This window comes from Corythoichthys intestinalis, chromosome 15 (genome assembly GCF_030265065.1).
Source record: "Corythoichthys intestinalis isolate RoL2023-P3 chromosome 15, ASM3026506v1, whole genome shotgun sequence".
Lineage (NCBI taxonomy): Eukaryota > Metazoa > Chordata > Actinopteri > Syngnathiformes > Syngnathidae > Corythoichthys > Corythoichthys intestinalis.
Window position 1 is genome coordinate 40641304 of NC_080409.1, and position 144179 is coordinate 40785482.

Genomic DNA, 144179 nt, shown 5'->3' on the forward strand with positions numbered 1-144179 from the left:
TTGGCACCGCCCTTCTCAACAGTATAAATGTCCAGACTCTATTGTACTGCTTCGTGCTTTCTGCGTGATCACAGCTCCTGGCTGGGTCGCATCATTTTGTACCCAAGAGCTCTTGTTTATAAAGTCTTTGAAGAAAATCAATCCATGGTTGGGGTCGTATTTATTTCTCTAATCGAGCTATCGAGGTAACACTTGTCTTGCAGTTCAAACTTGAGCTTCCCTGACACAGTGCAGAATACTCAGAGAGGTAAAAAGGAACCCTAGAGTGTCTGCTAAAGACTTACAGAAATTACTGTCAAAGTTCAATTTCTCAGTGCACACATCAGCTATATGTAAAACTATGGCCAAGAATGGTGTTCGTGGGAGGACTCTACGGTGGAAGCCACTGCTGTCAAAATAATATTTTTGCCCATTTAATCTTCGCAAAAAGGCACTTCGACACTCCACCGAAGTTTTGGCAAAATATTTTGTGGACTGATTAAACCAAAGTTGAATTGTTTGGGAGTAACACACAGCGTCACGTGTTGAGGAAAAATGGAACAGCTCACCAACATCAACACCTCATCCCCACGGTGAAGCATGGTAGAGGGAGCATCATGATTTGGGGCTGTTTTGCTGCCTCAGGGCCTGCACAACTTGCAATCATTAATGGAAGAATGAATTCAAAAGTTTATCAGGATGTTTTGCAGGAAAACCTTAGGCTGTCTGTCAGACAGTTGAAGCTAAAAAGAGGATGCTGCAACAAGACAATGATCCATAACACAGAAGTAAACCAACTTCAGAATGGTTTCAGAAGAACAAAATACATGGAATGGCTTAGTCAAAGTCCAGACTTGAACCCCATTGAGAGGCTGTGACATGACATAAAGACAGCGATTCGTGCCAGACATCCCAGGAATCTGACTGAACTAGAGCAGTTTTAAATAGGCCACGATTAGTCCTGATCGATGTGCCAGACTGATCTGCAGCTACAGGAAGCATCTGGTCGAAGTTATTGCTGCCATAGGGGGAGCCACAAAATATTACATGTGATGGTTTACTTATTTATTTTCCCCCCTTTCTGTCATTGTTTTTATATTATCCTCATTAAAATATGAAAACCTATAAATGTTTAGGTGGTTTTAGTTAAAGCATACACTGTTTTTACATCTGTGTGATTTTGACAAAGAACAGATCACATTTGATGGTGATTTTATGCAGAAATGTGAGAAATTCCAAAAGGTTAAGATACTTTTTCATACCACTGTATAATAATTACTGTTCATATAGAGGATGTTGTGCTGAGAAAATAATACCGTTATTAAAAAAAAAAAAAAACTGACATTCTAAGCAGTTACTCACAATGTATCTCATAACTTTAGTATTATTTTCAACAAATTGTTTTTTACTTGTACTTGAGTAAATTTTTGCATGTCTACTTGAGTAATATTATTTGACTTTGAATATTATTTGCCTTGACTTATTGATTTTCACACGATCATTAAAAAGTAAATGCATCAATATTACTAAAGCACATTTCAACGTTTCAGTATCAATCCTATTTTCGGTCAGTAGGAGGCAGTGGAGAACCACGGCCTGATCCGGGGCACGCCTGATGTGGATGTGACGCACGCAGCGGGGTGTCTACAAAATGCACGTCATGTTGCTCTCTAGTGCCAAAGAAAATGAATAGGAAAATGATTTTTCATCCCTCAATCATCAACATCATGTGGAAGAGGTCGGTATGGGTTATAAATAGGTCTTTTGAATGAGTCACTCAAATCCGCCCAATTATTTCACAGGGGAGTTATCCAGTTTTAATGTTTTGGTGGAAAATGTGCTTCTTATCCTTTTTCCTGGTACGTGAAAAAGCTAAAGTACTTTTCAGTAGTTATTTCAGATCGTGAAATTTTATTTTTATAGACCGGAGAGGAATGTGTTTGAACAATCCCAGGAACTATTTTATGTTTTATTTATTGTATTTTTAACCCGGTTTCTACAGAAAGAAACTGCTGGTCTAAGAAAATGTAGAAAGTAGGGGTAGGAATCTATTGGTCCCTCACAATACGATTCGATTTGCGATACAAAGCTCAGGATAATGATGAGCTCACGATTTAGCGATACAACGATTATCGGTACATTGGTCAGGAAATCATTCTAGGGCAGTGGTTCTTAACCTTGCTGAACGCATCGAACCCCACAAGTCTCACAGGTGCGTTCACCGACCCCTTCGGAATTTTATAAAAAATCCATTTTTTCACAAATTCAAAACCCAGCACTTCTACAGTTGTGGTCAAAAGTTTACATACACTTGTGAAGAACATAATGTCATGGGCTCTCTTGAGTTTCCAGTTATTTCTACAACTCTGATTTTTCTCCGATAAAATGATTGGAACAGATACTTCTTTGTCACAAAAAACATTCATGAAGTTTGGTTCTTGTATGACTTTATTATGGGTTAACAGAAAAAGTGATCAAATCTGCTGGGTCAAAAATATACATACATGGATCTGAAAGAGCGAATCATTGACTTGAACAAGTCAGGAAGGTCACTTGGAGCCATTTCAGAGCAGCTGCAAGTCCCAAGAGCAACAGTGCAAACAATTGTTTGTAAGTATAAAGTGCATGGCACTGTTTTGTCACTGCCACGATCAGGAAGAAAACGCAAGCTATCACCTGCTGATGAGAGAAAATTGGTCAGGAGGGTGAAGATTCAACCGAGAATCAACAAAAAGCAGATCTTCCAAGAATTAGAAGCTGCTGGAACACAGGTGTCAGTGTCCACAGTCAAGCGTGTTTTGCATCTCCATGGACTGAGAGGCTGCCGTGCAAGAAGGAAGCCCTTGCTCCAAAAGCGGCACCTTAAGGCTCGACTGAAGTTTGCTGCTGATCACATGGACAAAGATAAGACCTTCCGGAGGGAAGTTCTGTGGTCAGACGAAACAAAAATCGAGCTGTTTGGCCACAATGCCCAGCGAAATGTTTGGAGGAGAAAAGGTGAGTCCTTTAACCCCAAGTACACAATGCCTACCGTCAAGCACGGTGGTGGTAGTATTATGCTGCGGGGCTGTTTTGCTGCCAATGGAACTGGTGCTTTACAGAGAGTAAATAGGACAATGAAGAAGGAGGATTACCTTCAAATTCTTCAAGATAATCTTCGGGCTGGTGACGTTAGGTTGGGTCTTGGGCGCAGTTGGGTGTTCCAACAGGACAATGACCCCAAACACACATCAAAAGTGGTAATGAAATGGCTAAATCAGGCTAGAATTAAGGTTTTCGAATGGCCTTCCCAAAGTCCTGACTTAAACCCCATTGAGAACTTGTGGACAATGCTGAAGAAACAAGTCCATGTCAGAAAGCCATCAAATTTAACTGAACTGCACCAATTCTGTCGAGAGGAGCGGTCAAAGATTCAACCAGAAGCTTGCCAGAAGCTTGTGGATGGCTACCAAAAGCGCCTAATTGAAGTGAAAATGGCCAAGGGACATGTTACCAAATATTAGCGCTGCTGTATGTATATTTTTGACCCAGCAGATTTGATCACTTTTTTCTGTTCACCCAAAATAAAGTCATAAAAGAACCAAACTTCATGAATGTTTTTTGTGACAAAGAAGTATCTGTTCCAATCACTCTATCAGAGAAAAATCAGAGTTGTAGAAATAACTGGAAACTCAAGAGAGTCATGACATTATGTTCTTCACAAGTGTATGTAAACTTTTGACCACAACTGTAGATTTGTGTCTTTATTATTCAACCAAAAAAAAGTTGCTTCAAGAAAATGTTCAATCATAGAAAAAAGTTTTTGAATGCGAAAAAATATTTGAGATTGAAAAATTTGCATATGAACACTTAATTTTTCATTGAAAAAGTTTTCTTTGATTTAAGCAATCCTTTTTGTGTTTGGGCCATATTATGATTAGGACATTTGTATCTAAATCATTCAATCCCCCAAAAAGTTGCTTCAATCAAAAAATAAATATTTTCAATCAAAGAAAAAAATCATTTAAAAAAAATATTTTTTCTCCATTATATATATATATATTATATATATATATATATATATATATTAGGGCTGTCAAAATTATCGCGTTAACGGGCAGTCATTTTTTAAATTAATCACGTTAAAATATTTGACGCAATTAACGCACATGCCCCGCTCAGATTAAAATGACAGCAGTGTAATGTCCGCTTGTTACTTGTTGTTTGGCGCCCTCTACTGGCGCTTGGGTCCAAATGATTTTATGGGTTTGGGGAGTGAGCATGGTGTAATGACATCAACAATGGCGAGCTACTAGTTTATTTTTTGATTGAAAATTTTACAAATTTTAATAAAACGAAAACATTGAGGGGTTTTAATATAAAATCTAATAACTTGTACTAACATTTATCTTTTAAGAACTACAAGTTTTTCTATCCATGGATCGCTTTAAGAGAATGTTAATAATGTTAATGCCATCTTGTTGATTTATTGTTATAATAAACAAATACAGTACTTATGTACCGTATGTTGAATGTATATATCCATCTTGTGTCTTATCTTTTTATTCCAACAATAATTTACAGAAAAATATGGCATATTTTATAGATGGTTTGAATTGCGATTAATTACGATTAATTAATTTTTAAGCTGTAATTAACTCGATTAAGAATTTTAATCGTTTGACAGCCTGAAAATATATATATGGCGGAAAACACTCAAGTGACTTGAAGTTCCGCTCTGGAACCCCCAATTTGGCCAAATTTAAAAATTGTCCGACATGCATGTGTGATACATCATTGGAAAGCTTAAAATCTCAATTTTCTAGGGGAAGAAAAATTTTGAACAGGAGGGCATTAAAAAATATATATATTTTTTTTTTAAACAGCAAATCCCTAACTGGAGGCGAGAGCACGCGAGAGCAGAATTAAAGACGCCACGATTTTAACAAGATATTATCGCGTATTTACCTTGTTTCAGTCCAAAAACTCCATGTAGCATGTATCACCGAGTGTCAAGACACAGCTGTGAATGGCCTCAACCAGATTTTGGGGAGATTTTATGGGTGAAACATGGTGATATAACAAGGGTCGCGATGCAGAAATCGCAGTCAAGGAGTGGTTGAGATTTTCATATAGTTACCCTTTTAAACTTTATTTTTCGTTTGGATCAATTATTTATCATCTAACATATCGGGGAAAATGCAAAAAAACGAAAAAAATACAATTAAGCGAGAGTTTTGAGGTAGATATCCGTGACTTTTTTACAGACGCCAAATTTTTCATTGTGAAGTAATTTGTTTAAAAAGTTAAAAAATGCGAGTGAATAATTTAAAGTCGTTTTCTTTTTTTTAAACTAAATATTAGACATCAACTAACGATTCTAAGCTAAAAATGACAGTCATTTTGAATAATAAATAGAATTGCTTACCTTCTTTTTATGGCTAGGTTGAAACAAAAGCGGTTGCATGATGTCTGTAAACGGGGGTTTTTAGGGTAAAACGGACAAATTAAAAATAGTTCGGGGGCTTAATGCGCCATGAATCTGCTATGGCAGCATACTGACATATTGTTCTATCGAACACAACAGTTGTTTTGGCTTAAAATACAGCAGTTTCTTTTAAAGAGGAGTGCAAGAGCAGAAACTGCTTTTTCAGTCTTGTCTGTGTTTTCCGCCATAAATATATATATATATATATACACATATATATATATATATATATATATATATATATATATATATGTGTGTGTATGTATGTATGTATATATATTAGGGCTGTCAAAATTATCGCGTTAACGGGCGTTAATTAATTTTTTAAATTAATCACGTTAAAATATTTGACGCAATTAACGCACTAGGCCCGCTCAGACAGATTTAAATGTCAGTACAGTGAAAGGCCAACTTGTTAATTGTGTTTTATGGAGTTTTTCCGCCCTCCACTGGCGCTTGGGTGTGACTTGCATATGTTATGTGGCGTAATGTCGCCCTCTGCTGGCGATTCAGTGCAGCTGATTATTTGGGTTTCGGCGCGCTTTTCTGACGTGATTATATGTCGACGCGAACTCACACTAATAGACAGTGCTATTCAGACCAGCTAACGTCCGCATCCAGTATTCAGTGGCAGTTCTCATAGCCCAAACAGTGTGTTTGTGTCTAATACATGCATCGCTTGTGAGTTATATTCCTCCTTTGTTTATATTCATGAGCATTAGATAGTTATTGATGATGTGTATTTGAATTTGTTCACATATATGGTGAAATGCAGTTACATTGTTAGATGCTTGTGAGCTAATTGGCTAGTGCTACTGCTCAAATGGACACGTGTGTGTACATTTTATGTTATTTTGTGATTTATGCAAGTTATTGACACATTGCCTTGTTATTTTCAGTTTTACAAAAATACAAGAAACTTGCTCCTGTCAAAAAGAGATGATTTCAGTAAAGCCCATGCAACTTTGCCACACCGTCTGATTTCTTTTTGGAACTTATGTTCGCTATCTGTCAATTTGTGTACTCACACACATTGAGGACAGAATAGGGCTACTAGTTTATTTTTTGATTGAAAATTTTACAAATTTTATTAAAACGAAAACATTAAGAGGCGTTTTAATATACCATTTCTATAACTTGTACTAATATTCATCTTTTAAGAACTACAAGTCTTTCTATCCATGGATCACTTTAACAGAATGTTAATAATGTTAATGCCATCTTGTTGATTTATTGTTATAATAAACAAATACAGTCCTTATGTACCATATGTTGAATGTATATATCCATCTTGTCTTATCTTTCCATTCCAACAATAATTTACAGAAAAATATGGCATATTTTATAGTTTGAATTGCGATTAATTGCGATTAATTACGATTAATTAATTTTTAAGCTGTAATTAACTCGATTAAAATTTTTAATCGTTTGACAGCCCTAATATATATGTATATACATATTTTAAATTATGTGCAAAGCAAATGCCTGTCTAAGGTGCTCGAAAAATAATTTTGAACCATTATAAAAATGTTTTTTTGTTTATTTCATTCATTTTTGTTGCAGTTTTATTGCCTTACAACTTATATATATATATATATATAAATAAGGAAGTCAAATACATGCAATGACACTTTTCGGGCACCGAGGGGGGGGGCTGCCCCCCCCTTAAAATCCGCTTATGATTATGACTCACAATTAACATTCCTTTCCTTGGACGGAGTGAGAAGTCCAACCCATTTGAACTATGTTAAAAAGGACTGATTAGCTATTGCTGTCAATGGCAGCCAACGCTGGTCGTGCTTTCCCCACCACTTCCATCTCGCAGTCTGTAAAAGTATAATAATAGATACAGACGTGCATTGTAAAATGATGTGCAGTGTGATGACACATCTTGCCTTAGTCAAATTTGAAGCTGCATCCAAATGCGGAGGATGATCCTGCTGCGCGTTGGCTGCCAAAAAAAGAGCCAGCCGCATCAACTGGATCCCCTAATTGGCACATGGTTCATCGTCCCGGGGGGGATATTTTAGCTTATCATCGACTCCTGGGGATGTCAACATCGTACACCCTTTTCCATTCCCTTAGCAGGGCGTACGCACGCACACAAGGGGTGACATTCTGTAAGCGGGGAGAAAATAGCATGCTTTCCATTGACATCACTCCACATCCCGTTGCCAGACGACAGCGGAGACAACATTTGTTACTATGGTAACTGCACTTCACCTTCAAAGCGCTTGACCTTTTTTTTTTTTTTTTTTTTTTTTTTGCCAGTGGCCGGGTGAGGGAAGGGGAACGAGACCTACGCTGTTGTGTAACACCAGGACTCTCTCTGTAGAATTGTTCTATCTAGAAAAGAAAAAAAAAACAAAGGGATGGAAGAGAATGAAGCTTGGTTTTGTAGATGAATACCCTCAAATGCAAATGATTTTTCATCAAAAAATTGGATAAATCACATTAATATATGAATAAATACAAAAAGTGTATGACCATAATACAAAAAAAAAAAAAAATGTAATTATGGATATAGTTATTTAAATCTTTTCATTTCAGCTTTTCCCTTGAGTGGGTCAACATAACGTAAATGTAAAAATAGTCATACTACTTAATACAGTAACATCGAAAAAATACAAGCAAAATGAATTTCAAACATTAAAAATAATAAAACAAAGAATCTTGACACAATAAGACAACATACAAAATATATACAGGTAAATATACTGTACGTAACAGGTGACCCCCACCCATTTTTTTTTTCAAATACTTGTTCTCCCCACTGTATAAATATATGTACTAGTCCTAAAAAAATTAGCATATTTTGATAAATTTCATTATTTTCTGTAATGTACTGATAAACATTAGACTTTCATATATTTTAGATTCATTACACACAACTGAAGTAGTTTTTATTGTTTTAATATTGATGATTTTGGCAAAAAACTCAAGAAAAAACAAAAATCCCTATCTCAAAAAATTTGCATATTTCATCCAACCAATACAAAAAAGTATTTAATACAAAAAAAGTCAACCTTCAATTAATGATATCAGCTATGCACTCAATACTTGGTCAGGAATCCTTTTGCAGAAATGACTGCTTCAGTGCGGCGTGGCATGGAGGCAATCAGCCTGTGGCACTGCTGAGGTGTTATGGAGGCCCAGGATGCTTCGATAGCGGCCTTCAGCTCATCTACAGTGTTGGGTCTGGTGTCTCTCAACTTCTTCTTCACAATATCCCACAGATTCTCTATTGGGTTCAGGTCAGGAGAGTTGGCGGGCATATTGAGCACAGTAATGCCATGGTCAGTAAACCATTTGCCAGTGGTTTTGGCACTGTAGGCAGGTGCCAGGTGGTGCTGAAAAATGAAATCTTCATCTCCATAAAGCTTTTCAGCAGATGAAAGCATGATGATCCAAAATTTCCCCAGTCTTCCTCCAAACTGTGGCACCTTGATTTCCGAATGACATGTAAAATTTGCATCTGAAAAAGTACTTTGGACCACTGAGCAACAGTCCAGTACTGCTTCTCTGTAGCCCAGGTCAGGCGCTTCTGCCGCTGATTCAGGTTCAAAAGTGGCTTGACCTGGAGAATGCGGCACCTGTAGCCCATTTCCAGCACACGCCTGTGCACGGTGGCTCTGGATGCTTTTACTCCAGACTCAGTCCACTGTTTCTGCAGGTCCCCCAAGGTCTGGAATCGGCCCTTCTCCACAATCTTTCTCAGGGTGCGGTCACTTCTGGTTGTGCAGCATTTCCTGCCACACTTTTTCCTTCCCACTGAGATGCCTTGATACAGCACTCTGGGAACAGCCTATTCGCTCAGAAATTTATTTCTGTGTCTTAGCCTCTTGCTTGAGGGTGTCAATGATGGCCCTCTGGACAGCAGTCAGGTCGGCAGTCTTGCCCATGATTGCGGTTTTGAGAATTGAACCAGGCTGGAAGTTTTTAAAAGTTTCAGGAATCTTTCGCAGGAGTTCTGAGGGAATTCGTTGATTCTTATGATTAGGTTCATAGCTCCTTTAGAGTACCTTTTCATGATATGTAAATTTTTTGAGATAGGGATTTTTGGTTTTTCTTGACTTTTTTTGCCTAAATCATCAATATTACAACAATAAAAGGCTTGAACGACTTCAGTTGTGTGTAATGAATCTAAAATATATGGAAGTCTAATGTTTATCAGTAAATTACAGAAAATCATGGACTTAATCACAATATGCTAATTTTTTGAGAAGGACTAGTATATATATTTGACCGCGAGCCACCCACACTAGCGTTGCGATCGACTGGTCAGATAGCGATCGACGTAATGGGGATGCCTGTTGTAGAGCGTTCTTAAAAGACAATAAATGACACCTACCAAAATTAGGGACGCCCCCCAAATTCATTCTGTATCCTTGTGAATAAAAATAAAAAGCAATGGATTAACTAAAAAAAGAATGGATAAAATAAAAAAGATTGTTGGAATTCGCCCCCCCGGCCAAGCCGCACGGAAACAGCGACAGCCGAACGGAAATGGTGTGCCGCTGCTTACCGCTTCCGCGCGCCAACCGGGAAGGCGGAAATTCCGCACGTTCACCTCTTTTTCCCGGGCCGAAGGTGTGGCTGAGTGTTGTTTCGGGGCCATCCTTCTGTGGCCGGTTTTGGGCAGTTAGGTTCGTCCGTGGATGGGACGTGGTTGCCACAGCGACCGACGCTGTTCTTGACGTCCCAAGCGCCTGCTATCAACTTTGTTATTCGGGCTGGCTCTACTTGTTTTAGGACAAGGCGCGCTGCTCTTTGTTCTTGTTGGTGTTCGGGAGAACTGATTGCAAGAGTTGGTGCGTCAATCTTGCTCATGACGCACACGTTGGGCTTCTGTGATAAGATGGCGTTGTGTATCTATTCTGCTTCTTTTCATTAAACTATGATGTGCTATTTATTTTATATTAGGTATGTGTTAAAATAGTACAGTCCTACAGTAAATTTGAGAAATTATACTATGCCCTGATTAATTATATTACGTGTGTTAGAGTAATGCAATCAGTTAGATGGTGCCTAGGAGAAACGGTACCATTTTTCCATTTCCCCCTCATGAGCCCTGATAAGGTGATTCACTTTACTGTGTCCAAGGGCATGGAGTGAAGTCTGCCTAAACTATAGTTAGATGAATGTGTTAGACTAATGCAAACAATTATATGAATGCGTTAGACTAATGCAAACAATTATATGGTGTGTGCGAGAACGGTACCTATTCCCTTCAAGATGAATTATATTCCCATAGCCAAATTAAATGCATTAAAGACGCTATACAATAAAATATAACATTAAAATTATGCCAGATAATACACGTTTGATTTCTTCCTTGGCCATGCTTGTAAATTGTATCTGAAAAGGCTTGTGTCTTATGGCAACTTTATTTTTTGTCAACAGTATGAATTGAATGCTGCTTCTTTTAGCATGCCTGATTTGGCTACATGGGGGCAGTATAAGCCAGACAGAAATATTGTGGCAAATTATGAATCTCACTGGAGTTCTAGACAGGACAAGCCCTGAATGATGCTGCTGCATTCAATCCTGCCTGGATATTATTCTGTTTTTATGAAGTACAAAATCATAAAGTGCTATTTCTCTTACCAAAGAAAGAAAAAAAAAACATTGTTTTTTTGTTGTTGTAGGTTTTTGGGGTTGTGGCTTGATTAGATTATACGTATTTTTATTCACTTCAACAGCTAAAGATGATTTACCTACCTTTAAAGCAACACTTGGTAACTTTTCAGTTTTGGTCGATTGTAGCGACGCCGGTGGATAAAAGCTGTAGTGTTTTACCTTAAGGAAGACTGCGTTTCCCATGAGGGCCAGCTTACACCCGTGCAGTGTCGTAAATTCATCAATCAATCATCCGGTTGCCTGCAGATGGATTAAACAACATTTCTGTCTCCAGCAGCTGCGTGAAAGAGGAATAGTAATAAGGTAATGAATCCAGTTGTGACTAAACAATGGCATGACTGTTAGCAAACTTGTGGCTTAGTGTGGCTAACATCCCTACTCCACCCGAACTCTGTTCGTCCTCAGACATAACTTTGTGGCTAACATCCCTACTCCACCCGAACTCTGTTCGTCCTCAGACATAACTTTTTGTCTCTTCTGTTGCTTTGCCACCTTTACAGACTTTGCACGAAAGCGTTCACCTCGACTTCAGTCTTTATAATGAATGGGGAACACGGGAAGTGACGTATGCCATAAAGCAGTCCGTATATATTTTTTTGTGTGTGTGTGTGTGGCAGGATTCCTGACACCTTCCTCAAAGTTACCGTATTGGCCTGAATATAAGACGTTGTTTTTTGCATTGAAATAAGACTGAAAAAGTGGGGGTCGTCTTATATTCGTGGTCTAGACATTATACCCATTCACGACGCTTGATGGCGCCAGATATTATTGAAGCGAATGCTGAACTTGAGTAATGTTCTGTCATGACAGATCTAAGCTACTCTCAAGTTTAACCAGTTTGCATTATTTTATTGCATTGTTTTTCCTTATTCAGATTTGTTTCAAGACTACAGTTAGACCTCACTTTGATGGTTATTGCAGTTATTGCAATTTTGTTGTTTTATCACAATAGATTGGTTTATTTAGATTTCAAAAACCAGAAGCAATTCATTTACGAATGTGATTGCACTTTAGTTTACATATTTAAATGTTCGGATATTAAAATTTGAATGAGTTAAAATAACCGGCTTTTTCTCTCAAATATATAATCTTTTTTTTTTTTCCAGATGTACTGTAATTATTTTCTGTATATAAATTAATTTGGTGTTCAAAGTCTTTTTTCAAACCTGAGTCTTGAAAAAGAGGGGGTCGTTCTTATAATCAGGGCTGTCTTATATTCAGGCCAATACGGTAATTAGTGCCGGTGAAAGCGATACGGACCCCCTCAAGAGATAAGAGGTGTCTTTCAACTAGTTGTCAGGTTACATATTATCACCAGTGTTGGGCACGTACTTTAAAAAAGTAATTAGTTACATTACTCACTACTTCTTCCAAAAAGTAACTGAGTTAGTAACTGAATTATTCTATAGTAAAAGTAACTAGTTACCAGGGAAAGTAACTATTTCCGTTACTTTAAAAAGAACTTGTTGTATGTCAAAGAATTTGAAATTTTCTTAGCAGTATTCGAGTCAGTGGAATAGAGAACAACAGACAGGTAGTTAACTTGTTAGGTGCTTCAGCAGATTTGAATTGCTTACCACAGATGTCGACAAAAGCTTTGCCCCGGGACATAAATTACACATTACATGCAGGTCCTTTCCTTTAATTTCGACAAACTTGAAACAGTGTCTATATCTCCACCTCATAAAGGACAATTTTTCTTCTGAATGCTCTGCCATCCCGACCCTGTGCATCTGTTTTGCGTGTGCGTGTTTGCCGCACGCGCTGTTCCGGTTTTCTTGTGAAATCACCGGCTCTGATTGGCTTACCACGACACATGACTAACCCTCAGCCAATCACAATCACTTCCATCGCAACTCTCGTGGGGCTGCATTCAGGTAGGCTCGTTTCCCGACAATTCACGTCACCTTCAAAGCGTCTGCCGTCCTCAAGATGGAAGCAGAATTATTGCTGGCTGACAGTGGGAGATGGGAACGAGAATAGCATCAGGTGTAGTAAACACAGAAACGTTACCAAACTTTAGAAAGCATTGTCTAATTGAATGAGCAGGGACAAACAGCTTGGAGTCAGAAGTACGTACGCTATTCTCGAACCTGAAAGCACCCAAAGTCTTGGATGACAAATCAACAGTCGACTCGACACGGCTGGTAGTTTCTTCAATTTATTCAGAGTAAGTAATGCACCGCTTTTGACCGTCAGTAACGGTAACGGCGTTGTAACAGCGGAAAAATTAGATTGCCCCGTAACTGAAAAAATAACGGCGTTACTCCCAACACTGATTATCACTAATGTTATGAAAAGATTTTAAAAAGTTTGAAAAGTTACCTAGTGTTGCTTTAAGAGTGTGTTGATTTACAGAAAACTAAAATTGTGTCTCAGGACATTGCTGTAAAATAAGAAGAACACAAATTACATTAAAAACATGAACATAACAAATCTGTTACACCAGTCAAAATAAGGTAGTCTGATTATTATTTTGTTCATAGAATAAGAGCTAAACAGATCAAATTCATTGTCGAGGGGGCAGCCAGGGTGGACAATATCACTCACAGGTGTTCAAAACTAACCTCTTTCGCGTGGTTCATCACATAGCTTTCAACACAGCTGAAATAATGGCTGACAATGATATTCATGCAGACATATACAACATATTCTTGCAAAAAGTAATTTGGGGTTTATTTCCCTTTTAAATCCTCCCAAAAATGTAAGACGCAGCAAAACAACTTACCCTCTGACGGCATGTGACTTCCTGCATTTTGATCTTCTCAAACATCCCGTCGAGTCTACGCCGATCACCTGTAACAAGTGTTGCTTCCAAAAGGTTTTTAACCAAAGACAAAAAAAAGTAAAAGACTGCCTTACACTAAAGTGCAGTTGGGTGTACATTTTGCACAATAGAAAAAAAGAGACTTGGAGTCAAGATTTCATCTGCTATATTGTTTTTTTTCCCCATCAACTCACCATTTTTACCTGAGGGTAGTTATTTTAAGAGGTCCAGCATCAGCAATAAAGAGATAAAACATCACAATAAAACATGATCACAATCATCATTACAATAATACAGACACGTGATACATTAAAGCTGATTTGCCATGTTTGGTGTCCATTCAATCACAGTGACTGGAAAGCACATAGGCTCCAAACTCGATTCTCCCAAAAGACAATCAGCGCATTTCCCCATATAGTGGCCCTACTTCAAATAGATAACCCCAATTAATCCAGGGGTGCAGCATTAAAGACTAATTACAATTCATCTCATTTTTTCACCAGTTACTGCAATTGGCTGGCGACCAATTCCCAGGACTCAGGTGGTGGGATACATTCACACTAACTCGAAGCTGTAGAAAATGGATCGCTGTATTTACTTCTAGAACCCCTAGCAAAAAGTATGGAATCACCAGTCTCAGACAAGCGCTGACACATTTTATCATGTAGAACAATGCAGATTCTTGACACCTTGTCCAACGCAGATTCTTGACAAGGTGATGATGCTGGAACTTTGGTTTGTTGCTGTTCCAGTGAGATTTACAAAGATGACTGCCTGAAGAAAACATCAAAATTCCCTCAGTCCTTGATGATATGGGGCTGCATGTCAAGAAAAGGCACTGGGGAGATGGCTGTGGTTAAATCTTCAAAAAATGCACAAGTTTACATTGGACATTTAGACAGCTTTCTTATCCCTTCAATTCAAAATATGTTTGTCATTTTCCAAGATGACAATGCATCATGCCACAGAGCTAAAACCGTTAAAGTATTCCTAGGAGAAAGACTCATCCAGTCAATGTCATGGCCTGTAAATAGCCCAGATCTCAACCCTATTGAAAACCTGTGGTTGAAATTGTGAAAAAAAAAAAAAAAAAAAAAAAAAAAAAAAAAGGTCCACAGCAAGGCTCCGACCCGCAAGGATGATCTGGCAACTGCAATCAAAGAGAGTTGGCACCAAATTGATGAAGAATACTCATCAAGTCCATGCCACAGCGAGTGCAAGCTGTCATAAAAGCCAGAGGTGGTGCTACTAATTACTCAAGATGTGTTTTGATAGTTATTTCTTTGTTTGTTTCTGATGATTCCATATTTTTTTCCTCAGAATGGAGTGATTCCATATACAGTGGGGCAAATAAGTATTTAGTCAACCACTAATTGTGTAAGTTCTCCCTCTTGAAAATATTAAAGAGGCCTGTAATTGTCAACAACGGTAAACCTCAACCATGAGAGACAGAATATGGGGAGAAAAAAAACAAAACAAAATCACACTGTTTGATTTTTAAAGAATTTATTTGCAAATCATGGTGGAAAATAAGTATTTGGTCAATACCATAAGTTCATCTCAATACTTTGTTATGTACCCTTTGTTGGCAATAACGGAGGCCAAACGTTTTCTGTAACTCTTCATAAGCTTTTCACACACTGTTGCTAGTATTTTGGCTCATTCCTCCATGCAGATCTCCTTTCGAGCAGTGATGTTTTGGGGCTGTCGTTGGGCAACACGGACTTTCAACTCCCTCCGCAGATTTTCTATGGGGTTGAGATCTGGAGACTGGCTAGGCCACTACAGGACCTTGAAATGCTTCTCACGAAGCCACTCCTTTGTTGCCCTGGCTGTGTGTTTGGGATCATTGTAATGCTGAAAGACCCAGCCACGTCTCATCTTCAATGCCCTTGCTGATAGAAGGAGATTTTCACTCAAAATCTCTCGATACATGGCCCCATTCATTCTTTCCTTTACAAAGATCAGTCTTCCTGGTCCCTTTGCAGAAAAAGAGCCCCAAAGTATGATGTTTCCACCCGCATGCTTCACAGTGGGTATGGTGCAATTCAGTATTCTTTTTCCTCCAAACAAGAGAACCTGTGTTTCTACCAAAAAGTTCTATTTTGGTTTCATCTGACCATAACACATTCTCCCAGTCCTCTTCTGGATCATCCAAATGCTCTCTAGCGAACCGCAGACGGGCTTGGATGTGTACTTTCTTCAGCAGGGGGACACGTCTGGCAGTGCAGGATTCGAGATCAGTCGTCCTGGTCCCTTTGCATAGTAGCCTATGTGGTTCTGGGATTTTTGCTCACTGTTCTTGTTATCATTTTGACGCCACAAGATGAGGAGGGAGTTGAAAGTCCGTGTTGACCAACGACAGCCCCAAAACATCACTGCTCTAGAGGAGGTTTGCATGGAGGAATGGGCCAAAATACCAGCAACAGTGTGTGAAAAGCTTGTGAAGATTTACAGAAAACGTTTGGCCTCCATTATTGCCAACAAAGGGTACATAACAAAGAATTGAGATGAACTTTTGCTATTGACCAAATACTTATTTTCCACCACGATTTGCAAATAAATTCTTTAAAAATCAAACAATGTCATTTTCTGGGTTTTTTTTTTTTCCACATTCTGTCTCTCATGGTTGAGGTTTACCCATGTTGACAATTACAGGCCTCTCTAATATTTTCAAGTGGGAGAACTTGACTAAATACTTATTTGCCCCACTGTATATTTCCCAGCACTTTTATAGATAAAAGTAACATTTACCGACCACCACAATATTTTTTATTCAATTCTTTTAGTGTTTCTGAATGCTAAAGAGTTGCATTTTTGAACTAATTATTTTTTTCAAGCTTTTTATCTGAGTTTGTTCTACATGATAAAATGTCTGACTGAGTGCTCGTCCGAGACTGGTGAGTCCATACTTTTGCTAGGGGTTGTAATATCTTTACAATGCCTGCACTTGAGTAAACAAATGGCCAAGGCCACTATTTGTGAACATACTACAGCCTGGTTCGATTTCACTGAAAAGAGGCTTGCTACAAAAAAAAAAAAACCTGCTTTCTCAGCATACAAAAACCAAGGTTCCACTGTATTTTTAAGTCCTGGAAGGTGGCGAGTTAAAAGTGTGTTGAGTGCGCCACCCTGCCTTCGCTTGACACGACGGACGCGGCTTTCCTCTCAGCTGCCATTTTGCTAATTGAGTTGAGCCGCTGCATCAGTGTCACACGGAGAAGTGGGCCTTAACTGACTTTTTGGGGATTACTTCTTCGGGGGTGCAGTTTTCCACTCCATGTCTGGTGGTCCTCCAGTGCCACCACTGTGGCGGGAGGGTCATGTTGTCCCAACATCTCGAAACCCCTCCCATTAAGGACATTTGCTTCAAGCTTAAAGCAAAAAAAAAAAAAAAAAAATCAGCTTCTAATCTTTAGGAGCTATTATGGCCAACCCTCATCAGTGAGTATTTACTTTCTGGCTCACATTTGGCTTTTGTACTTGTAAAAACACATTTTTCCCCTCCTTGGGAAAAACTGCATTTCTATGTTTTATATGAAAAAGCAGTACTACCAAAGTAGGAGGTATTTGAAAACACATTTATACGAGTCCTTGTGGAGAGTGTGCAGTTTTAATGGCTTTGCTCCGTCATGTATGACACCTGGGACACACGCAAACAAACACAACACAGATTGGAGCCTGACACTATACTTCAAATTAAAACCAACCAATGGTGTGAGCTCAGTGACAACTTATGTTTGAGCTCTACCAAAGTCAGAAAATGTCACATAAGGTTAGATGGCTGCAATATTATGCTTGCCAATCTCAAGTTTTAAACTTTCTTTTGTTGGCAAGTTTGTTGGACAGATGTGTTCACAACAGTAGAATTCTTTTAGTACGAGAGTTGTAGTTTCTTTTGTACCTCTTTTGAAGAGTGAACAAAACTAAATTGAGCTAGTAATGGGCACTGGAGAAGCAGGACTGAGTGCAGGATTGTTTGTGTCATCTTGTAATAAAAATATGTCTGGTGCAATTCATGCTTGGTGGAGGTAATGATAGGCGAGACAAAAGGAGGGATTTTGACAACACGCTCCTCTTTGAGCCTCCTGCTGAGGTCAAGCAAGCTGCCGGGAGGTAAACACAAAATTTCCCGGACCCTGCAAAAGAGATGCTCAGTGTCACAAGTTAGGATTGTTGTGATCATGTTTTTTTTCCATCCACCATCTTGTCCTTCCCGTTGGCCGCAATGGAGGTCCAGAAGCGATGGCAGGCCAACTCGAGCAGCTCCAGTCCACCTGCCACCTTATGCTGGACTACGTAAACACCCACCACCACCACCAAGTACAACCTGACAGGAGCAGACAGCCAAATGCCGACGAAGCACAGCGCGATGAAGCTGGTCCAGTAGAGCAGCGAGGCAGCTTTGATCAGAGCCACGCGCAGCTCCGACTTACACGGCGGTACCCGCGCCACACCTTCCCGGTCAAAGGCCCGCAGCCCGCCCGAGTAGAAGTCCCGTAGCCGCGACTCCTTCTCGGCCCAACGCTTGCGGCACCACGATTCCAGCTCGGCAGAGCGGACGGGTAGCGTGGTGACAGGGTAGCGCTGCACGTGAAAGTGGATCTCGCGGGGGAAGAGGCCGAGCATTAGGTGGCGCTCGGTCTGGGGGATGTTCTTCGGGTAAGCCACAGTGATGTCATGCACCGCATCCAAGTTGTCTCCTGGGAACACATGCCCAATTTTTAGGATTTATATTTACACTTGAATTTGACAAAACCCCAGTTTTGAATTTACAACTACCTTTAAAGTGCCTGTGACAGCATACAAAAAATCTTAACCCTTGAGAGTCGAAGGACGCGCCGGCGCGTCCTCAGCGCACGTCGTCTTTGAAGCGCCCTCACGTTTTAATTACGTGACCCACATGCCGTTGGTTGGTCTCGTTTTAAAGTGCGGAAGTTGCGGTTTACTCTCGTTATTATTTGAAGTCAATAGACCAACTAAAACGTGAGATATTGTCATTTAAGTTTTATAGTTTTATTGTCCTCTCAAAAAAACATTAAAACGCTGTATGGATCATTTGTTTATGTCTATATTTCCATCATTTCTTGTCCTTTTTCAAAACGGAAGCTCCATGAAAAAAACACAAATCAAACGAACCCTTTCGAAGTCACAGTGGAAGCACAAAATGCGTTTTTTTAATAAATATAACTGCCGTGCGAAGTTCCACCGAACGAGAGGGAGGAGTGTTCTGAAGCAGCGAGGTGGCGAGCGATGGCCGTTTGGATCGAGCAGCGACTTTGTGTGACTTTGAGAATGAACGGAAAATTAAATTTAGCGCAAGCAATTGTGCTTTTTGATCAACTTGAGGAAGAGGATGGTCCAAATTCGTCATCATCGTCTTCTTCGGAAGAGTCCTCGAGTGAAGATAGTGACGGATTTGAACACGTGGGTGACGCCATCGACGAGCAGAGGTAAGCAAACTTTTTTTTTTTTTTCCATGCTGAAAAAGTTTCTTTTGAAATTGCAAGACAAAGTTAATTTTGATGCAATATAAGTGTGTGTTTGTGTATATAATAATAAAATGTGCATATCAGATCAAAGTCGTACGTGCACTGTGTGTATCCAAGGCAGGAATTTATAATTGTGGTGTTCTTCTTTCTATATGAAGATTAGGGATGTAGCACATATTCAGCTATGGTATTCTTTCTATTGTCATACATATAGATTTCCATTATTATTTATTTCTGTATATATTTTTATTTATACTTTATTATTTTCATAAATACTGACTTTTTTTCATGTACATTTATAGTGACAATGGAAGTAAAGTGAAATGAAAATGGAAGGGTGGAAAGAGGACTGACACCCCATGGAAGTGTGGTCTGTGTGATGTAGCCCTGTGTCTAATTCCAGGACGAAACTGCTTTTCGGAGTGGCATGTCTGAAAAAAATTTAACTTGTTTATTGTAAATATTTTTGAAAATGCTTTTTTCCCCCAATGTTATATATATTTTTTTTTCTTCCCACAATCAGTCTTCTCAATTTGTGTATATAAATGTGTGTTCAAGAAGCTTGATTGTGTGTACATAGTTTTCATCAGGTGATGGGCCGCAATACCTAAACTCATAAAGAGATGGCCTCTAAACACTTTTTGTATTAGATGGTATATTTTTTCACTGTTCTTCACTGTTTGGTCTGCTGTATATAACCTGTTTTGACTAGAGCATGTATAAAGGCAAAAAACGCCTATGGCTATACCTGTTGTTTATGTTGAATTGTCAAATATAAGACTATTTATTCTAAATTTTTTTGGTTGAATGTTCATCCTAACATGTTGAATAAATATTACAAAGTTTCAAAACAGTTCGTTACGCATGTTTGGTTGTCAATTGGACATCAATATTAAAAATTTTGACAAAACGATTTTGGAATTTTTGGTCTTTTTGGGCCTAAAATGATGATTTATAATTGGTCAGTGAAGGAAACAACAGTTTGGACATAAAGTTCAAGGTGTCACAAAAAAAGGCACCAAACCAGGCCATCGTAAACAATTCTTTCTTTGAAATATAAAGGCAACTTCAAAGGCATGCAAAATCAGACAAAATAGGCCCAGACCTTAAAGGGTTAAATAGCATTATTACAGTGGGGAGAACAAGTATTTGATACACTGCTGATTTTTCTGGTTTTCCCACTTGCAAAGCATGTAGAGGTCTGTAATTTGTATCATAAGTTCTCTTCAACTGTGAGGGACGGAATCTAATACAAAAAAAACAGAAAATCACGTTGTATGATTTTTAAATAATAAATTTGCATTTAATTTAATAAAATAAGTACTTGATACATCACAAAAATCTAACTTAATATTTGGTACAGAAACCTTTTGTTTGTTTGTTATTACAGATACCAAACGTTTCCTGTAGTCCTTGACAAGGTTTGCACACACTGCAGCAGGGATTTTGGCCCACTCCTCCATGCAGATCTTCTCCAGAGCCTTTAGGTTTCGGGGCTGCTGCCGGGCAACACAGACTTTCAGCTCCCTCCATAGATTTTCTATCGGGTTCAGATCTGGTGACTGGCTAGGCCACTCCAGGACCTTAAGATGCTTCTTACGGAGCCACTCTTTAGTTGCCTTGGCTGTGTGCTTTGGGTCGTTGTCATGCTGGAAGACCCAACCACGACCCATCTTCAGGGCTCTCACTGAAGGAAGGAGGTTGTCAGCCAAGATCTGGCAATATATAGCCCCATCCATCCTCCCCTCAATACGGTGCAGTCGTCCTGTACCCTTGGCAGAGAAGCAGCCCCAAAAAATTATGTTTCCTCCTCCATGTTTCACGGTTGGGATGGTGTTCTTGGGGTTGTACTCATCCTTCTTTTTCCTCAAAACACGACGAGCCGAGTTTAGACCAAAAAGTTCAATTTTGGTCTCATCCGACCACATGACCTTCTCTCATTGCTCCTCTGGATCATCCAGATGGTCAGTGGCAAACTTCAGACGTGTCTGGACATGCACTGGCTTCAGCAGCGGGACCTTGCGTACGCTGTAGGATTTTAACCCATGACGGCGTAATGTGTTTCCGATGGTTTTCTTCGAGACTGTGGTTCCAGCTCTCTTCAGGTCATTGACTAGGTCCTGCCGTGTAGTTCTGATCCCTCACCTTCCTCATGATCAGTGATGCCCCACGAGGGGAGATCTTGCATTGAGCCCCAGAACGAGGCAGATTGACCGTCAACTTGAACTTCTTCCATTTTCTAATAATCGCTCCAACAGTTGTTACCTTCTCACCAAGCTGCTTGCTTATTTTCCTGCAGCCCATCCCAGCCTTGTGCAGGTCTATTATTTTATCCCTGATGTCCTTACATAGCTCCTTGGTCTTGGCCATTGTGGGGAGGTTGGAGTTTGTTTGAGCATGTGAACAGGTGTCTTTTATACAGGTAACAAGTTCAAACAGGTGCAGTTACTTCCGGTAATGAGTGAAGAACAGGAGGGGTTCTTAAAAAAAGAACTAAGAGCCGAAATATTTGCTAGTTGGTAATGTATCAAAGACTTTTTTCATGCAGTTAAATACAAATTTATTATTTAAAAATTATACAATGTGATTTTCTGGATTTTTGTAATAGATTCCGTCCCTCAAAGTTGAAGAGAACTTATGATACAAATTATAGACCTCTACATGGCTTGCAAGTGGGAAAACCAGCAAAATCGGCAGTGTATCAAAGACTTGTTCTCCCCACTGTATGTGAATTAGAATCATATTTCAACTTTATCACAATATGCTAATTTTTTTAGAAGGACCTGTAAGTACTCTCTTTAGTTACCATCAATCAGAATTTTTTTTCTTTAAAAGTAATTGATATTTTTTTCTCCAAATCACAAGCCCAAACAACTGCTTGATACGTGTTCTGCAAGATTAAAATAAAAACAAAAAACTCCACACCCACAAGAAGCGCAAGTACCTAATTCGTGTGGCACTCGATCAACTTTGTTCTAACTAAAATGGCTGATCTGAAAACGCCTCCACACCTTTTATTCCACAGTTGAAGGCATTATACTTGCCAGAACCTGCCCATTTCCCAATGGGGGGCAGTACAAAATACAGTTGGGACAGACATGCAGAAGACAATCAAAACCACTATGTTGGTACGTCACCGGTTCGGATACACACAGGAGTGGGACCAACTTAGACAATGAGATCACACACACGATTTACAACACCTGCTGGGATGGTTAGTGTCCAGTCAGAGGTGGTATTTGAGAAGTTTGGATGACCGCCAGGATGATTAGCTCATCGGGAAACATTAGTAGCTCTGAGGATCTCTCTGGGAATTGGAAGGTTACCCATAAACAGGCACGGTTCAGGAATCCAGAGAATATGACCAAATTTTATGATTCAAAACCTTAGATGTCTCCGAATAACTTAACAGCACATTTTTAATAATATTCCGAAATTCCTGACGATCAGTGTAGCAGACCTTGAACATTTAGTTATTTACAAATTACTCAAAATGACTTGATATTAATCAAGTTGAATGCCAGCATCATTTCTTTGGAGCAAAACACAAATTAAATAAGCCACTTATTGGAAAAATTGACCATTTTGATTTGATGCCAACAAAGCAATGCTGTTATAGCTTTGATCTTTCTTCACTGGTTATGAGTGTTATGTGCTATATATTGATATACTTTTCATTTAATAGTTTTGTTTATACAGTGATCCCACACTTATCACCAGTGGTGTTAACAGGATGCAAGGTGTGGGTGGGCATTAGTCTTACCTGGGGGGGTAAGAAAAAAAAAAGCTACAGTGCTCAAGTCGGTCGAAATCCAGCATAGGGCTACTGCACCTTAAAACATGTTTTGTTTTCTCCTTGAGATAATTGTTGTTGTGATTTCGTCTAAACAAAAAGTTGATTTGATTTTATTTGACCTGGAATACATCCATAACTGAACAGTATGGAGATGCAGGTGACAATGTTTTTTTTTTTTTTTTTAGGTAACTTATTGTGGTTCCTCAGTTTTATTATTATTATAGTTATTCTTTGTTCCGCAGCCCCTTTGAGCTCAATTTGACCCCCTTAGAAAGCTTCAAAATGCACCAATATTGGCAGGCAGGTCAAGACAGGTGCAACCTTAGATACCGTGTAAAGACAAATTCCAAATACATTATATAGCGCACCCTAGCAGTCATTTTTTGTCCCGCTGACGCTTTGAGCCCTACTTTGACCCCCTCAGAATGCTTCAAAACTCACCAAACTCAACAGCCAGGTGAACACTGGTGAAAACTTTGATAAAATGAAAAAAAAAAAAAAAAAAAAAAATGAATATATGAATGGGATACCATACGCAGTGCCCCGACTGCCGTTAGTACTATATTCAGTTTTCTTTGGGTGGGCAGAGCTTGTCCGTGGGACTGCCCCCCCTGCCCCCGGTAACGCCCCTGCTTATCACTGTTAATGGGGACCAGAACAGACCGTGTAAAGTGAAAATCTGGGAAGTAGTGTCACCCTCACTTCATTTTGAAGATTGTCCTGTGTATACTAAGCCTGTCGCAATATGCAATAATTCCATCTATTGCACGGTAAATGAAAATGAAGGCGGTAATTTTCCCGCTGCGATTTATCGCCTCACGTGCGTGCGTACGCGTGGCAGATGTGTTCGGCTTCCTTGTTATCAACAGCGCAATATGCTGTGATGAGGATTCACTCTGTTTTATTGACTTCTGGGTATGTTCGTTTACACTTTTGAACCTAGCCTAAGGCTACGTTCATACTACAGGTCTTAATGCATGAATCCGATTTTTTCGTTTTTTTCCGACTCGAGTGAGGCATTAACTTGACGGTCTGAACGTGACGAGTCGCATAGAACTGGACCATTTCAAATCCGATCGGGGACACTTTCGTATGTGGTCTAAATCCGATTTGGGCCACATTTTTCCCGAATGTGGCTGGCGTTCTGAACTTTCAAGTCTCCCGAATCGGAATTCATGCAGCAATGACATCAGCAAAGTGAAAGCGGCAGGCAGGACGGGAGCGATGTAGCGGTGCATTAGCTTCTAGCTTGAACACGGTCATAAAAAAATTAATGAAGAAAAGGATAAGCCTGACAATTTTCAATTTTAATTCTATGCACCGAATGAGCAATATTTCAGTATTGCTTACCGTAATTTCCCGAATATAAGGCGCACCCGTGTATAATGCGCACCCCAAATTTACTTGTAAAATCTAGGGAAAATTATTGTACCCGTTTATAACGCGCACCCTAATTTTAGCACCAATAAATAGAAGAATACAAGAAAACAGAGCTCGTGTACAGATACAGAGATGTCATTTTACTGACTGGTGAAACACAGCACAAGCATAGCACATTGGTAGTTCAAAACATTACCGTAAACTGACAATATTTACGGTAATAATATGATTTGACAACTTCTCCAACTTACCAGAATCTAGGAGAAAACAAAACAGATGTGACTTTTCTTTTAAAGGCTGCTGTATAACTTGCTCGTTTCATCATGATGAATAAATGTTTCTTCCATGGATTGATACGGTAAAATGAAAGTGAGAACGTAAGTCGGAAATCCGTGAGAGCTCATCGCTGTCAACACAACAGTAACAAAAGGAACTATTGTTATTTGGGTTTGAGTTTCCCGAGGGACCGATATAGTTGACGGACACAGGAAGTGTGTGTTCTTACATTTGTTATGGTCCGAATTGCGGAGCTGCAATAAACGTCGACTCAAATGAGTTCAAGAAACTAAATTCTGTGCTTTATGAAGAGTGAAAAAAGCAGAATTTAACACAGACGAAATCATTCGGCCGATTAGAGTGAAGTATTACCAAAACTAAATGGTGATGTCACGTACCGTAATGGTCGGCAACGGGTCGCCGCATACGTTTCTTCAACACAACGTGGCCGTGTCAATGAAAAAAAATCGGTTTATATATATGTATATATGTAATACATATATATTTCTGTCTCCATCCATGTACCCGTTTATAATGCGCACCATGAGTTTACAAGTTGATTTTGGGGAAAAAAGTGCGCGTTATATTCGGGAAATTACGGTACATGGCCGAGACGGGGCAAATTGACAGACCCACGTCATGTCACGCACACAAGTCAAGGTTTATGTGCATGTATCAGTCCATATAAACTTTGAATAAAGGATTAAACGGGGATTATTAATGTCTGTTATTTGTGTCATCTTTTTGGAAATCAATATATGATCACCCTGGAATGACATACAGCTAGCATGTGTAATTTGTTTTGATGCTTCTGCGCATGCGGTCACTTTGCTGAGTGCATCTCGGACTGCTAATTAGTGCGTATGTGTGATACTTGAACGGGCTCCATGGACCAAGGCAGTCTGAAAGGGCACGCCAAAAAAACAGACATGACAAAAAATCAGATTTGTGCATTAAGATCTGCAGTATGAACCTAGCCTTAGTGAAGCCAAATTTTTGTTACTGCTACTTAATTAATGTATTTTTCTGTTATTGTTGAAGTGCAATTGTTTGTGTTAGTACAACTTTATACCTCTGTGCCTAAATGCTGAAGTTCTTGAAATGCAATTTTATCGTGCCTTGAAAAAGACATTTTATTTATTCTGTGTTTCTGTGCGGTATTGATATTGTCTTTCACTTAAAAGAGGCATGGTCTATTGTTTTTAGTTGGGATTTCTTAAAAAGTATTTTTGAATTTAAGAGTAAACGTTTATTGCGTTGAAATGGGTGTACTTAATATTACTTAGTATTATTAATATATACTGTATTCTTACTGTGTTAGTGTAAATTGGTTAGAAAAAAATTTGGGGGGGGCGCGATAATATAGCATATCGCAATGATTTATGAGCACGACAGGCCTAGTGAATACAGTATATAATATCAATAAGTGTATATAAAACACTATAAATGTGTATGTTATCATTAGAACTTTAAAGAATAATTTGAAATATGTATATGAAATAATATGAATAACATACATAAAATAATGTATAAATAATAGGTACAATATATTCATTCTCTCTCATATGATACATGTTTGGGTGTGTATGTAATAGGGGTATGAAAACATTTTGGGTTGCAGACCCCTGAGTCACTACGAGATGTAAGTCGCAGTATTGCTACGAGAACAAAAGTCGTATTATTACATAGGGTAAAGTAGCTGTAATCAGCTACGCATTTTACGTACATGTACCGTAGCTGAGAGCTACGACATTAGTCTAGATAATGAAATATTTCAAATATATCTTTGCTATGGTTCTTATTAGGGGGAAAAAATAATGAAAAAAAAATTTGCCGTGGCACGACATGGTGAGGCTGTCCGACTCCGATGCAACCCACTACCACAGCTTCAGATAATTCTAAGGGAAACACTGTATACTTAATGTTTAGACTGCATGTACAATTGTTTGAATATGTTAAATTAGAAATCTGGAAATTAAATCAACGAGAAACAGTGAATTTGTACTTCACGCATTGATTCAGATTTTCAAATTACATAACAGTCCGCTTGGGCGAATTTATCGTCATTTATCGTTATCGAGGTAAATCTGCTTAATTTACCGTGATACCTTCTTTAGGCAATATCACCCAGCCCTAATCGCCATATCGTGAGATAATTGTTATCGTGAGCTTTGTTTTGCAAATCGTATCGTATCGTGAGGTACCAAGAGGTTCCCACCCCTAGTATGTAAGTGTACATGAATACGTAGATGTAAATAAAGTGTACATAAATGTTTTTAAAACTTTCATTCTGATAAGATACTTATAACAAGATCAAATCTGTGATGCACTGAGGGCACGAAATTTTAGTCGCGAAGTACTGAGGGATCACTGTATATAATCATTCTATGTTGCACTTGGTCTGAGAGGACTGATCTTTCATTCATGCTATAAGTCATGTACATATAGCATATTTGACAATAAAACTGACTAGAAACTTGAGGGGGAAAAAGCCACTTAATTGAAAAATTGACCATTTTGATTTGATGTCAACAATCGAATACCATTATAGCTTTGAGATATGCACAAAATACAGCATTTTTTTTTTTTTTTTTAAAGAAGAGGATAGGTTCTCCTATGAATAAATAGGCATCTTTTTCCAGCTTAATCCCATTTGGATCATTTTAAGCAGGGTCGTTTGGCATTACAAACCTTTTCGCAGTCGCTCCACAATGAAAGTAAAGCCGGTGGTACGTGGATGCAGCACATGTTGGTATTTTGGCAGGTCGTTCTGTGCTGCGAACTTGTCGCTGCGTGCTCTTGTGTTCTCTGTGGAGGGGGGAAAAAAAGTTTACCGAGACCTGCATGCTATGAATGAACACTTAATGTACTGTATACAATACAACTGTACTATTTGATTTAGATTAAACATGATTACACTCGTAGCAAAAATAAGAATGGTCCTGGTGACAGGGCACGTAATGATGTACCAGCAGATAGAAACACATTTTGTCAAGGAGAGACATAAGAGGGCAAGAGAGTAGGCAGATAAACAGAGGGAAAGATGATTGCATATTAACTAAACATTTCCTGGGAACAAACTACGGTGACTCATTAGTCATGTTATATAACGCGAGCATCTACTTCGGGCAGGACAAAAGGGAGACAGTTCATCTGCACTCACAGCTTGTGGTTCTTACAATGTGCTGCATTGAAGATTTAATGACGCACCCTCACTAAGAGGGAGGTAAGGCTCAGCTCTTTGTAACCAAGTGTATAAGAAAACAGTCAAAATATTTGAAGGACATAGTTCCTCAATATCCAATTGCAAAAAATTTAGGGATTTCATCATTTACGGTAGTAATATTATCAAAACGTTCAGAGAATCTGGTGGATATATTGCACGTCAAGGCTGATAACCAACACTGAACGCCCCGAGACCTTCGATACCTCAGGTGGCCCTGCATCAAAAACTGACATCAATGTGTAAAGGAGGAACACTTCAGAAAATCAATGTCAGTAAATACATCCGTAACTGCAATTTAAAGCACGACTATGCAAGGCAAAAGCTATTACCAACAACACCCAGAAACAGAGCCGGCTTCTCTGGGCCAAAGCGCATCTAAGATGGACATATGCAAAATGGAAAACTTATGTGATATTACTAGTCGACATTTTAAACTGATTTGGTAAATTGTGGACGCCGTGTCCTCTGAGTAACTTAAAAATCTAAGAAGGCATCATTAATCAGGCATTAAAATGGGTCAGGGGTTAAAAAGGTGAGAAGGCTGTGGAGAAAATACAGTTGTGGTCAAAAGTTTACATACACTTGTGAAGAACATAATGTCATGGCTCTCTTGAGTTTCCAGTTATTTCTACAACTCTGATTTTTCTCTGATAGAGTGATTGGAACAGATACTTCTTTGTCACAAAAAAACATTCATGAAGTTTGGTTCTTTTATGACTTTATTATGGGTGAACAGAAAAAAGTCATCAAATCTGCTGGGTCAAAAATATACATACATGTCCCTTGGCCATTTTCACTTCAATTAGGCGCTATTGGTAGCCATCCACAAGCTTCTGGCAAGCTTCTGGTTGAATCTTCAAACACTCCTCTTGACAGAATTGGTGCAGTTCAGTTAAATTTGATGGCTTTCTGACATGGACTTGTTTCTTCAGCATTGTCCACAAGTTCTCAATGGGGTTTAAGTCAGGACTTTGGGAACCTTAATTGTAGCCTGATTTAGCCATTCCATTACCACTTTTGATGTGTGTTTGGGGTCATTGTCCTGTTGGAACACCCAACTGCGCCCAATACCCAATCTTCGGGCTGATGACATTAGGTTATCTTGAAGAATTTGAAGGTAATCCTCCTTCTTCATTATCCCATTTACTCTCTGTAAAGCACCAGTTCCATTGGCAGCAAAACAGCCCCACAGCATAATACTACCACCACCGTGCTTGACGGTAGGCATGGTGTACTTGGGGTTAGAGGCCTCACCTTTTCTCCTCCAAACATATTGCTGGGCATTGTGGCCAAAAAGCTCGATTTTTGTTTCATCTGACCACAGAACTTTCCTCCAGAAGGTCTTATCTTTGTCCATGTGATCAGCAGCAAACTTCAGTCGAGCCTTAAGGTGCCGCTTTTGGAGCAAGGGCTTCCTTCTTGCACGGCAGCCTCTCAGTCCATGGAGATGCAAAACACGCTTGATGTGGACACTGACACCTGTGTTCCAGCAGCTTCTAATTCTTGGCAGATCTGCTTTTTGGTGATTCTCGGTTGAATCGTCACCCTCCTGACCAATTTTATCTCAGCAGCAGGTGATAGCTTGCGTTTTCTTCCTGATCGTGGCAGTGAAAAAACAGTGCCATGCACTTTATACTTACAAACAATTGTTTGCACTGTTGCTCTTGGGACCTGCAGCTGCTTTGAAATGGCTCCAAGTGACTTTCCTGACTTGTTCAAGTCAATGATTGTTCAAGTCAATAATCACTCACAAGACACTGCTAATTCGTGTTGCTGCATGTATATTTTTGACCCAGCAGATTTGATCACTTTTTCTGTTAACCCATAATAAAGTCATAAAAGAACCAAACTTCATGAATGTTTTTTTGTGGCAAAGAAGTATCTGTTCCAATCACTCTATCGGAGAAAAATCAGAGTTGTAGAAATAACTGGAAACTCAAGAGAGCCATGACATTATGTTCTTCACAAGTGTATGTAAACTTTTGACCACAACTGTATGTTCTAGTACACTAGGGCGGTCCCAAACGACTAATTCTCTCCGGATTAGTCAGCCAGCCAACTATTTTTACGATTAGTCGACTAATTTAAAGTGATCCTCTAACTTAAATACATGTAGGCTCTAATAAACCACAATTGTTCTCTTGTACTAAAATATGTTGTTAGAAACACATAAAATGTTAAATCAATGGCAATATTTCATAATATTTAGTCCATATTTTGACCGTTAGTTGGCGCCATAGTTTGCAGGCTCGCAGTGATGACGTCATTGGGATCTTTCCAAATGTGTAGCGTGTTCAACAATTGCTTACTAAACTCGCGAAGTAAAATGCCACGATGTGCTGCTTTTGGATGCAATTTCTAGTCAAATGGAAACAAGGGGAGTGAAGTGAGTGGTCAAGGTGGAATTATTATTTTTAGTGAATAAATGTGCATAAGTGGAAGCTTCTCCCCCTTTTTGGTCCCTGTATGCACGTATCCTACCCACCACGCGTTACAACTGGCGCTCAAACATTTTTCCTGGATCCTCAGTCAAGTAAGGGATCCATCTATTTTCTGTATTCGACGGTCCCACCGCGTCTGCAATATTGGTTTCGGATCTGTCAATTTTTTTTGATTCGTCGGTCTACAGGCTACAGAGTTTTAAATTTGAAGATTTTCAGCTGATGGTGCGCCCCGAGATATTTTCAATGCATAATGTGTGCCTTAGCTCAAAAAGAGTTGGGAAACACTGATTGTGTCATAAAAAAGACAATGTCTAAGCTTCTAGTCTATTATGATGTCACTTGTTGGATCACTCGCAATGACATCATGACACGCAAAGAGAAATTGAGTGTTCCTGCTCATAAAAGCAAGTGGGTGGTGGGCTTTGCTCGGCTTAAGGGAGGGATTTGAGGCGGCGGTATCATTTGACATCAGAGCATTCCGGGAGCGTGATGACAAGCATTTGGTTATGCGTTATCACTGTTGAACTGTGTTTGCATAGCAGTGTCAGCGCAAAGCACCGAGGCAGGTGAAGTGTGGGCAACATATGGGTTGAGCGATAATGTACTTCAAGTGAAATTCCCATTTTTGTTCACAAAAACATGCACATAACTCTATAAACTAATAAACCTATATCAAATATGTTTTCGTGAATTGTGATAAATGGATGCCATTTACAGTGGGGCAAATAAATATTTAGTCAATTGTGCAAGTTCTCCCACTTGAAAATATTAGAGAGGCCTGTAATTGTCAACATGGGTAAACCTCAACCATGAGAGACAGAATGTGGGAAAAAAAAACAGAAAATCACATTGTTTGATTTTTAAAGAATTTATTTGCAAATCATGGTGGAAAATAAGTATTTGGTCAATACCAAAAGTTCATCTCACTTCTTTGTTATGTACCCTTTGTTGGCAATAACAGAGGCCAAACGTTTTCTGTAACTCTTCACAAGCTTTTCCCACACTGTTGCTGGTATTTTGGCCCATTCCTCCATGCAGATCTCCTCTAGAGCAGTGATGTTTTGGGGCTGTCGTTGGGCAACACGGATTTTCAACTCCCTCCTCACCCCGTGGCGTCAAAATGATAACAAGAACGGTGAGCAAAATTCCCAGAACCACACGGGGGGACCTAGTGAATGACCTACAGAGAGCTAGGACCACAGTAACAAAGGTTACTATCAATAACACAATGCGCCGCCAGGGACTCAAATCCTGCACTGCCAGACATGTCCCCCTGCTGAAGAAAGTACACGTCCAGGCCCGACTGCGGTTCGCTAGAGAGCCTTTGGATGATCCAGAAGAGGACTGGGAGAATGTGTTATGGTCAGATGTAACAAAACTAGAACTTTTTGGTAGAAACACAGGTTCTCGTGTTTGGGAGGAGAAAGAATACTGAATTGCATCCGAAGAACACCATACCCACTGTAAAGCATGGGGGTGGAAACATCATGCTTTGGGGCTGTTTTTCTGCAAAGGGACCAGGACGACTGATCTGTGTAAAGGAAAGAATGAATGGGGCCATGTATTGAGAGATTTTGAGTGAAAATCTCCATCAGCAAGGGCATTGAAGATGAGACGTGGCTGGGTCTTTCAGCATGACAATGATCCCAAACACACAGCCAGGGCAACAAAGGAGGGGCTTCATAAGAAGCATTTCAAGGTCCTGGAGTGGCCTAGCCAGTCTCCAGATCTCAACCCCATAGAAAATCTGTGGAGGGAGTTGAAAGTCCGTGTTGCTTAACGACAGCCCTAAAACATCACTACTCTTATTTTACTTATTTTCCAACATGATTTGCAAATAAATTCTTTAAAAATCAAACAATGTGATTTTCTATTTTTTTCCCCCAAATTCTGTCTCTCATGGTTGAGGTTTACCCATGTTGACAATTACAGGCCTCTCTAATATTTTCAAGTGGGAGAACTTGCACAATTAGTGGTTGACTAAATACTTATTTGTCCCACTGTATGTCCTCTTCTAATTTTGTCCCATCAATGAGTGCGCCTTTCATCCAAGTGATGCTACTCGTAAAGTCGGTTGGTGCAATGTGAATACTGAACCTTTTCACCAATTCATTTGTCGCGAGGTAGCGTTCCAAACGGGCTCTAGTCCTCTTGTTCTAATGTGAAAGTGTCCTAAAATCTAATGACATAGAATGTTCACAATTAAACTACTTTTATGAAATCCAATTTCTGTAAATACTATAGTATGCATGCGTTGGGCGTTTGCATTCAAATATTTACTGCAATTTTTTGGTTGACAAACAATCACTGTTTTCATGCTCAGCTCAAATTATTCAGATACAAAATCTCTTTAAAAAAATTAACTTGGGGCAGTCTGAAGGCTGACATCTAGTTGACAATCAACAAAATAGTCACCACATCGGTGGCTCACCTGTTAGGTCAGTGCCCTCCGGGAAAAGCAGGAGCTGCAGTGGTTCTCTAATGTCGCAGAAGTAGTCCAGCATGTTTCCTAAGTGCTCTTTATCTTTTTCCCAACGCCGGTGGATGAAGACAAAGCACGCCACCTGCATGGCCCAGCCTGGAAGCATTGATGGTTTAAAACCCATTCTAAAACGTGCTCATTTCTGAAGGTTTGACATACCGAAGCCAGGTACGGCTTTAAGCGCCGCCTTGAGACAAATTTTCTCCAGGCGCAAGTAGCTATAGCGCAGCAGGCAGCACCAAAGGAACATCCAGTCCAGTCGTGTGCGGTGGTTCATGATTATTACGCTGCGCTCTCCTGGGACAAAGGCGTCCCCTGTGATGACAACTTTTACCCCGAACACCAGTTCTAGCAGGGACTGTTGGGGGAGAGACAAAATGTCTGACTTTCTTAGATAATCAAAAATACATGCAATTAAGGTCAAGTTAATTCATTGGCAGGGAGGAAAGTAGCTTTTTCGCAAAGAATCAACAACTTTTATGAGAAAACATTGGGATTTAGTTTGAAAGTATTTGAGAATAGACATGTTCTACTTCAAAATCAAGCGGAATCCAGAATGTGATAAAACAGACACCTCGTGCTAAAAAGAAAAATCAGTAAATCAGTGAATTTAAAGTCCCTGTGACGCAAAAAAGCACGTTTATCTCATAATACACACGGTATTTTATGCTCCTGAATGAAATGGACCGCTTGGATGTGTGTGGAAGCGATCGCTATATTTATTTAGTTTTTTTAATCCCGCGCCATGAATAGAGTGACTTCCGGCAACAGTCTCGAGTTGAGAAAGAGGGCGCTGTGACGTGTACTTAGGAAGGAGTCCTCTTCGCTATACAGCCGTATTGTTGTATGAGAAGGACTAAGGATTCAGCTGATTTTGCAGATTAATATGTTTATTTTTTGCATCATGCCAGCCAAACGGCTGCAGAAAAATCTTGCTGTACGAGGGAGAGGCGTATGCACCATTTTTGAGGTTTCAAAAGGTTCCCATTCGCCGGTGGATATCAGCCAAAACAAGCCCTACTACTGTGGGACCATTGGACTTACCAGGGAGTGAGTAGACATCATGTTTTGTATTATGTCAAATACTAGGATCATTTTAATATGTAGGTGGGTTGCATTTTGTGGCTGACATGCTCCTTGCCCCCTCGACCGACGACCGGCGGCTTGTCGCACATCCCCCCGGCGGGAGAGCACTATACTCGGCTTTTTCCACTCTTCATGTGCCCGGCGTTCTGTCAAATTTTCCGACCGATCAGAAATTGTAACTTTGAGTTAAAAATAGCCGTGAATACAGCAATTACAAAGAAAACACTACAAACTTTCTTTAAATAAAGGACTACTTAATCATCATGGATGGGCACGTAAAAAGCTCTCCTCATACACATTAGCTGCACAACAACTGCAGCCGCTTGCCTATGACTCTCTCTGGCTGTTTACGACTTCGTCGTGTAGTAAAGCATTATTTTGCCATATTCGTGTTGACCTTATTGCAGCTACACGCCCCTCCGACGTTGGCCGGTTTGTTCAGCGGTCATTGTCCAGCTGCTTCCCCTGCGAGCTCTCCTGTCCGTAGTAGCAGGGAAACGAGCTGTAAATTGCTCTCTGCTGGGTGGTTTGCCAATCGGCAAAGACAATCAACAACACAGTCGTCATGTGAAATGATCCGGGCTAGTTATGTGTGATTTTCCGCTTCGAGGACTTTGAAACATCACTCGGTTCGGGTTAGCATGTCAGCTAGCTGTCACGCCTCTTGGCTTGTTTAAATTCTCCGAAGCCGGGGAAGGGAAATGACATAAGCCCGATTTAGGTGGCATAAAATATCGTTCGGGAGGTGCGACAGTAAAGGTGAAGTCGACAGTTTTGACTATTATGGAGTAATTTTGCCATGTCATCTTGAATAAATGCATTTTTATTATTTCATATTCCATTTAGCACAAGACTGTTATTTGTCATGACTATGCCATTTATTTAGCTATTGGGGAAAAAAACTTGGATAAAAATAATATCCTGTAAAAATATAAGAGTAGAGAGACTGAAACAATGACATTTTGTGGCTCTCTTCGTCACGTTTTCCTCGTTCTGAATAATTCCCCCTCAACGGGCTGACTGGTCCCTCTCAAGCCATTTATTTAGCTATTGGGGAAAAATACTTGGATAAAAAGAATATCCTGTAAAAATATTGGAGAGACTAAAACAATGACATTTTGCGGCTCTCTTCGTCGCGTTTTTCTCGTTGTGAATAATTCCCCCTCAATGGGCTGCATACTAAATCTGATGAAATCGTGACTCTGCTGATGTCACCCACCTGTTGGGGACGCTAGAGTTCTATAATGGTAGGCGTGGCTAATCGGCAAATTAAAAGACTAATTTCTCGTCATCTGCGCTTTGCTAAATTGTTGTATATAGTCGACTCGTCTCAAAATATGATTCTATTCACACAATAATCCCATTTAAGACTTTTTTTTTTTTTTTTTAGACTGCTGCAAGTAGGCCAAGTGAGAGCCGAGCACACAAACGCACCACAGGCAGGGTGAGCCAAGTAGCGACAATGCGATCAGTAATCCAGCGGTACCAGGCAGGGGACAGCAGCATGAGGGGCAAGAACGGACCCAGCATGAAGATGCTACCGAAGAAACTGGCCAAAAACAGGGTCAGCAAAAAGTACAAACCCCGCACCGACACAGCCATCTGGGGAGATAAAAACAAAGAGGCACATATTAGCATCGATGGCTAAAGTAAAACATCTACGTACGTTTCTCTGGGTTTGTGAAACACATGATTGATTACGGACACTCAACATTGTTCTGTTGCTCTTTCCCCATATTTTCCCACAAACAGTGGAAAATCCAGTGCGGACATTCCTTGAGTGGAATGTAAATAGGGGGATCCTTCTGACTGGGGCTACAGAATTGTGGGTTTATCGGGTCAAGCAGATCAAGGACGTTTTTTTCCAGGTGTTACAATGAGAAATGTTACAACTTTTGACATATGAAATGAAAGAAATGCCCTTTTACCAAACTTCACCGCTTCATAAAGACAAGGCTTACGTTTCAGGTTTAACAACCTGCTAAATTAACAAACAGGCTCAATCGTATTTCACGTTATCCAAGAAAGCATTGCCCGCCCAACCAAAAAAGAAACAAAAGCATTTTTTTATCTGATTCATGACGTCATACTTTTTACAACTTCTGATGAAGAACATTTAAAAGGGAAAAAAAACAGTGTATCAAAGTGTCCTGACTGGCTGAAAGGATGTTTATCTTTTCCAACGGTTAACAACACACCTAGAGTAACCGACTCCTGGGCTCAATTGGACATCGCATTCTGTACATTAGACCCTTCTGAGACAGTCTCTCAAGGACCTCAAGTAAGAGTGGGCCCTAATGAGGTCCCAAGTTGAAACAAAACCCTGGAAATGGACCCTGTTACGCGGTGATTAAAGGTGTGACAATAAATCAAAGAGGTGATATATTATCGATATGCTCCCACCAAGAAAGGATATATCGTTTTTAAAAGCTGTCGCTGTTTAAAAAAATAAAATTTAATAAAATAAACAAACTAACATGTTGCTACCAAAATCTTCCATTAGAATAGTGTCTACGTTAGCTCACTGGTTGCCACTGACAGCGCTAGACATCCTATTCATTTTGACTACATCGTACATCTAGCGCCAACAATGGCATTGAAACCAGAGCTTTCACTGCCAGTTTTTTGTGGGCATTTACAGGTCACTTCCTGTTCATTTTTGGGCATTTACCGTATTTTTCGGACTATACGTCGCAGTGTTTTTCCATAGTTTGGCTGGGGGTGCGACTTATACTCAGGAGCGACTTGTGTGTGAAATTATTAACACATTATGATATCATTTCACATGTTATTTTGGTGTTTTGGAGTGACACTGATGATTTGGTAAACTTGTTAGCATGTTCTTTATGCTGTAGATATCTGAATAACTCTTAATAGCTATGGCCACGTTCGCGTTCTGCCTTTGGCAATGTGTGTTCAATTGTATTTAGGGGTGTAACGGTACACAAAAATCTCGGTTCAGTACGTACCTCGGTTTTGAGGTCACAGTTCGGTTCATTTTCGGTACGGTAATAAATGTGTTAGTTGTTTATTACACACCTTTGTGCTTTTAACAATAGGAACATTAGCCTATACAAAGCTAGAATTCTGCTCAAAAAGTAGCGGGTATTTAAAGATAATCCAACAACAACTTGCCTTTCAGACCCCGCGTATTGGTCAGCTTTCTTTCTGAAAGAAAGATGAAAAAAGAAGTCCTGTGCTAAAGAGAAAAGCAATACCAATGTCAAAGACTTTAACATGTATTTTACAAATGAAATGCCTCAATGAATCATTTTTTTTTCTTATGAACGGTTTTCAAAAGCTTTATTAGTGGATTTTCTCAAATTAAAGCACCACACAGAAGTTAATAAATTTAATTGTGTAAGCAGGATCTGTGTCTTATTCTTATTATTTAATTACAGGTGTTTTAGGTTATTTCAATTTATTTTATTTAAATGGGCTATTATTTTTATTATGTGTTTATATTTTACAAATGTGATGTAGCATTCATTTATATTGTAAGAGAGCCAAAAGTTCGCTAGCTTAAATGCTACTAAAACGCAAACGTTTTTTTTCCCCCACAATGCTCTTAACAAATGGTTCAGACACATATTCCCACAAAAAACTGCTGAATATACCTGTAAACTAAACAACGAATGCATTAAAAAAAACATTAGCTCAAACAAAAACTTAGCTTATGTCGGTCTTAACATGGAGCAGCTGAATGCAGCCATGTGAAATGAGGCAGACTAGAGGGCAGTGTATCCACTCAAATCAGTAAAACTAAATGCAAACACTTTCAAAATAAACCATTACAATGCCTCTTTAATTAAACGAATACTCGAGGCAGCAAAATTTAATTCTAATCTTTTTTTTTTCTAATCGAATACTCGAGTTAATCGATTAAATCGTTGCAGCATTAAGTAGGTTTATTGTATTTTACAAACTTACTACAGTACATCTATCTATAAATGCAAAACTTGCATGTGGGCTAAGTATTAAATGTTTCAAATAACCTTGACCAGTTGTAAACGCAGAGGCGCTGGCAGTGAATTATTGCCGAGCGTAGGTGAAAAGGGCCTGCAGAGTGTTGAATTGATAAGGCCTCGCTGACGCGAAGAGTCCAGAGCTGACGCTACAGGGACTTATTTCATCCAGCAGGTTCACGTTGCAGCTCGCACCTTTTCCACTTCAATTATTTCCATGAGCACGCGCGGGCACACACACACGCAGGCTGAAAGCTACGCGATGTTGCAAGACTCCATGTGGCCAGGAAAAGAATCTGAAGGTTTGTTAAAGAAGGAAAAAAATAAGTGTACAGTGGGGCAAATAAGTATTTAGTCAACCACTAATTGTGCAAGTTCTCCTACTTGAAAATATTAGAGAGGCCTGTAATTGTCAACATGGGTAAACCTCAACCATGAAAGACAGAATGTGGGGAAAAAAAACAGAAAATCACATTGTTTGATTTTTAAAGAATTTATCTGCAAATCATGGTGGAAAATAAATATTTGGTCTATACCAAAAGTTCATCTCAATACTTTGTTATGTACCCTTTGCTGGCAATAACGGAGGCCAAACGTTTTCTGTAACTCTTCAGAAGCTTTTCATACACTGTTGCTGGTATTTTGGCCCATTCCTCCATGCAGATCTCCTCTAGAGCAGTGATGTTTTGGGGCTGACGTTGGGCAAAACGGACTTTCAACTCCCTCCTCACCCCGTAGCGTCAAAATGATAACAAGAACGGGGAACAAAAATCCCAGAACCACACGGAGGGAGCTAGTGAATGACCTACAGAGAGCTGGGACCACAGTACCAAAGGCTACTATCAGTAACACAATGCGCTGCCAGGGACTCAAATCCTGCACTACCAGATGTGTCCCCCTGCTGAAGAAAGTACGCGTCCAGGCCCGTCTGTGGTTTGCTAGAGAGCATTTGGATGATCCAGAAAAGGAGTGAGAGAATGTGTTATGGTCAGATGAAACCAAACTAGATCTTTTTGGTAGAAACACAGGTTCTCTTGTTTGGAGGAAAAACAATACTGAATTGCACCATACCCACTATGACGCATGGGGGTGGAAACATCATGCTTTGGGGCTGTTTTTCTGCAAAGGGACCAGGACGACTGATTTGTGTAAAGGAAAGAATGAATGGGGCCATGTATCGAGAGATTTTGAGTGAAAATCTCCTTCCATCAGCAAGGGCATTAAAGATGAGACGTGGCTATGTCTTTCAGCATGACAATGATCCCAAACACACAGCCAGGGCAACAAAGGATTGGGGTCGTAAGAAGCATTTCAAGGTCCTGCAGTGGCCTAGCCAGTCTCCAGGTCTCAACCCCATAGAAAATCTCCGGAGGGAGTTGAAAGTCCGTGTTGCACAACGACAGCCCCAAAACATCACTGCTCTAGAGGAGATCTGCATGGAGGAATGGGCCAAAATACCAGCAACAGTGAGTGAAAAGCTTGTGAAGAGTTACAGAAAACGTTTGGCCTCTGTTATTGCCAACAAAGGGTACATAACAAAGTATTGAGATGAACTTTTGGTATTAACCAAATACTTATTTTCTACCATAATTTGCAAATAAATTATTTAAAAATCAAACAATGTGATTTTTCTGGTTTTTTTCCCCCCACATTCTGTCCCTCATGGTTGAGGTTTAACCATGTTGACAATTAGAGGCCTCTCTAATATTTTCAAGTGGGAGAACTAGCACAATTAGTGGTTGACTAAATAATTATTTGCCACACTGTATGCAGGCAGTACAGATATTAACAATGGATAATGTGAGCTATGAACACTAATTAACTTACATATACTGTACATTTGCGATATTATAGCACCTAATATTAAATCATTAATTAACTGTGGAGGTTTTTGCAACATTTAAACAAATGGCGTGATATCTGAAGCTTGCCTGTCAGTCAGAGATCAACATGAAAATATCTTGTACTTGCAGAAATGTTCAATTCGGTCTTAAGCCATTAATTACGTAGTGTCGCTACTAGCCAGATCTTTGAGTGTGCACCTAAGAATGTAGCTAATTACAGTTGGCGGGTCGCCAATCAAGGGTACATTATTCTTTCTCAAAGGTCACCACTAAATAGCTGAATGTGTCAGCGCTGACGTGGACACCGCTCGTCACTCTAGAGACGCCTTGTGGTGCGTCAGGAGACGCCAACATCAACTTGGCTTCAAACACAGTAGCTACAGGAAACAATAAAGTTCAGTTGGCCATGTTCCAGTTTACTAACCCTTCGGTTTGTTTGTGACCATTTTGGAACATATACCCAGTCTATAATTATGTGGTGCACAAAGTGCCCTTACCCATTCGTCATCTAATTTTTCGGGTGAACAATTCAAATGTCTTGATTGTCACCTGCAGGTGTTTTGGTTGCTAGGGCAAACAAGTGTTCAGCCAATTCAACCGCAGGAGACGGAGTAACAAGTAACCGTAAAAGGGTAATGCTTTGCAAGCCTGCCATTCCACTCGCTGGGCGTCCGCCTCCTTCAAAGAGAAACAAACTGACAAGTTGGAATGTGCATTGTGCATGTGTATTTATATGAAGACGTGAGAGATTTGGTTTAAAATAGATTATCATAATTTTCGGACTACAAGCCGTTACTTTTTTCCCCTTATTTTAAATCCTGCGGCTTATAGTCCAGTGCAGCTTATTTGTTGATTTATTTGGGTTAGTAGTAAGTAGCAGTGCGGTTTGCGGTTCAAAGCCGAACCGTACGGTTCGCCCTGTACGGTTCAATACGCCTTTATGACCCGCGCCTTTTCGGTTTTGCAATTAATTTATTCCGAACGCTTGTGGAATGAATTGGTCAAACTCTGTGTGCCTGTGTGTGACGTGAAGCACAGCTGTGGAGAAATTCCCGCCCCGCAAGTAAATGTCCGATCGCGTTCAAGCACCGGTGTAATAGAAGCCGAGTAACGCCCTCTCTCGCTTACGAGCGAAGTGAAAGTGAAACAAGAAAGAAAACAAAACGCTATGGCGAGCGGAGGAGTGGAGAGACCGAATTTTGATGAAGCACCGGCTTCTTTCAAATCTGCGGTGTGGCAACATTTCGGTTTCCCCGTGGACTACAATACGGTGGGAGAGAAAATATTGAAAAAAAAAAAATAAAACAATTTGCAAGCATTGCTCAGCGCTTCTTCCCTATGCTAATGGCAACACTTATAACATGACTCGGGCACCTCAGCCGGCATCACCCACAGATATCACTTTCTCAGAGCAGGACTACCCCGAAGATGACACCAGTGAAAACACACGGCGGGCTTCATTCATTTATTTGCAACGCTTGACCCGCGTTACATTGTTCCCTCGCGGACATATTTCTCCAACAACGTAATCCCCGACATTTATGAAATGGCACGCAAAGCCATCGAAGATGATTTCGGTAAAGCACATAGTTTTGCCCTTACCACTGATAGTTGGACGTCCCGTGCTACAGAGTGCTACTACCTTACTGTGACGATCCACTATAACAAGTTGTACGGTCTTGGCGTAATTTGTACAAGTGAGCACTGATTTTTAAATGTGTACGCCGTACGTTACGTTCAATATCTGTACGTTTTTCGTGCATTACGTTTTTTTTCCTCCGTTTGGATTTTGTCACCCTTTTCAGCAACGAGACAGAGTGCGTTAAAACGTTGATTGAATGACGCCAGAAAAGTCAGAGACACGGAGAAGGAAGAGTGTTGTGACGCTGTAGCAAACGCGATGCTAGGCTAGGTGACTCCAATATTTCCTGACTGTAGACGACAGCCTACAATCTACGCCTAGATATCTCATGCATATAGCATATAACTACATGCGAAATGACAGACTCTGTAGCGTTAGTAAACAGCCGCCATTTTAGAGCAGTAAACTTCTCAGAAAGGCTCTGTTGTAGTGAACCTTCCTAGCGAACCTAAGTAACTTTTTATCTAAAATACTCCTAAATCGGCAAAATCTTGACTTGAGTCTATCTTTAAAGGATGAAACCGTTTTAAAATTTTCACATGTCGAAAGCAGACAGAAGGGAACTAATGCAAAAACGGGAGCAATTTTATCAACTTTAACGGTTGATTCACAACATCAAATGACCTCCAAACATAGCAAAGGTTACTATGTTTTTGGGTTTGTTTTTTTTTGAAAAAATGAAAAAAAAAAACAGGAAAGGTAACACCAGTTACTTTACCAAGTAACTTTTTTACTACTGTGTATTTCAGTAGTTAGTCACTACACTAGCCAAAGAGCTAAGAAGCATTTTAACAGTCAAAAATGTTTACATTTTAAGTGTTTATTTCATTTTCTTAAAAGCAAAATAAAGGCAGTTTTTTTGTTGTTGTTTTTTTTATGCAAAACGCAAACCGAAACGAAACCATGATCCCAAAACCGAGGTTCAAACCGAACCTTAGGCTAACTGAACCGTTGCACTCCTAGTAGTAAGCCTGTCGCAATATGCAATAATTCCAGTTATCGCACGGTACCGTAATTTCTGGACTATTGGGCGCCCCTGATTACAAGCCTCACCCAGTACATTTTTAAAGGAAAAACAATTTTGTACATACATAAGCCTCTCCTGCCTATAAGCCACGTGTGCCCACTTAGCAACATGAGATATTGACAAATAAATACAGTTTTCAAAATTTTAATAACGCAACTTAACTTTTCGTTCCAAACAGCGCCAGCAAACACGGCTGTTATATAGCGGCGGCACGGAAGTTACATAGCATCAACACAGCGGTAACAGCACTAAGTGGGCTGGTTATCAAAAACACAAAAGTCTTTGTTGGCTATCTTCATCTTCCTCTTCCTCCTGTGCACTCAAACCATGGAAGTCTTCACCCTCAGTGTCGGATATGAAGACGCTCAGATACACTTCGCCACGCACCTACTCAGTCTCTCCTTTGTTGCCGCCTTCAATGTCTCCCATAGTAGGGCAAATTCACTCCTGAGTCCGTGCCATCCTCCTCGTCAGGCAGCAGACTGGCCCCTCGAAACCTGTTGGCGATGGCGGACTTCTTTCACAGTACACCGCTTCCCTCGGCATACCTGTGCAAAAGTTGCTCTTCGCATACGGCGAGTCTTCGCAAACAATCTCTCGCCACTAGTCATCTAAGCTTCCATACAACTCGGATGGCCAATATGATTTCGTCTAGCATTTTCCATGATGCGGGTCTGCCAATTCTACTCATGCCCAAAGACAAGGGTCCGCGACCTATATTCATGCACAACGCACAAAGTTAAACCACCGGTAATAGTACAAACTAGCGTCTTCCTCGACGCATATATTCCACGTGTCTCACTCCCACATTCCATGCTCGAGCGCCCCTGGCCGCCGTCAGAATATTGCACAAATTGGCCGCATCACTGCACACGCCGCAGGACCCAAAGGGAAAAAAGTAGCTGCTTGTAGTCTGGAAATTACAGTAAATCAAAATGAAGGCGGGAATTTTTCCGCTGCGATTTGTCGCCTCGCGTGCACGCATGCGGCAGATGTGCTGTTAAAAGTTCGGCTTCCTTGTTACCAACTAAGCAAAATGCATCTTCGATCCGGGTCCGGCAAAAAATAGCTCCAGAGCCAATCCGTTCCCATTATATCCTATTGTTCAACGTATAACGGCCGCGTCAGTGCTCTGGACCGACTGTGGACCATCTCCGGCGTGCCGGAGCTCGCCGAATGGTTTAGGCTGTTTTCTATTTTTGCTGGAGACGCATCCGTCAAAACAGGCGGAGCCATGCCTGGAGTCAACAGCCCAGTTGCTTATTCACGGTTTAACCAGCGAGCATGGACGAAGAACGCTCCATCATGGAGGTGGAAAGTCACAAAGTGATTTATGATACAGCAGATCATCATTATAAGGACAACATTAAAAAGGAAGCTGTATGTTATCCTATTATGTTTGTTTTTCTGGCAATTATATCAAACACACGACGTGCTGACAACTTTGTTTTTTATTAACACTCGGCGCTAACAACACTTCCTCAACCTGAGGCTCTCGGCAGGCTGTGCGTCTCTCACTGCTGCGTCACATGAACAAAACAACATCACTGCTGCGTGCCCTTCAGGGTGCCTCGGAAAACATCCAATGAGAATATTACACATGGAACGCCATAGCAGAAGCTATGAGGGGAAAAGTTTTCATTTGCCTAAATGCTGAAGTTATTAAGTGCAATTTTATTTTTTTCTTGAAAAAGACATTTTATTTTTTCTGTGTTTATGTGCAGTTTTAATATTGTTATCTTTTACTTAAAAGATGCATGGTCTATTTTTTTAGTTGTGATTTCTTAAAAAGTATTTTTGAATTCAAGAGTAAACATTTGTCGCGTTTAAATGTGTGTACTTGATTTATCAATATATACTGTATTCTGTGTTATTGTAAATTGGTTTAAATTTTTTTTTTTTTTTTAATCATATCGCAATGATCTATGAGATAAATTATCGCACAGTAAAATTTGTTATCGCGACAGGCCCAGTTAGTAGGCAACACTTTATTTGACAGCGGCGTCATAAGACTGCCATAAGACCGTCATAATTATGACATGACACTATCATGGGCATTAATGACGTTATGAATTACGTCACTAACTCCATTTATGTCCAGCTCGGATCTTTACGTCCATTCAAAAGTGAAAGAATTTGCCGGATGACACAAAACTACTTCCGTCATAACCATTCATTACGCTCATGGCAGTGTCATGTCATAATTAGGATGGTCTTATGATAGGCTTATTGCATCCCTGTCAAAATAAAATGTAACCAAATACCATAACTAGCAATTAATGAAACAACTGGAACAGTAACTGAAGAAGAAATTAGCACGGATCATGAATTTTGATTGTTATTTACATCAGTAGCGCTGCAATGCATGTTAAGAGGCATGTTGGACGACAACAATGTTGACAGCAGGTGGCAGCAGAGGTTGACTGTCTCCCCTAAGGGAGGGGGGGGCTGGTGGTAAAACCTCTTGAACTACTGAAATGCAAAGAAAACCGTTTTAGCAGTTTTTTCTATAGCACATACAAAAACTGATTTTCATTCAAAATTGTATTTTTTCAATGATTTGCAAAATAAAAGTTAACAAAAACCGCAATAACCCCAACGATCTACTAATTTTTATTTTCCCTCATTTCCTCACACACTAAATGCCAGATCTCAATTTTAACTACTTAAGAGCATAGGATGTATATTAAAATTGAAGTCTTTTTTTTTTTTTTTTTTTAAATAACATATAAGTAACATACATTCAGAAAAATAAGTACAAATGACTTATATTATGCAGAGTGAAATGGAATATATTTTTAAGATCGCACAAACATTGACTTTTTTTAATCATAAGGAAATGAATAAGTAGCTGAACATAAATGAACAAATATAAGTCCAAAGTGCACAATGACAGCTAAGATGTTCTGAACTTCCCCATCAGAGCAAATAAAACTTTATGTGATGAATAAGCCTCCTCAACTCTGTTCTTGCTATCAAGATTTGATCCACTTTATGTTGCATTGCCCTTTTTTGTGGCATCAATTCAACATTTTTTTTATTTGTTGTTCCAGAAAACATGCACATTGTAACCAATCAGAGCTAACTATCTCTGCTGATCACATGTCAGTAAGTCAGCCAATTGAACGGATAAATGAGTCCTGCCGTTTTGCTTTGCTGCGTGCATTCGCACATTGACGTGACTCATCATCGTCAGACTCAGATAACTGCAGCAGCTGGGGAAACCTCCATGCCGTCCGTGGAATAAAATAAATAATAACTATTGGTGGACATGGGTTACGTCACACAAGCAGTTTATTATGCTTGCTGTTAAAACTTGTGTATGTAAATCTGATGTTGGTAGATTGTTTTCTTCTTGGAGATGAAATGCATGTGTTTTGACTAGGGCTGCAGCTATCGAATATTTTAGTAATCGAGTAATCGACTGAAAATTCTATCGATTAATCGGATGAAACATTTTTTTTTTTAGGTAAAGAGCAATTATAAATATAGATGACAAAACAAGACATTTCATCTAATATTGAACCATTTTCAGTCAATCAATGATTTTAATTAATTATTTGAATTTTTGAATTATTTTCGATGTACATTGTTGAAAACAGCCAACAATTGCGTCTCAAATGTGACTTAAAAAAAAAAAGACTAATTCACTGCTTTCACTCCGAAAACTTTTAGATCTTATAAAAAATATATATATATTTCTTACCGAAAAATGTAATTTATCTTGATAACACCACCATCACTTAAAAGGTGTTTCAATTGAATTTCCACTTGTGTCAAGCTATAACTTCTAGTGAAGTTTTAAATTAGTCTAAACTGTAAGTCCTGATAGGATTTTGAGTTTTTGCAGTGTTCAAAATAAATGTTGTGCTGTAGTGGAACACATTTGGCACCAGTGCTACTTGGTGTTTTATCCAGCAATGACTACGGAGCTCAAATTGACAGTTAGCATTATTAAGTTTTTATTTTACACCCTAATCCCTCGACAGCGCTGTTTTCACAGATTAAATAAAGCCTATATGTAAGAGTTAGCCTCGCATCGACAGTAGTCATAATGAATAGAAACCTAGCCCTCCGCAGGGATAACGTTACGTTAGCGAGTGACAGTAATAACGTTAATCTTATTTATGAGCACTGAGAAGTGTACTGCTTTAAGATGGTGGCTGTTTTATTAACGCCGCCGAGTTGGTCATTTCGCATCAAGTTCTACGTACATGTGATATCTATGACACGCATACAGACGCTACCTGCTACCATGTAGCAACATGCAGGCGTAGTTTTTAGCAACGTCGGCGCAGTTTGGAACAGCTGTCAGCTGCAGTAAGGTATTTTTTTTTAAATTGCTTCTTCCTCTACGCACGTGACGTCAGCGCGTTGTCCCGCATTAAAAGTAGTCTGGGAAAAACATGATGCTTAGAGCTGGCAAAATTAAACGATTCCTCGAGGTGAAGAGAAATTACTCAGATCAGTTTTTAAACTCGAGTTACTCAAGTTGCTTGAGTATTCGTTTCAGCTCTAGTTTTGACAGTTGCCGTCATATTTTCGGAATCAAAGCACCGTGTACCGCAACAGCATTCCGGTCCTGAATCTTATACCGGAACTGCGTTCTGGCCCTGAATCTTATACCGGAACTGCGTTCCTGACTGTTCTGGCCCACTTTCCTCCCTGGTTACATGTAAAGAAAACCTAGAATTCAGCGTCATAAAATTGCAATATCACCGAAGTAAACATTGTTTTCCGCATATTTAAAAGAAACAAATACTTTATGTATAATAATCTATACAAAATAGTAATGTCACTGAAACATACAATAAAAAATCCAGAACCTTTTCCACATTCTTCTAATATATATACTTTTTAGCTGTACCTGTCAAAGACGCACTACAGATAATTCTCTCGCATAGTGGTAAAAATGCGTATAGACCCTACTCGCGTGATGTCACAGCCACGCCCCCGCGCCATGTTGTCCGTATACTCATCATGTTAATGCATTAGCGCTTTGTAAATTCCTCCTATTATGGCGTGTTTTTCTGCTCGTTAACATTAATAATCAAAATGGTGAAGTCGTGTGTGGCGGTCGGTTGCAAAAACAGAGAAGATAGACGGAGAGACTTGAAGTTTTACCGTATTCCGAGAGACCCGGAGAGGAGAGCGAGATTGACTGCTGCAATTCGACGAGAAAACTGGGCTCCAAACGACTACCACAGATTATGTAGTAGTCATTTTATATCTGGTAAGATGCATTTAATATATATTTAGAGGGTTTTGGGCTGACAACCACAATTAAGATCATTTCTAGGCTAATCGCCGACAACATACACTCAGACGTTGTGAATGAACTACCTGAAAATATATAATTATAAGGGGATAATAAGACAGTTGTCATACAATTAATTTACAATTTCACTATTGAGGTCAAAAGCCAAAAAATAAATTCAACTAGGGACAATCTGGAGTAGTGCTATCGCACTTGATATTTATTACATATTATATATGTATGTAGTGAGAGTGCTATCGCTAAACCATATAAACATTAAAAGCCCTAGCTCCATTGACAAATGACATGAAATACATTAGACTTGACAGTGGATGTTAGCAAGAACAAAAGATTTTGAATTGAAAATTTCGTAACTCACCTTCCCGAGCACAAGATTCCAGCCAAATTTTTGTGTACGAGGACCTGTTTCACCCAACCAGCAACGTAGCATTTATAAGCCTCCAAGCTCTTAAAGTTTTTCAAACTTTCATGAGAATAGGCTGATTTTGTGTGGACAAGATAGTTGTAAATATCAGGGTCAGGCAAAGACGGCGAAGACAGCGGGTCAAAAACATCGATTTAGGCATCAAATATGGATTTGGCCAATGGATAAACTGAAGCTTTTCCACATAACGCCTTTCATGCAACGCATCCAATAAGTTTACGGCGTCAGATAACACTGGGGCTTCCATGAATTGCTCTATAACTTGCACGACTAATTGAAAACAATGAGAATAGGTCTAAAAAATACGGACAATATGGCGGCCAGATACAGCGACACGTCATTTTGTGACGTAGGTGAGTAGGGTCTATAGCCGAATATGGCAATAAACTATCCAGTATTGCTAAGGTTCAATTACAGTGCATTTGAGTGCAGTTTGTTTTTACTTCCTACAATATAATTGAATCATTAAATGTGTTACAGTGAAAGGATGAATGGAATTTTATGCAGTTTTTATTATTATTAATTCTTCCTGTATTTGGGCGCAGTGTTAACTTTCATATATGTGACAGTGCCAACAACAAGATGGCAAAAAAAATAAATAAAAATACAGTTGAAAAAATAAATAAATAAATAAATAAGTTGAAGAACCACAGGTGGATAGGGCCTGAATTCAAAAACAACCAGAGTAAAGGAATGGGGAAAGACGATGCCAGAAAACCATATTGCTTTTTTAAGTTTATCGCTCGGTGCCATCTGAGACGAATAACTCCAGGTTCGGATTTGGCATTTTAGAACCTGGCCTGACCCAGAATGCTAAGCTAACCGGTAGAGTTGTTTTAAAAAATAGTTTATTACACGCCAGTCGAGTTACATATGACACAATACGTTGAGCTGTCAGGCGTGAACACTCACCTTTTGTCGTGCTTTCCCGCCCCCCGACAAAATTTGAAAAGTTCTCAAGCTAACGCGGCTAGCCGAGATGGATCCGTCCAAATGCTTGCCTGCGACATAGCAACCTGCTGGGCTAAATGGAAGCTAACTGGCTTAGCACTTCCATGCAGGCTACAAGGGTGGCTTCGTTTGGCGGGGGTAAAATCAGCTGAACGCCGGTCCAGGCTTTCTCGCTAGGTTTCTTGGTCACAACAAGGGTTAGAAAAAAGCTGAAATAAAAATTGGCGCAGCCTCTCCACGTTGCTATCGCGATCTCTCAACCTGCTGCCTTCCAAGTGTAATTGCGGAAGGCCTTCGAAAGGAGGGGCTGTTTCTTCCGGACTCAACCTGCAAAACATACAGCCATGTATGGATGATATTAGGGGTGTGACAAAATATCGAAATGGTGATATATATCGTGATAATTTGTATCCCAAAAGGTTATCGATATGCACCTACCAAGAATCGAGATATTGTTTTAAAAAGGTGTCAATATTAAAAAAAAAAGAACCAACTAGTTGCTATAAAATCTTCAACAATAAGAGGGCCCCCCCGAAAAGTGTCATTGCATGTAATTGACTTGTGTAATTGAAATGTCTTTATTATTCAATCAAAAAAAAAGTAGCCTCAATAAAAAAAAGTTGCTTCAATCAAAATATTTTTTTCAACCAAAAAAAAAAGGCCCTTCAATCAAAAAAAAAAAAAAAAAAAAAAAAAAAAGTGTTTGAACGCAAAAATAAATATAAAACTCAAAAAATGCATATGTAAACTATTTTTCTTTGATTTTTTTTTTTTTTGGGTGGGGGGATTGAAGTCAAGTTTTTGTTTTTGTTTTTTTTTAATGAAGTAATGTTGATTTGTGTTTGGGCCACATTTTGGCTAGGTCATTTTTGTCTTTATGTTTCAATCAAAAAATAAAAAATAAATTGCTTCCAAAAAAAAAATCAATTTAAAAAAAAAAAAAAAATACAATTTCAATCATGGAAAAAGTTTTTGATTGCGAAAAAATATTTGAGATTGAAAATTTTGCATTTGAACATTTAATTTTTCATTGAAAAAGTTTTCTTTGATTGACGCACTCCTTTTTTTGTTTGGGCCATATTATGGGTAGGACATTTGTGTCTAAATCATTTAATCCCCAAAAATTGCTTCAATCAAAAAAAATAAATTTATATTTTCAATCAAAGAAAAAAATATTTGAAAATTAAAATTGCCCTCCCCTATTTATTTATTTATTTATTTTAATTATATGCAAAGCAAATGACTACGTTGCTAGTCACATGATCTGTTCGAAAAATAATTTTGACCCATTATAAAAATATATTTTTTTTGTCATTTCATTTATTTTTGTTGCAATTTTATTAATTTTCAAATTTCATACAGTAGGGCAAATAAGTGTTTAGTCAACCACTCATTTTGCAAGTTCTCCCTCTTGAAAATATTAGAGAGGCCTGTAATTGTCAACATGGGTAAACCTCAACCATGAGAGACAGAATGTGGAAAAAAAAAAACAGAAAATCACATTGTTTGATTTTTAAAGAATTTATTTGCAAATCATGGTGAAAAATAAGTATTTGGTCAATACCAAAAGTTCATCTCGATACATTGTTATGTACCCTTTGTTGGCAATAACGGAGGCCAAACGTTTTCTGTAACTCTTCACAAGCTTTTCACACACTGTTGCCGTTATTTTTGCCCATTCCTCCATGCAGATCTCCTCTAAAGCAGTGATGTTTTGGGGCTGTTGTTGGGCAGCGCGGACTTTCAACTCCGTCCACAGATTTTCTATGGGCTTGAGATCTGGAGACTGGCTAGGCCACTCCAGGACCTTGAAATGCTTCTTACGAAGCCACTCCTTTGTTGCCCTAGCTGTGTGTTTGGAAATCATTGTCATGCTGAAATACCCAGCCACGTCTCATCTTCAATGCCCTGTCACTCAAAATCTCTCGATATATGACACCATTCATTTTTTCCTTTACACAGATCAGTCGTTCTGGCCCCTTTGCAGAAAATCAGCCCCAAAGCATGATGTTTCCACCCCTATGCTTCACAGTGGGTATGGTGTTCTTCGGATGCAATTCAGTATTTTTTCTCCTCCAAACACGAGAACCTGTGTTTCATACCTAAAAGTTCTATTTTGGTTTCATCTGACCATAACAGATTCTCCCAGTCCTCTTCTAGATCATCTAAATGCTCTCTAGCGAACCGCAGACGGGCCTGGACGTGTACTTTCTTCAGCAGGGGGACACGTCTGGCAGTGCAGGATTTGAGTCCCTGGCGGCGCATTGTGTTACTGATAGTAGCCTTTGTTACTGTGGTCCCAGCTCTCTAGGTCATTCACTAGGTCCCCCCGTGTGGTTCTGGGATTTTTGCTCACCGTTCTTGTAATCATTTTGACGCCACGGGGTGAGATCTTGCATGGAGCCCCAGATCGAGGGAGATTATCAGTGATCTTGTATGTCTTCCATTTTCTAATAATTGATTTCTATACACCAAGCCTTTTACCTATTGCAGATTCAGTCTTCCCAGCCTGGTGCAGATCTACAATTTTGTCTCTGGTGTCCTTCGACAGCTCTTTGGTCTGGACATAGTGGAGTTTGGACTGTGACTGACTGAGATTGTGGTGTCTTTTATACCGATAATGAGTTAAAACAGGTGCCATTAATACAGGTAACGAGTGGAGCCTCGTTAGACCTCGTTAGAAGTTAGACCTCTTTGACAGCCAGAAATCTTGCTTGTTTGTAGGTGACCAAATACTTATTTTCCACTCTAATTTGAAAATAAATTCTGTAAAAATCAATCAATGTGATTTTCTTTTTTATTCACATTCTGTCTGTCATGGTTGAGGTTTACCCATGTTGACAATTACAGGCCTCTCTAATCTTTTCAAGCAGGAGAACTTGCACAATTGGTGGTTGACTAAATACTTAATTGCCCCACTGTGTGTGTATATATATATATATATATATAGGAAGGTCAATTACATGCAATGACACTTTTCGCCTCACCCCCCTGGCCCCCTCTTAAAATCCACTTATGAAATGGACGCGTATTTGTCATTCCATTCCCGTTGAAACGACGATTTTTGTTGTCCACTTTTCTTCTTTTGGTCAACTTTGAGCATACCATTTTGTTAGATTCAGTCTTCTACTGGTGGCATGTGTGGTGTTAGTGAACATTGTTTAACGTTGTGATCTTGAACGTTGCCCACGTGCAACGAGATTGCCGGGGAGCTCAACAGCAGGGAAATAAGTTAATAAATCACGTTTGCCCACAGTATGACTCACGTTCTTGAATGAAAAATAGAGTACACGACAGCATGTACAAACAGATTGCAAAGTGCCGGGTGCGACTCGTGTTTGAGGTTGCTGACACTGCTGCAGTCCGTCCACGCTAGCTAGTAGCATGCAGGCTCTCTCGGCCAATCAACGCATCCACGCAGGCTCTCTCAGCCAATCAATGCATCGTTGTCATAGAGATGACAACTGAAGTGAGGACATGGAAGATATTTGACTAAAAATGAAACAGAATTTAGTGATACAATAGTAGCGCATAGCGATCGATCGGTGATTCATACAAATGATATATGTTGAAAAAAGTTTTTTTTTCTTTTATCGTTTTTTCGTTTGTCCGTGGGTCCACAGAGAGGTGTGCCATGGTCCAGTCGTGGACCGCGGTCTGCTAATTGAGGACCCCGGTTGTAGAACCACTCTTTTTGGGATAAAAACAAATGAATTCCGTTTCTATGTCTGGTGCCAATGTTATGCACTCCCCCACTACAAGTGACGCGGTGCCCTATGGAGCACCAGGAGTGCAAAAATTAAATAAATAAATGCACAATTAAATAAATAATCAAAGGTGTCATTGAAATGCTTCCATTTCAATATTTGTTTATTTATTTCAATATTTATTTCAACATTTTTAAAATTTATTTCAATATTTATTTCAATTTATAATTTTTTCACTTATCTATATATTTTACTTTATATTTATTTATTCAATTTTTATTTCCATATTTATTTATTTATTTCAACATTTATTCCAATATATATTTTATTTATTTCAATTTTTCAATTTATTTAATTTCATTTTTTTCAATGAATTTATTTTCAAGTTTTCTCAATAAATAAAAATTGAAATAAATATACATTGAAATAAATACATAAAAAGTAGGGCTGTCAAACGATTACAATTTTTAATCGAGTTAATTAAAGCTTAAAAATGAATTAATCGTAATTAATCGCAATTCAAACCATCTATAAAATATGCCAAATTTTTCTGTAAATTATTGTTGGAATGGAAAGATAAGACACAAGACGGATATATACATTCAACATACAGTACATAAGTACTGTATTTGTTTATTCTAACAATAAATCAACAAGATGGCATTAACATTATTAACATTCTCTTAAAGCGATCCATGGATAGAAAGAGTTGTAGTTCTTAAAAGATAAATGTTAGTACAAGTTATAGAAATTTTATATTAAAACCCCTCTTAATGTTTTCGTTTTATTAAAATTAGTAAAAATTTTCAATCAAAAAATAAACTAGTAGCTCGCCATTGTTGATGTCAATAATTACACCATGCTCACTCATGGTACTAACCCATAAAATAATTGGGCCCAAGCGCCAGCAGAGGGCGCCAAACACCAAAAAACAAGTAACAAGCGGACATTACATTGTACTGTCATTTTAATCTGTTTGAGCGGGGCATGTGCATTAATTGCGTCAAATATTTTAACGTGATTAATTTGAAAAATCAATTACCGCACGTTAACGCGATAATTTTGACAGCTCTAATAAAAAGTGAAACAAAAATAGATATAAATTGAATTAAATATTGAAAAAAATAAATACCGTAATTTTCGCACTATAAGGCGCACCTGATTATAAGCCGCCACCCACCAAATGTGATAGGAAAACGGCATTTGTTCACAGATAAGCCGCACTGGACCTCACTGTATTATGGGATATTTACACCAAAAGATAATAACCGGTAACACTTCATTAGATAGCGGCATCATACGACGGTCAGAAGACCAAATGAACCACCATGAAGATTTGAACCAATTGTTTGCTAAGCTTCATTGCTTCGAGAAGCTTCATTTGGTCATCACTGCTCCCCTGGGGGAGACAGTCAATCTTTTATGCCACCGGCTGTCAACACTGTTGTTGTCCAACATGCCTCCTAGCATGCATTGCAGCGCAACAGGTGTAAATAACAATCAAAATACGTTCTTAAATGTTCTGTACTAATTATTTTTTAATTACTGTTCCTGTTGTTTAATTAATTGCTAGTTATGGTATTTGGTAACACTTTATTTGACAGTGGCGCCATAAGACTGTCATTAGACAATTAGACATAATAATAACATGAAACTGTCATGAGCATTAACAAATGCTTATAACAGTTATCATTTAGTTTTATTCGGCAAATTATCGCACTTTGAATGGATTTAAAAGATCCAAGCTGGACATAAATGGAGTTGGTAACATAATTTGCTGGATGACACTTAATGACATCTCTCATAAGCATTCAGTAATGCCCATGATAGTCTCATGTCATAACTATGACGGTGTTAATACAGTCTTATGACGCCGCTGTCAAATAAAGTGTTACCAAATACCATAACAAACAATTAATGAAACTGGAACAGTAAATGCATAAATAATTAGCACAGAACATGAATTTTGATTGTTACTTACATCTGTAGTGCTGCAATGCATGCTAGGAGGCATGTGTTGCCAATTCACCCAAAGAAATCAATAAATAAGCCGCACTGGACTTCAAGCCGCAGGATTGAAAATGAACGAAAAAAGTAGCGGCTTATAGTCCGGAAATTACAGGAAATGTTTAAATAAATATTGAAATAAATAAATGAATATTGGAATAGAAACATTTTAATGACACTTTTAAATATTTATTTGTGCATTTATTTAATTTTTGCACTGCTGGTCCTCCATACTGCCCATAGTGTACTATTGAAAAAATGTTTCCTTCCACCGAGAAGTTAATACAGTACAACCTTGGTCACCTGAACAGTTGTTTTAGGCTCATGGTGCGTTCAAAGTGCAATGTTTTTCGCAGTGGAAAATTGAGCCGGCACTTTGCAGTGGAAAAGCGACATAAAGGCACTTTTACATTATTGAATAGTCGTGTCAGTATTATATACTGGTACGTAATAGTAGAACCAGGACTGAAAAGCCATGTGTTGATTTAAATAGGGAGCTTATGTCTTCACCACACTAATCCGTTTTACCTCGAGACTATGGAGGGGTGCATGGAGGGACACGGGCTAGATAAATGCACAGATACATCACATGGCAAAACCTACAAAGAGACACTTTTAAAGGGGAACAGCAGTATCGCAGGTGTGCAGCCCGGGGACATAAAGAGGAAATGCGCCGGTAAGACGAGAGGACTTAAAGAGGTCGTGAAAGGGAAGAATGTTAAAAATAACAAATGTTTTTTTTCCTTCTCTCTCTCAAAGAAAAAGTTCAAAGTGCTATCAATAGACTCAAAGGAGACAAGAAGCAATGCCCAAAAAAAGTCAAGCTTGTCTTTCCCACGTAGACTTACATAACAGGCATGTCCAGTCCAACTTGAACTTATCTGGCTCCTCTACATTTAATGAAAATCTGATTAGAGGAAAAATTACACACTTTTGTTTCTTAGTGGAACAAAAGAACATGCTCAAATGTCATATGGCTAAATGATCCCTGAAAAAATAATGTAGAGTAAAAACTTGGCATGAGTATGGTGTAATGGTTTTAAGTAGGCCTATGCAAAACCAAGCACGAGTCTGCCACAGCACACTACAGGCTGAAGGCTGTGCATGCATGTCTTCTATTTGCTAACTCGTAACCTACAAGCAACACAGGCACCAATAAAGTCAATCAAGGCACACCCTATTTACGACCCTCCGCCGTAGCCTGACGTGCAGCTCCACAAAATTCTGACTACGCGTTGCGTCAAATGGTCTGTGATTGGTCCGCTAAGACTGCTGTTTCCGGTTCAGCGCGAAATCACCGCCATTTACAACCATTCTTGCGCTAGCGACCACCTCCGCAACCGTCTTGTGCGTCGCCTGCGCCTCAACATTTGTATGATCAACATTTGTTGTCCAATGTTGATGAGCTAAAGATCCACATTAGGGTTGTTCCGATCATGTTTTTTTGCTCCCGATCCAATCCCGATTGTTTTAGTTTGAGTATCTGCCGATCCCGAAATTTCCCGATCCGATTGCTTTTTTGTTTGCTCCGGATTCAATTCCAATCATTCCCAATAATTTTTCCCGATCATATACATTTTGGCAATGCATTAAGAAAAAAATGAATAAAACTCGGACCAATATATACATTCAACATACAGTACATAAGTACTGTATTTGTTTATTATGACAATAAATCCTCAAGATGGCATTTACATTATTAACGTTCTTTCTGTGAGAGCGATCCACGGATAGAAAGACTTGTAATTCTTAAAGGATAAATGTGACTTTGTATATTGTGACTAAATATTGCCATCTAGTGTATTTGTTGAGCTTTCAGTAAATCAGTGCTTCTCAATTATTTTCTGTTACGCCCCCCCCTAGGAAGACGTAAACGTCTCGCGCCCCCCCACAACTTTCTGCCGCCACTATAAATTGTATCATTTGCCTATAAATTATTAATGTAAGTATACCCCTGCATAATATTGTGTCCTTTTTAATATTAAAGAAAAAGCATATAGCTCAACTTACAATAAAGAATAGAAAAGACTTAAAGTGCATCACTTTGCCTGAATCAAAAAAAAAAAAAAAGTCACATCCAATCTGTAAAAATACATTCACGGTACACTTTTTGACCATCTAATAGTGAACAATACATTTTAATAAAATCAAACAATAAATAATAATACATTCAAATAACCATTTAACCGAAAAAACAAAAATTAATCGAACAAAAACAACAGTGTCATTGGACAGTGGGACAGTTTTTAATTTTGCTATTTTGCGCTGAGCAACTTGGTATGCCACCTTATATGATGCTAACAGTGCTCGCTGGTTTACTGATGTAACACTGCGAAACAAAGCGGGACGATTGTTGGCAATATTCGGCACGTCTTGGCTGAAAAAAAAATCAAGTGGCTTATCAATGTGAGTCTAATGTTTATCAGTGACATCTTATTTGATGTGGCTTCCTGCTGTCCGTTGCAAACATTTTTAGACACTTTTCTCGTCTCCCACTGTATTAAAACTCAAAGCCAAACGCTACATACGCTTAGTCATATTTCCTAGTCTTAGCTCGTCATACTGTATCTCCAGTGCTCTTTGCTGTGTGCTCTTGTTTTGTTCAAAAATACCGTGCACACAAAATGATACATTATTCTACAATGGCAAAAAAGTATGTTCCCCGAGGTCACATGCGCCACCCCTGGCAATGCTCTGTGCCCCCCTAGGGGGGCCCGCCCCACTATTTGAGAAGTACTGCTGTAAATGATACTGCAGCCATTTAACTTCTGCCCAAATGCATGATGGGAAGTGCTACCATGACTGTGTGTAGGGGCACCAGTTGATATAGCTTCTCTGCATTGGGAAAGAACATAGGGTGTTAAGAAAATGATCAACTACTACCTTTCAACTACTACCCCACATTGCCTCCCACGTTATTTTTAATTGCTGAGGGAGGTATTGTAAGGCTTTAGCCACATTAAAAATGGCTCCAAAGGCTGTCAAAATTCTCTCTACTCATTATACACTGCCTTTTAACGCTATCTATAGATAAAACTGCATCTTTATAGATTGAATGCGACAATGCGTGAGTGGATTGTTCAGCGCATGCGTTAATTATTTAACGTGATTAATTTAAAAAAATTAATTACCGCCGTTAATGCAATAAATTTGATAGCCCTACTTTAAGCCAAAACTACTCTGGATGAGTGTAAGACGTTTTGTCTGTAACGTTAAATACAATTAGAAAACGATAAAAAAAAAAAAAAATATATATATATATATATATATATATATATATATATATATATTAAAAAAAGGCATGTCCGAAATTTTTTTGCCGATTCCGATACTTGGAAAATGAAGTGATCGGACCCGATCGATCGGCATCCCGATCGATCGGGACATCTTTTCTCCACATTGAAGCATTCCATCTCCGTTGGCATTGTTGTGTAAGCGGAAGAAAATGAGAGGAAGTCGACAAGAGTCCCCTAAAACCATACAAACACAACGCCACACCCCTCTAGTGGTTTGGCGGTGAATTACAGAGCAACGCATTCCCTTGCCGCAGAACTATCGAATGCTCATTGACACCGTAGTTGCTATGCCGTCACCGCAACGCAGAAGCATAACTCAGCCTTAAGTCCCAGTGTACATACTCTACTGGCAAATACAGTGGGGCAAATAAGTATTTAGTCAACGACCAATTGTGCAAGTTCTCCTACTTGAAAAGATTAGAGAGGCCTGTAATTGTCAACAGGGGTAAACCTCAACCATGAGAGACAGAATGTGGAAAAAAAAAAAAAAAAACAGAAAATCACATTGTTTGATTTTTAAAGAATTTATTTGCAAATCATGGTGGAAAATAAGTATTTGGCCAATACCAAAAGTTCATCTCAATACTTTGTTATATACCCTTTGTTGGCAATAACGGAGGCCAAACGTTTTCTGTAACTCTTCACAAGCTTTGCACACACTTTTGCTGGTATTTTTGCCCATTCCTCCATGCAGATCTCTTCTAGAGCAGTGGTGTTTTGGGGCTGTCGTTGGGCAACACGGACTTTCAACTCCCTCCACAGATTTTCTATGGGGTTGAGATCTGGAGACTGGCTAGGCCACTCCAGGACCTTGAAATGCTTCTTACGAAGCCACTCCTTTGTTGCCCTGGCTGTGTGTTTGGGATCATTGTCATGCTGAAAGACCCAGCCACATCTCATCTTCAATGCCTTTACTGATGGAAGGAGATTTTCACTCAAAATCTCTCGATACATGGCCCCATTCATTCTTTCCTTTACACAGATCAGTCGTCCTGGTCCCTTTGCGGAAAAACAGCCTCAAAGCATGATGTTTCCACCCCCATGCTTCCCAGTGGGTATGGTGTTCTTCGGATGCAATTCAGTATTCTTTCTCCTCCAAACACGAGAACCTGTGTTTCTACCAAAAAATTCTATTTTGGTTTCATCTGACCATAATACATTCTCCCAGTCCTCTTTTGGATCATCCAAATGCTCTCTAGTGAACCGCAGACGGGCCTAGACGTGTACTGGCTTCAGCAAGGGGACACTCCTGGCAGTGCAGCATTTGAGTCCCTGGCGGCGCATTGTGTTACGGATAGTAGCCTTTGTTACTGTGGTCTCAGCTCTCTGTCGGTCATTCACTAGGTCCCCCCGTGTGGTTCTGGGATTTTTGCTCACTGTTCTTGTTATCATTTTGACGCCATGGGGTGAGATCTTGCATGGAGCCCCAGATCGAGGGAGATTATCAGTGGTCTTGTATGTCTTCAATTTTCTAATAACTGCTCCCACAGTTGATGTCTTTCCACCAAGTGTTTTACCTATTGCAGATTCAGTCTTCCCAGCCTGTTGCAGGTCTACAATTTTGTCTCAGGTGTCCTTCGACAACTCTTTGGTCTTGGCCATAGTAGAGTTTGGAGTGTGACTGACTGAGATTGTGGACAGGTGTCTTTTATACTGATAATGAGTTAAAACAGGTGCCATTAATACAGGTAACGAGTGGAGCTTCGTTAGACCTTGTTAGAAGAAGTTATACCTCTTTGACAGCCAGAAATCTTGCTTTTTGTAGGTGACCAAATACTTATTTTCTCTCTAATTTGGAAATAAATTCTTTAAAAACCAAACAATGTGATTTTCAGTTTTTTTTCCCACATTCTGTCTCTCATGGTTGAGGTTTACCTATGTGGACAATTACAGGCCTCTGTAATATTTTCAAGTAGGAGAACTTGCACAATTGGTGGTTGACTAAATACTTATTTGCCCCACTGTATAGGGATAACACTCATGGTTCACGCCAGTCTATTAAATAGAGTGTATGCCACGGGGAATAGGGTCATGGAAAAGTCTTGAGTTTTACTAAGTGCTGTCTCTCTTTACAGCCTGTCTGTCAGCCTGTGCATGCACCGATACATGCACGCACACACACACACCCCAACATGCTGACGTCATGTGTAACACTAGAGTGGTGTAGTGGCTAGTAGAAGAAAAACAAATGACACCATGCCCTGCCAGTCGCCTATTCTTCTCAATTAAAATGTATTGGACGTCTATTGCTGTCGGTGGCAGTGAATGAGCTAAGAAATCCAGTTGTGTCTTCTTCCCCTTATGACACACCAAAAAGGGAATCGCAGGCTAATGTTACGCAAGGGATGACTGATTGTGTTTTTATGAAAGTAGATTTTAATGTGGACGATGCGCCCCAAATTTCGTCGGCTGGTTGTCAGGTCGGACTCAGCCAACACTCTGGGATCAGCGTTAACATTGTTTCCATCGGAAAGAATCCTAAGAATGAGAAAGAAGCTCTATCAGTGACTGACACACTCACAGATGCATGCTAAACATTATTTTCAGGTTAACCCTGTTGAAATGAGTTGAATTACAGTCAAAGTTGCCAATTTACTGTAATATTAACTTCTAATGCTAACTAGCTAGCGAGCCAAGATTGATTAGTTGGCATGTTTGTGATCGTGACCACAATATAAATCTAAGCACGTAGCTACCGGAACAAGCTCACATTTATAAAAGCGTAAAAGATGGGGTCATATTGAAATGCAATTTCTCCCTACGATTAAAATGGTAGTCTGGTTTTACATAAATTTCCACAAACTCCACGAACCAGGAAGTAGCCTTCCAACTTACAGGAGTACCTTCGGGACCTTAATTCCTGATAGGAAAGGAACAGGAACAATGAATGAACAGACATTTTAGTCCACTTCCTCCCGCCTGGAAAGGAAACACGGCGGTGTAGGGGATTACTCGCCTGCCAGCCATAAGCGGATTTTAGGGGGGGGGGGCAGGTCCCCCGCCCCAATGGCCGAAAAATGTCATTGCATGTAATTGACTTTCCTATATAGGCCTATATATGTATATTAGGGCTGTCAAAATTGCCGCGTTAACGGGCGGTAATTAATTTTTAAAATAATCACGTTAAAATATTTGACGCAATTAACGCACATGGCCCGCTCAGACAGATTTAAATGACAGTAAAGTGAAATGCCCACATGTTAATTGTGTTTTATGGAGTTTTGCCGCCCTCTGCTGGCGCTTGGGTGCGACTGATTTTATAGGCTTCAGCACCCATGAGCATTGTGTAAGTAATTATTGACATCAACAATGGCGGGCTACTAGTTTATTTTTTGATTGAAATTTTTACAAATTTTAATAAAACAAAAACATTTAGAGGGGTTTTAATATAAACATTTCTATAACTTGTACTAACATTTATCTTTTAAAAACTACAAGTCTATCTATCCATGGATCGCTTTAACAGAATGTTGATAATGTTAATGCCATCTTGTTGATTTATTGTTATAATAAACAAATACAGTCCCTATGTACTGTATGTTGAATGTATATTTCCATCTTGTGTCTTATCTTTCCATTCCAACAATAATTTACAGAAAAATATGGCATATTTTATAGGTTTGAATTGCGATTAATTGCTATTAATTATGATTAATTAATTTTTAAGCTGTAATTAACTCGATTAAAATTTTTAATCATTTGACAGCCCTAACACACAGACACACATATATATATATATATATATCAATATATATATCTATATAAATATATATATATATATATATATATTAGGGCTGTCAAAATTATCGCGTTAACGCGCGGCAATTAGTTTTTTAAATTAATCACGTTAAAATATTTGACGCAATTAACGCACATGTCCCGCTCAGACAGTATTCTGTCTTTTGGTAAGTTTTACAGCAAGGTTTTTTGTGCTGTCTAACAGCGAACTCTTGTGGTCGCTTTGCGACATGGTTTATTGCTTTCTTGGCAGTTCAATATGGCTGCACGACGTCTCGGGCTGACGCCTACGTTGTAATGTTGTGCTTATATGATCCTCGGACAAGATTTGTCCGTAAGTATGGTTGTTGTAAAGAATGTACATATTATGTCAGTAAGCGAAATGTTATATTTTTTGTATGAGACGCTTTTTGTTTTATGTTTAGTGAACTTGTATAGCGTGCTAAGCTAACGTTGTTGCTAATGCAATGCTTGTGTACTTTTTTTTGTAGGTTCACTACGGTCTAAAGAGGACAGTGGTTTGAGGCCATTTTATTAATAAATCAGATGAAAAAGGAAGAAGTCTGATTATTAAGGCGTCGTTCACTAGCTGTCTAGCTTTGGAAAAAGTAGACGCTTCGGAGTGAGGACAGCATAGACAAATTTAAATGACAGTAGAGGGAAATGCCCACTACAGTCCTTATGTACCGTATGTTGAATGTATATATCCATCTTGTGTCTTATCTTTCCATTCCAACAAATTATTTTACAGAATATATATATAATTTACAGAAAAATATGGCATATTTTATAGATGGATTTAATTGCGATTAATTACGATTAATTAATTTTAAAGCTGTAATTAACTCGATTAAAAATTTTAATCGTTTGACAGCCCTAATATATATACATATATATATATATATATATATATATATATATATATATATATATATATATATATATATATATATATATATATATGTATATATATAAAGTAGGGCTGTCAAACGATTAAAAATTTTAATCGAGTTAATTGCAGCTTAAAAATTAATTAATCGTAATCAATCGCAATTAATCGCAATTCAAACCATCTCTAAAATATGCCATGTTTTTATGTAAATTATTGTTGGAATGGAAAGATAAGACACACGACGGATATATACATACAACATACTGTACATAAGTACTGTATTTGTTTATTGTAACAATAAATCCACAAATGGCATTAACATTCTTTCTGTTAAAGTGATCCACGGATAGAAAGACTTGTAGTTCTTAAACGATAAATGTTATAGTTACAAGTTATAGTAATTTTATATTAAAACCTCTCTTCATGTTTTCGTTTTAATAAAATTTGTAAAATTTTCAATCAAAAGTAGAGTTAATATAATAATAATAAGAATAAAAATAACAATAATAAAAATAGAGTGACCAAAGTTTTACGTGTATTTTGCGTAGGTATTTTCATATGGAATGCCAGTTCATTTTGCATTGTTGTTTAAGAATAGGGCCTCATTACTATAGACTGAAGTGCTTTTCTTTTTGTGATTTTTTTTTTTTGGGGGGGGGGGGGGGGGAATAGGAATATTATTTTTGTTGTGCTTTCACTAAACGATACTTAAATTGGGGAGAGCAAGTATTTGATACACTGCCAATGGGAAAACCCATTGGCAGTGTATCAAATACTTGTTCTCCCCACTGTATGTTTGTTGTGAAGGAGTTGCCAATAAACGGCGCGGTCCAAAGAACGCCTGTGTCCACTCGCCTTTACTGTATTAAATATATCTGTACATATCTTACCCAAAATACAACAAGAGACACATAATTGCCACTAAAAGAAAGAAAACTTACCGAAATATGTGTGGAGCACAAATAGCAATTTGCGTTGCATTGTGAATACAGCATAAACGTCTCACAACTACTAATTCTCCCACGTTTTGAAGAAATAACATGAGTATGGAACGGCGCTGCCCCCAAGCGGCCGGTGGCATTCTCTTCACTCTTAATGTCCATAAAGAGATGGTCATTCACCCAAGCGCCAGCAGAGGGCGGCAAAACTCCATAACAACAAGTGAGCTTTTCACTGAACAGTCATTTAAATCTGTCTGAGCGGGACATCTGCGTTAATTGCGTCAAATATTTTAACATGATTAATTAAAAAATTTAATTAACGCCCGTTAACGCGATAATTTTGACAGCCCTAATATAAAGTTGTAAAGCAATGAAACTGCAACAAAAATGAATGAAATTAACAAAAAAAATATATATATATATATATAACGGTCGAAATTATTTTTCGAGCACCTTGGACAGTCATTTGCTTTGCATATAATTTAATATATATATACAGGTATATATACACACCTATACATATATCTATCTATATATATATATGTAAAGGGCACACGGTCCCAGTTGAAACCTGGGATTGTGTGCTTTGGTCAGATGAGACCAAGATTGAGCTTTTTGGCAACAAACACTAAGTGGGTCTGGCGTGCCACGAAAGATGTGCATGCTGAAAAGCACCTCATACCCACTGTGAAGTATGGGGGTGGGTCAGTGATGCTGTGGGATGGTTTCGCTTCCAAAGGCCCTGGGAACCTTGTTAGGGTGCATGGCATCGTGAATGCTTTGAAATAACAGGACATTTTAAATCAAAATCTGTTGCCCTCTGCCCGAAAGCTGAAGATGGGTCGTCACTGGGTCTTTCAGCAAGACAATGACCCTAAACATATGACCAAATCTACACAGAAATTGGTTCACCAGACACAAAATCAAGCTTGTGAAGCATTATATGAGAAGATTAGGTGCAGTTTTGTTGGCAAAAGGAGGTTGTACGAAGTATTAACACCAGTGGTGCTAATACTTGTGACACACATTATTTGATGTCAAACAATGATTTCTTTATGTGGGTTTTTTCCCCACTGAATAAATGCACTTGTATTGAAGGTTGGAGTTTTCTTTTTTCCATTAAGGTCCCATATTATTTGAATTAAAAAAATATTAGAAACTAAAAAACACATCTTAACCAGGGGTGCCAATAATTATGGAGGACACTATGTTTTTTTCCTCTTCGTTGGGCATTTTATGGCTGGTGCGACTTATCGTCCGAAAAATACGGAAATAGACTTTCTGGGACGTTTGGAAAATGTTTCAACCATAGTTGGTTTGAATAAAACCTTACACCAAGATTTTAACCAATTTTGGAATTTGTACACATCTTTTTGCGATGACATAAATTTACCACTCACACAACACTTTCAGAAACAAAAAAGCAAACATCCTATGTAGAGCTGTCCCGACTAGGGATGGGAATTGATAGGATTTTTACGATTCCGATTTCATTATCAATATTGCTTACCGATTCGATTCTTTATCGATTCTAATTTGGGGGAAAAGAACAAACGTTTTGATTAGCATCGAGTTTGTTTAATCAGAACTCAAAACCTTACAAACTCACAACGAAATCAAAAGAGGCCCAAAGCCTCAATGTTAACTGTGGCAATAAGTGGCAAATACACAAGAATGTGTAACATTTTACTGAAACATTTATCTAATAGAAATACAAAATATTGGTATATATTGGCAGATAGGTTGTTGTTCTGACTTTGGCAATATGTGTTAAAGCAGGGGTCCCCAAACTTTTTCCTGTGAGGGCCACATAACTTTTCCCTTCTCTGATGAGGGGCCGGGGTCAGTTTGTAACAGAAAAAGTGTGAGGATTGCAGAAGTGCATAAATGTAAAAAATGATTGTTTTTCAGAAAGCCACAATCAAATAACCCTTTCTGGATTCTTCACGGAATGAAAGTAAATAAAATAAAAATAATAATATAATAATAATAATTAATAATAAAAACACTATTAATTAAATAGATAATAACCAAATAACCCTCTCTGAATTCTTCAAGGAAAAAGGCCAGGAAATAAATAACACGATTGAGAAAAAAAAAATTCAAAATGGGCGGACCAAATGTGGAGGCGGGCCGTATTTGGGCCGCGGGCCGCAGTTTGGGCACCAGAAGAAATGCCGCATCCAAGCGAGTGAGCGAGTCAAGGGAGAGAGGGAAACACTTCTACGAGCCTACGTTCTTTGTTAATGTTAGTATCTACAGAGGCAACGCCTGTATGTATCATCTTTTGTGTTGTTGTTGTTGTTGTGTTTCCACTCGCGATCGGACACTTAAATCCAGTTGTGTAGTGGTTTGAACGATGTGCTAATGCTAGCGAACGAATGCTAACCATACTGTTATTAGCAGCTAATCATCGCTGATTTACGTTGATGCAAACCTGTTTGTTATTGGGGACGAAATTGATTTGTTTCATTTCTATTCTTAGTTTCACTCTTCAAGTGATGGTTGAATAAAGTCAGCAAATTATACCAACGTCTTCTACATCGTCATTTGGGAGTTTAGCTAGCTGTATAGCCAGAACTGAGCTTTAGCCTCTCTGTGAGGACAGCGCAGTCGTATTCCCTCCCGATGCAGTTACCTCCACCTTGCAATGACTGCAAGTCGCTTTGTTGTAATTTTTCCTCGTGAAGTGAAGACACACTTTCGAGCGTTTGAACCTACGTGCTGTCATTGTTATGTTTATGGCTGCAATGCTCGTGCTTACCCGTCGTAACCTTTCATTTTCACACTCTTTCCTGGTGCTAGTTTGATGCGTCTGGACAACAAGACACGTCACGACGCAATACGCGTCTTTAGGAATCGTTAAAGGGATCGTTAAGGCTTTTTCATTGTGATGTCGAGGCCTCGAAACACTCGGAACCGGTTCCGAATTGGAATCGGATTTCGATTCCCATACCTAGTCCCGACTAGTCGACGCTGTCGACGTCATCGATGACGTAAATGCGTCGACGGGCAAAACATACCGTCGACGGGTAATGACGGGTTAAAAAAAAAAAAAAAATTACATGCGGATATAGTTTAGAATGGCGGGCGCTCGCGATACAAGCGGTTGTTACTGGCACCCCCAAGGGTGCCGCTGTTATTTCAATGTGACCGGCGTTGTCAGATTGAGCAAAGAGGAAGAAAGTGGGCAAGCGAGCGAGAGAGAGTGGGAGCGAGATCAGTGAGTTGGAAAAGTGCGCAGGTAGCGCCGAGTTGAGTGGCTTCATACCCCACGTTTTTGTTTTGGTCAATAAAAGTATCCATAAAGAGCCATCCGACGCCTCTCGGTGTTTTTATGCACGCCGCCGCCTTCCTGAGGAGGAAATCGGACGAACCGACGACAACGAGCCAAGTGAATCGCCGGTGGAGTTGAAAACACCGCCAATTTCCAAAAAGGGCAGAGTTGGTAACACGTGAAAGCTGCATAAAGCCAAAAAAGCGGACCAGAATAGCCAGAGCCTGGAATTATTTCAAGGAAGATATGGAGGGTGCCGCTTTGTGTACTCTTTGCTAAACTGAGCTTGCATACCACGGTAGCACGTCGGCTATGAACGAACACTTGAAGCGCCGTCACCCAAGTGTAGAGCTGGGCGGTAAACCGAAAATTTACCGTCACCGAAATTCTTCACGATGACCGACGTAATTTTGACCATGTCGGTAAATTCGGTAAATTAATAAAACAAGAAAATAGTCTTTTCATCCCGCTTTGACTCTGTGTTGTTCATCTATGCTCATTCCTCTTTAAGAAAGCAGTGAATGTACTTACGTAGGGAGTCACGTGATCATCAGGAAGCCAATCAAACAGAAGCCCGGTAAGCTAACGCTAGCAGCTAATGCTACAAGCAAAACGTGATGGAGTGTGGCTTAAGGGAGGTTCGCCAAACTTTCACCCGACATTTAATAGACTCTTGGTGGCATCCAGACGGGCTTTCACCAGCTGTCCTCCCTTGTTCTCACAATTTCCGGAGATGGTGCTTTCAGTGCTTTCTACCGGTAGCCAGGCCACAGGCTAACGCTAGCCGCTAACGCTAGCGGCCGCTAGCGGCTAACGCAACAAATGAACGTGATGGAACCGGATAGCGGCTCAAACCTTGTCGAAACGGCTGAATTTAATGAGTGGATTGGGCATGGACTGCCTCTAGCAATTACTATGTCGCGTTATTTTGTATCTGACTGTGTGTGATTTCTCTGATAGCTTTTGTGATGGTAAAGCATTCAGCATAAAGCACAAATGGCCCCAGCTATTTTTCTGTATGTGTTTAATTCTGTGTCATTATTGCTATCATAAAATCTTAAGTGTTTCATTTGCAGAAGATCAATATAGCTTTAATGTGTGTCTGTCTGTCTGTCTGTCTGTTTGGGGGTTCATGTATGTGTGCATTTATTAAAAAATGCACTGGGGGGGGGGGGGGGCCCTGAAACCATAAAGTAAACACTTGTATTGAATAATTATGTCACAGCAGCCATTAACAATAAATTGTCTTTTTGAAGTGTACTGTTCGAGCTGCAAGTCATTTGTGTTACAATGACATGTTTGCACAGGTATATCGATTTTGACAATGTACATTGTTCAAGCCATACACTCTGTTATAAATGCTCATACTTGAATTCTTATTGTTTACAATTCATTTGTATAAACCTAATGTCTAGACTGCATGTACATTTGTTAAATATATCAAATTGAATGCTGGTAACTAAATCAACAAGAAACTGTTAATCTGTATTTCATGCATCGATTCAGATTTTCAAATTATATAACAGTCCGCTTGGACGACTTTATCGTCATTTATCGTTATCGAGATAAATCTGCTCCATTTATCGTGATACATGTTTAAGGCCATATCGCCCACCCCTACCCAAGTGTAATTTTTGAAGACAACAAGACACAACAAGCTAGTGGATTGCAAGTCCATACAACTTTTTTAAATGGAACTTGCCTTTATGTGCGTCGTAGCAATGTGCATTTTTATTTAATAAAATAATTCATATAATTATATATTTTTTTCAATTATTATTAAATTTATTAGGATCATGGAAGCTCCCACTTGGGGAAAATATATACATATATCCTGTATATACATAATATAAAAAAATATATATGGAAACACCACTGGCCTTCTTACTGTAATCCATGACTGCACTGATGTTATTTAATATGAAGTTTTACATATAGTAGTATCCTATAAAGTTAATACTATATATTTATTTTTTGTTGCTGTGGGTATGTGTGCCTTTCATTCAAAATAATTGTGGTAATATTTCAGTGTGCCCTCTATTTTCAGGTTAAAACAAACAAAAGTTGAACAGTTTTTCCCATCCCCCCAAAATGCGGAATGCACACCAGAAAAAGCATCTGAACTCACACAAAGTATTCTGAAAATGGTTGTCCGGGACGTTGTAATTCATTTGAACATTTAGAAATATATAGACAATGACATACCACAAAAAGAGTAAGAATTGTTTTGACTCCTGTTAAAGAGGTGAAGTCACAGTGTTTCCGTTTACCTTTTTTTTTTGCACTAGTTAATGCCAGCAGCATTTGACCTCATTGTTTGTGATTTATTATTGGTATTTATTTATATGTTAAGAATTTAGGTGTTCCAAAATGTTTTGTGAATTAATAAGCTTCAACAAAAATGTCATTATTACAGTAGCTAAAAAAAAAAATAAATTAGTCGACTAATCGTAAAAATAGTCGGCTGACTAATCGGGGGGAAATTAGTCGTTTGGGACAGCCCAAATCCTATGCCATATTGTTTTACAATTGTGTCCTATTCAGTCACACATATTGATGCAAATAATGCTCAATACCAAATTGTATCAAATGTAGCTCAAGAGGGGGGGGGAAAAAAAAAAAAAAAAAGTTGTGCAACACCAAAATGTTTAAAGTTATGGAACAGTGAAGACAATTTTCCTTATTTTTGAAGGGGAGTGCAGGAAGGTAGAGCAATTAACACGCAGTTAGTTTAGCAAATTCAAGTTTATTTACAGCCTCTGTAACAGAGGGAAAAAAAGTGGTCTAAATACAATGACTAAAACAAAAAGATGGCAGCTATTCTCCCTGAGCTTTACAAAAAACAGATGTCCTGTACACAGCCCTAATGCCACAAGAACTACACGTCAGAACTACAGGTGGATGAAACCATGACTTTTTGACATTTAAGGTGGAACATGTTGAATGGCCTTGCATATCAACGCTACGTGGTGACAAAAAGTACAGTGGCTTGAAAAAAAGTTGGAAGAAAAGAATGGTGCATTCACTTGTGACGGGATCCATTATTTACGACATTAGCTCAATGCGGAGAAGAAAAAAAAAAAAAAAATAGACACAGTAACCTTTGTCATTTTCACACGGTCGAGTCATAAGGCTTTCCAGGGCGGGCTAACAGCATCCGCTTAGCATTTAAGCCTCCTTTCCTTTGCTCAATTGCTTAAAACCCATCAGCTAAGCAGACAAAAAGCACAGCTACTAGCTTAACTAATTCACAATTTTCGTCAAAAGTAACATGCCACAATGTTTTCGGGACATTTTTAGAAAGGCTGACTTGTGTTTTTTTTTTTCTACTACATATTACTAATGAGGCAAAATTGTGCACTAGTCCATGTGACAACAATAAACAAGTCTATAAGTTAACATCTGGCACTTTACGAACAGTACGTAGATGTCAACTATTGACTGGAAAATGAACAAAAAAAAAAAATCCTCGGCACATTCGACACGCATGATAAACAAAACTGTTAAACACTCTCGCGCATTGACAAATACTTAACAGCAATCCAGAAAGTGAACACATAATTATACGGTTAAAAAGTTCATCTTCTGGAAGGGAGCCATTTTGTGGCCCCAATGTGAGTGCAGTCCTAACACCCAGTCTTTTCTCAAGTGTGGTAATGGCGTCCCATTGAGTGGCAGTGCGACAAAAAGGGTGTATTGCTTCGTATCAGTTGCGTCAGCTGGGAAGGTTTAAGGTGCAGCGTGAACCAGGTGAGGGGTGCGGAGGAAGGGTTGACATCTGAAGGTACGACGTGGATCCTAACGCTGGGAGTTCACGGCGTCCTGTCCATTTTGGACGGCACCGTGGTTGGGCTCGTCGTCGTCATCATCCTCCTCGCTGACTAGAAACTCTTCGGGAGGCCAGCGGAGCTCGCCGCTCTCCACCTCGCCATCCGTGGGCTCCACCACGATGGAGGGAAGGCGGTCTTTGAGCTTACAGCAGCGCTCAAAGTCAGATGGGTCGGGGAAGATCTGCCAAGGACAGACATTACAACATTAAAAGGTGCCATGCCCTGGAATTTCACACAATAAGAACGAGTACGTGCCTTGTCCTCAGCCTTTATGGTAAATGTTAGCGCTCCAACAGTCCAACTCAGCTGTGATTTCTGAGTGACTGTGTATACATGGTTGCTGATATTCTTTCTCTGGCGCAAAATCCAAGTTACATCAGTGGCAAATTAAACATGTCCAATGGCCTTGGCGCAAAACCACTGCTATCGTGTTTAATCTGAAATGCTTTGCAGGCGGTTGGGGGGGGTGGGGGGGCTTACCAAAGTGCTCATTATGTACTCTTCTGTTACAGCACGGAAGATTATACAACAGCATAATATACAGTGGGGCAAATAAGTATTTAGTCAACCACCAATTGTGCAAGATCTACTTGAAAAGATTAGAGAGGCCTGTAATTGTCAACATGGGTAAACCTCAACTATGAGAGAGAATGTGGGAAAAAAAAAACAGAAAAATCACATTGTTTGATTTTTAAAGAGTTTATTTCCAAATTAGAGTGGAAAATAAGTATTTGGTCACCTACAAACAAGTAAGATTTCTGGCTGTCAAAGAGGTCTAACTTCTAACGAGGTCTAACGAGGCACCACTCGTTAACTGTATTAATGGCACCTGTTTTAACTGATTATCGGTATAAAAGACCTGTCCACAACCTCAGTCAGTCACATTCCAAACTCCACTATGGCCAAGACTAGGGATGGGAATTGATAGGATTTTTACGATTCCGATTCCATTATCAATATTGCTTAACGATTCGATTCTTTATTGATTCTCTTATCGATTCTAATTTGGGGGGAAAAAAGAACAACCATTTAGATTGGCATTGAGTTTGTTTAATCAGAAGTCACAACCTTAAAAACTCACAACAAGGTCAAAAGAGGCCCAAAGCCTCAATATTAACTGTGGCAAAAAGTGGCAAATGCACAAGAATGTTTAACATTTTACTGAAACATTTTTCTAATAGAAATAAAAAATATTGGTATATATTAGCATATAGGTAGTTGGTCTGCCGTTAGCAATATGTGTTAAACTTGCAGGGGTCCCCAAACTTTTTCCAGTGAGGGCTGCATAACGTTTCCCTTCTCTGAGGGGCCGGGGTCAGTTTGTAACAGAAAAAGTGACGATTGCAGGAGTGCCTGAATGTAAAAAAAAAATATTGTTTTTCAGAAAGCCACAATCAAATAACCCTTTCTGGATATTTCACGGAACAAAAGTAAATAAAATAAAAATAATAATAATATAATACAATAATAATTAATAATAATAATAGCCCTATTAATCAAATAGATAATAACCAAATAACCCTCTCTGAGTTCTTCACAGAAAAAGGCCAGAAAATAAATAACACTATTGAGAAAAAAAAAAAAAAAAAAAAATCAAAATGCTCTCTGGTATAGTTCAGGGGGCCGGATTGAATGTTGGGGCGGGCCGTATTCGGCAGTGCTTCCCTCTCTCACTAACTCTCACGCTTCCTCACGTGAAGAAGAACGCGAGAGAAAGCGTGAGAGTTAGTGAGAGAGGGAAGCATTGCTACGACCCTATGTTCTTTGTTAATGCTTGTAAAATATCTACAGAGGCAACGCCTGCATGTATCATCTTTTGTGTTGTTGTTGTTGTTGTTGTGCGTTTCCACTCGCGATCGGACACTTAAATCCAGTTGTGTAGTGGTTTGAACGATGTGCTAATGCTAGCGAACGCATGCTAACTGTTTTGTTATTACAGCTAATCATCGCTGATTTACGTTGATGCAAACCTGTTTGTTACTGGGGACGAAATTATTTGTTTCATTTCTATTTTTAGTTTCACTCTTCAAGTGATGGTTGAATAAAGTCAGCAAATTATACCAACGTCTTCTATATCGTCATTTCGGAGTTTAGCTTGCTGTATAGGTGTCACGGTGAGGACAGTGCTGTCTATTCCCTCCCGATGCAGTTATCTCTACCTTCCCTCCCGATGTAGTTATCTCCACCTTGCAATGATTGCAAGTCGTTTTGTTGTAATTTTTCCTCGTGAAGTGAAGACACACTTTCGATCGTTTGAATCTATGTGCTGTCATTGTTATGTTTACGGCTGCAATGCTCGTGCTAAACCATCGTAACCTTTCATTTTCACCCTCTTTCCTGGTGAAGTGTAGCCAAACTTTGGAGCGGGTGGTTCTTGGTGCCATGCTAGTTTGATGTGTTTGGACAACAAGACAGTCACGACGCAATATGCGTCTTCAGGACTCGTTAAAGGGATCGTTAAGGCTATTTCATTATGATGTCGAGGCCTCGAAACACTCGGAACCGGTTCCGAATTGGAATCGGATTTCGATTCCCATCCCTAGCCAAGACCAAAGAGCTGTCGAAGGACACCAGAGACAAAATTGTAGACCTCCACCAGACTGGGAAGACTGAATCTGCAATAGGCAAAACGCTTGGTGTAAAGAAATCAACTGTGGGAGCAATTATTAGAAAATGGAAGACATACAAGACCACTGATAATCTCCCTCGATCTGGGGCTCCATGCAAGATTTCACCCCGTGGCGTCAAAATGATAAGAACGGTGAGCAAAAATCCCAGAACCACATGGGGGGACCTAGTGAATAACCTATAGAGAGCTGCGACCACAGTAACGAAGGCTACTATCAGTAACACAATGCGCCGCCAGGGACTCCAATCCTGCACTGCCAGACGTGTCCCCCTGCTGAAGAAAGTACACGTCCAGGCCCGTATGCAGATCGCTAGAGAGCATTTGGATGATCCAGAAGAGGACTAGGAGAATCTTATGGTCAGATGAAACCAAAATATAACTTCTTGGTAGAAACACAGGTTCTCGTGTTTGGAGGAGAAAGAATGCTGAATTGCATCAGAAGAACACCATACCCACTGTGAAGCAAGAGGGTGGAAACATCATGCTTTGGGGCTGCTTTTCTGCAAAAGGACCAGGACGACTGATCTGTGTACAGGAAAGAATGAATGGGGCCATGTATCGAGAGATTTTGAGTGAAAATCTCCTTCCATCAGTAAGGGCATTGAAGATGAGATGTGGCTGGGTCTTTCAGCATGACAATGATCCCAAACACACAGCCAGGGCAACAAAGGAGTGGCTTCGTAAGAAGCATTTCAAGGTCCTGGAGTGGCCTAGTCAGTCTCCAGATCTCAACCCCATAGAAAATCTGTGGAGGGAGTTGAAAGTCCGTGTTGCCCAACGACAGCCCCAAAACATCACTGCTCTAGAGGAGATCTGCATGGAAGAATGGGCCAAAATACCAGCAATAGGGTGTGAAAAGCTTGTGAAGAGTTACAGAAAATGTTTGGCCTCCGTTATTGCCAACAAAGGGTACATAAAGTATTGAGATGAACTTTTGGTATAGACCAAATACTCATTTTCCACCATGATTTGCAAATAAATTATTTTAAAAAAATCAAACAATGTGATTTTCTGGGGTCCCCCCCCCCCCACATTCCGTCTCTCATGGTTGAGAGGTTTACCCATGTTGACAATTACAGGTCTCTAATATTTTCAAGTGGGAAAACTTGCACAATTAGTGGTTGATTAAATACTTATTTGCCCCACTGTAGTAAATGATTCAATTGAGACAGGCAAAAAAAGGCAACATTCATTAATAGATCGAGTGTTGAATCTTGCCCTATTTCAAGCTTGAGGAAGTACCATGGAATATGGTCGAATCGTCAAATGTTTGGCCAAAACCCCGACAGCAGCGATCATATGAGATTTGACCAACTTTAGTGCGTTCTCAGGAACCGGCATAAAAGCCCAAGGGGTGGAGGAGGGGGAAAAACACTAGGTCCAAGAACAGCATTTTTGTTTGGACAAAGTGGATGAATATTTTTAGACCAGCATATTTCACTCTGAGACGTTTGAGGGTGGCGGGTCAGCGTCTGGGCAAGATGCCGAGTGGAAAGTAAGCATTAGATGAGACGAGCAAGAAGGGATGCAGCTGTGTCAGAGCCTGCAGGAATTCCATCAAACGCTTGAGAAGACTGCAAATATCTTCTGTGCAGACCTTGAGAAATGATCAGGTTAGGAAAACATAAGTCCATCATCGGGAGTTTATTCTCACCAAAACGGGTGGGCGGGGGCCGGGCAGTTGATGACTTTGCCTTTGGACACACGTCACAACTCGTTTCACTGACAGTTGCAGGGAGCTATTTTGGGATTGTTATGTACCAACAGGACCAAACCGTACTGATATGAGATATTGAATAAACTCTTTGTGGCCCAATGCTCAAACCATTTACTCTTGTGTTAAATTTAGAAGAAAAAAAAAAGGCTTCTCTGTTTACATCAGCTGTTTTTGGTGTTGGAAAGTGCCGATTTTATCGAATTTACACAAACACAGTAAAGTAAGAATGATTGCAAACATTTAGCTGACCATGTTTCTGCCATAAACAAAACAAATAAAAGTTGCCGTCTGGTATCACATCACATTACATTGTATTTGCCGTTTACTTCATATGTTGGGATATTCAAACTAAACCAAACCAAGCCAAAGCCCTCCATGCAATTCTAAATATGAATATATTGTCCAACCCCTACCAAAAAGTATGGAATCACCAGTCTCGAAAGAGCACTCCCTCAGACATTATGTAGAACTGATAAAAAGCTTGAAAAAAATCATGACTTAGTACGAAAGTGCAACTCCTTGACATTCAGAAACACTTAAAAAAAAAAAAAAAAAAACATCATGGTGGTCAGTAAATGTTACTGTTATAGAGCAAGTGCAGGGAAATATGGAATCACTCCATTCTGAAGAAAAAATATGGAATCACTCCATTTTGAGTAGAAAATACAGACACCCAGTCAATTTCCTTTCCTTAACTGGGCCCCTGATCTGCTCGTTAGTCAGCAGTTAAAAACAGTGCAGTTATCACACCTTGGAAGTCTGCTGGACCAAGTGGATTCACAAGAATCATGGCTCCAACAAGAGATGTTTCTTGAGACCAAGGAGAGGATTATCATACTTCTTGAAGAAGGTAACGCTACACGTGTGGTTGCCAAAGATGTGGGCTGTTCACAGTCAGCTGTATCAAAAATCTGGACCAAGTACAAACAGCATGGCAAGGTTGTTAAAGTTAAGCGTACTGGTAGACCGAGGAAGACATCCAAACGTCATGACAAACAACTAAAGGCCATATGTCTTGCAAACAGAAAATGTACAAGACAAATGAAGAAATGGGAGGAAGCTGGAGTCAAGGTATGTGACAGAACTGTGCAAAATCGCCTAAAGGAAATGGGATTTTCATACAGGAAAGCTAAAAGGAAAGTATCATTGACACAAACAGAAAAGAACAAGACTGCAATGGGCTAAGATGAGGCAATCATGGACCATGAATGACTGGATGAAAGTTATTTTCAGTGATGAGTCAAGAATCTGCATTGGACAAGATGATGATGCTGGAACTTTCGTTTGGTGCCGTTCCAGTGAGATTTACAAAGATGACTGCCTGAAGAAAACATCAAAATTCCACTTAGTCCTTGATGATATGGGGCTGCATGTCAGGCAAATGCACTGGGAAGATGGCTGTGGTTAAATCTTCAATAAATGCACAAAGTTTACATTGAAATTTTAGACTGCTTTCTTATCCCTTCAATTGAAAATATGTTTGGGGATAATAAAATTTTCCAAGACAGTGTTTCCCACCAATGAAAGAGACTGTGGCGGCCCACCACAGTCTCGTTTGGGCCCGCCACAGTCTCGTTTGCGCCCCCCCCCCCCCCCCCCCCCCCGCGGAAAAAAGAAAAAAAAAGATACTAATCAGATGCGTCAGTCAGCCGATTACACAGCTGTAGCCCACACCACTATACTACCCGCGCGAGTGAGAGCAGCATTTTAGAGTAGTATTTTATTTATTTATTTATTCATTTAAGAGACGCAAGAGGAACGAGTAGGAAGAATGGGAGAACGAGCGAGATAGCGAGAGATAGCGGTCGCATGTCGTAGCAGCCCGCTGTTATTTTGTTATTGTTTTTCTTTATTATTGTTACCACAATCAAGTGGGTAAGCAAATACAGACTTCTCTCCTTCTTCCCCATATCCGGGGCATTACAATAGTTTGGATCGGACTTTTCGGCGAAAGTGAGCGGTGGACGGCCGTCTTGGACGGAAAGCAAACTTTGATTGAACTTGCGCAGAGAGGCGGGGCCCAAAATAAAGCCTTGCTCTATTTTCAGAGCGTTGGTCACAGTAAAGTATTTATTAGTTCAAGCAGAGTAAAATGATACATATTCACGGTACAAGAACGTCGTTTCCGTGTCCATCGATTGGTAAGAAAAGGCTGTTTGTACGAGTGACGTGTGGGCGCTCCCGTCGGGGGGACATTTCGCGTGGAGTGGCTATTTTTCGGCACAACACCGACGCGCCAACTTCAGACGAAAGTTGGATAAATGCGCCCCCCCAATTTCGCGAGCTCTGGGACACTCGAAAAATGACTCTCATACCTCTCCTTGCTAAGTTAATGGTACCTCGATGTGCGTTTGTGTGGAAATTTAGTTCACGAACAACGGGGAAAAAACTATTCACCTTCTCACCGAATCAAGAAAAACTTTACACGGCCATTAGAATTCCCCCAGTCCTGTAAATGGGTCAGTTGACAGAAGGACTGTTATTGTTGTGGTAATGTAGTACTTATGAGGGTCAAATAAAAAGGAAAAAGGAGGGCTACGACGGCGGTCTGAAACCCGCGGCTCTCGGGCCGCATGCGGCTCTTTAGTGCTGCTTCGGAGCTTTTTTTTTTTTTTTTTTTTTTTAAATGGAAAAAGATGGGGGAGGGAAATATATTTTTTGTTTTAATAGGATTTCTAGGAGGACAAACATGATACAAACATTCTTTCAATTCATTAATATTGTAATGAAGTTAAACTTGTGGTGTCATCGTACAACAGAGTAGTCACGTGGTGCGCTATAGGATCCACTGCAGGGAAAATAAACATTTAATCATGAAGGCTAATTATGTATTTCTAGCCAACTTATTCATTTTTATAGTAGGCTAATATAGCTAGTATTGATAATTATAAGGCTTGTACAAGGCTTTTAATTTTTTGCTGCTCCAGACATACTGTATCAGTTTTTTTTTTTTTTGGGGGGGGGGGGGGGGGGGGGTCAAAAATGGCTCTTTCAACAGTTTGGGTTGCCAACCCTGAGTCACTACGAGATGTAAGTCGTACTATTGCTACGAGAAAAAAAGTCGCATTATTACATAGGGTAACGTAGCTGTAATCAGCAACGCATTTTACATACATGTACCGTAGCTGAGAGCTATAACATTAGCCTAGCTAATGAAATATTTCAAATATATCTTTGTTATGGTTCTTCTTGGGGGAAAAAAATAATGGGAAAAAAAAAAAAAAAATTCGCCGTGGCACGACATGGTGTGGCTATCCGACTCCGATGCAGCACACCACCACAGTTTCAAAAAATCCTATGGTCAGAGACCCTCCCACCACAGTCTCCTAAAATCCTGTGGGAAACACTGCAAGATGACAATGAATCATGCTGCAGAGCTAAAACTGTTAAAGCATTCCTTGGAGAGACTCATCCAGTCAATGTCATGGCCTGCAAATGGCCCAGATCTCAACCCTATTGAAAACCTGTGGTGGAAATGGAAAAAAACAATGGTCGACAGCAAGGCTCCCACCTGCAAGGATGACCTGGCAACTGCAATCAAAGAGTTGGCACCAAATTGATGAAGAATACTCATCAAGTCCAAGCCTCAGAGACTGCAAGCTGTCATAAAAGCCAGAGGTGGTGCAACTAAATACTAGAGATGCGTTTTGATTGTTATTTCTTTCTCATGATTCCATATATTTTTTCCTCAGAATGGAGTGATTCTATATTCCCCTGCACTTGCTCTATAAAAGTAACATTCACTGACCACCACAATGTTTTTTTTATTCATTTCTTTTAGCTTTTCCGAATGCTAAAGAGTTGCACTTTTGAACTAATTCATTATTTTTTTTCAAGCTTTTTATAAGAGTTTGTTCTACATAATAAAAATGTCTGAGTGACTGCTCGTCCGAGACTGGCGATTCCATACTTTTTGCCAGGGGTAGTATATTGGGTTTTGTGTCTGCACACCCCACAGAATACTGTTAATTTTACAGGCTGAAGGCCTTTCAAGTTGCCGCTCATGTTGTTGGCGATGTGGACACCACCATTTTGTATCTATTCCTCCATTATTCGCGGACGGTTAACAATGAAATTTTGTACATATATTCAGAGCATGTACAGTGGGGAGAACAAGTATGATACACTTCCAATGGAAAAACCCATTGGCAGTGTATCAAGTACTTGTTCTCCCCACTGTATATGCAGCAATGCTAAGAGCCAGTTTTTTGTTTTGTTTTGTTTTTTATATCAGGGCTGATTAATCAATTACAGATTCATTGGTGACTGTCGATTAGGAGTTAGCCAGTGTTATGCGTGCTCTTCGTCACAGCCTACAGCCTGTAGTAGTACACTTGTGCTCATTTTTAATTCAACAACAAAAAATGCGGTTCTTGTCAAAGGAAGTGAATATTATTGTATATTTTTACCTCAGCTAGGACGTGAAACCTATGGAAGGAGGAGGTTATGTATTCGGTTCTGAATATCTCTGGTTTAAAATAACAGAAGTGTGGTAAAATGGTGGCAACATTACATCACATACTGTATATCATCACTAATGTTTTTTACAGTCTTGATAAATCTCGGATTGGAAAATGTCAGCTGTTACTCTAAACCAGGGGTGTCCAAACTTTTTGCAAAGGGGGCCAGATTTGGTGAGGTAAAAATTTGGGGGGGCCGACCTTGGCTGACGTCCTTTACGTAGAACAATATATTTAAACAAATTTTAGCAAGCCATTCTGTGTGTCACATTTGCTTTATTATTTTTTTAAATTAATAATTTCAACAATCTCGCAACTAGCCTTTGTGGCATACTCCTTCGAATCTCGGGCTCTTGCGAAATACTGCTGCTGTGAAATTAAACTAGCTTCAAGTTGCTTCAATTTATCGGTACGTATTTACCCTATACTCTTGTCGTACATGTCAGCGTGTCCTGTTTGGTAATATCGCCTCACATTGAACTCTTTAAAAGAAGCAGTCGCTGCTTTTAAAGAGTTCAATGTGAGGCAGACACTGTTGTGTATTTTAGAGAATAGTCCAATTTCCACCTATTCTTGAAGCGTCGGCCGTCGCAGTCAACTTTTTTTTGTTGATTGTCGCCATTTTAGAAAATTGGGAATAAAGGGTCACATGGGGTAATGTTGCTTAGAGTGCTGCTGCCTTTAAGTGGGTAAATGAGGAGCAGCATTTAGTGTGTAAGCTACTTCATATGCTGGTAGCAGTACTGCTGACCAATTAAGTCTGTGTGTGGGCCAGACGTTATTGATTTTATGACAGAGGCTGGGGGCCGGATGAAATTTGTCCATGGGCCGCATTTGGCCCCCGGGCCGGACTTTGGACATGTCTGCTCTAAACAAACAAAGGAAGAGGTTACAATTTTCGACCCTTAGTCCCACTCAAATTTTTTTTTTCTAGCCCAGTAGGGCATCTCTGACATATTGTTGATGTCACAACGCAGGTTTAACTGTAACCAACAAAAACAAAATATGTTAGGCCAATCTGGAAATCCTTCGCAATACCAAATCTGGCTAAAATCTTATGGTCCGATTTTGGCATTAGGAAATTTCCACATTTGAACTGGTTTCACTAAACAGATGGGGCCTGGAATGTGGACAGAGCCCTTGAAATTGGTGTTAATGGCAAATCATCCAAGAACTGTGGTCCTAAAATGGTGCATAAATTCGCAACTTAGACCTCAGTCCGTTCAAAGTTGATGTCTAAAGTGGCTTATCAGGCTTCTTGGTGCAAAGTTTCCCTTAAGTAGAGTCTGGAAGCTTGAGGCATAAAACTATTAAGGAGTCCACAATTCAGATTTCCCTTTGCACCAGTTTCCTTCACATCCGTTCCAACCTCTCCTCGGACAGACCAGATAGCTGGTGTGTGAAACGGTGAAAGGAAGTCCGCCTCTTCCTCAGGTTTGTGCTACATCCTGTACGAGAAGGGCATCTCTTATGACCGGCGGACGCAATGTGGCCGTTCCAGGTTATAAACACGTCGTCAAATTAATCCCTCGGTGTCTACGCTGGGTGCGAAATGTGACAGCAGCTGTGCGTTTCGATGACCTTGTTGAGCTGACAGTGAAACAAAGCTTGTAGAAGGCGCTTGTCAAAACCACCTGATGGTCAATTGTGTCAGGCTTGGGCTGATTATCAGGCAGCTGTGCTGATGTATGTACAAATGAATGTCCAAGCAATTGTGCTTTAATAAAACCCCATTTTAATCTCCCCTAATCACTTCAATAGAGTTTCTTTGCAATAAGACTGCAACAAAGCATTGTTTCTGTCAAATTGGAGCCCCAATAGCTCCAACAGCTCATTACCTTTGCAAAATGTAACCTATGTATCAATGTGTGTAAAAGGTACCTGGAAGGAAAGTCTGTCCTTGGTGGGACTGAGCCTCATGTCCTCCATGGGGGTGCTGGTAATCATCACCTCAGTCATATCACAGACTGGCAAAAACACTGAACTGTGGGGGGAAAAAAAAAAGATGTCTTTAACCCTTCATAGAGCACTTATTTGAGTTATTGGCTGCCATTGTTGGCGCCAGACGTCTCATCCATTTTGATTGGGAGGTACGACAGTACTGATAGATTCTGCCAATCAAAATGGTTTAGACGTCTGGTGCCGTCAAGAGGAGCCTGTGAGTTAACTCAAAAATGAAAAACAAAAAAAATATATGGCCGAAGACACAGAAGACTGAAAAAGCAGTTTCTGCTCTTGCACTCCTCTTTAAAAGAAACTGCTGTATTTTAAGCCAAAACTGTTGTTTTATAGAACAATATTTTTATATGCTGTCATAGCAGATTCATGGTGCATTAAGCCCCCAAATTATTTTTAATTTGCCCGTTTTACCCTGGAAACCCCTGTTTACAGGCGTTGCACAACCGCTTATGTTTCAACCCAGTCATAAACACAAGTAATAATATTTATTATTCAAAATATGTCATTTTTAGCTTCGTGAATTGATGTCTAATATTTTGTTTAAAATAAAAAAACAAATTATTCACTCACATATTTTAAACAAATCATGTCACAATGAAAAAAAATGGCGTCTGTATCAAATACTTGTTCTCCCCACTGTATAAATATATACTAGTATAGGGCAAAAAACACAGACAAGGCTGATAAAGCAGTTTCTGCTTTTGCACCCCTCTTTAAAATAAACTGCTGTATTTTAAGCCAAAAGAACTGTTGTGTTTGATGGAACAAAATGTCTACAGTGGGGAGAACAAGTATTTGATACACTGCCAATGGGAAAACCCATTGGCAGTGTATCAAATACTTGTTCTCCCCACTGTATGTTTCCATAGCAGATTCATGCTGCAGTAAGTCCCGGAACTATTTTTCATTTGTCCGGTTTCCCATGGAAACCCCGTTTACAGACGTCGCACAACCGCTTTGGTTTCAACCTAGCCATAAAAATAAGGTAAGTAATCGTATTTATTATTCGAAATGTCTGTCATTTTTAGCTTAGAATCATTAATTGATGTTGAATATTTAGTGAAAAAAAAAAAAAAAAAGAATTATTCACTCGCATATTTTAAACTTTGAAACAAATTATGTCACAATGAAAAAATAGTCTTTAAATAGGTCACGGATATCTACCTTATAACTATCACTTAATTGTACTTTTTTGTTACCGTCGCATTTTCCCCAATATTTTGGATAGTAATCGATCCAAACAAAACACCAAAAAAAAAAAAAAAAAAAAAAAAAAAAAAAATGAAGAAAAACGTTTAAAAGGGTAAATATTTGAAAAAGGAAATCTCAACCACTCCTTGATGTCTGCAATTTCTGCATTGCTACCCTTTTTACATTACCGCGTTTCACTCAAAATCCCAAAAAGTCCAGTTGTGGCCATTCACAGCTGTGTCTTGACACTCTGAAACATGCGCCTCTGAGTTTTTGGATCGAAACAAGATAAGTACGTGATAATATCTCGTTAAAATCATGGTTGCTCTCACCTCAAGTTAAGCTTTTTAAAAAAAAAAAAAAAAAGCCCTCCTTTTAAAATTTTTCTTCCCCAAGAAGAGATTTTAAGCTTTCCAATGATGTATCACACGTGCATATATAGGACAATTTTGAAATTTTGCCAAATTGGGGGTCTCAGAGAGGAACTTCTTCATATCTAAGTTCGCCATATATTTTGGCGGAAAACACTCAGTTGACTTGAAGTTCCGCTCTGAGACCCCAATTTGTCCAAATTTCAAATTTGTTCGATATGCATGTGTGACACATCATTGGAAAACTCAAAATCTCAATTTTCTGGGGGAACAAAAAAAATTGAACAGGAGGGCATTAAATAATTTTTTTTTTGAAGAATCAACAACAAAATCCTATCTGGAGGTGAGAGCACGCAAGAGCAGAATTACAGACGCCATGACTTTAACGAGATATTATCACGTACATACCTCGTTTCGATCCAAAAACTCCATATCGCATGTATCACTGAGTGTCAAGACACAGCTGTGAATGGCCACAGCTGCATTTTTTGGGGATTTTATGGGTGAAACATGGTAATATAACAAGGGTTGCAATGCAGAAATCGCAGACATCAAAGAGTGGTTGAGTTTTTCTTTTTCATATATTTACCCTTTTAAACTTTTTTAAAAAATTTTTTCTTTGTTTGGATTGATTATCATCTAACATATCGGGGAAAATGCGACTAACAAAAAAATACAGTTTAGCGATAGTTATGAGGTAGATATCCGTGACTTTTTTTACAGACGCCATTTTTTTATTGTGACTTCGTTTGTCTTTTTTTTTTAAACAAAATATTAGACATCAATTAATGATTCCAAGCTAAAAATGACATTTTATATAATATAATTACCTTGTTTTAATGGCTGTAACGGTTGTACGACGTCTGCAAATGGGAGTTTCCAGAGTAAAACGGGCAAATTAAAAATAGTTTGGGGGCTTAATACACCATGAATCTGCAATGGCAGCATATAGACCTATTGTTCTATCAAACACAACAGTTGTTTTGGCTTAAAATACAGCAGTTTCTTTTAAAGAGGAGTGCAAGAGCAGAAACTGCTTTTTCAGTCTTGTCTGTGTTTTCCGCCATATACATATATAAATCAGTAGCCACGTTTACATGCTGACTTTTATTCATACCGATTCAAATAATTCCGAATGGAAATTTCAGATCAGCTGTTTACATGTCACTTCATCTATTCCGATCCAGCGTTTACATGTGTCTGCCTTTATTCCGAAAGGACGTTTGACAACTGCCGTCTGACATGCGCAGATTAATCAAAACAAAGCGTCACGTTGCAAAACATGGAGATCGATCGTCAGATCGGCTGCTGTTTTAACTTTTCGAGTGGAAACAAAACTTCAGAATGACACGCCGTTCATTTAAAAAGTTGTGTGGGTGCGCTGTGCGTGTGCTTGGAAGCCATGTTGCAAGTGACGTCACCACGTCAGTACGGAGCATGTGCAGAAAGAACGCAACCAGACACCATTCCGCTTCCCTGTTTACATGATATAATTTTACTTCTAATCGGTTTGGGAAAAGGAATATTCCACTCCTGTGAAACGGAATGAAATTCCATTCGGTTTGGGCCTGTTCATTCCGAATGAGGTGTTTATATGGAACACATTTATTCGGTTTGAACAAATATTCCGATTGTAATTGGAATATTTGGCTCCATGTAAACGTGGCAACTGAGACAATCTCCACATATGTGGACATCACATTTTGGGCCAAAATTGTACATGACTTCAAATCTCCATGTAGGTTATTCATTTATTTATATTTCATTTTATTTTATTTATTTAAAACCAAAAATAGTCACTTGCTCTGTAAAGGGTGAACAAAAGCACAAAGTCTATACAATGTCAAGGTCCTGCCACATCACAATGAGTCTATTCTCTGCAAAGGCGCGCACTGTTGTTTCACAGCACCACAGTCATTGTGAGAGTGCACTATGAGGGAAACGAAGTGGGGGCTGTGGTATGACTGGGGAAGGAACTCTGTGCACTCTTGTTCCATCAAACCTAACTTACCAAGGAGCACGTGGTTGCCTGCAAGTTGTCTTTTACAGTATTTTGTTTTATTACAGCCACAAGCAAGGGTACTGCCCTACGTGCAGTCTCGGGACATGATGCTCGGCGGCCTTCTCACGCCGTCTATTTAAAGTATGTGCTCAACGACAACTACGAGCTTGGATTTTTTTTCCCCTTGCTGGCTACAGGAAAAATGTGTGACAAGACGCTCAACATGAGCTGCCTGAAAGGAGATTTGGCTTGACCCACTTTAAATCTCAGACGTGTTTGAGGATAGTCGTGCGGTTCGTGATTAACACATGGTTTACAAATAACAACAGTTATGTAAATGCCGGTTATGCTGAATCAATTCACCACAATCTAATTGCATTTAAAAAGAAATGTTCTTTATTCTGGTATTAGGACATTTTCCTTAAAAAGACCTTGTCTCTACCATAATATTTGAGCGCACCAGACTACAAGCTACAAACTTTCACAAAAGTTGAGGGGGGGGGGCATACAGTGGTGCAAATAAGTATTTAGTCAACCACTAATTGTGCAAGTTCTCCCACTTGAAAATATTAGAGAGGCCTGTAATTGTCAACATTAAACCTCAACCATGAGAGACAGAATGTGGGGGAAAAAAAAAAACAACAACTGAAAATCACATTGTTTGATTTTTAAATTTATTTGCAAATCATGGTGGAAAATAATTATTTAGTCAATACCAAAAGTTCATCTCAATACTTTGTTATGTACCCTTTGTTGGCAATAATGGAGGCCAAACGTTTTCTGTAACTCTTCAGCTTTTCACACACTGTTGCTGGTATTTTGGCCCATTCCTCCATGCAGATGTCCTCTAGAGCAGTGATATTTTGGGGCTGTCGTTGGGCAACACGGACTTTCAACTCCCTCCACAGATTTTCTATGGGGTTGAGATCTGGAGACTGGCTAGGCCACTCCAGGACCTTGAAATGCTTCTTACGAAGCCACTCCTTTGTTGCCCTGGTTGTGTGTTTGGGATCATTGTCATGCTGAAAGACCCAGCCATGTCTCATCGTCAATGCCCTTGCTGATGGAAGGAGATTTTCACTCAAAATCTCTCGATACATGGCCCCATTCATTCTTTTCTGTACACAGATCAGTCGTCCTGGTCCCTTTGCAGAACAACAGCCCCAAAGTATAATGTTTCCACCCCCATGCTTCACAGTGGGTATGGTGTTCTTCAGATGCAATTCAGTATTCTCCTCCAAACACGAGAACCTGTGCTTCTACCAAAAAGGTCTATTTTGGTTTCATCTGACCATAACACATTCTCCGCGTCCTCTTCTGGATCATCCAAATGCTCTCTCGCGAACCGCAGACGGGCCTGGATGTGTATTATCTTCAGCAGGGGGACACGTCTGGTAGTGAAGGATTTGAGTCCCTGGCGGCGCATTGTGTTACTGATCGTAGCCTTTGTTACTGTGGTCCCAGCTCTCTATAGGTCATTCACTAGGTCCCCCCGTGTGGTTCTGGGAATTTTGCTCACCTTTCTTGTTATCATCACCACGGGGTGAGATCTTGTATGGAGCCCCAGATCGAGAGAGATTATCAGTGGTCCTGTATGTCTTCCATTTTCTAATAATTTCTCCCACAGTTGATTTCTTTACACCAAGCGTTTTACCTATTGCAGATTCAGTCTTCCCAGCCTGGTGCAGGTCTACAATTTTGTCTCTGGTGTCCTTCGACAGCTCTTTGGTCTTGGCCATGGTGGAGTTTGGGGTGTGACTGACAGATTGTGGACAGGTGTCTTTTATACCGATAATGAGTTAAAACAGGTGCCATTAATACAGGTAACGAGTGGAGCCTCGTTAGAAGAAAGACCTATTTGACAGCCAGAAATCTTGTTTGTAGGTGACCAAATACTTATTTTCCACTCTAATTTGGAAATAAATTCTTTAAAAATCAAACATTGTGATCTTCTGCCCCCCCCCACATTTTGTCTCTCATGGTTGAGGTTTACCCATGTTGACAATTACAGGCCTCTCTAATCTTTTCAATTTGGAGAACTTGCACAATTGGTGATTAACTAAATACTTATTTGCCCCACTGTATCACCATTTCAATTATTTTCTCATACCCCTAGTACATAGGCCGATTGAGTGACAAACCTAACACTGAAATGTCTATTATATCATGAACCATCTCGCCAAAGGAATGTTGGAGCACAGGTCTGGCTTTTGTCGAACACACTCTGAATGGACCTTCAACTTTATCAAAAGGTCAAAACAACTACAGTAAAGTAGGGGACAAAGATTTTTGGATGACAACAGCTTTTTGCACACTTTTATAGCCACCTGCAGGAATTTGATTAAAAATATAGAATAGTGAAATATATGTAAGAAGAGTAGACAATGTTGACATTTAAATATGGAGCTGCTTAGACTCACAAAAGGTAAAAAAAATTCTATCACGCCGTTGGATACTTGCGATTTGGAGAGCCCGCTTTTGCATAGAAATGCCACTAAGATTTCTCAGCTCTGACATGTTTTGATCAGGACAAATCAATTCTTGACTGAGAGGCTTAATGTAATAAGCAGGCATGAAAATGGGTCAGGAGTTAAAAAGGTGAGAAGGGTGTGGAGGAAATACGTTTCGGTAGGGCTGTCCCAAACGACTAATTTTCTCCCAATTAGTCGACTATTTTTATGATTAGTCGACTAATAATTTTTTTAACGATATTGGAAAAAAATATCACCGCGATTTTTGGGGTGTTTGCGATATTAAAACGAGAAAATTTTCACCAAATAACTTGAATAGCTCCATTTGGAATAGCTGCACTGTTGGTCAAGAAAAACAGTTTGGTCGCTCTGCCTAGCAGGAGGGAGATTGAGAAGCTGAAGCGCTGTACGAACATGAAGCAGAAAAACATGAATGCATCGGCCCTAATTTATATAACGCAGTTTAATACAGGATCTGCACACTTGCTGCGTTTCTGAAGTAAAAGTTGAAATGTTGAAAAAAAAAAACAAAAAAAAAACAATTGCATGTCCTGCGATGTGACTAATACGCATGCGCACATGCGATGGTGATGTTCAAACATCTAGCATTATTATTATAGTATACTACTATATATAATAGTATTATAATAATTATAATGTTCAATGCCAGTCATCTTTTTTTTTTTTTTTTTTTTAAAAAGGGTGTCATTTTGAAGCTTTTCTTATTGTAGATTCTGAATTCTTTAGTATTATAGTATTAATTCTGAAGTCTGTGGGATTAACTCCAGAAATCGTTTTTTATTAAGAACGTGACATGCTTTTATTTTAAAATGTTCACCGGAAGGACGTTCGCTATAGCGTTAACAACTGTACACTCCGCAAAAGCACTTTTCGTCATTGCTACTGGTGTCACCAATAGATTTTTTTATTCTTATTTGTTCCATTTTTTTTGTTTGCAAATACTGTTAACCAGTGATTTTTCATGTTTGAAGTGTCACATTTTAATCACAAGTTTGTGTTTTAGAGAAGACAATGTTTTATAGCAGGCTAAAGTAGGTTGTATTTTTTTCCCTATTGGTCTCAATGTAGCAATGCTAACGTTTACAGTGTTTAATATACATGTTTCCTTATTTTGTATGTGTGAACTGTAATTCTATGGCGTGTTAATGACCAATAAACATCTGGACACAACAACTGGAGTGTCATATGTCATCTACAAGCACGCACAAATGGATGTACGCACGCACGCACGCACTCACGTGGTGATAAAGCGCAGCCTTGAAAATTACCGCCCTCATTTTTATCTACCTTGCGTTGAATGGACTCATTGCATATCGCCACAGGCTTAGCAACTTCAATAAAACATGACGTTTGTTGGATGGACTTACGACCCCCCGCCCCTCTAAATTTTCTCCTCGGATCTACACAATTCACGTTGGTCCCCCTTTTTGATTTCAAAACGGCGAATTTTGCCGAAAGGTGAGGGATTTTCATGCCTGAATAAGATAGTCTGGCGTTTGACATCCTTTGTCAGGAAGTACTGTGTGTGTGTGTGTGTGCGCGCGCGTGTGTGTGTTTGGGGGTATGCGTTTAATTATATTGGCAATTAGGGTAACCCCTCCGCAAGGTTTCTACAACATATCCGAGACCTGCTGGTAACTAGAGCTGTCCCGACTAGTCGACCTGCTGGTAACTAGAGCTGTCCCGACTAGTCGACATCGTCGACGTCATCGATGACGTAAATCCGTCAACGAGCACAACATCCCGTCGACGGTTAATGAAGGGTTAAAAAATATATGCGTGGAAAGTTCAGAATGTTTGATGCTCTGTATGCAAGCGGGGAAAGCGGCAGAAAGCCAAAAAAGCGCACCAGAGTGTCCAAAACATTGACTTATTTCAAAGAAACAAAGGAGGGAACACTCTTGTGTCCTGTCTCTTCAATGCCAAGCTTGGCTGCACGTCGGCCGTGAATAAACATCCAAAGTGCCGTCACCCAGTTTGTAAGTCAATCCAACTAACTAATGACATGTTTTATTGAAGTTGCTAAGCCTATCACGATATGCAATGAGTCCATTTATCGCACGGCAAATTAAAATGAGGGCGGTAATTTTCATGGCTGCCTTTTATAGCTGCGCACGTGCGTGCGTGCATACATTAGTGCGTGCGTGCTGATGGCATATGAGTCTTGAGTTCCTTTCTCTTATCAACACACTGTAGAATTAAAGTTCAGACATACAAAATAAGACAACACATCTATATTAAACACTAACGTTAGCACTGCTACACTGAGGTGAATGGGGGGAAAAAGGCAACTTACTTTAGCCTGCTATAAAACTTTGGCAGTCGTCTCGTGAAAGCAAACTTGCGGTTAAAAGGTGACACTTCAGACATGAAAAATCGCTGGTTAACAGCATTTGCAAACGAAAAAAATGACCCAAAAAATCTATTATTGACACTACATGCAATGACAAAAAAGTGCTTTTTTTGCGGAATGTAAAGCTGAAGTTAGCGGTTCAGCGAACGTACTTCCGGTGAACATTTCAAAGTAAAAGCATGTCATGTTCATCATATAAATAGCGATTTCTGAAGTTAATCCCACATACTTCAGAAATCAGATTCTACACTAAGCCTTTAAAATGACACCCTTTATGAAAAATCTGATTGGCAATTAATAATTATAATTATTCTAATACTATTATATATAGTACTATGCTATACTATTAATGCTAGGTGTTTAAGAATTGTTTTGAATCATGTTGGAAAGGCAAAGTCAGTGTTCTGAATCGGTTTACATTCCATTCTTTTGCACTAGTTAATTCTATCAGCATTCGAACTCATTGTTTATTTGTGATTTATTATTGTGATTTACGTGTATTTGTACTTTAATAAATAATTCAAGTGTTCCAATATGTTTTTGTGAATTGATAAGCGTAAACAAAAATTTCATTGCTAAATTAGTAAAAAAAAAAAAAAAAAAAAAAAAAAATTTAAAAAAAAATTATTAGATTAGTCGACTAATCGTAAAAATAGTCGGCTGACTAATCGGGAGAAAATTAGTCCTTTGGGACAGCCCTACTGGTAACGCTACACTGCAGACAAATCCATTTGACAGCTCTTGACCTGTTCGACCTGACGTCTGTGAGACCATGTGACTTGCACTGGCCTGGAATAATATGCCATATCCACGACTTCTGGCCCTTTACCTACGAGCTAACAGGGACAGAAATATCACAAACCACTGTCCTGTTTCACATAATGACATTTCATGCTTAATGCTGCTTGGTCACAAGCAAAACTGACTCAGCAGAAAGTACATTGAGGGAATAGGTGATAAAACACTGAATCCTTTCATTGCTCAAAAAGTATAATCCAAAAACATCAAATGTTAATAAGTAAACAACATTAATAGGGCATTCATTTAACTCATTGGCTGCGCTAGACGTCCAATCCATTTTGAATGGGAGGGATTGCAGTGATCACTCACATCACAGAAACATGAGAATTCACCGTTTAAATGAATTGAACGTCAATCCTTGTCAATGGCAGGCAATGAGTTAATAGTCAATATCCTTATGATTTTTTGTTCAGGTAGTTTCTTTTGTTATATTTTCTTAAGGGGATAAAAACTAAATATCCTCTCCCTATAATATACAGTATAACATCTTAAAAATATTTAAAATGTTTAAAGCGGAAAACACAGACAAGGCTGAAAAAGCAGTTTCTGCTCATGTACCCCTCTTTAAAACTGCTGTATTTTAAGCCAAAAGAACTGTTGTGTTTGATAGAATAATATGTCGACATGATGCCATAGCAGTTTCATGGTACATTAAGCCCCCGAACTATTTTTAATTTGTCCGTTTTACCCTGGAGACGCCCGTTTACAGACACCGCGCAACCGCTTTTGTTTCGACCCAGCCATAAAAAGAATTATATTAGTCAAAATGTCTATCATTTTTAGCTTAGAATCATTAATTTAGTTTGGTAAAAACAAAACAAAAAAAAAAAAAACAAAAAAAAAAACCCCCCGACTTTATAAAATTATTCACTTGCATATTTTAAACTTTTAAACAAATTACATCACAATAAAAAAAAAAAATAGTGTCTGTAAATAGGTCACGGATAACTAGAACATAACTAACGCTTAATTGTATTTTTTTTTGTTACCGTCGCATTTCCCCCCCCGACATTTTAGTTAAAAAAAAAAATTTAAAAAAAATTGAACCAAACAAAGAAAAATTGAAAAAACAAAAAAAAAACCTTTAAAAGGGTAAATATTGCAAAGAAAATTTCGACTACTCCTTGATGTCTGCGATTTCTGTATCGCAACCCTTGTCACATTACCGTGTTTCACCCATTAAAATCCCCCCCAAAGTCCGGCTCTGGCCATTCACAGTTCACTGCTGGTGAACTGAACATTGCAAGCAGCTAAATTTACTTAATAAAAGTGCAAACTGTTACAATGATTTTATCAAATCCACCAGTTATTTTTTTCAGTGCACTCAGCGAGATATGCTACACGCTATGGGAAAATCCTACTCGACATACGACCATTTCGACTTACAAACAAGGTCCTGGAACAAATTAACTTCGTATGTAGAGGTACCACTAAGATTCGAAATGTCATTTTTAACTCAGAAACATTAATTGATGTCTAATATTTAGTAAAAAAATAAATTTAAAAAATCATAAAATTACTCGCATATTTACAGTATAACTTTTAAACAAATTATGTCACAACGAAAACAATAGGTCACGGACATCTTACCTTATACTGTAACTATCACTTAATTCAAATTACTTAATTTTTCAAAGAAAAATTGAGGGGGGGAAAAAAAAAAAAAAAAAAAACATTTATAAGGGTAAATATTTGAAAAAATCTCAACCACTCCTTGCTGTCTGCGATTTCTGCATTGCGACACTTTTACAGTGTTTCACCCATAAAATCGCCCAAAACTCCAGCTGTGGCTATTCACAGCTGTGTCTTGACACGCTTCACTGAGTTTTTTGGATCGAAAAAGTACACGATAATAGTGCTGCAACGATTAATCAATTAACTCGAGTATTCGATTAGAAAAAAAAACCATTCAAATAAAATTTTGCTGCTTCGAGTATTCGTTTAGTTGAAGTGGCTACACTGCCCTCTAGTCTACTTCATTTAACGTGGCTGAATCCAGCTGCTGCCTGTTAAGACCAACATAAGCTAAGTTTTTCTTTGAGCTAATGTTTTTTAATGCATTTGTAATTTAGTTTATATTTGGCCGTTTTTTTTGTTTTTTTTTTAAACTGGGAATACATGCCTGGACCATTTGTTAAGAGCATTGTAAAAAAAACAAAAAAAAAATACCTTAGCATATTATAGCATTTAAGCAAGCGGACTTTTGCCAATTGTTCTTTTGTTGTACATAGATCCTCATTTATTTTTTTTATACCGTTTCAGGCTCAGCTCAGGTACTTTATGTTCCGTATCCGATTACTCGATTATACAAACTAACTACTTCATCGAAGAATTGACTACTAAAATAATTGATAGCTGCAGCCCTACACGATAATCTCGTTAAAAACATGGTGTCTTTTATTATGCTCTCTCCTCGAATTAGGGTTTATGGGTTTAATTTATTTATTTTTTTTTAAATAAAAATGTTCTTCCCCCACAAAATTGAGATTTTAAGCTTTCCAATGATGTATCACACATGCATATAGGACAAATTTGAAATTTGGCCGGTCTCGGAGCGGAACGTCAAGTCACCTGAGTTTTCCGCCGCCTTATACATTTAAAAAGGAATTTCTAAATAGTTATGTTATTCAAGCTATTTTTCCATCAACTATTGTCGGGTGATGTAATGAGAGTATTTTTACTCATTTTGATTTAGTTTCAGTAAGATTTTGTTAATTTGTAATTTCATTTGTTCATAAAAACCCAAAAAATATATATGCTTATAAACAGACGATAAAGCCGACATGTCCAAGGTCCGGCCCGGGGGCCAAATGTGGCCCATGGTCAAATTTCATCCGGCCCCCAGCCTCTGTCATAAAATGAATAACGTCTGGCCTGCACACAGACTTCATAAATTGGTCAGCAGTACTGCTACCAGCATATGAAGTAGATCCTCATTTACCCACTAAAAGGCAGCAGCACTCTAAGCAGCATTAAACCCGTGTGACCCTTTACTTCAGATTTTCTAAAATGGTGACATCAATGAAAAAAAAAAAAATTTGACTGACGGCCGACGTTTCAAGGATAGGTTGAAATTGGACTATTTCTTCACTAAAATACACAACAACTGTGTCTGCCTCATTTGCAAAGAGACAGTCGCTGTTTTTAAAGAGTTTGATGTGAGGCGATATCACCAAACAAGACACGTTGACATGTACGACAAGATTACAAGGAAGATACTCAGCGAGAAATTGAAGCAACTTGAAGCTAGTTTAATTTCACAGCAGCAGTATTTCGCAAGAGCCCGAGAGTCGAAAGAGACCACCACAAAGGCTAGATGCGAGATTATTATTTTTTATTAATTCATAATTTCAACAAAGCAAATTTGACACGCAGAATGGCTTGCCAAAATTTGCTTAAATATATTGTTCTACATAAAGGATGCAAGCCAAGGTCGCCCCCCCCATTTTTACCACACCAAATCTGGCGCTCTTTGCAAAAAGTTTGGACACCCCTGTGATAAAGTGTTAAAACGGTTCGACCCGCACAAAGTACCCTTTTCTAAAGCAGTGTTTTAGTTCAGAAACATTCTCAGGCGATTTAATTCATTATCAACAAAGATAACAGTTTTGAATTGCTAAAAGGTAGTCACAAACAATACTAGCACTCCTATCACAAACAAATCCAAGTAGCATGGGACATTTAAGCTCCAAATTGTCTATCTCTAGTGCGAGAGGCCACTCAAAATGAGTCCTTAAGCGGAGGTTGCGGCTTCACATGACATGAGTCATTTAGGTGGCAGCTGAGTGAACCCTAAAGCAAACCAGACTGCAACTTTTTCAATTACTTTTTTCCCAGGCCTGATTAAACACTCAAAGTTTTGGTCACTAATGGAAAGTCTGACATTGCAGACATGTCCAGGCTGTCCAAGAGTGAGCATCATCTAATGAGTCATTGTAAATTCATGCTTATGTGGCATTGGAGGGTTCAAAAAATAAAAACTTTAAGGGTTGGGAGGAAGGTTATCGTGAATATGAAAATATTCTCAGTGACAAATGAAGACTATAATAATTTTTTTAAACTCTCATAAAAGTATTGCATTGTAATTGAATGCCTAATTTTAGCCTAATTGTAATCTAATGCCTTCATTTTTAAAATGTTATCTGCAGAGGCAGTATTTATACACATTAAAATGACAAAATACCAAGATGAAATATATCGATTTAACTGTGTTTTGTTCATTTTCATCATTTTTTAAAATCTTGCACATGACAAGTATTGGAAAAAAAAAACATTAGCAAATCCATTCTAAAAGCAAAACTGGCTGAATTACAAAAAAATATCAAAAGTAGATAGAACTAGAGGAGCACTCGTAGGGCTTACTTAAGGGACTTACAGAATCCCTCAGCAGCCAAATTCAAAGCCTTGCCATATTTAGTACAACAGGCAATCCAACTCCAACCCTCCCAGTTCAAATGGATTGGACGTCTACGGCAGCCAATGATTTAATAATGGAAAAAAAAAAAAAAAAAAAAAATGCTATTCATCACCTACCCTGCAAATGTCATTTACAAATATAGGCTAATCCCTTAAAGTTAACGTGAAATTTCTTTTCTGTCCTCAGTAGGGGTGTGACAGAATATCGGAATGGTGATATATCGTGATACTTTGTATCCCAAATGGTTATCGATATGCTCCTGCCAAGAATCGAGATATCGTTTTGAAAAGGTGTCGATGTCTAAAAAAATAAAAATTAACCAACAAATTGCTACCAAAAATTTCCACCATAATCATGTCTCAGTCAACTCTAACGCTGCATTGACTGTGCTCAACGCCCAATCCATTTAGACTGGGAACGTTAGTCCAATCGAAACCAGAGCAGTCACAGTCATTCTGTCCGATTTTCAGGGCATTTACAGGTCACTTGCCGTTCATTTTAGGGCATTTATAGGTCATTTTCTGTTGAGTTTGAGTCATTGCCTATTCATTTGGGTGATTCCCAGGTCATTTCCTGTTCTGTAACTCAAAATAAATAGGAAGAGACCCATAAAATACCCCAAAAACAACAGGAAGTAACTGAAAATGAACATGTGAATGACCTTAAATGGCCCAAAATTACCTCATTGCCTGGCATTGGCTGCCACTACCGGCCATATTCGTTCATTCGCTGCCACCCTCCCAGTTCAAATGGATTGGACGTCTACTAATGATAAACACATTCCAATTCACAGCAGAAGCTTGTTTTTCTGTTTATTAGTTGTTTGTAGAATATCGTAGAATGATTTCCTGACCAATGTACCGATAATCGTTGTATCGTCAAATCATCGTTAACGTGAGCTTTGTATCGCAAATCTTATCATGAGGTACCAAGAGGTTCCCACTCCTAGTCCTCTGACCTTATTAGCCCAAAATTTAATCAGCTCTTCCTTTTCATATTCCAAACATCCTAAACATTTGATAATCCCTTTATTCATTCATGAGTTATCTTGAACACAGACATTCAGACCCGACCAACAGGCAGATGAAACGAACCAAAAATCCCAAAACTATTATAACCTTAGGCACTGTATCAAGAATACGACACGTTGTCATCCCATGCCGACTGCTTAGTACAAAATACGCCAACAGGGACAGCATTTACACCACAAAGTCAGCTTTGTTCATCTCGTGAAGTCACTTACCTTCCAGATGAATGCAGTTACTGTATATATTGATTTCTCCAGTCACAAGCTATCAGCAATTTACCATTTTACAGCTTTACATTACAGTGGTTAACTGTTGTCAACTTGACATATCATGATACTGCTTTTCTTCATCTTTAAATGCTTGGCTCATTCTGTGTCAAAAGTAATAATTAAAACTGCCATGTTATTTTGCTCTCAGTCTTAATATATTTCACAGTGTAATGAATCAAAAATTTATGGCTATAATATTTCATTCACCAAGGCCTCAAATACATTGGGGCAAATAAGTATTTAGTCAACCACCAATTGTGCAAGTTCTCCTACTTGAAAAGATTAAAGAGGTCTGTTTTTGTCAACATGGGTAAACCTCAACCATGAGAGTGTGGGGGGAAAAAACAGAAAATCACATTGTTTGATTTTTAAAGAATTTCCAAATTAGAGTGGAAAATAAGTATTTGGTCACTTACAAACAAGCAAGATTTCTGGCTGTCAAAGATGTCTAACAAGGTCTAACGAGGCTCCACTGGTTACCTGTATTAATGGCACCTGTTTTAACTCATTATCAGAATAAAAGACACCTGTCCACAACCTGTCAGTCACACTCCAAACTCCACTATGGCCAAGACCAAAGAGCTGTCGAAGGACACCAGAGACAAAATTGTAGACCTGCAGCAGGCTGGGAAGACTGAATCTGCAATAGATAAAACACTTGGTGTAAAGAAATCAACCGTGGGAGCAATTATAAGAAAATGGAAGACACACAAGACCACTGATAATCTCCCTCGATCGATAAAAATACAACTTTTTGGTAGAAACACCGGTTCTCGTGTTTGGAGGAGAAAGAATACTAAATTGCATCTGAAGAACACCATAACCACTGTGAAGCATGGGGGTGGAAACCTCATGCTTTGGGGCAGTTTTTCTGCAAAGGGACCATGACGACTGAAAGGAAAGAATGAATGGGGCCATGTATCGAGAGATTTTGAGTGAAAATCTCCATCAGCAAGGGTATTGAAGATGAGATGTGGCTGGGTCTTTCAGCATGACAGTGATCCCAAACACACAGCCAGGGCAACAAAGGAGTGGCTTGGTAAGAAGCATTTCAAGGTCCTGGAGTGGCCTAGCCAGTCTCCAGATCTCAACCCCATAGAAAATCTGTGGAGGGAGTTGAAAGTCTGTTGCCCAACGACAGCCCCAAAACATCACTGCTCTAGATGAGGTCTGCATGAGGAATGGGCCAAAATACCAGCAACAGTGTGTGAAAAACTTGTGAAGAGTTACAGAAAACGTTTGGCCTCCGTTATTGCCAACAAAGGGTACATAAAAAGTATTGAGATGAACTTTTGGTATTGACCAAATACTTATTTTCCACCATGATTTGCAAACATTTACGGTAATGTTTTGAACAACCGATGTGTTATGCTTGTGCTGTGTTTCACCAGTCAGTAAAATGACATTTCTGTATCTGTACACGAGCTCTGTTTTCATGTGTTCTTCTATTTATTGGTGCTAAAATTAGGGTGCATGTTATACACTGGTACAATAATTTCCCCTAGATTTTACAAGTAAATTTGGGGTACGCCTTATATTCGGGAAATTACGGGAAACGATTCCTCAAGGCCAATAAAATTACTCTGATCAGTTCTTAAACTTGAATTACTGGAGTATTCGTTCAGCTCGAGACGATTCATTTATCATTTTTTTGTTAACACACATAAAAACAAAACAGAATTGGGCTCGTTTTCCCAAAACGAATGGCCATAAGTTACACGGACCCTCATCACTGTTCATGTCATTTCATCCTTCAGCGGGATGCAAAAGAAGGCCAAGCAGGAAAGAGCAAAGAAGAGTGCAGATGACGGGATGGAGGGATGCTCAGGGAAGTGAAACAGTGACGACCTGAGGAGCGGGAAGAAAGATAAACACTCAAGCCTTGCCAGTCATATTTCTATGCAAGGATTGTATAAACATCCTGCTTGGCTAAGAATAACAGAACATTGGGCTAATAAAACAGAACGGGGGCACAATGAGAAGGAAGTGTGCATGCTCGCAAATAAGTCCACCTGGTAGAGACTCGCACATTCAACAACAGTACAGAAAGTCATTTGAGCATGTATTCAATATTAAGGGTGTAACTACATTTATTCGTATTAAACCGTTTCGGTACTTGGTGCTCGGTTCGGAACGGACGCGTATCGAACGAGTTTCTGACGTAATTTTTGAGGCTGTGAGTCGATCGGGTTACAGTTTCTTTGTGTAGATTCTATTTACTCCGTCTTCTCCACTATAATGAGGACCAACACGGTAAGACAGTCCAGAAACGTCAACGGCGCGACAACGTGGCCGCCGCGAGAATGCAGTGAAACGCGGGCGTTAAAGTCAATCAGCCAATGCACACCAGTCGCAGTGCGGCCGCGTGTTAGACGCGTCCCAGAAACGTCTCAACGCGATGCACGCAAAAAGAACGGCAGGGTTTATTATTTGACGTGAGACGCTACCCTCCTGCGTCAATACTACTACCGGTAGCTAGGATCGGGCAGACCGGAAGTCACTCGTGTAAAAATACGGTGGATCCGGTCGATTTTCAAACTAATATGCAATCGTAACCCATTTTTTTGAGTCCATCAGATCTCTTGAGTGGTAGATCGGGGCACAGTTGACTTGTCTTTGTTGATTTACAGTTGTCATCTCTGCTATAATAACCAACACTGCCCCGTGTTCAATACAAAACCCTCCTACCACAACAAAACAAGTAGGAACTAAAGTTATGCAACATAAAATATACAATATAAATGAATACTACATCACATTCGCAAAATACAAACACATAAAATAAATAATAGCCCATTTAAATAAAATTGAAATGTGCTAAAACACCTGTAATTAAATAAGAATAATACAGATCCTGCTTACACAATTAAATTTTTTAATTTCTGTTTATGATTCTCTATATGATTTATTGAGGCATTTCATTTGTAAAATACATGTTAAAATCTTTGTCATTGGGATTGCTTTTCTCTTTAGCACAGGACTTTTTTCTTCTTTCCTTCAGAAAGAAAGCTGACCAATACGCGGGGTCTAAAAGGCAAATTGTTGTTGGATTATCTTTAAATACACGCTACTTTTTGAGCAGAATTCTAGCTTTGTATAGGCTAATGTTCCTATCGTTGAAAGCACAAAGGTGTGCAATAAACAACTAGCACATTTATATTTTGCATTTTGTCTTCTTACTGTACCGAAAATGAACCGAACCGTGACCTCAAAACAGAGGTACGTATCGAACCGAGGTTTTGCATACCGTTACACCCCTATTCAATATACAACTTGATATCAATGGACTGGTGCACTAATTTTGAGATCCAGTTAAGATGAATATCAAGTACTGATGGAATAACTCTTCAGACAGCATGCAATCGAGTATGTCTATTTGAACTAAAAGTGACATGCACGACTGAACGGTGCGTCACCGTGTGTAAACTGCAGACAGAGTGTCCTACAAGGAACCAAGCTGTAAACGGATTACATAAAAACCTACAGAATATAGAACACATTGGTGACTGAAGGTCAGGGTAATGACCACACACATACACATGGTTACTTAAAGCGAGCCATGGGCAGGTGAAATCCTCAACATCTTGACCTACATTGGATTAAATACTAGTGCTATAGTCTACAATGCAAGTAGGCCACACATTGAGAATAGTAACAACAGTACTGTACTGCAGTAGTCTTTAATAGACAGTTCGCCCATTTTGTAATTACTGATTTTTCATGTTAAACCATAAATCAAAAAGGTACTTTATTTAAAGAAAATCTTTGTTGATATGGATGATAAAACTTGAATTGACCACCTCCGACAATGCACAATATGGTAGAAAATATAAACTCACTAGCTGCTATTGACGGCAACCGGTCGGTAACACTTTATAATAACTATCTTATAACTAGTCAATACATCATTATTAAACTATTAATAAATTATATATTTTCGACTTGTTAAATGTTTGTTAACAGTTTCCTGTCATGTATGCATGTTAAATTCAGTTTATACTGTGTTTAGCACAAAAACTTTCCCAAACTCATGGGTTTGTAAAGTGCTGTTTTATTTTGTTGTTCTGCCATGGGATGGCTGAGTATGAGTGTTTCTAGGCATTAAACAAAATGTTCAGCATTTCATCAGTGGTGTTTCTTTGGTAAAGTACAGAAATGCCTATAGGTGGAACAATCTTGAGGTACAAAACATTGATATTCTAAATATCACGAAAAATGTCAGTATCTTGAACTTGTTCAACCTATTTGCTCTTCTTCAAAGTTCAGTAGATGGTTAGCACACTCTTAAAGTGATCCTCTGATTTAAATACATGTAGGCTCTAATAAACCGCAATTGTTCTCTTGTACTAAAAGATGTTGTTAGAAACACAAAAAATGCTAAATCAATGGCAATATTTTATAATATTTAGTCCATATTTTGACCATTAGTTGACGCCATGGTTTGCGGGCTCGCAGTGATGACGTCAATGGCATCTTTCCAAATGTGTAGCGTGTTCAACAATTGCTTATTGCTGCCTAAACTCGAAGTAAAATGCCACAATGCGCTGCTTTTGGATGCAATTTGCAGTCAAATGGAAACAAGGGGAGTGAAGTGACTGGTCAAGGTGGAATTATTATTTTTAGTGAATAAATGTGCATAAGTGGAAGCTTCTCCCCCTTTTGGGTCCCTGTGTGCACATATCCTACCCACCACTCGTTGCAACTGGCGCCCGACCATGTATCCTGGATCCTCAGTCAAGAAAGGTTCCACCGCGTCTGCAATATTGGTTTCGGATCTGTCCATTGTTTTGATTCGTCGGTCCCACCGCAGCTTTTCGGATCAGTCTATTTCGTGGAATCGACGACCTGATCACGACTGGAACATTGCCATGGGATCGGTCTAATTCCTGGATCTCCGAGTGAGTAAAAAACACGGATTTGGATTACTATTGCGATCTTTTTTGTTGACTATTCTTCGTGGGAGTTTTCCCCAAATCATACTAAATAATTAAAGCACTATGGCACGCTACAGTGACGACAGTGACTGACGTGGACCTTATAACAATGTTGGAGTTCGTCAGGGAACACGGGTTTGCATACTGCTGAGCTCCCAGTGAACAGTGGTCAAGGTGGAAATATTTTTTGTGAATAAATGTGCATAAGTGGAAGCTTTTCCCCTTTTTGTTACTTTTATACACGTATCCTAGCTACCACGCGTTACAATGTACAAGACATGGATTACACAAGGTGTGCTCTTTGGCCTGTACTGTAAGCACACGACAGCTCTGGATGCTAACAATCCACATAATTATATTGGGATGTTTGGAAACGCAATATGCTTACCTTGAATATCTGCTAATAAAACCGGAGTTCCCAACACTCTCGCTCCCAACCTGAGTTCCCAATAGCACTCTGTCGCTCTGTTGCCATTGAGACAGCGAGTGCATCACCAATTTTGCCCAATTTTTGTCTGATCAGGTATTTGCTGCACGCATTTTCCCCTGAAGCTCGTCTTGTGAACGACCGACAGTGCTGTCCTGCTCTTCACTTTTCAGATCTGGTTGAAATAGGAAGGGTAGAACTGACGACATGTTGAGAAAGCTAACTACTGACACGCTGGAATTTCGACATCAGGGCCAGTGACGTCACGCACTGCGACGTAACGAGAATGGCGACCTATCACTTAAAATAATTTTACAAACTTTATTAAAACAAAAACATTAAGAGGGGTTTTAATATCAAATTATGATAACTCATACTAACATTTATCTTATAAGAATTACTTGTCTTAAAAATAGAGGATCCTTTAAGAACTGATATTTAAAGTGTTAATATATTAAGTATTAGTAATAAGGTTATAAACGTTATTCATCATAACGTTTGACGTTATAGCACTTATTCCTCATTTAATAACAATTAAAAAATGACAAGTAGTTGCAACTTTAGAATAACATCCCAATAACAAATAAACTTAACTGATACTTAAGAACTCATTAGTCATTTGCTAATTTGTTTATGGTAGATTGCTAATCTATAAGGTTGACATATAAATTAGTGATATACAGCTTAAAAGTTATTTATCACTCATTAACCATCAGTTTATGATATATTGACAATCTATAAAGCATCATTACAAATCATTAACAAACTTAGCAAACACTTAACAAATCAACACGAAATCATTCATGAACAGTTTACTATTTATCTATTAACTAGTTATAACTTATAATAAAGTGTTACCCAGAAAATCCATTTTACTGGATCCCAAGTAAAATGGATTGGGCGCACATTCCTGTCAAAGCAGCCAATTTATATTTTCATATTTGGGTGAAAAAAAATTAAAAACAGTCATCTCCTTCTCCCATTATTGGCTGCTTGGCATGTACGTGTGAATTGTCCATACAACACAAAACAAAGAAACTGCGGTGCAGTCATAGACGGTCGTATTTAGAGCATGTCGTCGGATGTGGAAACAAATGGCGAGTCAAATTTTACGTTGGCTATCAAAAACATCGTGTCGAAGTGATCGTCTGCCGAGGTATCACTGTATTTAGTACATGTTTTGACCTATGGAGGGCGCCAGGTTTTAAGCGTGCAATGGACGCTTGGGGTGAGGACGTACAGTCCCTGACAAGTCTTGTCGCTTCTCCATTTTGTAGAAACAATTGCTCATAACCTAAATTCTAATTATTCAATTGGTTTCAGAAATGGCTCATATGAAAGCTAAGACCCCCCCAAATGATGTTGAATGTACAAAAATTTGTTTCACTGAAGAAAGATTTATCATTTAATGAAGACATAAAGGTCAAATTTTGGCAAGACAAAAGTTTTGTCGCCTACAGAAAGTAGTGAGAAAATTGAACAAAAAATGTACTTCAATTACAAAAATATGTTACATAACAAGCGAATTAAGTAGTGGTGCTGTGAGATCCACATTTAATATTTTGTATGACTTCCATGGGCTTGAAGGACTGCATCCTTGCGATTCGGCAAGGATTCATACAATTTATTGATGAAGTCATCAGGAACATCAAAGAAAGCAGTCTTGCATGCCTCCCAGAGTTCATCAACATTCTTGGGCTTCGTCTTCCAAAGTTCCTCTTTTACCCTACCCCAGGCATGCTGAATGATGTTCAATGTCTGGTGACTGGGCTGGCCAGCCCTGGAGGATCTTGGGTTCAAATTGAAAGGGTTGAACAGATGATATGTTTATGTCGCAAGAGTTATACTCTGGATGCCAGGCACCGTAACCATGTGACATCAACAACAATGGCGACCTATTAGTAAAACTAATTTTACAAATTGTATAAAAACCAAAACATCAAGGGGAAATTCAATATCAAATTCTTTTAACTCATAACTTTTAATAACTAAAAATCTTTCTATCCGTGGATCCCTTTAACGAATACCTGACATCATGGCGAAGTTCAGCCATCCCAGCATGCAACACTGTTCACTGTTAAATGTTCAATATGTGGTTACATAAAAAGCTGTCGAGTTTCAACTTCCTGGCAAAGCAGCTACCTGCACAACAATGCTCACCAAAGACAAAAAACAGCAGCTCGCACATCCTCCCTGGAGACAGGAAGGATGTTTGATGCATGCACATTAAAATGACTCGAAAACCACAACAACATCCTAGTTGAATTTAGGTTGCCTCGGGTCAAGAGACATACAGGTAACAGGAAGAAATTTGATATCCTTATTATGCATCTTAAAGTTGAAGTCCTCTAGCTGTAGACGAGTCATGCAGCTGTCAACAAGTGCACAATTTAGCCTCACTTGTAACATTTAGTCATCTACTTTACATTTCAATTAGAGGTGCACAAGAATTATCGGTCCGATAATTATTGGTCCGATAACAGGGATTATGATGTCATCCCAATAAGTCCAATAACATTATTAATAGCCTGATAATATGTAATATTTTTGGCACGGTGTCTGTGGATTGGGATGTGTGTGTTTGAGTTGTTTCATGGTCCAAGACCACAAAAGTCTCTACTGTTGCCCCAAAATACCTGTTGGGTCTATGTTTGTCTTAGTTTTGTGCTCATTGTTCAGGGGAACATTTCCTCAATGATATTAACTAATTGATTGTGATTAACTCAAATTATATTTGATTAAATAAATATGGGCACTTTATTTGACGTCAAAACTGTTCTTGTCCTTGTTTTGTTCATTATAATGTTCATGTCGTCATGAAAATTCTGGGTAGGTCAAAGGCAAATCTATGCTGAATCCACCACTTTAGTCTACAGGCAGCGGTGTTTTTAGGATGCCAGATTTAAGTGGACATTAGTCTTACCTGGGGGGGGGGGGGGGGCAAAAAAAAAAGCTACAATGCTCAAGTAGGTCGAAATCCAGCGTAGGGCTACTGCAGCTTAAAACATGTTTTGTTTTCTACTTGAGATAACTGTTGTGATTTGGTCTAAACTTGGGATGTCCCGATCCAGGTTTTTGCAGTTCCGATCCGATACCGACCTATCTGAGCATGTGTTAAAGTTATTTAGCCTCCTTACTTGGTTGTCAGACTCATGACTGACAACTGAAAAAGGTTTTAGTACCCTAGATAACAACTAGCCAGCTGAATTAGGTGAGTTTGAATAACACACAACGGTTGGTAACAAGAAACTGACCTGTTTAATCAGTGACAAACACAAAACATTATAAATAACAAACAGAAATGGCATAGTCAGTAAAACGTGCAAATAATATTGTAAACTGTCTTAAAAAAGCAAAACACACCAACAACCTCAGTGGAAAATCCCACAAATCCTCCAAGCTATTAGATACTTTTAATGTTTCGTGCATTAGTTACAAAAATTGTATAAAAAGCCTCTCAGGTTTAAATAAACGACTATTTCAGTATCAAGTTAACATTTTAAAACAGTAAATAAAATACTCAAGTCCCCATTCTGTATCAGCAGCTTTAAACTACATTCAATTCATTTAATTTTGCCAATCAACTGTTAAAGTTGTTAAAATTGCTCCCGTTATTCCATAATTTCCCTTCTGTCTACTTTCGACATGTGAAAGTTTTAAAACTGTTTTGAAGATAGATTCAAGTCAAGATTTTGCCAACTTAGGAGTATTTTAGATAAAAAGTTAATTAGGTTCGCTTGGAAGGTTCACAACAGCCTACTAGGGAAGTCTCCTGCTTTAAGATGGCGGCCATTTAGTTTTCCATACTTCAATGTTGCTAACGCAGTCGAGTCTGTCGTGTAGCATCTGGTACTATTTACATATGATATCTATTATCTCCAGTAAAACAACGTTGACGTAGTTTGTTGCGGCTGTCAGCAGAAGTCAGGTATTCTTGTGTTTTTTATATGAGTTGAGCTAAAGCCGTGAGTTGAGCATTGGCATTACCCGGGTCTAAGACAAGTTATGTTTACTTTGCGCATTGCGTCCCGAAGACCGCGCTGTGTATTAGTTCCGCTTTACTTGACATATTTCAATAATCGGAATTTGGATGTTTGTGAATCGTTCTCGAATCTTCAGCGGCCGAATCGCGTGTTGGATGGTGCGTCTTTACTCACGTGAGATAATGGCTCGTCATCCAGAATGAATTCTTCGGCAATGACTCTTGTTATTCTCTGGGCTTTGGGACTTTCGAGTGCCAGTTTGTCACGCGTAGCAAAAGTTTCTGCCAGTGTTAGTTGCGTAGGACCTTTCTTTTTGTCTCCAGTTTTCTTAACATACTCCTCATATTGTTTGTGGTGGTATTTCGCTAAATGCTTGATTAGGTTGGTTGCAATAAAACTTCTTACAGCTTTACCACTACGCTTGACTTTATTGTGGCATATGTTGCTCTCTGCCTCTTCGTCTTTGTCGTCCTTTAAGGTGAAATGATCCCACACAGCTGGCATTTTTACCGATAAAGTCTCTCGGTAAATTGGGAGACAGTAATGTAAATGTAGTGTGTTGAAGGTGTGCCGTAAAATGCGGACCGGATTTTAGGGAAACCGAAGCAAAAACTGGAATGGATTATGTAAATCGGTGCGCTGGAAAACCCGGACCGGATTTAAAAAAAAAAAAAAAACTGGAACGGAAGTCTGGATCGGAATTTTTCCCGTGTTCCGATCCGATACCGATGCGCATTTTTTTGCCCATATCGGCGTCCGATCTTATCCAAATATCGGCTCGGGACATCTCTAGTCTAAACAAATAAAAGTTGATTTGATTTGACTTAGAACACATCCATAACCAAACAGTATGGACACGCAGGTAACCTATTGTGGTTCCTCAGTTTTTATTAATTATTATTATTATTATTATTTAGAGATGTCCCGATCAATCGGCATCCCAATCGATCGGGTCCGATCACGTCATTTTCAAAGTATCGGAATCAGCAAAAAAATATCGGCCATGCCTTTTTTAAATATATATATATTTTTTAATGAAATCGTTTTCTAATTGTATTTAACGTTACAGACATAATATGTTACACTCATCCAGAGTCTTTAGTTTTGGCTAAAGGTAGGGTTATCAAATTTATCCCGACAGCGGCGGTAATTTATTTATTTTTTTTTTAAATGTATCACGTTAAATATTTAACGCAATTAATGCTTGCGTTGCGCGACCCACTCACGCATTGTCGCGCGCAATCTGTAATGGCGCCGTTTTACCCATTTAGAGAGAAAAGGCAGCGTAAAATGAGTAGAGTGAATTTTGGCAGCCTTTGGAGCCTTTTTTTAATAGGCTAAAGCCTTACAATCTCTCTCCCTACGATTAGAAATATCATGGGAAGCAATGTGGGGAAGCGAGGTAGCAACTGATCTTTTTCTTAACACCTTATGTTATTTCCCAACGCAGAGATATATGAATTGGTAGCACTACGCACAGTTATGGTTCCACTTCCCATCATGCATTTGGGTTGAATGGCTGCAGTATCATTTACTGAAAGCTCAACAAATACACTAGATGGCAATATTTAGTCACAATATACAAAGTCACAAGTCTTTCTATCCGTGGATCCCTCTCACAGAAAGAATGTTAATAATGTAAATGCCATCTTGAGGATTTATTGTCATAATAAACAAATACAGTACTTATGTACTGTATGTTGAATGTATATATTCGTCCGAGTTTTATTCATTTTTTGTCTTAATGCATTGCCAAAATGTATATGATCGGGAAAAATTATCGGGAATGATTGGAATTGAATCGGGAGCAAAAAAAAAAAAAAAAAGCAATCGGATTGGGAAATATCGGGATCGGCAGATACTCAAACTAAAACGATCGGGACCGGATCGGGCGCAAAAAAAACATGATCGGATTATTATTATTATATATTATTATTATAGTTATTCTTTGTTCCACAGCCACTTTGAGCTCAATTTGAGCCACTGAGAATGCTTCAAAATGCACCAAAATCGGCAGGAATGTCAAGACAGGTGCAATCTTTGATACCATGGAAAGAAATTCCAAATACACTACGTAGCGCCCCCTAGCAGTCATTCTCTGTCCCGCCGACGCTTTAAACCCTACTTTGACCCCCACAGAATGCTTTAAAACTCACCAAACTCAACAGCCAGGTGAAAACTTTGATTAAATGTATATTACAAAAAAATTAAATTAAAATCAAAATATGCGTAAATGTGTGCAGCGCCCCCTAGGAACAAAACCACCATTTTTTTTTTTTTTTTTTTAAAGATGAAAGAGGTAACAACACAAAGGTTAAAACTTGAAAACATCAGTACTCTATGAATGGGATACCATACGCAGTGCCCAGACTGCCGTTAGTACTACATCCAGTTTTCTTTGGGTGGGCAGAGCGTGCCCCCCCCCCCCCCCCACCGTTAACGCCCCTGTCTACAGGTGTTCAAAACCTATGTGAATACACATTTTAAGATTATATATATTATCGTTATCATATCGGCCTTGAGAAGCAGGAAGTTATCGATAGCTATCAAAAAAAAAAAAAAAAAAGGATATCGTGCACTCCTAATTTCCATTTATCAGGTACCCATTTGTAGGCTATACGTGGAACTGATAATAGGAAAAAGTTATTAACAAAACTGTTACTCTATCAAAGCTTTGAATGGTATTTATTTACCAAGGAAGACAAAGAGGATACTACTATCAGTACTTTGACCTGGATATTAAGGAAATTGATAAATACTCAAGAGGCTTTCCATACGTGTATGCAGCCTCTTTAGTGACTGCAGTGCACCTGCAGCCATTATACAACTCAAGGTTTGGTGGAAAAGACGGGGTCCTGCTAGGACTTACCCCCCAAAAATAATGTATATCCTTTCAGCCAGTGTACAGAAAAATGGAAAATATTTCGACACAGTGACTTTGACCACTTCTCCTTTGCCTGCTTTGATGCTCACGTTGCCGTCAGAAAACGAGTGTGACGATCGATTGGAGTCACCCGTTTCAAGTCGAAAGTAACCATTGTGAATCAACCGAACAGGCGTAAAAGGAAAATTATTCACACGTCCACACGCTTATTCAACATAATTATAAAAGCAAAAGAAAAACTCACCTGAATTAGATGAAACGAAGAACTAGGCATGCATTCGAATCGCACCTGCTGCCAATGGTGCTGATTATCTCGCGGCTATGTTGATGTCTAAACGTCACGTCGAAGCGTCACATTTAAACCTCCTCGCAAAATAACCCAAAACGGACTCAAAAAGAAACACTAAAAAGGCACACACAGCCAGTCAGTTCGTGCAGACTAGATTCCCCTCTCCTTGCCTGCTCTGCTCCACAACGCCACTCTCGGTTGCACTTTTTATCTGGTAGGCGTGCGTACTTAGTTGCCGTCAAATTCCTCAATGGCGAGTGGCCCGCCCCCCTCCAGTCGCGAACCAATTGGAGCGCCGGCTAAGTGGAGACGTCACGACGACTCTCTACTATTTTTTTGGGGGGTGTCGTTGGAGAACGTGAAGATGCTGTCGACCTGCCGCAGGATCAGTCCTTTCACCAGACGTTAGATACGCAGGGGCATATAAAATAACTGGGGTGTGCACAATAATAATTATCCTACAAGGACAACACCAACTTGGTGATAATACACACTAAGCAGGAAAATAATACATTATTTTCAATTAATTCTACCAACCTGGACGCCACGAACTTACTTTAAGAAGCAGTGGCACCTCCAGAAATTTTTCATAGGGGTGGCCAGATGGAGCCACTTAAAATCTTGGGGTGGTCAAAACGAAAAGCCATAATTTCAGGTTTTCATTACATTATTGCAGTAAAAAGGTTAGGGGAAAACTATCAGAAAGACTTAAGGACACAGCTACTGATATACTTTGGTGTATTGTGTAATATTTGATGTTACTAACAGTGTTGGGCACGTTACTTTAAAAAAGTAATTAGTTACATTACTCACTACTTCTTCCAAAAAGTAAGTTAGTAACTGAATTACTCTATAGTAAAAGTAACTAGTTACCAGGGAAAGTAACTATTTCCGTTACTTTAAAAAGAACTTCTTGTATGTCAAAGAATTTGAAATTTTCCAAGCAGTATTCGAGTCAGTGGAATAGAGAAGAACAGACAGGTAGTTAACTTGTTAGGTGTTTCAGCAGATTTGAATTGCTTACCACAGATGTCGACAAAAGCTTTGCCCCGGGAAATAAATTACGCATTACATGCAGGTTCTTTTCTTTAATTTCGACAAACTTGAGATAATGTCTATATCTCCACCTCTTAAAAGACAATTTTTCTTCTGAATGCTCTGCCATCCCGACCCTGTGCATCTGTTTTGCGTGTGTGTGTTTGCCGCACGCGCTGTTCCGGTTTGCTTGTGAAATCACCGGCTCTGATTGGCTTACCACGACACATGACTCTAACCCTCAGCCAATCACAATCACTTCTATCGCATCTCTCGAGGGGCTGCATTCAGGTAGGCTGGTTTCCCGACAATTCACGTCACCTTCAAAGCATCTGCCGTCCTCAAGATGGAGGCAGAATTATTGCTGGCTGACAGTGGGAGATGGGAAGGAGGCTAGCATCAGGTGTAGCAAACACAGAAACGTTACCAAACTTTGGAAAGCATTGTCCAATTGAATGAGCAGGGACAAACAGCTTGGAGTCAGAAGTACGTGCGCTATTCTTGAACCTGAACGCACCCCAAGTCTTGGATGACAAATCAACAGAGCAGAGAGTCGACTCGACACGGCTGGTAGTGTCTTCAATTTATTCAGAGTAAGTAACGCACCGCTTTTGACCGTCAGTAACGGTAACGACGGTGTACCGGCGGAAAAAGTAATTAGTTAGATTACCCCGTTACGGAAAAAATAACGCCGTTACGTAATAGCGTTATTTATAACGGCGTTACTCCCAACACTGGTTACTAATGATTTAATTAGCATAGTCCATAACTGTCCAGTCAACATTTTGAGTTCCACAACAATTCTGTTTTATTGTGTTATGTATATATTAAGCATAAGGTGTACATTTAACTAGGGCTGTCAAACGATTACCATTTTTAATCGAGTTAATCACAGCTTAAAAATGAATTAATCGTAATTAATAGCAATTCAAACCATCTCTCAAATATGCCATATTTTTCTGTAAATTATTGTTGGAATGGAAAGATAAGACGGATATATACATTCAACATACTGTACATAAGTACTGTATTGGTTTATTATAACAATAAATCCACAAGAAGGCATTAACGTTATTAACATTCTTTCTGTGAAAGGGATCCACGGATAGAAAGACTTGTAATTCTTAAAGGATAAATGTAAGTTTGTATATTGTGACTAAATATTGCCATGTAGTGTATTTGTTGAGCTTTCAGTAAATGATTTTGTAGCGACTTAACTGTTCTGCCCAAATGCATGATGGGAAGTGGTGCAACCATGACTGTGTGTGGTGGCTGAAAATGCTATATCTTCTCTGCGTTGGGTACACTATAGGATGTTAAGAAAAAGATCAACTCCTGTCATTTTCCCAACGTCGCTTCCTTCAATATTTATAGTTGCTGTGAAAGAGATGACAAAGCTTTTGCCAATTAAAAGCACGGCCCCAATGAATGCTTGTATCTACTCCACTCTGCCTCTTATCTCTGTATATAAGTAAAACGGCGCCATTGTAGGCTGTATACGGCAATGCGTGAATGAGTCGTACCGCGAATGCGTTAATTGCGATAAATATTTTCATGTGATTAATTTTAAAAGATTAATTACGTTAACGTGATAAATTTGACAGCCCTACATTTAACAAAACAAAATAAATGCATTCATTTGGGATGGAATGCATAACTCATGCTACAACAATCTAACAATATACTGGCAAGAGGGGTGGCCAGTGGCCCCTGGTGGCGCTACTGTTAAGAAGACAGTCGCCGTTAGCATTAGCCTAATACTAACGCGAATGCAACGCTAACGCTACAAGTTACCTTTAGTGTGTGATGATCACTTAGTACAGACCTTGAAAGGAAAAAGCCACATTGCATATTCTCTCTGGCCAAGATAAGAAAACAATTCTTACCATGTGTGCAGGTCTGAGGACACTGGTGAGTTGGAGGGGAGCGCAGCACGTCACATGAGTGACACAACTAGACACTGCTACGATGCAGGCAAACTGCATAAAATGTCACACATTAAGAACATGTGATGGAAACTTGTGCATTTTCGTCTCGTCAGACGAAAACTGACATTCGTCTCGTTATGTTTTACTCTCCTAAAACACGTTTTTAGCTCGTTATCGTCTCGTCATCGTCATGATTTTTTTCATAAACTCTTGTTAATGATTCATGTTGGTCGACGAAATATTTTGCGTTTGTCATCTGTGACGAAAACAACACTGATTTGACTGTAAAATATTTTGGAACAGTAACACCAAAAGCATCTTTCAAAATATATTACAATACTGCATAGTGTTTGTTTGCTGTACACTGTGCATTGAATAATACACAATACCTTTCTTTAAGAATTGCACTGAATGCTCATTTTCCGCCTTTCTCTGTACAAGCTCAGCTCCCTTTAAGTAGTTGGTGTCATAAAAAGTCAAAGTGCCTCAAAAAAACATTGTTTTTTTTTTTCTTCTAGTTGTTCCCTATCCAAAAACAGCCATTATGGCCCAAATTTGTTATGCTTGTGCGTTTTATCCATACAAGACGTGCACAATTGCAGTACACCCACATACTAACTAGTATACGTACTACTACTAGGCAACTTCAAAGACAGCGTTCTTTTTCACCTACAGTGTGTGTTTGTTTTTGTGCTATGTTAACGCCTCCTGTGTCAATAGTTTACTTTTTCGTTCCAATAGTGTGTTATTCAACGTGACCCGGTAGCAAGCAAGGTGTCAGGTGGTGTTAACAAAACAAACAAAAAAACTTTTTTAACAAATATAGTTAATACCCAAAGCAGGGCCGGCCCAGCCCATACGCAGACTATGCAGCTGCTTAGGGCCCCTGACCACTAGGGGGCCGCAATCTGGCAATTGTTTAATTTAGATACTATTTTGTTTACGACAGTTTGCTTTATTTGACTTTTGTGAGTTTTGATACTTGATTACAAGCTTAAAAAATAAAAGTCCTTCCTGAACTTTCTTTCTTTCCTTTTTTAGAAAAAGGTTTAGCGCTATCTACTGTAAGTGCTGACAATCATTTGGGGTGAGAAGTTTGAAGTATGCAGTGCAAAAAAATCTGATTAATATAGAAAATATGGACGTATGGGTTGGATTGCATGTATGGGTTTCACAGTACACTGTGACGAAATGGTGGGCCAAAAATATGGGCCCCTTTGCATTATTTTGCTTAGGGCCCCCAAATGGCCTGGGCCGGCCCTGACCCAAAGTTAAATGCGCTATTGTTTCAATATGTCTTATTTATAATAACCCCCAAAAAAATCTACCAAAACACTTCTTCTCCCCAACACCAGGGAGTGCTGCAGCATCCTCAACACCCCACTTCCCGCGCCACTGGGTGGAAGGCCATTTTGGAAGTGGTACGTTTGCCAAACTTTGGCAAGGCAAGGCAAGGCAAGGCAAAATTTCAACACAGAGTAATTCAAAGTGCTTACCTTGACTCACCACCCGCGTTCACATTTTATTATCACTGCTGAGGCAAAAAAATAAAATAAAATTGTGCGTCTGCAGCATCCAAGACGGGGCACGTTGCAAAATGAGGGCGTGCTTGTCATACGTCACGACCAGTGCTTAATTTGTAAATCATATGGTGCCGGAACGCAAAGTACATATGAAAGCGCAGGGATGATGAGATGGGTACAGGTCCCGGAATACACAGAAAATTATGCTGAAACAACACGCAAACGCCCACTTGCCATGCTGTGGGACTTACAAGCCCCAATTTCAGATAATATCCATGGTATAAATGTTTTGACAACAATTTACAATTATTTAGGATACTCTGCACAGCACGGGCAATTGCTCATATAAACACAGGTAGGACTTAAAGTAAACAGTCAGCGATATAACATTGCTATAGATGATTAATCCATGGCTAGGGGCTCATCACCAAATGTATCACTACAGCTCTTTTCACAAACATATCCAGGGAAATTCCCGTGTAAGATGACATGGAAGTTGCTCGGGTCATTGCTTTCACGCGTGAAAAGATGTCCGGAGAATGAAGCGGGTTGGACCTTTCACAGACTTGTCCTGTGTTGCCCACTGGCGCTCTCTGTGCGGGGAGGGCTGCTGGTGCGATTTAATAACCCGGGCATATACGTCATTTTTGGTCATATCAGCTGTCACAACGTTGGTCAAACCATGTTTTGTTTCGGAGGGAGCGTTCCCAGTGTCGTAACTCCAGCCAATTTAAGCTCATCCAGACTGTAAGTGGTGGCAAGTGGTAAAATGGGGCCTAAAAAAATCCAGCCCGACCCGAACCGGTCTGCGGGCATTGAAGCCCGACCCAGCCCGAGCCCGGTCAAATAACTTGATTTGCAGGCCCGAGACCGAACCCCCCCCAAAATTTTATCTTTTATTTGTAGACTTCAGCCTGAAAAAAAGAACAAAATTTTATATTTTATTTGTAGGCTCAAGCCCGAACCCCGAAATTTTATGTTTTATTTGTGAGGACTCTGGATAAGGATGAAAAGGATGGGATGCGGCAGTCATACCTGGACAGCACTGTTTGCTGCTGGGAAAACGGACTGGTTGCGTTTTGTGTGATCACATTTGTGACGATGCCTGCGTCTTTTGTAACGAATTCTCAGTTGGTATTAAAAAAAAACTTAAGTTTTCTTAATGTTTAAAAAGTCTGCATATTTTTATGGTCATTATAAATGCATTTAAACAATGAAATAACGCTGGAAAAGTTTGTTAAATACAAAGAGCTGCGGTTCTGCGTCCACAAAGGATGTCTTTGGTAACGAATTCTCAGTTGGCAGGAAAAAAATCGCAGGTTTTCTCAATCTTTAAATGGTCTCCATATTTTTATGATCATTTTAAATGCATTTACACAATGAAATAAGGCTGGAAAAGTCATGTTAAATATAAATAAACAGATGCGGTTTTGTGGACACACAGAGGGGAAGATTAAAAAGGGGGCATGGCACGCTCTTGCTCTGCACTTATACTGTTTGCACTGACCATACAGCGCCTTCGCTTTTTCATCCAAATTATTTACTTATAACAAGTATTTCTTAGTTTAACATCCATAAATCGTTTGAGTATACATATATAAATATAGATTTATTTACAAAAGTTAGCGAGTGAAAAACCCCCGGCCAGTTTAATTTAGCTATTTCCCGCTTGCTATGTTTATAATTGCGATGTTTGTTTACCGCTTTGCGTTTTACTGCAAAGAGGGAGGAAGTGACGATCGGCCCGCTATGATATTTAGTTATTTACCTTTATCAGACATTGTGCTGTGACTCTAGAATTTAACGCCTGCTTTCACGCAGACCGCTTCCCGGGTAAGTCCCGGACATGACACTAGGACGCGACCCGTGAAATGTCCGCTAATCTCCGTGTCAGTCGACACGGGAAATTTTTTACACACAACTCCTACACGAGTTAATCACGTGACATTCCAGGTGTTTCGGAGTATGTGAAAGGGGCTGTAGCTAAGTGTTTGACTCATTGTCAATGTTGCAATACAATACAATACTTTTTTTTTTTTTGTTATATTATTATTAGGGTTGTTCCGATCATGTTTTTGCTCCCAATCCGATCGCGATCGTTTTAGTTTGAGTATCTGCCGATCCCGATATTTCTCGATCCGATTGCTTTTTTTTTGCTCCCGATTCAATTCCAATCATTCCCGATAATTTTTCCTTATCATATACATTTTGGCAATGCATTAAGAAAAAAATGAATAAAACTCGGACGAATGTATACATTCAACATACAGTACATAAGTACTGTATTTGTTTATTATGACAATAAATCCTCAATATTTCATTTACATTATTAACATTCTTTCTGTGAAGGATTCACAGATAGAAAGACTTGTGACTTTGTATATTGTGACTAAATATTGCCATCTAGTGTATTTGTTGAGCTTTCAGTAAATGATACTGTAGCCATTACCAAATGCATGATGGGAAGTGGAACCATGACTGTGCGTAGTGCTACCAATTGATATATCTTCTCTGCGTTGGGAAATAACATAAGGTGATAAGAAAAAGATCAGTTGCTACCTTGCTTCCCAACATTGCTTCCCATGATATTTTAAATCCTAGGGTGAGGGACTGTAAACCTTTAGCCAATTAAAAAAAGGCTCCAAAGGCTGCCAAAATTCACTCTACTCATTTTACGCTGCATTTTATCTCTCTGTATAGGTAAAACGGCGCCATTACAGATTGAGCGCGACAATGCTTGAGTGGGTCGTGCAGCGCATGCATTAATTGCGTTAAATATTTTAACGTGATACATTTTTTTAAAAATTCATTACCACCGTTATAGGGATAATTTTGATAACCCTACCTTAAACCTAAACTAAAGACTCTGGATGAGTGTAACATATTATGTCTGTAGTGTTAAATACAATTAGAAAACGATTTAATTAAAAAAGATACTGTATATATATTAAAAACGGCATGGCTGATATTTTTTTGCTGATTCCGATACTTTGAAAATGACGTGATCGGACCCGATCGATCGGGATGACATCTCTAATTATTATTATTTTCAACACACGAGAGGTACCGGATCTGCCCAAATAAGTCCCAGAACACAGGGACGCCATCAAGAGGTGGCGGATCCTGTTCCGGCATGTTCCGGCACAAATTAACCCCTGGCTCACGACAAAGCGCTAACGATGACAATTCCTAAACATCTCCAAGATTTGCACTACAATTTCTCCTAAGTTCTTCTACTTACAAATAATTGGCCAACTAACTTGCTTTCCGCTAGCTTCCGCTAGAAACTTTGTTGACGGGGGGATGGTTGAGGGGGGCATATTTAATGCATTTGGAGTGCACAATACTTTTTACCCTTATCCTACATACAGTAAACCTAATAATTCTACAGTATATTCCACTAAAAAAAACAATCATCTGCAAAGAAAAACATTTATTTATTTTTTTTAGAGGAAATTGTCAAAAGCTGCTTTTTTTTCACGGTCAGTGGCCACGGCCCCCCCTATACATTTGTTGGCCACCCCACTGGCCACCCCGCTTGCCAGTATATCGTTAGATTGTTCTAGCATCAGTTATGCATTTCATCCCAAATGCACAGCCAGGCAAGCCGCTGCTCCTCACCTCCACAGTAACATATATACAGCAACATACACTCATATCATATGAGTGTATGTTGCACATACGGTATAGCCTGGTAATCTGTTGATCCCTGTTGGGAAGTACTTTTTATGTTTTATTCATTCAGTAATAATTATTTTTGTGTCACATTAACATTGTGTTGGGAAATATCCAGTTAAGATACGATTGCCTCTGTACTTGCTTTTATTTGTATCTGCCAGCACCTGCTTTTCCCCAGTAATTATTTTGTTTTTTTTAATGTACACCTTATGCCTAATATATACAAAACACAATAAAACAGAATTGTTGTGAAACTCAAAATGCTGACTGGACAGTTATGTACTATGCACATTAAATCATTAGTAACATCAAATATTACACAATACACCAAAGTATATCAGTAACCGTGTCCTTAAGTTTTTCTGATAGTTTCCCCCTGACCTTTTTACTGCAATAATATAATGAAAACCTGAAATTATGGCTTTTAGTTTTGGTGTACCACCCCAAGATTTTAAGTGGCCCCATTTGGCCACCCCATGAAAAATTTCTGGAGGCGCCACTGGTCACGGTCCTCTAGAAGGCTGCCCGTTGCTAATGGGTCTGAGCAGGATGGCATCGATTGTCGTCTCCAGGAGGAGAAGGGGAGGGGGTGGGGGTGGGTACAAAATGTACAGTCCAGGCACGTCTGAAATGACAAGCAGAGTCTGAGTCTTAGCAGACACTTGATGCTGCTTGTGATGCTACAAAGCCATTCATAAATTTTTTTTTTTTTCAAATAAAAAATAGATAGCACATGAAAACTGGCACCTGTTTGTAGCTTTTTGTGACGATTTCACCAGTAAAATGCAAACATTCCATGTATATATGATAGTGCTGCGTGTGTGACCTTCACGCATAATAAAATACCCACTATCACGTCAGTCACTGTAGTAACCTACCACAGCTCTTTACTGACACTCTGTGGTCATTTTTGGTTACGACAAGGTTGCATGTTTGCATCATCACTATTACAGTACTGTACTATGGAGGGAGATTTGTGTCTTTCTCATTCAATCAAAAAAAAAAAAAAAAAAAAACCTTCAATCAAAATATACATTTTCAATCAAAAAGAAGTCTCTTCAATAAAATGTTTGAATGCAAAAATAATTTCAAGACTCAAAAAATGCATTTAAAAACTTTTTTCTATGATTGAATTAATTTTTTGAAAAAAAAAATTTTTGGAACTGATTTTTAAAAATATATATATATTTGGATTGAAGCAACTTTTTTTTTTGATTGAATAGCAAAGACACAAATTTACCTGTATACTGTACATTTATTTTCAAAATGTGCTTTGCAATTTATTGTTGCTTAAGTTGCTTAAATAAGGCCAAAAGACACATTTTTTTCCCATTCAATTTGTTTTCTTTATTTTTTGGACTATTTTCATTGTATATTCTCACTGAAAGCATCAGAGTTATGATTAAACACATGTGGAATTATGTAGTTAACAAAAAAGGTGAAATAACTGAAAATATGTTTTATATTGTACTTTCTTGAAAGTAGCCACCATTTGCTCTTATCACTGCTTATCACACTATTGGCACTCTCATTAAGCTTCAAAAGGTACTGAAATACTTTTCACTTCATCAGTGTGCTTCATCTGGGTTAATAAGCGGGAATTTCTCGTTTTATCAATGGCGATGGGACCATCACTTGTGTTGTGCAGTAGCACACAGCATGAGGATAAGTTCATCCACGTCACCCGGCTCAGAAATCGCAAGTTTACAGTAGGTCAGATCAGAGACCAGATGAATGCCTCAAAGAGTTCAAGCAGCAGACCCATCTCTAGAACAACTGCCTGAATCGGGTATTCATGGTCGCTAAATAACTTCTAGAAACTAAGAAGCTAAGAAGAGGCAACAACTAAGAGATTTGTTTCAGCCAACAAACACAAGAAATTGACATTAGACATTAGGGTTGATTACCTTCACCGATCGGCCAGCCCCCGGTGGTGAGCAAGTTTCGGCTCGTCGTTCCCCTGCTGTGGGCAGGAGTGCTTGTTGCTGGAGAAGCAGCTGGAGAATGACCGCCGAGCGTCTGTTCCAATCTTTTTCGCCTTTCAAAAACGAAAAATCACACAAAACTACCCCGACTCATGTCACACATGGCGGCGAGGGTGACAGCCTTCACCGATCGGCCAGCCGATCGGCTCGTCGTCCCCCTGCTGCGGACAGGAGTGCTTGTTGCAGGGGACGCAGCTGGAGAATGACCGCCGGGCAAACTGGCTGATGTTGGAGGAGCGCGTGGCTGCCAAGCCAAGGATAGGTGTTACCAGGATGCCAGGTGTGGGTGGGCATTAGTCTTACCTGGGGGGGCAAAAAAAAATAAAAAATAAAGCTACAATGCTCAAGTAGGTCGAAATCCAGCGTAGGGCTACTGCACCTTAAAGCATGTTTTGTTTTCTCCTTGAGATAACTGTTGTTGTGATTAGGTCTCAACAAATAAAAGTTTGATTTGACTCTATTTGACTTAGAACACATGCATAACTGAACAGTATTGACATGCAGGCGACAATGTTTTTTTTAGGTAACCTATTGTGGTTCCTCGGTTTTATTATTATTATTTTAGTTATTCTTTGTTCTGCAGCCCCTTTGAGCTTAATTTGACCCCCTTAGAATGCTTCAAAATGCACCAAAATCGGCAGGCAGGTCAAGACAGGTCCAATATTTGATATCGTGTAAAGACAAATTCCAAATACACAATGTAGCGCCCCCTAGCAGTCATTCTTTGTCCCGCCAACGCTTTGAGCCCTACTTTGACCCCCCCTCAGAATGCTTCAAAACTCACCAAACAGCCAGGTGAACATTGGAGAAAACTTTGATAAAATGTAAAAAAAATCAATCAATCAATCAAAATATGCGTAAATGTTTGTAGCGCCCCCTAGGAACAAAACCAACATTTCATTTCATTTTTTTTTTTAAGGTGAAAGAGGAGGTAACAACGCAAATGTTAAAACTTAGAACACATCAGTACTATATGAATGGGATACCTTACACGGTGCCCAGACAGCCGTTAGTACTACATCCAGTTTTCTTTGGGTGGGCAGACCGTGTCCGTGGGTGGGCACTGCACCCCCACGTTAACGCCCCTGTCTATTATACATCCTCATACCAAGTATGAGCCAACCTTCGACTGGGTCTCCTCCCATTAGATATAGGGCTAGGAAGTAGAAAACCTAGTCTAAAACGACACTTGGTCTCTAGCCAGAGTATCAACATAGGGCCCTGTGTGCCTCTACCTTCACCGAACCCCTTAGACTTACTCACCGAACCCCTGGGGTTCAATCGAACCCAGGTTAAGAACCACTGGTTGCCTGGCACGGCCAGACTGTTCTCCCTTTATTTTTCAAATACCGTGAGAATAGTCTGGGACCCACCTTTTTTTTTTTTTGTAATATCTTATTTATTGATTTTGTTCTATCAACATTTCCATACCACTGGCCTTTCCATACTATATGTCCTTCATATTCAAGAACTGAAAAACTTTGACAAGCTTTTCACAAGTATTAATATTTTTTCCACTTTCAGATTGTTCGACTTTTAAAAAAGATTTATGTCGCATAGTTTCATGATGAAAGTGAGAAAAATAATCTGGGACCCACCTCCTTAACGACCTCTCGAGCAGGTACGAAATAATCCGTCCAATCAGATTTGTTTATTTGAGTGACGTGTTCCAAACGAGCAACGTCACTCTTCCGCATCGGAAGTCGTCTCCACAACAACACAGATGGTGAACAGGAGAGCCGAGAATATGTTCCAATCCACGGTAAAATCAGTTTTAAACTAACAAAAACACATGGACACAACTCATTGACAACAGGCCATCTCGCGCTAGCCATGTTAAATAAACTTCTCCGTTCTCCGCTCGCGCCGCGTGAGTTGTCGCTTTACCAACATCACGTCTGCCCATCGCTGATTGGTCCACTCCACTGTCTGTTTGCTGTGGCTTGCTCCGCCCTGGAAATCTGATCCGCTCATTGGTCGCCAGACTCTATAGACCCTACTCACCAATGTCACAGAATGACGTGTCGCTGTATCCGTCCGCCATATTGTCCGTCAGTGTTTATCCGTATTCTCAATGGTTTCAACTTGTCGTGCAATTTATAGTGCAATTCATGGAAGCCCCGGTGCTTTCAGATGCTGTAAACTCATTGGATGCGTTGCATAAAAGGCGTTACGTGGAAAAGCTTCGGTCGATCCATTCGCCAGATCCATATTTGATGCCTAAATCGATATTTTTCGACCCGCTGTCTTCGCCGTCTCTGCCTGACATCTGCTACCCTGATATCTACAACTATCTTGTCCACAGAAACGCAGCCTATTCTCATGAAACTTTGAAAAACTTTAAGAGCAGCACTCTAAGCAACATGACCCCGTGTAACCCTTTACTTCCAATTTTCTAAAATGGCGACAATAAAAAAAAAAAAAGTTGACTGCGATGGCCGACGCTTCAAGGACAGGTGGATATTGGACTATTTTTTCAATGAAATACGCAACAACTGTGTCTGCCTCATTTGCAAAGAGACAGTCGCTGTTTTCAAAGAGTTCCATGTAACGCAATATTACCAAACAAGACACGCTGACATGTACAACATTACTGGGAAGATACGCAGCGAGAAATTATAGCAACTTGAAGCTAGTTTAATTTCACAGCAGCAGTATTTCGCAAGAGCCCGAGTGTCGAAAGAGAACGTCACAAAGACGAGATTGTTGAAATTAATGTGACACACAGAAGGGCTTGCTAAAATGTGTTTAAATATATTGTTCTACGTAAATCAGCCAAGGTAGCCCCCCACATTTTTACCACACCAAATCTGGCCCCCTTTGCAAAAAGTTTGGACACCCCTGTTTAACTGATGATCCGTAGACGAGGCCAGCTTCTTTCACTTGGTACCAGCTAAATATTATTCAAAAAAATAATGATGGCGGAAGAAATAAACATCTTGAATTTGAAACTGTATGTTGTCGGCGATTAGCCTCGCAATGATCTTAATTGTGGTTGTCAGCCCATAACCCTCTAAATATATTTTAAATGCATCTTACAAGGTATAAAATGACTACTACATAGTCTGTGGTGATCGTTTGGTGCCCAGTTTTCTCGTCGAATTGTAGCAGTCCATCTCACTCTCCTATCGGGTCTCTCGGAATACGGTAGAACTTCAAGACTCTCCGTCTATCTTTTCTGTTACTAAAACCAACCGCCACACACGCCTTCACCATTTTAATTATTAATGTTAACGAGCAGAAAAATACGGAGCCCCCCCGGGTGCCAGGATAGAAAAAATACAAAATCATAGCTAATCTGTACAGTTTAGTAATCTGTACCCACAGATTACTAAAATGTACCCACAGATTAGTAAACTGTGGGTACAGTTTAGTAATCTGTACCCACAGATTACTAATCTGTACCCACAGTTTACTAAACTGTACCCACAGATTACGAAACTGTACCCACAGATTAGTAAACTGTACCCACAGTTTACTAATCTGTACCCACAGATTAGTAAACTGTGTCCACAGTTTAGTAATCTGTGCCCACAGTTTAGCAATGACCCGGAAACAGTAGTCACCTATGTTTGGTTCGACCGAGCAAGTGTCTGCACCATTTGCCCTTGGCGAACAAAGGGGTTTTAAAAGGTAACTATTTCACGGTTTCTTTGGTAGGCGTCTTTCAGGTGTCATCAATCAATATGGCATGTTGTGTTTGCAAATTTTCTGTGCTGCTGTCGTGTCCGTGTGTGCTTAATTCAAGTAGTGTTCATTTGTCAGTTAGCTATTTTTAGTAGCCGCATTAGCGGCTACTAACACACAACATGCCATATTGATTGATGACACCTGAAAATGTAGCTACCAAAGAAAATGTGCAATAGTTACCTTTTAAAACCCCTTTGTTCACCGAGGGCAAAAGGTGCAGGTGCTTGCTCGGTCGGTCCCTCGGCGTTTGGAGTCCCCGCCAAACATTGGCGACTACAGTTTCCGGGTCATGGCTAAATTGTGGTACAATTTAGTAATCTGTGGGTACAGATTGCTAAACTGTGGGTAGTTTAGTAATCTGTGGGTACAGATTGCTAAACTGTGGGTCCAGTTTAGTAATCTGTGGCTACAGATTAGTAAACTGTGGGTACAGATTAGCTATGATTTAAAAAAAAAATTTCTACCCTGACACCCGGGGGGCTCCGTAGAAAAACACGCCATAATAGGAGGAATTTGCGTAGCGGTAATGTGTATACACGACAAGTAGACGAACAACATGGCGCGGGGGCGTGGCTGTGACGTCACGTGAGTATACTCACGTGACGTCACAGCCACGCCCCCGCGCCATGTTGTCCGGATACTAGTCATGTTAATGCATTAGCGCTTCGTAAATTCCTCCTATTATGGCGTGTTTTTCTGCTCGTTAACATTAATAATCAAAATGGTGAAGTCGTGTGTGGCGGTCGGTTGCAAAAACAGAGAAGATAGACGGAGAGACTTGAATTTTTACCGTATTCCGAGAGAGCCGAAGAGGAGACCGAGATTGACTGCTGCAATTCGACGAGAAAACTGGGCTCCAAACGACTACCACAGATTATGTAGTAGTCATTTTATATCTGGTAAGATGCATTTAATATATATTTAGAGGGTTTTGGGCTGACAACCACAATTAAGATCATTGCTAGGCTAATCGCCGACAACATACACTCAGACGTTGTGAATGAACTACCTGAAAATATATAATTATAAGAGGATAATCAGACAGTTGTCATACAATTAATTTACAATTTCACTATTGAGGTCAAAAGCCAAAAAATAAATTCAACTAGGGACAATTTGGAGTAGTGCTATCGCACTTCATATTTATTACGTATTATATATGTATATAGTGAGAGTGCTATCGCTAAACCATATAAACATGAAAAGCCCTAGCTCCATTAACAAATGATATGAAATACATTAGAATTGACAGTGGATGTTAGCAAGAACAAAAGATTTTGAATTGAAAATTTCGTAACTCACCTTCCAAGCACAAGATTACTGCCGAATTTTCGTGTACGAGGACCTGTTTCACCCAACCAGCAACGTAGCATTTATAAGCCTCCAAGCTCTTAAAGTTTTTCAAACTTTCGTGAGAATAGGCTGATTTTGTGTGGACAAGATAGTTGTAAATATCAGGATATCAGATGTCAGGCGAAGCCAGCGGGTCGAAAAAAATCGATTTAGGCATCAAATACGGATCTGGCGAATGGATAAACTGAAGCTTTTCCACGTAACGCCTTTTATGCAACGGATCCAATGAGTTTACAGCGTCAGATAACACCGGGGCTTCCATGAATTGCTCTATAACTTGCTCGACTAATTGAAAACAATGAAAATAGGTCTAAAAAAGAGGTACAATATAGTGTTGTATCGGTCGCGAACGATTCGTTCTTTTTGAACGAATTGTTTGGGTGAACGAGACCGAACTAATCACCATCTGCACTGATTCGTTCTATGAAGTTGGTGGCGCTTGTTCGCTGCGTGGGAGGGCGTTGAGCAAGCGGCAGCGTCTTCTGACATCGCACACGACCAATCAGACGCCAGCCTCATCGCGGGCAGGGGAGGGAGCGGAAACAGAATCATGGCGTATGTCACTCATTTCCACGTGTGGCCAATAAGCAGCCAGCGTGCAGGCAGGGGGGAAAGACTGAGTTTTGTCACTTCCCGTTCAGTGATTCGGTCCTCCGGTTCCTGACCTAGCTTGCTGCTAACTTGTAGTGACGGGATCTGTCGTTCACTTGAGTAAACGAATCCATTCCGGTTCGTTCAGTAAAACGATTCGTTCAAACGAATCGTTCAACGAATCGTTCGCCCCCCTCATCTCCCTCCCCACCCAAATGAATCGTTCGGTTAGTGAACGGGAAGTGACGTTGCCGAACGAATCACCAAAGACCGCTTCGCAGTATAACTGAACGGGAAGTGACATTGCTTGGTCCCTCCCTCTCTTGCACATTGACCACTCGTCGTAGTTTCAGAAATGAGTGACAGGCGATATCATTCTGCTCTCAGAGACAGCCTCGTCTCCCTCCCGCTGCTGCAAAAGCGAGGGAGAACTTCCGCGTCGTCTGTCCTAGTTCTATGGGCTCAAAGTCATGGCTCGTGCTTGCATTTCGAATTAGGACACGGTTAAACATTTTCCTTTTGAGGGGGAAGTCGGGGTTTGGGGTCGGGGGCGCACGGACTTTCTTTAGCATGATCTTGCTCACATATACAATGCTGCTGCTAACAGCCAACGCGGCATGCCTGCTGTCACGAAAATAAAAATAAATCGAAAGTTTAATTTCTAATTATGGAACGGCCAACACATCATATTAACCTCTCGCTCTGTTGTATTTTTGTTTTTTATTATTAAGATGATCGTTTTGAATTTTTGCACTGGTATTAATAAATAAAATTATCCGGTCAGCTCCCCTGTCGTCCCCGCATCTCAGATCGTCAAATGCTGACGAGAAATAATTGTTTGCTTTATGATTTCGCCTTTCTACTCTCATTAGTCTGTTAAGAAAAATGTAGACATATTGCGACATCTCCCGTGTCCGCGCGCTTTGTTTTTGGGGCGCTTGAGTAGCACATGATGGACGGATTGACATAATTTGTCAAACCAACCGACACCCTCTGACACGAAAAAAAAAAAAAAAAAACACTCGGAAAAAAATGACATGTATATACAGTTTCATTGCAAATCAGTATTATGGTGATCATACTAAATATTTTTTTTTCTTCTGTGCACATATGAGGTACATATCGCTGCCATGAAGCCTCCATATAGTGACAGTTCTCTGCCCGCTTCACTGCCGTCACGCGACCGTAGCTCAGGTTTTGCTTGCCTCGTAGCTACGCGTGTTTTAAATTACTGTAAATTTGATAGTATATCGTCATAGGCACAGTCCCGAGTCTGTTGAGAAAAGTAGAACACTAAACCATGCTCGCTAGATTTGTGTGGTGTTTTTGTCTTTTTGAGCAGCATTTGATAGGCTCCACGTTAACAAATATGTGACAAAGTCGTTTCCTTTCATTTTATGACTCGTTCACCGCATAGTCATTACTGGAAAGTCAAGTTAGCAGCAAGCTAGGTCAGGAACCGGAGGACCGAATCACTGAACGGGAAGTGACAAAACTTAGTCTTTCCCCCCTGCCTGCACGCTGGCTGCTTATTGGCCACACGTGGAAATGAGTGACATACGCCATGATTCTGTTTCCGCTCCCTCCCCTGCCCGCGATGAGGCTGGCGTCTGATTGGTCGTGTGCGATGTCAGAAGACGCTGCCGCTTGCTCAACGCCCTCCCACGCAGCGAACAAGCGCCACCAACTTCATAGAACGAATCAGTGCAGATGGTGATTAGTTCGGTCTCGTTCACCCAAACAATTCGTTCAAAAAGAACGAATCGTTCGCGACCGATACAACACTACTAACTTGACTTTCCAGTAATGACTATGCGGTGAACGAGTCATAAAATGAAAGGAAACGACTTTGTCACATATTTGTTAACGTGGAGCCTATCAAATGCTGCTCAAAAAGACAAAAACACCACACAAATCTAGCGAGCATGGTTTAGTGTTCTACTTTTCTCAACAGACTCGGGACTGTGCCTATGACGATATACTATCAAATTTACAGTAATTTAAAACACGCGTAGCTACGAGGCAAGCAAAAGCTGAGCTGCGGTCGCGTGACGGCAGTGAAGCGGGCAGAGAACTGTCACTATATGGAGGCTTCATGGCAGCGATATGTACCTCATATGTGCACAGAAAAAAAATAATATTTAGTATGATCACCATAATACTGATTTGCAATGAAACTGTATATACATGTCAATTTTTTCCGAGTGTTTTTTTTTTTTTTTTTTTCGTGTCAGAGGGTGTCGGTTGGTTTGACAAATTATGTCAATCCGTCCATCATGTGCTACTCAAGCGCCCCAAAAACAAAGCGCGCGGACACGGGAGATGTCGCAATATGTCTACATTTTTCTTAACAGACTAATGAGAGTAGAAAGGCGAAATCATAAAGCAAACAATTATTTCTCGTCAGCATTTGACGATCTGAGATGCGGGGACGACAGGGGAGCTGACCGGATTATTTTATTTATTAATACCAGTGCAAAAATTCAAAACGATCATCTTAATAATAAAAAACAAAAATACAACAGAGCGAGAGGTTAATATGATGTGTTGGCCGTTCCATAATTAGAAATTAAACTTTCGATTTATTTTTATTTTCGTGACAGCAGGCATGCCGCGTTGGCTGTTAGCAGCAGCATTGTATATGTGAGCACGATCATGCTAAAGAAAGTCCGTGCGCCCCCGACCCCAAACCCCGACTTCCCCCTCAAAAGGAAAATGTTTAACCGTGTCCTAATTCGAAATGCAAGCACGAGCCATGACTTTGAGCCCATAGAACTAGGACAGACGACGCGGAAGTTCTCCCTCGCTTTAGCAGCAGCGGGAGGGAGACGAGGCTGTCTCTGAGAGCAGAATGATATCGCCTGTCACTCATTTCTGAAACTACGACGAGTGGTCAATGTGCAAGAGAGGGAGGGACCAAGCAATGTCACTTCCCGTTCAGTTATACTGCGAAGCGGTCTTTGGTGATTCGTTCGGCAACGTCACTTCCCGTTCACTAACCGAACGATTCATTTGGGTGGGGAGGGAGATGAGGGGGGCGAACGATTCGTTGAACGATTCGTTTGAACGAATCGTTTTACTGAACGAACCGGAATGGATTCGTTTTCTCAAGTGAACGACAGATCCCGTCACTAGTACAATATGGCGGCCGGAAACAGCGACACGCCCATTTTGTGACGTAGGTGAGTAGGGTCTATAGCGGGAACAGCGCTGAGTCTGATGTACCAGGCTAAACCACTGGTGTAATAGAACACCTTTCTGTATGCAATGGCTAAATATATACGCACAGTGGCGCTGTTGTCTGTTAAATATTCTGACAATGTTTCACTATTCTTTCATCTTGGCAGTTGGGCTCCCTGTTGCTATATTGCGAGAGTAGAAGCCAGCTGCTCTACATAAACATCTGCCTCTGAAAGGCAGCAGGTCCTTTTTGTTTGCTTTCATAAGGAACGAGTGTTTTCATAGGCTTTACAGGCAATGCACTTCTTTTATGTCTTTATTATGTGTTGCGGTGAAGCTCGAGTGCCTAATGTCTTTAGCATACAAGCTATAGGCCTCATAGAAAATGGTGGAGTCAATTTTAATGCTCACTGGACTCACTCCCTTTTAGTCCAACTTCTGAAGCATATAGTTTTGTTTTTGGACACGGTCCACCATCTTGTATCTCACACAAACTCAGACGTATAGTGTGGGTCTGATGCCGTGCATCTCTCCCTCTGGGTTCACTCGCTTGCTTTCCCTCTCGCAGGTGGTCCGTCCGCAGAGCCAGACTGCATATTTCATAGGGGACGAGCGCACCCCTGGACGCTATCATTGAGGCCACATGTCGGCCCTGTGAAATACGTGGCCTGCCAGACCACCGCCGTCGCCACCCTTATCCACTGCTCCACACCCGCCATCTTGGCTAAACCGTAGGCCTCGTAATTAAAAGACAACTGCGGCGAGTTGGCTACAGATGTTGGCAGATGTCTTTAACCCCTTAAGTGACAACCACTCTTGAAATTGTACATGTTTTGTGCGAAATTTAATCTGAAAAACGAATCTCTTAGTACGTACTGTAGCTGCATAGTTTGTGCTTTCTCTGTAACATCTTCAAGTGATCCACAGATAGAAAGACTTGTAGTTCTTAAAGTGCGTTTGACACCAAAAAGCAAGTTCATTTCATATTTCACGTGGCGTTTTATGCTCCTGAATGAAATGGACCGCTTGGATGTGTGTGGAAGCAATCGTTTGGCCCGAATATAAGACGGCCCTGATTATAAGACGACCCCCTCTTTTCATACCAAATGAATTTTTATACAGAAAATAATTATAGTACATCTGAAACAAATGATTATAACAACATATTTGAGAGAAAAAGCATGTTACAGTATTTTGCCTCATTCAAATCTTAATAACTGAACATTTAAATATGTAAACTGAAGTGCAATCACATTCGTAAATGAATGGCTTCTGGTTTTTGAAATGTAAATAAATCAATCTCTTGTGATAAAACAACAAAATTGCAATAACTGCATTAACCATCAAAGTAAAATCTTGAAACAAATCTGAATAAGGAAAAACATTGCAATAAAATAATGCAAACTGGTTCAACTTGAGAGTAGCCGAGATCTGTCATGATAGAACATCGCTTCAATGATATCTGGCGCCATCTAGCATCGTGAATGGGTATAATTTCTAGACCGCGAATATAAGATGACCCCCACTTTTTCAGTCTTATTTCAATGCAAAAAAACACCGTCTTATGTCCGGGCCAGTACGGTATTACAAGGTAATTACAAGGCCCACAGAAAATTCTGTTCTATTGCGATGTAAACATGGAACCCTCCAAAAGAAAAATTTAGACTCTCTTCTTTCAGCAGGAAAAAAAGTACGTTCATGTCCTTTTCCATTCTTTAGAAATCAGCATTAGAAAATAGCTTAGTTTGAGCAATTTTCCAATTTCTGATGAAAAAACAGAAATTGAGCTTTTTGTGAAAGCATGCATTTCAAACATATCTTTGAATTTAACACACCTATTTTTGCTTTAGTTACATCCCAAACACATGAATAATGTTTTCCTTTTACAAAATAACATAAACAACAAGACAAATAGAGCTTTTGATAGCAGTTTAACAATTTATTTACAAATAACGAACTGAGAGATGACGCTCTTGTGGCTGCGACAGCTGAGTAAACTTTTCCCTCATCGCCGCCTGTCTCATAATGATGGATTTTTTTTTTTGTCTCTGCGGGGTCTGCTCGGTGAGCAGCACGGACTCAACAGCATCGTCCGCAGCACTGGTGGTCCCGGTCGTTCTGCTCGGTCGTCCAGCGCCTGGCATCCCCGGCGTCCCCTAGGTTGTTCTTCATTCGGTCGTCTTGCGCCGGCGCCCCGGCTGTGCGGCCCGGCCGTTCGTTGCAGTTGAATCGGGCAACGTCTTACCAAATGCGCTACTGCCCTCCAGTGGCCAGTTTTATTGCTATAAATGGATTTTCAGCTTTGTGCTTTGGCGCTAAATCGAATCAGAACCCAGAGATGTCTCTTGTAAAAAAAAAAAAATTAAAAAAAAAATGTAAAACACGTATAAATACTTCTTTGGGACACTGAAACAATTAAAAATAGAACGTATTTATACCTTTTTGGGAGCAAATGAGTTAAATGCTCTGCTATTAGGTGAAACCCAGAAAAGGCAGAGATGATAAATTTGGTTATGTATGCCTGTAATTGTGTTTAAGATAACGCAAGAATGAATGAAGGGATTATAATCAAACTTGCAGGACATGTTTGTAGTATGAAACAGAACAAATGATTGAATTTGGGGGTAATGAGTTCAAAGTTCATAGGTTACATATGATAGAAAAGGAATTTTGCGATAACTTGATCACCAATTACCGTATTTACCCAAATGTAGATGGTATGAGAAAAGAAAGGGTCAAAGGTCACAGAGGTCAGAATGGATTAAGGGAACGTTTTCAAACTTGCAGGTCATGTTTGTAATATGAAACAGAAGAAATTATTAAATTTTGGTTGTAATGAGTTCAAAGGTCACATCTGGTAGAAAAGGAATTTTGTGATAACTTCATCACCAATTACCAACACCAAGTAGGGCTGTGACAATATATCGAAATGGTGATATATCGTGATACTTTGTAGCCCAAAAGATTTTCGATATTCTCCTGCCAAAAATCGAGATATCGTTTTAAAAAGGTGTCAATGTTTAAAAAAAAAAAAAAAAAAAAAGAGCCAACAACTGGCTACCAAAATCTTCCACCATAATAGTGTCTCAGTGAACGCTAAGGCTGCCATTGACAGTGCTCGAAGCCCAATCCATTTAGACTAGGAAGGTTCGTTCATTCAAAACCGGAGCATTCATAGTCTTTTGCTCCGATTTTTGGGGCATTTACAGGTCACTAGCTGTTTGTTTTTGGGCATTTACACGTCATTTCCTGTTGAGTTTGAGTCACTGCCTATTCATTTGGGTGATTCCCAGGTCACTTCCTGTTCTATAACTCAAACTGGAAGTGACCCATAAAATACCCCCAAATCAACAGCAAGTAACTGAAAATCAAAAGGTAAATGACTTTAAATGGACCAAAATTACCTCATTGCCTGGCATCTGCTGCCACTGACGGCCATAGATGTTCAATCCGTTTGAAGTGGGAGGGATGGCAGCAAACTGCCACCCTCCCAGTTCAAATGGATTGGACGTCGTGATAAACTCATTCCAATTCAGAGCAGAAGCTTGTTTTTCTGTTTTTGACTTTGGAGGTAATGAGCTCAAAGTTCAAAGGTCACATATGATAGAAAAGGAATTTTGCGATAACTTGATCACCAATTACCATATTTACCCAAATGTACAGTGTAGATGGTATGAGAAGAAAAAGGGTCAAAGGTTACAGAGGTCAGAAAGGATGAAGGGAATGTTATCAGACTTGCAGGTCATGTTTGTAATATGAAACAGAAGAAATGATTAAATTTGTGTGTGATGAGTTCAAAGGTCACATATGGTAGAAAAGGAATTTTGCGATAACTTCATCACCAATTACCCTATTTACACAAATTTACAGAGTAGGTGGTAAGAGAAGGGTAAGGGTCAAAGGTCACAGAGGTCAGAATGGATGAAGGGAATGTTATCAGACTTGCAGGTCATGTTTATAATATGAAACAGAAGAAATTATTAAATTTGGGTGTAATTAGTTCAAAGGTCACATATGGTAGAAAAGGAATTTTGCGATAACTTGATCACCAATTACCGTATTTACCCAAATGTATGCTATAGATGGCATGAGAAGAGAAAGGGTCAAAGGTCACAGAGGTCAGAATGGATGAAGGGAATGTTATCAAACTTGCAGATCATGTTTTTAATATAAACAGAAGAAATTATTAAATTTGGGTGTAATTAGTTCAAAGGTCACAAATGGTAGAAAAGGAATTTTGCGATAACTTGATCACCAATTACCGTATTTACCCAAATGTATGGTGTAGATGGTATGAGAAGAGAAAGGGTCAAAGGTCACAGAGGTCAGAATGGATGAAGGGAATGTTATCAAACTTGCAGGTCATGTTTGTAATATGCAACAGCAGAAATGATTAAATTTGGGTGTAATGAGTTCAAAGGCCACATTGTAGAAAAGGAATTTTGCGATAACTTCATCACCAATTACCCTATTTACACAAATTTACAGAGTAGGTGGTAAGAGAGGGGGAACGGTCGAAGGTCAGAAATATGGCAATGCTTTGAATTTGGCTGCGTAGGCTGAGATCTGCTCCCTCATAGTGATCCTCTTGTTTAGTGCGATTCGTGTTAAGCTTCACAAAATCACAAAATAAGTCAAAACAAAGGTCATCTATTGTGCAGCTTTGTTGACTTTATGTCATAGAACACTGGCAGCAGCTGGCTTGCATTTGCTGTTTGTCTTTTTTTGTTTATTTTAAAGTGGAAAAAACGGGTAAAAATGTACTCCACCGCAAAAAACAGCATGTTGAAGCCGTTAGGAAACCATTCCAGATCCTAAGCAGAGCAGTTGCGATTGTGCATATCTCCCTAATTGCACATTTATGTACAAGCCTAACCACTTCCCTCTATTCTTTTTGTATTCCGGCATGCAGCAGGTGAAAATTCACAGATGAAGCTCTGCGCAGTACCAAATAATCAACGCACCTCATCCTGGCAGCTTTTTCGTGTTGTCGAGTTTGTTCACGGGAACAAATGGTGCACTGCGTCTACTGGGGCTATAACTCTAAATATATAGCGCACTGCGAGGGTGAGCAGGTGAAAGGAGAGTTGTCACTCGCCCAAGGTTCGTATAACGTTTTAACGCGCCGGCCCAATGGGGAGCCTGCGTCAATAATGCTGTCAGCACCTCATGTGAATGCAGGCTCTGCGATGTGACGTCAACATCCAGCATCCATGGGAGAGGGAGCAAGGAAAACATACAAAGGAAGCTCTAATCCCATATATCACACTTGCTATTCAAATAGAAGGCTTACCTTATTTAGCACCATGGGAAGGGGCACTGTAATAAAAACAGCTTAGTGGAAAAAATAGGGGAGTGGTGGTGGTGGAGAAAGTGAAAGTAGCAATATTGGTGCTAGTAGTATAAAACGTAGTGTTGGAAGGCATTTAAAGTGCCTATGACAGAAAAAAAGCATGTTTATTTCATATTTCACGCTGTATTTTATGCCCCTGAATTAAATGGACCACTTGGATGTGGTGTAAGCGATCATTTTATTTATCCTTTTTTTTTTTTTTAATCCCGCGCCATGAAAACAAATAACTTCTTGTCTTTAGGAGGAATGCTGTAAAATATGCTTGATTGTATGACCATTATACTCTGCGGGTTATACAAGTTTGCTCTCCCACAGCTATTATACGCGCTCTTCCAAGCTATTATGAAGAATACAGTTTTAGCCCATAATCATGTGCTTACATTTTTATTACTGGCAATTGCTCACATGTTGCTGATAAATAGATACACACTCATATGTTGATTCATCACACAACGTCTCAGTACTTTTCCACCAAGCTACTTCGAGTGCAAATGTGTGTTCAAAACAAAGTTATCTTGCTCGCTCAAGAGTGTGACCGTTAACTTAATCAATGACTAGAATAAGGAAGTTGCCCGATCGAAACTGCCACGTTGGACAACAGTGTTGTAACTATATTCCGCCCAGCAACAAGCCCTCAATAAAACTCAGCAGCGCGGGGAGCTCTGAGAGAGACTTCGATGAGACGCTCTTACGTTGCCCGATCTCAGACCTCTCCCCAAACTGCAGCTTGGTAAAAGTCTACTCTCTGACTCCTGCCTCCTTGTGTCCTGCCTTTGTCACCTCGCTCTGGGTCAACAGATAAATTGAAGAAGGTGTTTTAGACCCAACAAATGCAAATGTTACGTCACCGGGGTCAGCATCTCACAATACAGCATTGCTTTATAGCATGCAGATGGACTGCGGATTCAGCTGATTTTGCGGATTTATTTGTTTATTTTTCGCATGATGCCAGCCGAAAGACTGCAGGCTTTTGTAGCTGCCGTCACATAATAATGCTATTTAAGACTTTTTTTCTCCTGTCATAGGCTCTTTAAAGAGCCTACGACAGGAGAAAAAAAGTCTTAAATAGCATTATTATGTGAATTAGAATCATATTTTGAGACGATTCGACTATATACAACAATTTAGCAAAGCGCAGATGACGAGAAATTAGTCTTTTAATCTGCTGGTTAGCCACGCCTACCATTACAGGGCTCAGGTGTCCCCAACAGGTGGATGACGTCAGCGGGAGACTGGGCTCATTGGTTTTACTATACAGCCCATTGAGGGGGAATTATTCAGAACGAAGAAAACGTGACGAAGAGAGCCGCAAAATGTCATTGTTTCAGTCTCTCTACTCCAATATTTTTACAGGATATTCTTTTTATCCAAGTATTTTTCCCCAATAGCTAAATAAATGGCTTGAGAAGGACCAGTCAGCCCGTCGAGGGGGAACTATTCACAACGAGGAAAACGAGACGAAGAGATCTGCAAAATGTCATTGTTTCTGTCTCTTTACTTCAATATTTTTACAGGATATTCTTTTTATCCAAGTATTTTCCCCAACTGCTAAATAAATGGCATGGTCATGACAAATAACAGTCCTGTGCTAAATGGAATATGAAATAATAAAAATTTATTCGGGAAGACATGGCAAAATGACTCCATAATGGTCAAAACTGTCGACTTCACCTTTACTGTCGCACCTCCCGAACGATATTTTATGACCCCTAAATCGGACATATGTCATTTCCCTTCCCCGGCTTCAGAGAATGTAAACAAACCAAGAGGCGTGACAGCTAGCCGACATGCTAACCCGAACCGAGTGATGTTTCAAAGTCTTCGAAGCGGAAAATCACACATAACTAGCCCGGATTATTTGACATGACGACTGGGTTGTCGATTGTCTTCGTGGATCGGCAAACCGCCCGGCGGAGAGCAATTTACAGCTCGTTTCCCGGAGGAGGGCGGCTGCAGTTGTTGTGCAGCTAACGTGTAGCTAATGTGCATGAGGAGAGCTTTTTACGTGCCTATAAATGATCAAACGTAAGTAGTCTTTTATTTAAAGAAAGTTTGTAGTCTTTACTTTGTAATCGCTGTATTCGTATTTGACATAATACAAAACAAGATGTTTACTCACTTCCTCGTAAATCCAATGGTCCCACAGTAGAAGGGCTTGTTTTGGCCAATATCCACTGTGAATGGGAACCTTTTGAAAAAAGGCTCACACGCCTCTCCCTCATACAGCAAGACTTTTCCGCAGCCGTTTGGCTGGCTTGATGTGGAAAATAAACGTATTAATCCGAAAAATCAGCTGAATCCTTAGTCCTCATACACAACAGTAGGCTATAGACCCTACCCACGTGACGTCACAACTCCGCCCTCCTGACTGGTGCCGCCCAATTGTCCGTCAACACATTGTGTTTACCTGTTACGGCTACGTACATTCCTCCTATTTACGACGTGTTTTTCTGCTCGTTAACATTAATAATCAAAATGGTGAAGGCGTGTGTGGCGGTCGGTTGCAATAACAGAGAAGATAGACGGAGAGACTTGAAGTTCTACCGGATTCCGAGAGACCCGGAGAGGAGAGAGCGAGATGGGCTGCTGCAATTCGACGAGAAAACTGGGCTCCAAATGATTACCACAGATTATGTAGTAGTCATTTTATATCTGGTAAGATGCATTTAATATATATTTAGAGGGTTTTGGGCTGACAACCACAATTAAGATCATTGCTAGGCTAATCGCCGACAACATACAGGTATGTATGTAGTGAGAGTGCTATCGCTAAACCATATAAACATTAAAAGCCCTAACTCCATTGACAAATGACATGAAATACATTAGACTTGACAGTGGATGTTAGCAAGAACAAAAGACTTTGAATTGAAAATTTCGTAACTCACCTTTCCAAGCACAAGATAGATTCCTGCCGAATTTTCGTGGACGAGGACCTGTTTCACCCAACCAGCAACGAAGTATTTATAAGCCTCCAAGCTCTTAAAGTTTTTCAAACTTTCGTGAGAATAGGCTGATTTTGTGTGGACAAGATAGTTTTACATATCAGGGTAGCTAGCAGATGTCAGGCAAATACGGCGGAGACAGCGGGTCGAAAAACATCGATTTAGGCATCAAATATGGATCTGGCGAATGGATAAACTGAAGCTTTTCCACATAACGCCTTTTATGCAACGCATCAAGTGAGTTTACGGCATCCGAAAGCACCGGATCTTCCATGAAATGCATTATAAATTGCTCGATCAATTGAGACCATTAATAATACAGACACAAAATGACGGACAAGGGGGCGGAACAATACAGCGATCACGAGATTTTGTGACGTCGGTGGGTAGGGTCTATAACAGGTGGTGGCAAAACTAAATCACACTTGCAACCAGTTAAAATGGATTAAAGTTGACTCAACCTCTGTCCTGTGTCACTGTGTGTTCCACATTGAGCATGTAGAAAGTCCATCTCCAAAGACCTGAATGTTCATGTGTCTACCGTGCGCAGTGTCATCAATAAGTGTAAAGCCCGATGGCGCTGTGGCTAACCTCCCTTGATGTGGACGGAAAAGAAAAATTGACGAGAGATTTCAACAAAAGATTGCGAGGATGGTGGATAAAGAACCTACAACTTACATCCAAACAAGTTCCAGCTATCCTGCAGTCCGAGGGTACAACAGTGTCAACCTGTCTGAATGAAAAGGGACTCTGGTAGGATACCTAGGAAGACCCCACTTCTGACCCAGAGACATAAAAAAGCCAGGCTGGACTTTGCCAAAACTTACCTGAGAAAGCCAAAAACGTTTTGGAAGAATATCCTCTGGTCAGATGAGACAAAAGTAGAGCTTTTTGGGAAAAGGCATCAACATGGAGTTTACAGAAAAAAAAACAAGGCCTTCAAAGAAAAGAACACGGTCGCCACAGTCAAACATGGCGGAGGTTCCCTGATGTTTTGGGGTTGCTTTGCTGACTCTGGCACTAGACTGCTTGACCGTGTGCATGGCATTATGAAGTCTGAAGACTACCAACAAATTTTGCAGCATAATGTAGGGCCCAGTGTGAGAAAGCAGGGTCTCCCTCAGAGGTCATGGGTCTTCCAGCAGGACAATGACCCAAAACACACTTCAAAAAGCACTAGAAAATGGTTAGAGAGAAAGCACTGGAGACGTCTAAAGTGGCCAGCAATGAGTCCAAACCTGAATCCCATGGAACACCTGTGGAGAGATCTGAAAATGGCAGTTTGGAGAAAGCACCCTTAAAATCTCAAAGACCTAGAGCAGTTGGCCAAACACAAACGGTCTAAAATTCCAGCAGAGATTTTAAGAATCTTATTGATGGATACCGGAAGCGGTTGTTCGCAGTTATTTTGTCTAAAGGTTGTGCTATCAAATATTATGCTGAGGGTGCCAATACTTTTGTCCGGCCCAATTTTGGAGTCTTGTGTAAAATGGTAATGATTTAATTGTTTTTTTTTTCATTCTCTTTTGTGTTTTGTCATTGCAAGCAAAATAAATGAAGATAATACTACCAAAGCATTTGTAATTGCAATCATTTTCTGGGAGAAATTGAGCATTATCTGACAGAATTGCAGGGGATGCCAATACTTTTGGCCAGCAGTGTATGTTGTAATCTGAAATTATACATACATAATCATGTTGTAAGAATGAATTGCTGAACCTATTTGAACTTTACTTGCTAACCCTAACCTTAACTCTCATGCAAGAGCATGAGAGCCCTTGTCTCCAACAGCTTGATTTCTCGTCAATATAAAAATAGACTTCTCAGTGGGAAATATATTGAAGCCAAAACCTATTTTATGTGGTTCATGTTGGCACAAATTATCTTCTAAATTCAATAGAGTGCAAAACATCAACCTATGCTTCCTTAACCTATTTTTGAGTGTAGTAAGTAAATATATGTGTTTGAACAGTAATTATCTGCTGAAAAAACCTAGAGGTACCTTTGATTGGGCTCTGACATGCAAACTTACTGAGACAGCATTTACTATTTACATCTAAAATCAAGCGTGAACACATCTATTTGTGTACATTTCAGCTAAAAATGTTTTAAAGTCAGCCATGATTGATCACACATAGCATTCACATATATATAGGTCCCATGACAACATTAATTCTAAATTGAGGGAGCTGTTTATTTGTCTGAATTGGAATTGGGCCACGGCATATTGCATTACACGTGTGGCCAGTATAAGAAGAAATACATTGGGTAATATGCACATTTTTCTAAAAATTGTTGTTGTTGTTTTTTTTTTTTTTTGTTACGTTCCGCAAATGCGGAAAGCAAGACTGGATCCAAGAGCAGACAACAATTGGGGGGATGCGTACAAGGGTTTATTAAATACGAACAAAAACAAACATGCGATCGCGGAAAAAAGGGGGAATAACAAAAAGGGTCAGTGACAATAGGTGGACGGGGATCAATAATACCAAAGTAAGCTGTGGGCAGAGAACCAATAAGGCAACAAAAATTAAATACACTCAATACCTGCACAAGGTAGAGGAATCACAAAACAAAAAGCGGCTGACGAACAAGCTATCAAATACAATGCCACTAGACAGAACAAGTGGCGAATGGCGACCAGCAAGTTAATATCTCGGCACCCCTGCTTGGGTCGCCTGTGTTTAAATATGCTGCTGATGAGGCGATCCAAGAGTAGGGTGCTGAGATATTAACTTGCTGGGCGCCATTCGACACCTGTGCTGCCCTTATTTTGAAATCCCCTACGTTGTGTTAGTATTTGTTTTGTTGTCTTATCGGCTCTCTGCCTACCGCTTAGGTTAGTATTATTGATCCCCATTGGCCTGCTGTCTCAGACCCATTGTTTTATTCCCTATTTTCCCGTACTGCGTGTATTTTTGTTTGTATTTAATAAACCCTTGAACGAATCCCTCCCTTGTTTTCTGATTTTAGGTACAACCTTGTTTATGCATTTGCGATCGGCAACAAAATAAACCATACATTTCCAAAGATGGACGATGGACTCTCTTCCTCGACTCTACGATCCAATAGCAATTTAATTTTGTTATGTTTTCAGTTTACCGTAATTTTCTGACTATAAGCCGTTACTTTTTCCCTTCATTTTGACTCCTGCGGTTTATAGTCCAGTGCGGCTTATTTGTTGATTTTTTTTGGGGGGGGTTAATAGGCAACACATGCCTCCTAGCATGCATTGCAGCTCTATAGATGTGAATAACAACGTAAATTCATGTTCTGTGCTTATTATTTATTCAGTTACTGTTCCAGTTGTTTCATTAATTGCTTGTTATGGTATTTGGTAACACTTTATTTGACAGCAGCGTCATAAGACTGTCATAAAACCGTCATAATTATGACATGACACTATCATGGGCATTACTGAATGCTTATGACAGATGTCATCAAGTTTCATCTGGCAAATTATGTTACTAACTCCATTTATGTCCAGCTCGGATCTTTTACATCCATTCAAAAGTGAGATAACTTGCCGAATAACACTAAATGACATCTGTTATAAGCATTCATTAATGCCCATGACAGTGTCATGTCATAATGACTCATGGCGCCACTGTCAAAGTGTTACCAAATAACATAACTAGCAATAATGAAACAACTGGAACAATAACTGAATAAATAATTAGCACAGAACATGAATTTTGATTATTTACATCTGTTGCACTGCAATGCATGCTAGGAGGCATGTTGGACAACAACAGTGTTGACAGCAGGTTGCAGAAGAGATTGACTGTCTCCCCCTAGGGAGCAGTGATGGCCAAATGAAGCTTCTTGAAGCAATGAAGCTTAGCAGCCTATTGGTTCAAAGCTTCATGGTGGTTCATTTGGTCTTCCGACCGTCGTATGATGCCGCAGTCTAATGAAGTGTTACCGGTTAATATCTTATGGTGTAAATATCCCATAATACAGTGAGGACAGCTGCGGCCTATAGTCCAGTGCGGCTTATCTATGAACAAATGCCGTTTATGTGTCACATTTGGTAGGTTGCGGCTTATAGTCAGGTGCGCCTTATACTGCGAAAATTACGGTAATTTAGCTATTTCCAGCTTGCTATGTTGACAATTGCGATGTTTGTTTACCGCTTTTCGTCTTACTACGAAGAAAGCGGAAGTCATGATCGGTCATCAGCCATCGTGCTGTGACCCGGGAATTCAACACTTGCTTTCACATAAGCTTCGTCCTGGGACTTTCACAGGAATTATACTAAGACGCGACCTGTGAAATGTCCACGTAATCTCCGTGTCAGTCGACCTGTGAAATTGCCTTCACATACAAGGGCTGTCCGTTTAACTCCTGCAATTTTCACGGTATTTCGGTGTGTGTGAAAGGGGCTTAATTATACAGCCCTCATTCAAGCACACTGTGTAACATTTTTAGAGTGGACTAAAAAAACATGAAATATACTTTTTAGATATAAAACGTAAAGCTCCATGTTTGATGACTACTGGCTCTGTGACACCATTGTATTTCAATGTTGACCATTATGGTGGTACTTCTGTTTGAAAAGCCCTGCCTTGGGGGTAGCCTAGACAAGTAGCATTTACAAAGATACAATGATCCCGGTCTGGCGACTACAAAGTATTTCAATGGTGTGGAGCATTAAATGGTTTTAAAAGGTCATAGAGAGCCAACTTCAAGGTTTGTTGTCTCACCAGTTGAGTGGAGATGTCTTCTGGGCTTTGCAAGGAGGGAGGTGAAGGGGGTCTCCTGCCATTCTTTACAGGGAATATGGCCAAACATGTTTGCGTCAACCATGGAAATTTGTGTTTTCAGAGGAGTAGTGAGCCGAGGAGGAGATAGAGGAGTCTGGTCTGTCGTCTTCATGCAGCCTTTGTGTGAACTCTGATCTCTGGGCATTTGCTTGTAAGTCTGAGTGGCAACAAAATGTGTTTTTCCCCCCCACTTCCTGCTTTTCTGAAAACATGTTGCGATACCTTAATCTGGCTCTACACCATTATTCTCTCACCTTTTGACGAAATTTGCCATTTTGAAGTAAAAAAAGGTGACCTACGTGAATTGTGTAGATCCGAGGAGAAATTTTTTAGGGTGGGGGGGGGGGTGGTCAGGATATTTTCTGTAATTATTATTATTATTCTGACACACCTCTACAACATCGCGTGGACATCGGGGACAGTGCCTGGATTGGCGGACTGGGGTGGTGGTTCCTCTTTTTAAGAAGGGAGGACCGGAAGGTGTGTTCCAATTATAGAGGGATCACACTCCTCAGTCTCCCCGGTAAAGTCTATTCAGGGTTGCTGGAGAGGAGGGCCCATTGGGAAGTCGAATCTTGGATTCAGGAGGAGCAGTGTGGTTTCAGTCCCGGCCGTGGAACAGTGGACCAGCTCTACACCCTTGGCAGGGTCCTCGAGGGTGCATGGGAGTTCGCCCAACCAGTCTATATGTGTTTTGTGGATCTGGAGAAGGCGTTCGACCGTGTGCCTCGGGGAGTCCTGTGGGGGGTGCTCCCGGAGTACAGGGTATCGAGCCCCTTGGTAAGGGCTGTTCGGTCCCTGTACGACCAGTGTCAGAGTTTGGTCCGCATTGCCAGCAGTAAGTCGAATTCATTCCCAGTAAGGGTTGGATTACGCCAAAGCTGTCGTTTGTCACCGATTCTGTTCATAATTTTTATGGACAGAATTTCTAGGCGCATCCAAAGCGTTGAGGGGGTCCGGTTTGGTAACGTCAGCATTGAATCTCTGCTTTTGCAGATGATGTAGTGCTGTTGGCTTCATCAAGCCATGACCTCCAACTCTCACTGGAGCGGTTCACAGCCGAGTGTGAAGCAGTTGGGATGAAGATCAGCACCTCCAAATCCGAGACCATAGTCCTCAGTCGGAAAAGGGTGGAGTGCCCTCTCCGGGTCGGGGATGAGATCCTGCCCCAAGTGGAGGAGTTCAAGTATCTTGGGGTCCTGTTTGCGAGGGAGGGTAGGAGGGAGCAGGAGATCACAGGCGGATCAGTGCAGCGTCTGCAGTAATGCGGACGCTGCACCGGTCCGTAGTCGTGAAGAAGGAGCTGAGCCGAAAGGCAAAGCTCTCGATTTACCAGTCGATCTACATTCCTACCCTCACCTATCGTCACATGCTGTGGGTCGTGACCGAAAGAACAAGATCCCAGATACAAGCGGCCAAAATGAGTTTCCTCCGCAGGATGTCTGGCCTCTCACTTAGAGATAGGGTGAGCCCCAAAACATCACTGCTCTAGAGGAGATCTGCATGGAGGAATGGGCCAAAATACCAGCAACAGTGTGTGAAAAGCTTGTGAAGAGTTACAGAAAACGTTTGGCCTCCGTTATTGCCAACAAAGGGTACATAACAAAGTATTGAGATCAGGGGTCGCGTTAACCGAATATTTTCCGTCGTTGACCGTTTTTTTTAAAACGGTGACGGAAAAAACTGAAGTCCATCCGTCATTTTGACAGGTTGCAATTCACACCCCAGACCACGGGGTGGCGAGTGAGCATATTAATTAGCTATTGTCTCTCTTGATGCATGACGTCGTTGGCCTTACTCGGAAAAATGTCAAGGCAACTGAGTGTTTGCCTGGCACGGCCAGACTGTTCTCCCTGTATTTTTCAAACACTGAGAGAAAAGTCTGGGACACAGCCTCTCGAGTAGGTACAAAATCAATCGACAAATCAGATTTTTTTATCTGCGTGACGTGTTCTTCACGATCAACGTCACTCTTGCGCACCGAAAGTCGTCTCTACAACAACACGGATGGCGAACGGGAGAGCCGAGAATATGTTCCAATCCGCGGTAAATTCAGTTTTAAATGAGCTAAAACACATCGACACGAGTCATTGACAACAGTCTGTCTCGCGCTAGCCATGTTGAATAAACTCCGTTCTCCTCGTATGTTTACTTCCGCGCGCAAGTCCCTCGTCCTGCCCTCGTCGCTTTGCTAACGGCACGTCTGCCCGTCGCTGATTGGTGCACTCCGCTGTCTGTTTGCCTCTTGTTAAGCTTGTTTGACAGAATATTAAAAATGAATGAAAACTAAATACTATTGAATATGTTATTATTATCATTTTAAAAATGTAAGTGACGGGTAAAAATAGATTATGACCGGATTTTTATGACACTGTCAGTCAAAATGACAGACAATGAAAAAGTCTAGCGCAACCTCTGATTGAGATGAACTTTTGGTATTGACCAAATACTTATTTTCCACCATGATTTGCAAATAAATTCTTTAAAAATCAGACAATGTGATTTTCTGTTTTTTTTTTCCCACATTCTGTCTCTCATGGTTGAGGTTTACCCATGTTGACAATTACAGGCCTCTCTAATATTTTCAAGTGGGAGAACTTGCACAATTAGTGGTTGACTAAATACTTATTTGCCCCACTAGCTTGGAACCTAATGGCTAATATATTCGTCTTGATTTCAACCTGCCAATTAAACCCATTGTTCGTTTCGGAACCCCCTTTAGCCAATCTCTATCCCGGAACAAGAGGAAGCAACAGAGCAGGGGGTTTAGGCACTAGTTAGTGAACTTGTCAGTCTCTTGTCATTCTGCCGTCACGCACACATGGATACGCACTCCCTCCGAGCCCTCTTCTACCTCTATACGCTCGGAATGTACATGTTTTGATTGCTGGCGGCCTTGTCAGGAGTCAAGTAGAGCCTCTTTAAAATGTGGCCCTGGGCCAAGGGTCATCTGCTAATGAGTTAAAGCTTCTCCATTGTCGTTGGGGAGGGAGCAGGGAAAAGTGCTCTCTAGGCGGTAGAGGGGTAAGCAAGGCAATGTGTGAAGGGATGGACAGTGGCAGGGGAGAGGAAAGGTGAAAGGGCCCCCGACA

General features: G+C 39.7%; 2 protein-coding genes across 3 annotated transcripts; both read right to left on the minus strand.

Annotated features, from left to right (window-relative positions):
• Nucleotides 1-17447: 17447 nt before the first annotated feature.
• lclat1 (lysocardiolipin acyltransferase 1) lies at nucleotides 17448-49475 on the minus strand. Of its 2 annotated transcripts, XM_057859653.1 has the most exons (7): nucleotides 49128-49475; nucleotides 38031-38296; nucleotides 35470-35637; nucleotides 33109-33307; nucleotides 32899-33045; nucleotides 27489-27605; nucleotides 17448-18556 (listed from the first exon to the last, which is right to left on the minus strand). In XM_057859653.1, exons 3-7 carry the CDS (start codon nucleotides 35635-35637, stop codon nucleotides 18036-18038), a joined length of 1152 nt encoding a protein of 383 aa, XP_057715636.1. In that variant the 5' UTR covers nucleotides 38031-38296; nucleotides 49128-49475; the 3' UTR covers nucleotides 17448-18035. The 2 variants fall into 2 exon arrangements, with proteins under 2 accessions (XP_057715636.1, XP_057715635.1); XM_057859652.1 differs by lacking the exon at nucleotides 38031-38296.
• Nucleotides 49476-69754: 20279 nt separating this feature from the next.
• lbh (LBH regulator of WNT signaling pathway) lies at nucleotides 69755-109282 on the minus strand. The gene is made up of 3 exons (XM_057859919.1): nucleotides 109016-109282; nucleotides 81542-81644; nucleotides 69755-71035 (listed from the first exon to the last, which is right to left on the minus strand). Exons 2-3 carry the CDS (start codon nucleotides 81617-81619, stop codon nucleotides 70823-70825), a joined length of 291 nt encoding a protein of 96 aa, XP_057715902.1. The 5' UTR covers nucleotides 81620-81644; nucleotides 109016-109282; the 3' UTR covers nucleotides 69755-70822.
• Nucleotides 109283-144179: the final 34897 nt, after the last annotated feature.

Coding starts and splice junctions, on each gene's coding strand:
- lclat1 (XM_057859652.1), bottom strand. CDS start 35,637: ATGGCTGTGTCGGTGCGGGGTTTGTACTTTTTGCTGACCCTGTTTTTG. Junction 33,046..33,108: donor TAAAGCCGTACCTGGCTTCG/GTATGTCAAACC, acceptor CAATGCTTCCAG/GCTGGGCCATGCAGGTGGCG. Junction 18,557..27,488: donor TGTGGAGCGACTGCGAAAAG/GTTTGTAATGCC, acceptor ATGTGTTCCCAG/GAGACAACTTGGATGCGGTG.
- lbh (XM_057859919.1), bottom strand. CDS start 81,619: ATGACTGAGGTGATGATTACCAGCACCCCCATGGAGGACATGAGGCTC. Junction 71,036..81,541: donor AGGACAGACTTTCCTTCCAG/GTACCTTTTACA, acceptor TGTCCTTGGCAG/ATCTTCCCCGACCCATCTGA.